Source organism: Magnolia sinica, chromosome 19 (genome assembly GCF_029962835.1).
Source record: "Magnolia sinica isolate HGM2019 chromosome 19, MsV1, whole genome shotgun sequence".
NCBI classification, from domain to species: domain Eukaryota; kingdom Viridiplantae; phylum Streptophyta; class Magnoliopsida; order Magnoliales; family Magnoliaceae; genus Magnolia; species Magnolia sinica.
This window is the reverse complement of record NC_080591.1, coordinates 62,496,202-62,640,380: the sequence shown is the minus strand read 5'-3', so window position 1 is coordinate 62,640,380 and position 144,179 is coordinate 62,496,202. Positions and strand designations below refer to the sequence as shown.

Genomic DNA, 144,179 nt, shown 5'->3' with positions numbered 1-144,179 from the left:
CATATAAAAACATAAAGGGGCATACACAAGGTTGTGTATAGAGAATCACTTGTGTATGAATTACTATTGATGAATTCTCTGAATAAATTTGCTGAGATTCTTTTTCTATCATAGTAGAAGAATTTGTGAGGGAGATTTGTGTGTTCTCTGGCTTAAAGGCGGGAGGCCAGTTGGAGAATCTGCAGCTACGTGTGGTTCTTCTTCTTCTTCTTCTTCCTCTTGTTCTGATCAGTAGCTCCTTGTACCCAATACTTCATGACATCAAAAAGTGTCTTGTAGCCCTTTGTACCCAAAATTTATCAATTGATCCCCCTAGACAGCCATGAATCTAACTTAATCCTGTCACCCTTAGACCTTGTACCGTCCTTTACAGTCTCTTTGACGGTTCCTTTTTCATCCCTTTTACAGTGACAACTCACAATACATCCCCTTTACATTCCTTCATGTTCCCAAAACTACAACCATGGCCCCAATTTAGCTTCATATTCAAGCCCAAATCCAACCATAAACCTGGACCCATTCATTGACCCTAACCCATATAAAATCCCATAACATCATCATCGTCGTTGTCATCATCATCATCGAAGCCTTATCCCAACTATTTGGGTTTGACTACACAAATCTTGTTATGCTATTCCACTCTATGCTTGTAGGCATCGGATTGTCAGGACTCATGAGAAAAAGATGTGGCCAGAGTTTGACACTGGCCGCCAACCTGACGCAACACTCCTTTCTCCAGCTTTGGACGGCAAGGAGAGGACAGAACTCCCACTGGCAGAGAAAAGAAGATGTAGCTGTTCCCAGTTATATGACCCCATATGCAAATTGTAAGCCAAAAGTCAGTTCATCACTCAATCATACACTTAGGGCTTCTTTGGATCATTGACTACCACAGTAATGTGGTGGAAACTCACATCATTACACTTTACCATCGATTGGATAGAGCATAGTAATCCTTCGAAATCACTGCAGGGACTTGGATTGGCAGAGGTGTGTTAACGTGGCATAGTTCTGTGGGCCCTGCCATGATGTGTGTGTTATATCCACACCGTCCGTCCATCTTGCGAGATCTATGGAATGAGACAAAAACTGAGGCAGTTCAAAAGCGAAAATCAACGACACCACAGAAAACAGTGGGGATTGAACGCCTGCCATTGAAAACTTCTTCTTGGGGTCCACAGAAGCGTTGGATCAAGCTGATAATTGTGTTGTCCCTTCATCCAGGTCTATGTGACCTTGTGAACAGGTTGGATGGCAAATAAATATCATGGTTGGCCCTAGGAAGGTTTCAATAGTGGGTGTCATTGTCCCCACTGTTTTTTGTGGGGTAGTCCACTTGAGCTTTGGATCTGGCTCATTTTTTGGGTCATGCCCTAAAATGATATTGCAAAATGGATGGACGGTGTGGATATAATACACTTTGAAAAATTTACATACATGTGTATGCAATCACGATCCCGTGGTTTACATGCATATCCATGGTGGGAAGCGTATACTGTGGGTAGAGTAACATACAGCGAATACCCCGATTTACTTCCAACTATGGTGGTCGGCACACTACGGCTGTATTGGCTAATCCAAACAGGCCCTTAGATCTTGATCCTTCCCAAAGCTACAGCTTCATAAACCCAATTCCTATAACAGTTGAAGCCTAATCCCTTCCCACAGCCTACATATAGTCCTTATCTTCAAACCACAACCTCCCCATTACAATATTATGCAGCCCTTTATTAACCTAAAAACACTCCCCACATCATCCTTGTATCCATATGATGAAGGGGGTGTACATGATGGACTGAGTAGATTTCATAAACAAATCCTAGTGGGCATATCTAATGCATGGATTGGATGGCATCTACACACCAATGTTGGCCCACCATGCAATCTGGAAGGTTCTAATGGGTAACTGTTCCCAGTGGTGTGGCCTACCGCAGGTTTGTATCTGGAGTCAAATATCACAAAGTGTCAAACACTGCTCTCTCTCTCTCTCTCTCTCTCTCTCTCTCTCTCTCTCTCTCTCCCAGTTTGTGGACATGGTGGATGTGTTGTGCACGTGCCATTCCTTGGCCTTCTTTTCTTGTTTCTTTGTAGTCATGCTCCGTTTGTATTTTGGCATTTGTTGGGTGATTTATTTCCTCATCATTGTTTTCTCTATATCTCTCTCTTTTGCACAAGATTGGGGAACTCAAGAAACTAGTTGGAGAAGGAAAGATAAAATACATAGGGCTATCTGAGGCCTCTGCTTCAACGATCCGGAGAGCACATGCTGTTCATCCAATAACTGCAGTACAGTTGGAGTGGTCTTTGTGGTCAAGAGATGCAGAGGAATATATAATTCCTACTTGTAGGTGAGGTTCATCTGCAGCAACTTACCCAAAGCTTGCAGATAAATTAGTGTTTGGAACTGACTTATGATTTCAACTTTCTTTTGCTATTCAGAGAGCTTGGCATAGGGATCGTTGCATATAGCCCTTTGGGGAGGGGCTTCCTCTCATTGGGGCCCAAAATGATTGATAATTTGTCAAACCAGGACTCCCGAAAGGTATGTGCCTTTCTGTTCATGGATGCATGTGATGCTTTTCATCGCTATACAATACACTTAAGTGCATGTAACACTAGGTGTGCTACGAACATAACACAGTGTAGCATTACTTTTAAAGCCATGTTTGGATAGAGATGTATTCCAAGGGTAATGAAAAGAAAAGGTTATGATTAGTCTATCATTATTTCCATGAGCATTATGGATATATTGATTCCATTTTTAGGATCTTGTTGGGATAGCAAGTGAAAATTTCATGTTTGTGAGACAATGGTCACCTAATTTCTTTTGCCAAAGAATCCATTGGAAAAGTGCAATGGTTGCTTTGTGGAAATCCTCCCCTTTGCTAGCAAAACATCTCAAACTTTCACATTAGTGGAAAACGTTTTCCATTTCCATCAATTTCCATAGAATTGGTGATATCCAAACATGCCTTAAAACTCGATTGAGTTGCCCGAAACTTGATTTAGTCAACTGGATTTGATTAGTTTTTTTTTTTCTTGGAAAGATAAAAGGGATTACATGGTGAAACTGCATTAAGTTGCAATTGGTTTATGGAAACTACTTCTTAGAGTGGGTGATTTGCTGGAGCAATTTGCCCTATTATACTGACACGCATCATCCACATTTAATTGTATGGAGGCAGTGGGTACAACATAAATACCTATGAGGCTCATTGTGATGTTTGTGTGAAATACACTCCATTCATCGTTTGCAGCAGATCATTGTAATACTTGACCCCAGCAATCAGGCCCATCCAAAATTCAAGTGGGCCACGAAACCCAGAACAGAAGGATAGGACGCACGCCATTGAAATCTTCCTGTCCTGAAGTCTTGAATAAAGCAGATATTTGGTTTTTCCCTTCATCCTCTGTGTACACACCTCATGAAGAGGTTGGGTGTCATATAAATATCACAGTGGGCGCTTGGAAGATTTCAACATCAGACATCTTTGGCCCACTTGAGTTTTGGATTGGCATGATTCTTTGGGCTGGCTCAGGTGATGGACGGATTGGATGTCACATATACATCATGGTGGGGCCCTTGGAGATTCGCCAGTGCTGGGAGGAGAGGATGTGTCACTTCAATAACACTAATTGCCTCTGAGCATTTCATGTAGCATTATTCTCTGTCTAATGTATATTTGCTTTCTCTGCATGCATGATCTGTTTCATGGCATGCTACTGAACTACTTTCACGGAACTGACAGTTTAGATCGAGATTTCAAGCTGATAATGTGGAGCACAATGCCCGCATATTCGAGTGTATAAATGAAATGGCGACGAAGAAGGGATGCACCCCTTCACAGCTGGCATTGGCTTGGGTCCACCACCAAGGAAATGACGTTTGCCCGATACCAGGCACCACCAAGATTGAAAACCTCAACCAGAACATCGGAGCTTTGTCTGTGAAGCTCACTCCAGAAGAGATGGCCAAGCTTGCAACCTTGGCGGATGCCGTCAAGGGCGATAGATATGGAAGTGGAGTATCTACTTGGAAGCAGTCGGAAACTCCGGCACTCTCGTCATGGAAAGGTGAGTAAATGATCATAGTCTCCAATGCCTTTCCTGTTGTGGGTGTTAGCTCGTTTTCTGTTTGGAAGCTTGTAATTCTAGTATTACCCCTCCATGGTATATACCTCTATGAAGGTTGTATGAGTGGATGAACTACTGGTATCACCCCTCAATAGTATGTATCTATTCATGTGTATCATGAGTGGACCAGCCTGTTCATGCACTTGCATCTGTCACGTGGACGGTCCAATATCAATAGATCTGAACTGTCTATCAAGTCCAAAGAACATTTTACAGATCACTATGCAAAAAATGCAACTGATCTGATGATCAAATCCATCCCTTGATTTGTCCATATTTCTGTAGCATTCTTTTTCCGAGCCATGAATGAGATGGTAAGGACTGCCTAGCAAAAGTAGTCTTTAGAATCATAAGCAATTTATGATGTGGCCCAGCAAACACATTGATCAAATCCATCTATCAGAACAGGGCTACCTAATACACTCCTGTTTTAAATAGCTGCTTTGGCTTGCTAAGACCACTCGCACATGCAATACAGCTCAAGTACACCTCACACGTGCCATCATGGCACTATAGATCCAAGATCCAATTCATCTATCAGAACAGGGCTACCATATTGATGTCCTAGCCCAAGAATCAGGTTCATCCACTGGTCAGATGGGCCACATTTACAAAACAAATGCACAACTCTAAAAAACTCTTGAAGTTTTCCAACCAATCCACCTGTTTTCAATATTGGTGTCCACATGCGGATTGAATTCCCAGTAGGGATTGAACTCCTATTAAAAACTTCTTGGTGGTCACAAAAAGGTTTTGGATTAAGCTGGTATCTGTGTTTTCTCTTCGTTGAGGTCCGTTGAGCTTATGAACAGGTTGGATGGTAACTAAAACATTACATTGGGACCTAGAAAGGCTTTAATGGCTGGTGTTCAATCACCACTGTTTTCATTTGGTGTGGTCCACCTGAGATTTGGATCTGCCTCATATTTGGGACCATACCTTAAAATGAGTTAGCAAAACAAATGCAGGCATGCATATACAACACATACACATCAAGTTGGGCCCACAGTCAGGGCCTCATCCACGTAGCTGTTGCCTATGCCCTTTAGTGGGCGAGTCCCTGTGTGCCCACCTTGATGTATGTGTTGTATATCCTCTCATCCATCAGTTTTTCCATCTCATTTTAGGTCAAGGTCAAACAATGAAGCAGATATAAATATCAAGTGGGTCACACCACAGGAAACACGGGTCATTGATCATTAAAAGCTTCTTGTGGGCAACAAAAGTTTTGGATCAAGGTGATATTTGTGTTTTCCTTTCGTTGCGTTTATGTTCATACTTGTCTATGTGACCTTATCAATAGGTTGGGAGGCAAGTAAACATTCGGTGGGCCCTAGGAATTTTTTAATGGCCGGCATTCAATGATCACTGTTTCCTGTAGTGTGGTCAACCTGAGATCTGGATCTGCTTCATTTTTTAGATGATGCCCTAAAATGAGCTAGAAAGACTGGTGGACAGACTCATCTAATCTACGCCCTTCAGTCACAGACTCGGATTACCCGGTGTAGAAAAGAGCACCCATGTCCGTACAATGTTGATGTGGAAAATCTTTATATCTACACCGTCCATCCACTTTTCCATATTGTTTTAGGGCATGAGGCCAAACATGGGGTAGATCCAAAGCTCAATTGGACCACACTACATGAAACAGTGCGGATCAAATGCTTACCATTGAAAAATTCCTAACGGCACAAAAGTTTTGGATTTTTCCAGTCATTCCTATCTTTATTACCTTATGAACAGGTTGGATGGCAAATAGACATTATAGCTAGCCTTGGAAAGGTTTAAATGGTGGTGTCATTGTCCTCGCTGCTTTAATGTGATCTGGAGAGCTTTATATCTGTCTCATTTTTGGGCTCATGCTGTCAAATGATTTGGCGGAATAAATTGATGGCGTGGATGTAACACATGTCATGGTGGAGCCCACACATATATCACATCAAAACAGTACTAACAACAGTGCCATGTTCTGCACTACCCAATCCGAGTCCATCGGTCACCAGTCGGTTAGGTCTTGCCAATGCCAAGGCTCACCCAATTTGATGAGGCCGTGACCATGGGTCCCACCTTGATGCATTTCTTGTATAGCACGCTTTCCATTCATTTTGCCAATTCATTTTAGAGCATGAGAAAAAAATGATGTAAATCTAAATCTCAGGTGAACTACACTACATGAAAGAGTGGTAATTGAGGTTAAAAGAGTCTATATGTGAGTGTAGGGGAGATTTTTTTTTTTTTGAAGATTTTCCCTCTCAATGCATCTGAATCTCAGCCGCTCTAGCTTCATCTTATGGCTTCCATGAAGGCTCGCACATAAATTCCTTGTGGCACGGTTCACGAGAAACCATCTCTCTCTCTCTCTCTCTCTCTATATATATATATATATATATATCTTCATTTAAGTCTTTGTGACATAAACAACAAGCTGGATGGATCTTCATTTAGGGCGTGTTTGGACGGGCAGATTAGATGGGAGTGGATTGTATTAGGGTGGATTGGACGACTTTCAAGGTCATAAATGGGTGCGTCAGTGGATTACATGCAATCCCACTGGATTGCTATATCCAGCGACCCAGCTAGTGGCATGTGTGGACGGGCGGACGACTCTTGGGAATGCAAGCCTGATGGTGTTTGGCCGGGCATGGGATTGCTTCTCATCCATGGGATTGATATCCTTGGTGCTAACATTTTTTGGATAGGACGGTTATAACCGTTTCGTGCTAGGAAACGGATTGCATACTCCCCCTGCCATCAACTCCGTGGCTGGTGGTCTGTGCTCTCTGCGCCACACCATGATGTAAATGTTTCATCCATGCTGTCCATCCATTTTGACATATCATTTTACACCGTGGTCTCAAAAATTAGAGGGCTATATATCTCAGGTGGACCACACCACATTAAGATATAGCAACAAGCTCATTATTTTATCAGATAATTTCACATCAAATCTATTCATTAGGCCATACAGGCCCAAATGGAGATATAAAACATAGATATCAAAGATTAAAAAAACTGCATGTGGACCCCACTGGTGTTTTTAAAGGTAGACCCTCATTCAACACTGTTTCTTGTAATGTGGTCCACATGATTTTTGGATATACCTAATTTTTAAAATCACATCGTATAACGATGCGTAAAATAAGATAGACGTCATGAATGAAACACATACATTGTGGTGGGGCCCACAGAGCACCAACCACCATCCATTGCTTGGTCTCAGTGGGAGTAGCAAGTCCTGTCGCTTACCTTGACATGCCCATAGCTTGTTCAGGTTGTAACATTGTGTGGGGGCCACTGATGTATGTCTCATCAACGCCGTTAATATCTAGTTTATTCAATCAATGTCACTATCATCATGGAACATGTCCACGTATCTGCATGGACCACATCATGTGACAGTGGTGTGATACAGATAGATCCCAAAAAATATATGTCAGTCGAAAAAAGAGATATATGAAACCATGAGAAACAAAAGACAATCTCAAACATAAGTTGTGTGGGAAAAAGAGAGGAAAAAAATAAGTGACATGTAAAGAGTTACAGTCATCCGTGTTGGACTAGAATTTAAAAATAACAAGGACACCGGCGCCAACTAGAAGAGCATATAATCTCTCTCCATTTGATGGGGGAAGATCATCAGTTGACACGACCCTAGAAACCATGGCCTGCGTCGCCTGCGCCGTCTGCATCGTCTGTCGGATGGACGAAGATGAAGAATGGTAGATGTCTAGCTCATCAGAAAATGCGGCAACCTGAACTGCATGAGATTTCGTGCAAGGTCTTGACGGTGCACATGCTTTACTGAAGTGACCGTCCCAGCATGCAACTGCCTCTTTCCAGTTCCTGAATGCGCAATGTCTCGCTCCACTGAAGCCCTCCACCTCCAACTAAGTGTTGTCTCATGTCACGTATATTCCAGGCCTACGTCCCACCAAGACGACGTAATACTTCTCCTTTCCCATCTGCAATGACATGGATGTAATTGGCACGAGATTCGTGTTTTGGAATAGAAATTCGCAAATGAAGTTTACATGCAGTATTGTCCTACCGAAAAAATTGTAAAGTATAAATAAACTTGCTAAATGAAAACAAAATCCAATTGTAAGTACATACCCTTCCAAGCAAGCGGATTGTGTGGTCTTATCTGTCTTAAGAAAATAAACTTACTAATGCATGCATATGAAACCATATGAAAGATGTTAATTACATAAAAGTTGTCACCATCACATAAGTCATATTGGTATATACTACGTATATACCACCATAAAAGTCAGTCCAAAATAAATAAATAAATAAATAAAAATCTAGAAAATCAAGTATATCAAAGTAATTACATGTCAACAGCCAACAACCAAGAAAACATAACCAAAGATTTTAAATCCTTAGATGGATCTGACACCTCGATCACTAAAGTGGTCATGGAGTGTTTTCTTCAACCACTCAATGTGGCGCTCAGGTTGCGGACTCATAAAGAACGATGCCAGTCCCTTGTCCTTACTTAAGAGCTGACCAACCTCAACAAACTTCGAGTTGGTCAGGCCCTGGATCTCTTCTAGTACATCAAGTACTTTGGAAGTGCAATTCACTGACTTGTCGAGTCTAAATTTCAGCATTGAATCGGCGACAGTCTGCAAAGAGGACCCGAGTACTTTACAAGGACGAGGAGGGCGCGATCATTTCCTTCCTGCGCTCCCACTTTAAGTAGCATTGAAATCAGCTGTGTGAGTGGGAGTGCTACGTGAGCCATGTTGTCCCATCGAAGGACTGTCTGGCGAAAATGGGATAGTCCCTGTGGAGTCTGTGACAAAATCATCTGACAGGTCAATTGTATCGTCGATATCATCATCCAGCTCTCTCCATGCATCATTGAGTTCTCGTTGAAGACGAGATGATGATGCTGATGCGGCTATACTCCTACTGCCTTGGACATAACGTCCTGATGCCTGGTCCGAACCGACAATAGCTGTAAGATCATCTATTCTCTCAATCCGTTTCCCGCGAAGTCTTTCCGCATGCGAGTGAGACTGTAGCCGCACATTGAGCATTTGTAATATCAATAAGAAGTAAATACTGATGTGAATATCTCTACTTTATATTTCGAAAATCATACCTTAAGATATTCCTCCCAGACTTCATCAAGAGCCGTCACCACTATCCGCCCATTGTCTCATCCAAACCCACTAGTTGCCAGCATATCTTTCACTGCATTGTACTCCCTCCTGTAATACCTTAGTCGGTTCGACACATTCTGCCACTTGAGGACTATATTGGTATGCTTCGTCACGGCTTCGGCGGTAATTTGGTACGCCTCACGTTTAAAATCATTATCGCCCTTGCGTCCCAATGCATCTTGTTCCAGAAATATGTCGATCATAACCTGATCCATATCGGGAATCCATTTTATTTTTGGGGCTCGAGACATAGGCTCGGCCAGGGATTTCACCGTCTTCGAGCGTGGGGAACATCGTGTAGGCACCACTGGTGCCTTGACCGGTGACTGTGTTGATGTCGATGGATCATTAGATATCCTGTCTGCCATACCACCTGAATATCAAGTACATATGATAATTTGCAAATGTCAACCATAATAATAAGAATGACAATTATTTCAAAAGGACTAGCAAAATCATCATCGGGTATCTCCATATGATGAATCTATCTAGTCAAAAGTTGGAAAATCACAATTCCATTGTCAGGTACATAACGTTTTGTGAAAGTAAATAACAGCAAGTCATGAAAATTAAACATATAACGATCAATTATCTACTCCTACTATTCTGCTGCGCATCCACCCACATTGTAGTTGCAATATCTTCGTGCACGCGAATCCAAACATCCTTTTCACGCTGAGATGCTCGCAGTAACCATTGTTGCTCGTCGTTCGTTGATACTTCGTGAGGCGTTGGGTTACTCTCCCCATCAGCAACAGATATTCTAGCATATTCTATCTCTTCTTGAGATTCCTATCCGGTACGTATGAAATTGTGTAAGATACAGCAGGCTATCATAATTCGGACCCGTGTGTGGAATTCGTACTGCATGGCGGTTGTAACGCCCCGAAAATCGGAGGTCGAGTAGAAACTCAACTCCCGAGTTCCAACGCATCACTTATGCAACATAGAAAATGATGTTTAAATGTTGTCCACATTAGTGCATTAAACATGAGTGGGATTATACTAAAATAGCATATCATATTCCAGAGATAATTAAGTTAAGCAAGCGGAAGACTGATATAAGTATATAATGTATATGAGTGTTTCTCAATCCCCAGAGTATGAGTAGGTTACCAAGTTAAATATATACATGTGTTGATCCACAATATACAAAATACAAAAAAATGTACACGTCAAACTAATTCATATAATCCCCGTAATCTTGTCGAATCAGAACTAGGTCAACGAGGACCCGCCTGATAGCTGAACATAGGAGAATTCTTCCTCGTCCATGAAGTCCATTTCAGCTGCATAGACTCCGCCATTACCTACATCTACAACAGAGTCTGGGTAGTGTTTTAAAACACCATCCCAGGTGGGAATGAGTAGCTAATTCAGTGAAACTATAAAGCAAAGGTTAACATGTTATCAATTCAGTCAAGAAGTAATGATAAAGTAGTACAATAAACAATCCTAGCTACTCTTATTAATGAAGGGATGATATGTATTAATGATGCATGCCCTCGCCTGCACTCCCTCTGCGACATCATCTCACGGTTACGCATGCAACACTCCCGCTGTGCTCAATTCCAACGCCAAAGGCACATGTAATGCGGTACATGTGCGTGATTAGCAAAGTTCTTAATTAGACTTACTCATACAACAGGTTTGGGAAGCTAAGGTACCTCCCTTATATCATTACCCAAATAATGATCCATCTAGGGTCGTCAGTCCTAGTCAATCACATACGATAGGCAAGTTCAGGTCACTACGGGAGGCTCGTCAGCATCTGCGTAGGCCTGTTTATACTCAAGGTCTCTACGGAAAGGCTCGTCACCTTAGCGTAGTCCTAGTGTATACTCGAGGTTACTCCACCGACGGCCTACCAACTGACCGTCTATTTTCGAAGGCTCGTCACCAACACGACTGGGGACCACAGCCAGGCTGTGCCGGAGTAGGCCGACAGCTCGAATACAGTGTCTCATACCACCGTATTCGGCTCACGAGTTTGGGTTGCTCACTGGTCATTACGGGGAGTCTCGTCACCCCAACGTAGGCCGACAATTCAACCACGGTGTCTCATAGCACCATGCTCGGCTTATGAGTCTTAGCGGATCATGGTACCAAGGTTGGAGCGGGTTTTACATTGGTAAGTGGTACATTAGATTCAAGCAGTGACGTCCATACATGATAAACACACAATAGGCCAATCAGTTTATTAGACAAGTTCGATTAGTATGAGCGTACGCTGAATTAATCGATATGGTACCACTGTTGACAATTATCGTACGACTCAAATTCACCGAACGCATCAAGTGTGGCGAGACTAATTCGGCCACTCAAATAGGAATTATTACCGATTGCCTGGACTACTTTGTAGTCCCAATCGTACTCAAATGCAACATGTGGAGACATGATAATCATATAGGCATTTAACAAACAATTCAAATATAAATCTCATTTGAGCATTTTAACAAATACATTGAACATGTTATTATACATATGCATTTCATCCATAGATCACGTACTAGCAATTTAGATTACATGAAGGAAACTATAAATACTGATAAGGTAATTGAGAATCCTATCTCAACACCCTTACTAAAATACATTCCATCATGTAATTTCTCATTCAGTCATTTTATCAAACACTTGGACTACACATTACTTTATACATAGATTACATTAGTTACGGCATATATTATGGCAAATCCTTTCACAGGGAGATTGTCATACAGACAACAAACATGAATCCTAGATTAATAGTCATGACAAGCACAAATCAGGATTTCACACTCATTCAAACAATTTATCGAACACGTAGGCTACATAATACTACATACATGAACTAGTCTAGTTATAGCATATATTATGACAAATCCTTTCATAAAGGAATTGTCACATATACAACGAACATGTATTCTAGGTTAATAGGCATGGCTAACATAAACCATAATTTTACTTTCATTCAAACATTTCAACATAAATCATAATTTCACTTTTATTCAAACACTTTATATCTACATAGTACACATACATGTATAGTTATCAGATACATCGTAACTAAGATCACATGGCAGCAATCAAGTCAGACATAAATCATTGCTGACATTGAAAGCCTTGAAAACCATAACTTAAGCAGTTATAGTCCGCATCTTTCATCGGTAAACTCGTATTGAACTCAGTTCGAACACTACACCTTTGTCTACGGCACAACGGCTACCTGAATCACGAAAAATGTTAGCTATTTCGTCGATTATTCTATTTGGATACCTAAAACAAATTAGGGTTAGGATTTGTTACACAAATTGAAGTTGGATTCGACGGTGTGGCTAGATGTAGAGGCGATTTAACACGTGGAGTAGCAGGAAGGAACCACGACAGCAAACTCTAAGGACCTCCCTTCGATCTCCACCCATTTCTCCCGTTTTCTCTCTTCTCTCTCCTAGGGATTGGAGAAAATCGTATGGAATAGAAATGGGGTGGGTTTAGGCCCTTATATATGCCCAGAATTGATGGTAATGGCCCCAAGGCCATGGTATACTTAGGTTATAGCCAAAAGTTGACTGTTTCGGGCCAACGAGGCTTATCTGGAGGCCCATTTCCTGCATACGGTCTAGGGAAAGTTCCCTGACATTGGATCTAGGCTATGTTGAGATTTCGGTCCGATCGGATTTGTGGATCGACCGTGGAGGACCTGTTTCAATTCAATGGCTATCGTCACTCGATCAAGGCCACAAGTACACTGCCTTGTGTTGAAAATTTTTCCTGATCCGAGGATGTAGTTGGGTCAGAATCTGACGGCCTGAAACCTTAAATTTGGCCTGCAAGCGAACGGCCCAATTCACTTAAGTTTTAGTTCATTTTCTAAAGATATTCGTGTTTCTCACACACTTCGTTCCGGGCTTAAGTTGTGCGTTTCGGGATACTATTTGGACTTGATTTCCGAAACGGTTGTCAAGCCCAGCAAGGCGGTCATAACCGTATAGTTTCGCGGTAATCGGACTTTCGACACGCAGTTCAAGTCCGATAAGAAGTTTCAAGATGCTCCCGAGAGCAACTGGGTTTTTAGATTGATCCTAGATTTCTAGGTAATGTTGGGTTAGTGATTCTAATGGTTTTGGGTCTTGCAATTCGTATAGAAAGTGGTTCAAGCCAAGTCCATCAATTATTTAGTTTAGTACTCAACTAAATTCTACCCTAATTTCGACAGAATAAGGTCTTAGGGTAGGAGAAGCTGATCTATCCAAACAACATATTTATTTTGTGATATTCCCTAAGGTTAATGGTAAAAAGCCCATTTTATTTATATATTTACTATTTACAGTAAATTTTAGTTTAAGTATTGTTCTCCATTATTTAAACTTTAGGATTAGTGTCTAATATAAAAGTACTTAGAAAAATTTGAAGAATAAGGTGGTGAAATGTGGGATTTTTGAAGGAAATGGGTTCAAAGGGGATTTGAGACTTTGGGATTGAGTTCTGAGAAGTTAATAAGGTGTTAGGATCGACCCATTGTCCAAGGACGTCTAACTCTAAGTTCGCAAAAATCCGGGATGTTACAGTGGATTTTTAAGTTGCTATGTTTCTGCATTCATATGACCTAGATGAGACTGATAGTAATTGTAGTTCTTAAGAATTGCATATAGTTTTGTATCATCGATATCTGATATTTAACTCATTATGTCTCCATAAAACCGGGTGAATGTGCATATCCGGCATTGACAACATAATATTTTCCTACACATTTGAATCAAAGTCTCATTGAGTAAATAATCAAATAATTCAAGTAAATGAAATAGATTGGCAATCTCTTAACAGATAACCAGTACCATGTGGGACAAGCAAGGGATCATCTTATCGACTTAATGCGTTGTGTAAGACCCTCGCATCCGAAGCAGAACCCTCCCAACCGGCTAATATGTATATGAAATTCATATCAAATGAACACGCTACCAATTCGCCTAAAAAGCTGCATTCTCTATTTGATTATCGGCGTGAAGTGAGAAATTACCGTCCGCTTTGCAGGTCCTTAGATTCGGGTGATTTTTAGGGCCAGTTCTATTTATGGCGGAAGCCTTATTTCCAATTTCCCAACATCATTGTAGGTGAGCCCACATGGCCCTAATAGAGTCATTTGCATTAGGTGGTTGTGATCTTTTGTTGAATTGGACAAAGTGAGCAGTCTGATCGTTGATGTGGAAGGTCCATTGCGTCTGAACCACCCTTGGTCATGGGCCATCAAGCCAAATTTTGGTTACTTGAAGTTAACCATTAGATTAATAGCTTGCTTCAAGATGGTCTAATCATTAAATTGGATAGTCCATCTGCCGGACCTCACCTTCAAGATGGTCTAATCATCTTAGGTGGGCCCACATCGCCTAACAGAGGAATTTACATTGGATGGTTGCTATCTTTTCCGATGTAACGTGTTCTGGTTGGATGGACAAAGTGGATAGTCTGATCATTGATCTGGACCGTCCATGACGTATCGGAATTTTGGTTACACAAGGCTAACCGTTAGATTAATAACTTGCTTCAAGATTGTCTAATCCAACTGTGTGGTCATCCGCTAGACCTCACCTTGGGTTGTTTGTGTCTCAGAGTAATATTTTGATCCATTGACCCTTAGGGGTAGTTTGGCACCATGAATTTGGGGGGATCTATCGGGATTTCAAATCCCATGGTTGTTTGGCACCATAAAGTAATGGGGTTTTAAATCTAGGGGGTTTCAAATCCTCACGAAGAGGAGATTTGGAATCCACCGTGAGAGCTTGGATTACTTCTAAAATCCTTCCAAGAGTTACATGTGTAATATATGTGTCACTAAACTATTAAACTATTGGGCACATGGCCCCACTAATGATATCCCAAAACAACTAGATTATCAATTGCATCATTAATATGATGATCAATGCCATCTAGATATTGTCCATTTAAATCAACGGTTAAAAATCGTAGGTTAGTTACTCAAACATTATCTTGTGCTTATGGCCCATCCGAGACTTGGAAATTTATCATTTTCGGGCAAAGCATATATTTCAGCGGGCTTATTACAATCATTGTGTCAAATATTTTATATGTTCACTAATTAGAGATATTAAAGTTTATTTAATTATTAAATTCAAAATCTTATAAATATGCCATGCATACTACTTTTGGATTAACGTTAATTCTCAATCCAGGGTGCCAAACACAGTAGGAAGATTTTAAATCAAGGTGGTTTCAAATCCAGGGGGTTCCGAGTCCAGGCTCCCAAACGGGCCCTAAAAATTTAATCAACCTCAATAAATGGATGGATGTACTAGAAAGCGCCACCTTGATGTATCTATTATATATCACACCATTCATCATTTTTTGGTATCATTTTAGTGGATGATCCAAAAAATGAAGCGGAACCAATTATAAAGTTTGTACCATATCATAGCAACAGTGGTGATTGGTCATTAATGGGCATAAAAGTTTTGGTTCAAGCTTATATTTGTTTTTTTACCCATGGCACATGTTTATGTGACACTACAATTGGAAGAAAATATGAATGTGCAACCTAAGAAGCAGATTCGAGCCAGCAAAGGGTGACTTTCGCAATTAGCTCGGGTGCTCCACGGTCCTAAAAACAGGGTGACACTATAAGCTGATTAGAGGAAACGGAAAGGTGGGCCCTAAAAAGCTTTTAATGGTAGGGTGTTCAATCATTGTTGTTTCCTAAAGCATGGTCCACCTAAGATTTTGATTTTCTTCATTTTGACAATCTCCTGAAATGATCTTAAAAAAGATATATAGATGACATGGATATAAATTAGTTACATCACTGTGGGCCCGATGGTAAGGGGTGCACTAGCTTGGGTGAGGGAGACCGAAGACTATTCTGCCCTTACCAAGGTGTGCCAAAACGGTTACGTAACGGCCGATATCTCGAATACCAGGCCAAGGTTGGTCGAAATTAGTAGTAGTAGGAGTGAGAAACAGTTTGGAAGCAAGAGGTTTTAAAAAATCAGCAAAAACAGAGCTTAAAATGAAAAAAAAAAAGTTACCATTATTCGGCCGATACGGGCCCGTAACGGCTGTTACGCCCCGTAACGGGCCCGTATCGGACGATACGGGTACAAAATCCGGTTACGTAACGGCCGATATGTAACGGTAACGGTGGGAACCGTTATGCGTTTCAGGGTCGTATTGACCGTTACCTGATTTTGTACCCATATCGGCCAATACGGGCCCGTTACGGGGTGTAACGGCTGTAACGGGTCGTTACGGGCCCGTAACGAGCTCGTAACGGTAACTTTTTTTTTTCATTTTAAGCTCTGTTTTTGCTGTTTTTTTGAAACCTCTTGCTTCCAAACTGTTTCTCACTCCTTTTGCTACTAATTTCGACCAACCTTGGCTAGGTATTTGAGATAAAAACACATTATATTACAGATTTTTTTGAATCAAAGCTCGGTGGGCCATTTTTCAGAAATTCATCAAAAATAGGTATTTATACTTTTTTTAATATGTTTTGCTGTTTTAATCATGTCATATGATGTGTTAATCATAATAAAACATGTTAATGTGCATTTTACAGATTTGGGTTGCCATGTAATAATTTTTTAATATTTTTTTCTATTTACGCATGAATTTTGGCCCTCTTTTTTTAAAATTCGAAAAATCAATTTTTAATGGTTGTTTTGCTGTTTTAATCATGCCATTTGATGTGTTAATCATAGTAGAACATGTTAATGTGCATTTTATAGATTGGGGGTGCCATTTTATATTTTTTTAATATTTTTTTCTATTTATGCATTTATTTTGGCCCTTTTTTTGAAAATTCAAAAAATCATTTTTTAATGATTCTTTTGCTATTTTAATGATGCTATATGATGTGTTAATCAAAGTAGAACATCATAATGTGCATTTTACAGATTTGGGGTGCCATTTTATATTTTTTTAATATTTTTTTCTATTTACGCATTTATTTTGGCCCTTTTTTTGAAAATTCAAAAAATCATTTTTTAATGATTCTTTTGCTATTTTAATGATGCTATATGATGTGTTAATCATAGTAGAACATGTTAATGTGCATTTTACAGATTTAGGGTGCCATTTTATATTTTTTTTCTATTTACGCATTTATTTCGGCCCTTTTTTTGAAAATTCGAAAAATCATTTTTTAATGATTCTTTTGCTGTTTTAATGATGCCATATGATGTGTTAATCATAGTAGAACATGTTAATGTGCATTTTACATATTTGTGGTGCCATTTTATATATATTTTTATATTTTTTCTATTTACGCATTTATTTCGGCCCCTTTTTTTGAAAATTCGAAAAATCATTTTTAATGATTCTTTTGCTGTTTTAATGATGCCATATGATGTGTTAATCATATTAGAACATGTTAATGTGCATTTTACATTTTTTGGGTGCCATTTTATATATTTTATATATTTTTTTCTATTTAGCATGAATTTTGGCCCTCAAAAATAATTGCAAACACCTAAATGTAAGATATTTTCATATTACATTCATTCTAATATATCTGTCATTGATAGTAGATAGTTAGAAAATTAAATATATGAATTTTGTAGTCAAATTCAGGTTATCTGGTTCATAAATTCATCAGACAGTCCGATACAACTTCTCACCAAAGAGTGGACCGTTACACCACCATAAACATGTTTCGATTTATAAATGAATGCATATTTGGAATGCTTAGAATATTCCGGATTTAATCCATATTTTTTCATATTTTTTTTGGCAAAAAAAAAATTTTGCGCCGTTACGGGCCGTTACGCCCCCGTATCACCGTTACGCCCCCGTATCCGTATCGGTTTTGGAGGTCACCGTTATGCCAACCGATACCGATACGGGACATCTTGGCCTTTACCATGGGGCCCAACTTAATGCATGTATTTTGTATCTATATGGTATGAAACTGTAGTGATTGACCATTAATGAGCTATAAAAGTTTAGGATGAAGTTGAAATTTATTTTTCTCCCTTCATTCATGCCTACATGGCATAATCAACGGATTGTCCAGTTCTTGGGCTGGGATGGTAGGTGGAGCCCACTGTGATGTTTGTGAGAAATCCATCCTGTCCATCTGTTTTTAGAGTTCATTTGAGGGGATGTGACAAAAAATGAGGTACATGCAAAACTGAAGTGGGCCACGCAAAAGGAAACAGTAGGGATTTAGTAATCACCGTTGAAACTTTTATAAGACCATAAAAGTTTTGCATTAGCCTAAGCTTTAGGTATTTTCACTTCATCCCAATGCAAATGACCTTACAAGGGCCTGTTTGGGCAAACGGCTTTCGGTGTATTAAAGGGGATTAGGTGGGATAGGATTGTCAAATCCCTCTTACCCTACCCCTCTGCCTGTTTGGGCGACGTCGTCTGCAGGAAGTCGTCCATCCTTCGCTGTATTGGCTGGAGATACGGAGGGATTGTGAAATCCTTCCTTGGATGGTCAAAGTAAAAAAGTGAGGCGTAGCTCTTCTTCTGTCGTCTCTCCGTACATGTGAGACACGTGTGGTTCGAGTGTGTCTTACATCACTCGAGCGTCCTCTACCTCCAATCTCAAGCCCCAGTTGGACGGAAGAAAATCAGCCATTTCCACACCCGAGAGAGAGAGAGAGAGAGAGAGAGAGAGAGAGAGAGAGAGAGAGAGAGAGAGCCCCAAATTCCAAAAGAGAGGGTTGGACAGCCCATCCCACCCTTTCAATGGCCGAATCTCAAAACCCCACCATTTCAATGGCCAAATCTTAGAACCCCACCATTTCAATGTCCCAATCTCAAAACCCCACCACCATCCTTGAATCTCTAGGTGAAGAAATCATCCGAATCATAGCTCCTGTCTCCACATGCATGCTCCTTGTCGTCTTCCTTGTCACCATTCTCAATACCACTTCTTCTTCTTCTTCTTCTTCCTCTTCTCTCACCACCGTTGCTACCATTGCCTACAATGGAAACTCCTCAGACTCTGATTGGAGCAAGTTCGTCGGCGTTGTCCTCAACTCCCTTGTCTTCGTTGCCATCATCACCGTCATCACTTTCCTTCTCGTCCTCCTCTTCTACTTCAGGTGTTTTGGGTGGGCCAGCTGTTGAGTTATCAGCACCATTGATCGGGATGATTGCTGGAAGCAATTCCTGGGTTTGCCAAACAACATTAGTTGGTTGGATGGTTGCAATACCACAACACCCAAATAGAATCGATGTTGGGTATGAGATTGGCGTCTACACCCAAACTACCCGACCATCTACTGACAGCATTAAATGCACCTGACATGGTAATTCTATACACCTCAATACACCATAAGCCGTTTGCCCAAACAGGCCCTAAAGGATTTGGATGGCATAAAAACATCAAGATGGAGCCTAAGAAGGTTTCAACATCAGGGGTTTCTTTTCTCACAATTTACCCTTGTACAACACACTTAAGTCTAGGATCCATCTCTGTTTTTTTTTTTTTTTGGCGTATCTAAAATGAGCTAAAAAACGGATGAATGGAATGTATTTCTCACCATCATGGTAGGGTGTGCCCACTTAGAGTAGGGACTCCAGTTACGAGAGACTTGGCTACTGAATCGACGTCACCAGGTTCCACTATGATGTATGTTTTGTATCCACCCCGTCCATCCATTTGGGAAGATTATTTTAGGACACGAAACAAAAATGACTCAAATCCAAAGCTCTAGTGGACCCCACCATATAAAAAAGTGGAGAGAGAGTGACTGACGCCCACCATTAAAACCTTCCTAATGTATCCTATGATGTTTATTTGAGAACCAACCTGTTCATAAGTTAAAAAGGGAAAACACAAATACAAGTTTGATTGAAAACTTCTGCGGACCCTGGAAGGTTTCAACGGTGAGCGTCACTCTCTTCACTCTTTCGTGCGGTGGGTTACACTCGGAATTTGGATGTGAGTCATTTTTTGTCTCGTGCCCTTAAATTATCTCTCCGAGTGTATGGTTGGTGTAAATATAGCACAGAACTTGTGCAAGTCTCGCTAGTCAACCTGTTTGTCGCAAATCCGCGTAGGAAGTACGTTCGTGATTTTGAAAAATTCATGATAAATAGGTTAGGCGATATAATGGCAAGAGTTTTAAAATATTAGATAAATTTTAAACCATTGCCTTGCTACGGAGATGATAAACCCAAACCATCATTGAAAACTCTCAAAAAAAGTTTATTATTTAATAATTTAAAATAAATATTGTAAGTATTTTTATTGTTAGCGAGATTTTCCCAAGTGTACCCCGAGAAAAACTTCAAAATTTAAAAATCTCCCGATAAATAGCCTAGAATGAGATTCGTCTGTACGAGAGAGGCGGGAGAAGAGAGAGAGAGAGAGAGAGAGAGAGAGAGAGAGAGAGAGAGAGAGAGAGAGAGAGAGAGAAGAAAGTTGGAGTGGCTGGAGAAGAGTAAACAAAAGATGGAGAGTGGGAAAGGAGTTGGGCGGATGAAGCTGCAGGGTCTTGAGGTGTCTGTTCAAGGGCTGGGATGCATGGGCATGTCTGCCTTTTATGGCCCACCCAAACCCGAGCCTGATATGAGCTCTCTCATCCATCACGCCGCCCGTAGTGGCGTTACCTTCCTCGACACCTCCGACATATACAGCCCTTTCACCAATGAACTCCTCCTCGGAAAGGTATCGTACATCTCTCTCTCTCTCTCTCTCTCTCTCTCTCTCTCTCTCAAGAGTCTATTTACTCCGTTGGGGCCCACCAACGATCACTGCTGACCGTTGCAAATTCGCCCAAATAGCTGCATTCTCCATCTGATTACCGGCGTGAAGTGACAAATGGTCGTCTGCTTTTCAAGTCCTTTGATTCGGGTGATTTTTAGGGTCAGTTTCTATTTATGGCGGAAGCCTTATATTCAATTTCGCACCATCATTGTAGGTGAGCTCACATGGCCCTAACAGGGCAATTTGCATTGTGTTGTTGTGATCTTTTGTTGAATTGGACAAAGTGGGCAGTCTGATCGTTGATCTGGACGGTCCATGGCATCTAACCCACCCTTGGTTGTGGGCCATCGAGCCAAATTTTGGTTACTCAAAGTTAATCATTAGATTAATAACTTGCGTCAAGATGGTCTAATCATCAAATTGGACTGTCCATCTGCTGGACCTCACCTTCAAGATGGTCTAATCATCGTAGGTGGGCCCATATGGCCTAACAGAGGAATTTACATTGGATGGTTGCTATCTTTTCTGATGTTATGCGTTCTGGTTGGATGGACAAAGTGGATAGTCTAATCGTTGATCTGGACTGTCCATGGTGTTCAACCCATTCATCATGGGCCATCGATCGAAATTTTGGATTAATAGCTTGCTTCAAGATTGTCTAATCATCAACTGTGTGGTCCTCTGCTGGACCCTCACCTTGGGTTGCTTGTGTCTTGCAGTAAGGCTTTGATCCATTGACCCTACAATTTAATCAACCTTAGTAAATGGATGGATGTAATGGAAAGCACTACTAGTTGGATGGTTGGGATCATCCAATTCAATGTGATTTTTGCACACTGGCTCTTGAAAAGTGGGTTGAATTGGATAAACAGAGCAGAAGACTGTTTTGGGCTGTCTCTGTCTCAAATACAACTCATTTGCACAATGCCAAGTGGTTGCATAGGATCATTCCCTTATTGTAAGTGGAGAAAGTATCAGCTGCATGAGAATATCTTATGTTTCAAGAACTCAACCATTCATTTCTTCAGTCCTGCTGTGGACAGCGCATACCCCACATAGAAATCACACTGGTGGGGTGATCCCTCTGCCATTGATTGAAACACTTGTGAGGATTGCAAATTGGGAAAGGCTACCTTGGATTGTGGGTCGCTTTGGTATGTGGTACACAACTTCCTACAATACGTCATACGCTAGGGGTAGTAGGATCATGTCCGTCAGTCCAAGACATACAGTGTGTATGGAATATAGTTTTATATAAGAACTCATATTGCAATTCATGTATGAAGCGATAAATGTTATTATTATAGACCACACATGCTTAGTGTTATATTACACTAAATAAATAAAAGTATAGATCGCTACATTGTAAATATAAACTTGCATTAACTTAATCAATGGAGAGAATTTAAAGCCATGATGCTGGGTCGCTAAAAATAGTTATCCCGATCGCAAATGACCCATAATCCGGATCGCTCAATCCAGAACGGAAAACAGGTAACATTGCAATTGGATGGGCAGGAGAAAGTCCAACCAAACCAATGGTCAGCTTCAGCAGGAACAGGTCCTGAAATCAGTGGCTCTGATCTTCTGACCATGTGATTTTTGGCCTATGGACCATCTATAGTGAGGTCCAACAAGACAATGGTTTGGATCTCATATGCTTCTCAAATGTATGCCAAGAGTGAATGCTTGAAAACTAAGATATTAGCATCTAGCAACTCCAAGCTTTTACTTATTACCAACCACCATTCTCATCCTCATCTTGATTCTGCAGGCTCTTAAAGGGATAAGGAAGGACGTTGAGCTGGCTACCAAGTTTGGGATCAGTTTCGCTGACGGGAATAGGGAGATACGTGGGGATCCTGCTTATGTCTGGGCCTCCTGTGAAGCTAGCTTGAAAAGACTTGATGTTGATTGCATTGACCTTTATTACCAGCACCCCGTCGATACTAGAATTCCCATCGAGATTACGGTAGCTATTTGTTTTGTTTTATTCTCAATGAGCATCATCGTCATCATCTTACTACTGCTGCTAATATATTACTGCTACTAATACTACTGTACTATTGCTCTTGTTGTTGTTGTTGCTGCCATTGCTGCTTTTGTTATTGTTATTGAAAGATACCAAATTTGACTGAAAAGGAGATCCAACATTGACACAAATGGTACCCATCTCGCACCTGTAAAAAAAAATGTGGGTCCCATCAAGTCATGCATGTGGAAAATTAGAAGCATCTGTATGCATTTGATATCATGGAAGTTCTCATGTGGGTGTGTATATTAACAAAACTGTACACAAGTGTTTTCTATCTGCAAGTATCCCCACCTGTATGCATGTGTAGACAACCATATGTTTGTTTATGCATTACGGAGAAAATGGAGCTGTGTGTGCTTATTTTAGAAGCTAGATGGTGGTAGAAGTCTCTCTTAGTTGTCCTTACCCTTTTTTTTAGCGAGTCCTGATTCTACAATGATTTAGTAAAGAGTCTGAATCAGAGAAGGAATGTTCATATAAAAACATAAAAGGGGCATACACAAGGTTGTGTATAGAGAATCACTTGTGTATGAATTACTATTGATGAATTCTCTGAATAAATTTGCTGAGATTCTATTTCTATCGTTGTAGAAGAATTTGTGAGGGAGATTTGTGTGTTCTCTGGCTTAAAGGCGGGAGGCCAGTTGGAGAATCTGCAGCTGCGTGTGGTTCTTCTTCTTCTTCTTCTTCTTCCTCATGTTCTGATCAGTAGCTCCTTGTACCCAATACTTCATGACATCGAAAAGTGTCTTGCAGCCCTTTGTACCCAAAATTTATCAATTGATCCCCCTAGACAGCCATGAATCTAACTTAATCCTGTCACCCTTAGACCTTGTACCGTCCTTTATAGACTCCTTCACAGTTCCTTTTTCATCCCTTTTACAGTGACAACTCACAATACATCCCTTTCACATTCCTTCGTGTTCCCAAAACTACAACCATGGCTCCAATTTAGCTTCATATTCAAGCCCAAATCCAACCATAAACCTGGACCCATTCATTGACCCTAACCCATATATAATCCCATAACATTATATAATCCCATAACATCATCATTGTCATTGTCATCATCATCATCATCATCATGGTCGAAGCCTTATCCCAACGATTTGGGTTTGACTACACAAATCTTGTTATGCTATTCCACTCTATGCTTGTAGGCATCGGATTGTCAGGATTCATGAGAAAAAGATGTGGCCAGAGTTTGACACTGGCTGCCAACCTGATGCAACACTCCTTCATCCAGCTTTGGATGGCAATGAGAGGACAAAACTCCCTCTGGCAGAGCGAAGAAGATGTAGCTGTTCCCACTTATATGACCCCATATGCAAATTGTAAGCCAAAAGTCAGTTCATCACTCAATCATACACTTAGGGCTTCTTTGGATCATTGACTACCACAGTAATGTGGTGGAAACTCACATCATTACACTTTACCATCGATTGGATAGAGCATAGTAATCCTTCGAAATCACTGCAGGGACTTGGATTGGCAGAGGTGTGTTAACGTGGCATAATTCTGTGGGCCCTGCCATGATGTGTGTGTTATATCCACACCGTCCGTCCATCTTGCGAGATCTATGGAATGAGACAAAAACTGAGGCAGTTCAAAAGCGAAAATCAACGACACCACAGAAAACAGTGGGGATTGAAAGCCTGCCATTGAAAACTTCTTCTTGGGGTCCACAGAAGCGTTGGATCAAGGTGATATTTGTGTTGTCCCTTCATCCAGGTCTATGTGACCTTATGAACAGGTTGGATGGCAAATAAACATCATGGTGGGCACTAGGAAGGTTTCAATAGTGGGCGTCATTGTCCCCACCGTTTTTTGTGGGGTAGTCCACTTGAATTTTGGATTTGGCTCATTTTTTGGGTCATGCCCCAAAATGATATTGCAAAATGGATGGACTGTGTGGATATAATACACTTTGAAAATTTTACATACATGTGTATGCAACCACAATCCCGTGCTTTGCATGCATATCCATGGTGGGAAGTGTATACTGCGAGTAGAGTAACATACAGCGAATACCCTGATTTACTTCCAACTACGGTGGTCAGCACACTACGGCTGTATTGGCTAATCCAAACAGGCCCTTAGATCTTGATCCTTCCCAAAGCTACAGCCGCATAAACCCAATTCCTCTAACAGTTGAAGCCTAATCCCATCCCACAGCCTACATATAGTCCTTATCTTCAAACCACAACCTCCCCATTACAATATTATGCAGCCCTTTATTAACCTAAAAACACCCCCCACACCAATCTCGTATCCATACGATGAAGGGGGTGTACATGATGGACTGAGTAGATTTCATAAACAAATCCTAGTGGGCATGTCTAATGCATGGATTGGATGGCATCTACACACCAATGTTGGCCCACTGCGCAATCTGGAAGGTTCTAATGGGTAACTGTTCCCAGCGGTGTGGCCCACCGCAGGTTTGTATGTGGAGCCAAACTCTCTCTTTTGTTTATATTCCCAGTTTGTAGACATGGTGGATGTGTTGCGCACATGCTATTCCTTGTTTCTTCATAGTCATGCTCCGTTTGTATTTTGGCATTTGTTGGGTGATTTATTTCCTCATCATTGTTTTCTCTGTCTCTCTCTTTTGCACAAGATTGGGGAACTCAAGAATCTAGTTGAAGAAGGAAAGATAAAATACATAGGGCTATCTGAGGCCTCTGCTTCGACTATCTGGAGAGCACATGCTGTTCACCCAATAATTGCAGTACAGTTGGAGTGGTCCTTGTGGACGAGACGTAGAGGAAGAAATAATTCCTACTTGTAGGTGAGATTTGATCTGCTACACCAACTTCCCCAAAGCTTGCAGATAAATTAGGATGTGGAACTAACTTCTGATTTCAACTTTCTTATGCTATACAGAGAGCTTGGCATAGGGATCGTTGCATACAGCCCTCTTGGGAGGGGCTTCCTTTCATCAGGGCCTAAAATGATTGATAACTTGTCAGACGGGGACTTCCGAAAGGTATATACTTCTGCTTCATGGATGCATGCAATGCAACTCGTCACTCTACCATACACTTTAGTGCATGTAACATTAGGTGTCACCATGTCATAAGAACATAACATTGTGTAGCATGACTTTTTTGAAGTCTATGGCTGAATATATGTATTCTGATGGTAAAGGAAAGAAAAGGTAACAATTAGGCAATTGTTATTTCCGTGAGCACTATGGAAACATGAATTCTATGTTCAAGAGTTTTGTTTGGATAGAAAGTGAAAATCTCATGTTTGTGAGACAATGAAAGTAATTTCTTGTGTCAGAAAATTTAAATTATGGAAAAGTGTAATGATTACTTTGTAGAAGTCCTGCATTTACTTTATGAGTCAAACATCTCAAACTGTCACATCAATGGAAAACATTTTCCATTTTCATTGATTTCCATAGAATTGGTGATATCCAAACATGCCCTAAAATATGATTGAGTTGCTCGAAACTTGATTGAGTCGATTTGACTTAATCAGATTTCGTCAACTCAATATGAAAGTCGATTTTAATAAGTTTCCAGTATATAAAAAAACACTTTTAAATGGAAAACTTGATGTAGTCAAGGTCACAAGACAGTTGAGTTCCGTAATTTTCTATATTTAGAAAAGGGGAAAAAAGGTGTATATTTGTAATTTTCATTAGACATTGAAAGGGTATATGGTGTAGCAGTGTTTTCAGGAAAAAAAAAAAACACTATGAAATAGGTTCTGTAATGATTTCCCATAATTTTCTTCCATTTTTTAGTATATGCTTAAACAATTCTTAAATTCTGAGTTGGTCATTCCATGACTCGCCAAAACCTCTAGTGTGTCTTCCTGTTGGCTCAACCCTGTGGACTTTTGAGTTCACTTAGGTTTCTCATTTCAAACCACCACCATCATCATCTTCCTTGTAGTCCTCTCCCAGCTATTTGGGGTTTCCCATTTCAAACTATGATGCAGAGAAAAAATGGAGTTCTTTTGAGGCTAATTGTGTTACTGCACGAAGTTTTGATGGTGTTACAGAAAACACTTCTTAGAGTAATGCTATGGCAAATTGCCTGCCAGAGCAATTCCTCAATTATACCAACACATGTCCTCTGCATTCAATTGTATGGAGGTGGCGGGTGCAACATAAATACCTATGGGCCCCATTGTGATGTTTATGTTAAATCCATTCCATTCATCATTTTGCGACAGATCATTGTAAGACAGACCCCAGAAATCAAGCCCATCCACAACTCAAGTGAGCCACAAAACACAGAACAGCAGGATAGGACACCATTAAAATCTTCCTGTCCAAAAGTCTTGAATAAAGCAGATATTTGGTTTTTCCCTTCATCCTCCATGTACTCACCTTATGAACAGGTTGGATGTCATATAAACATCGCATTGGGCAGTTGGAAGATTTCAACAGTGAATGGTTCTATCCCACAATTGCCTATGCTGTGGCCCACCAGGAGTTTTGGGTGGGCTTGATTTTCATGCTTACTGATGAGCTGGCCAGGTGATGGATGGATTGGATGTCACATATACATCATGGTGGGCCCCGCGTAGATTTATTTTTCCCGTGTTGGGAGGAGAGGATGTGTCACTGTAATACTGTGAATCATCATAGCACTACTCTACTTCTAATGTATACTTGCTTCGATGATCAGTTTCATGGCATACTACTTAACTACTTTCACGGAATTGACAGTTTCTACCGAGATTTCAAGCTGAGAATGTGGAGCACAATGCCTGTATATTCGAGTTTGTAAATGAAATGGCGGCGAAGAAGGGATGCACACCTTCACAGCTGGCATTGGCTTGGGTCCACCACCAAGGAAGCGATGTATGCCCAATACCAGGCACCACCAAGATTGAAAACTTCAACCAAAACATTGGAGCCTTGTCTGTGAAGCTCACTCCAGAAGAGATGTCTGAGCTTGAATCCTTTGCTTCAGCAGATGCAGTAAAGGGCGATAGATACGGAGGTACAGTATCTACTTGGAAGGAGTCGGAGACTCCTGCTCTCTCTTCATGGAAAGGTGAGTAAATGATCGCTATCTCCAGCACCTTTTCTGCTGTCTGTATTTGCCTTTTCGCTGTTTGAACCCCGTCATGGCATATGTCTCTATGAAGGTTGTATGAGTGGATGAACAACTGGATGTTTGCTCTTCATATTATCATGTATTAGTGGAGGAAATGCCAATTGCACTCGTCTAGTAAGGAGATTGTGGTTTTTGTGGTAAATGCACTGACCGTTTTGGCACCTGTTCATGAACTGGGAGGATTCCTTGGGCTAAAATTCAGGTCTTTCGACCAATCGGATAGGATGAATTTGGACCGTTTGTCATTCTTTTTTTAACCGTCCATTTTCATCTTAAAATTTGGGGCCCACCTGATGAATGAACGGTCTCTTATTTGGTCTAGGTTATGATCACAGGGAGCCTTTACTTGATCTCTTACACGATCATAGTTCAAAAACCCAAAAGCTTGGCTCAATGTCTAGTTGGGTCGGATCAACTCAAAGACTCAACCGAGTCTTTAGTTGACTCAGTGTTTACTAATTAATGAGAAATGAGCTTGCATCTGTCACGTGGACAGTCCAATCGATAGATCTGAACCGTCTATTAAGTCCCAAGGACATTTTACTGACCATTTTTCAAAAAATAAAAAATAAAAAAAATCCAATTGATCCGATGATCAAATCCATTCCTGATTTGTCCGTATTTCTGTAGCCCTCCTTTTTTCGAGCCATGGATGAGATGGTTAGTACTGCCTAGCAAAAGTAATCTTTAAATCATAGGCAATTTTTGATGCGGCCCACCAAACACACATTGATCAAGTCCATCTAGGGCCACCTATTCCGCGCCTTTTTAAAAAATCCTCCTGATCAAAGCCCTTGTGCAATACAGCTCATGTACATGCCACACGTGCCATCATGGCATTATAGGTCCGAGATCCAATTCATCTATCAGAACAGGGCCACTATATTAATGTCCTAGCCCGAGAATCAGGTTCGCCCACTGGTCTGATTGGTCACATTTGCCAAACAAATGTACGTGTTTAAAAATTTCTGCTGAAAGTTTTCCAACCCATTTACCTGTTTTCAATATTGGGGTCCACGTGCTGATTGAATTCCCTAAGTGGGGATTGAATTCCCACCATTAAAAACTTCTGGGGACTTCAAAAGTTTTCGATCAAGCTGCTATTTGTTGTTATTCCTTCATCAAGGTCCGTGTGACTTAATCAACGGATTAGATGGCAGGTACGTAAACATTACAGTGGGCTTTCAATAACCATTGTTTTCGTGTGGTGTGATTCACCTGAGATTTGGATCTGCCTCATATTTGGAACCATGTCCTAAAATAAGTTAGCAAAACGGATGAACGTTGTGGATATACAACACATTCATCAAGATGCGCCTAATCTATGCTTGATGGAAAGTGGTACAGAAACCGACGCAGATTAGGTGAGCTGGAGTAACAGCTTGCTGGATGAGTCCCTGAACGTGGGGCCCACCTTGATGTATGGGTTGTATAACCCTCTGTTCATAAGCTTTATCAGCTCATCTATGGCATGGTTTCAAAAATAAGCAGAACCAAATCTCAAGTGGACGAAACCATAGAAAACACAGGTCATTGATCATTAAAAAATTCTTGTGGGCTAAAGTTTCAGATAAAGATGATATATGTGTTTTCCATTCATCTAGATCTATATGACACAGTTAGCCCTAAAAATTGTTTATTGGTGGGCGTTCAATAACTAGTGTTTCTTGTGGTGTGGTCCGCTTGAGATTTGGATCTGCTTTATTTTTTGGGACCATGCCCCATAACACGATGCAACCCTGACCATACGGCTTATCTTGATGCATCCATTGTATATTCACATTATCCATCTGTTTGGCCTGCTTATTTTAGGGCATGAGTCCAAAATGAACTAGATTCTAATCAAATGTGGATTTCATCACAAGAAACAGTAATGATTAACTATTAAAATCTTCCTATGAGCCACAAAAGTTTTGAATCAAGCTCAGATTTGCCTTTTGTTTTCCCCCTCCATCCATGTCTATGCGACCTCATTAATAGGTTGGATAACAAATAAACATTATGGTGGGCTCTAAGAAGTTTTTAATGGTGCACATTCAATCATCACTATTTCCCATGTATGATCCAATTGAGATTTAATCAACTTCATTTTTGAGCTCATGCCCTAAAATGAGTTGGAAAAACAAGTGGACAACATGGGTATACAATACATACATTAAGATGGGTTGTCGCATTCAAAATTTGGCAATCGAAAATGTTGCTTTTTTACTCTGGAATGTGGGGTCAATAAGGGTAAAAATGTGTGTGTGTGTGTGATGTTGTCACGCCCCGAGTTTGGTGAGCAGGCTCACCAAATTTTTGAACTCTGAATGCAGTTTGCAAGAGTAAAGTGTTTCCAATTTTCAAGTATCATGCCTCAAGCTTGGCAAATGAGCTCACCAACTTCTTGAGCTCCAAGTTTGGTTTGTAATAAAGAAAATTCTTTTTTTCTTCTTCTTCTAGGATATTTTAACTTGAGATATTAATCTACTTTAACATGAATAAATTCCAACAACCAACACGATTTAAAAGCACATCCAAAATCCAAAAGGTACTGTCAATCATTCAAATATTACGGTCCTCAATTTTCAAAAGAGATGAACAAAAGTCAACCATTCAAATATTACAATCCAAGATTTTCAAAAGAGATGTGAAAAGAAAAAGAAGAAGAAGAAAAGCCGGTTAAGCATAGGTGCTCTTAGTGGGCTTAATAATACATTCCTCAAAAATGATAAAAAGTATGTAAATAACTAAGGGTCTATTTGGGAGCGTGGATTTGGAACCCCTCGATTTGAAATTCTCTTATTGTGTTTGGCACCCTCGTTTCAGAATCAACTTTAATCCAAAAGTAGCTACGCATAGTATATTTACAGGGGTTTAAATTTAATTACAAAATCAACTTTAAGATCTTTAATTAGTGAATGCATGTAGTGTTTGACACAATGGTTGTAATAAGCCCACTGAAATATATACTTTGCCCAAAAATGATAAAGTTCTAAGTCTCGGATGGGCCACAAGCACAAGATGATGTTCGAGTGGCTAACCAACGATTTTTAACTGTTGATTTACATGAACAATGTTTGGATGGTGTTGATCATCGTATTAAAGTAATTATAGTGATGAAATTGATAATCTAATTATTTTGGGATATCATTCGTGGGCTATGTGTCCAATAAATTAATAGTCTAATGACACACATGTTACACATGCAACTCTTGAAAAGATTTTAGATGTAATCCAGGCTTTCACCTTTGACTTTAAACGCCAATTACTTTATGGTGCCAAACAACCAAGGGATTTGAAACCCCTCTCAAATCCCCCCAAATCCACGGTGCCAAACAACCCCTAAGAATGTTATCATCGATGAGCATGTTACAACAAGCAGGGGAATATAACCAACACATGATGTGGTCAGGTTAGTAGTGTGTTATTTCGTGAACTGTTGGGTCAAACACAAAACTTCAATCCAATCTAGTCTCATACCTAATTTGGATAGCGAATTTCAAGTTGGTAAACTCCAAATCTTTGGTTGTATTGATGCAGTTTTCTGGCGGACTCTGGGACCTGCACAAGAGAAAGTAAGAGACAAATGAGACCCTGACTTTTATAGGGAACCCTCCGATGCCTAAGTCAGGACTTTGGGTCTTTTGTAGGAGATGCTCCCTTGGAAAAGAGTCACCAGTTATATTTTGTAAAAGATTATGCGTACCTTACATTAGCTAAAGGTATCTTTATTTCTAAGGGAAGGAAGACCATGCCGTAGGAAGTCTTTCCTCATATGTAGGAGATCTTCCCATAGAGGTTTCCAGATCCGTCCATGATCTTCCCTAGATTGTGGTTGTTTGAGATTCTCGGGATCTGATTCTATCTCTCGAAGATCTTGGAGAGATCTTCGGGCCATTGGAGGGATTCCCAGACTATTAGTTGAGGAAAAGGTCAGGTGATAGAGGCGCCAGATACAGTAGACGCAAGTAATATTGAGCCTTCCGTTAAATTGGTATTTATCTTGTTCAGAGGTTATGTCGACATATGGCCGAACTATGTCAGGGTTGCTTTGTAGTCGACATATGCCCAAGCTATATCCGACCTATGGTTTAGGTCGACTTAAAGCCGACCTATGGTTTAGAACAACAACCCGCCATTTGAGTGGACTTACAGTTGCATCTTATTTGAGTGGCCTTACAGTTGCATCGACCTACTTGAAGGTCAATCTTTCCTTGCCAATAGATGCCTCTTAAGTGTTTTAACCCTATTGGGTTCGTGCTGGTTTGGTCTATTCCATAAGTTGATCTAGTCGATCTATTTTTCCCCTAACAGTAAGCCCCTCTTACTTTTGAGCCGATCTATGGATGCTCGGAAAGTAAGTCAGATATAGCTTAGGTCAAGTTATGTTATCATAAATGCCAAGTATGGCGACCAACATGGTAGTCGAGGCGTGTTAGTAATTATGTACGGCGTAGCTGAGGTGACATTTCGTGGTTGAGGTCACGTGGTCTGTCAAGTCATCATTTCGTTGTCAATCTAATGAGAGAATGACATGTGGCCAATTCTCGATAAGGGTCAACTAATGCATAGGGTTGCGCCATGTGTCAGATGGGGCAGTCAAGGGGACGTCGCATGAACCCAGCGTTGATGGGCGCGCTCAAGTGTTGCCACGTGGCCTCCCTATATAAGGGAAGCCCTAATCCTTAGTCATTTTTATCTGCATTTTCTCATTTTCCCTTCTAGTCATCTTCCTTAGCTCACATAGGCGATTTTCGGTGACTGTCTTCACCAGCGGCTAGACATTTGTTTCTTCCCCGGTGAGCTTCATACTTCACTCTCCCCCTCCTTTCGTTTTCCTTTTAACAGCGACTATCAACATCTATAAAAGTTGCCACGTCGGACTCTTTAAGTTCATTAGAGGGGGTTTCCAGTGGCAACAGTGGGGCGAGTAGCCTCCAGGTAATGTTGAACCCACCGTCGCCGTTAGTGATGATGGTCGACGTCAATTTCCAGGCGTTGTGGGCGATGGAGAGGTTCCCAGTAGAGAGGCTGGTTAGGGTAAAGCATGGCCAGTTCGGTGAAGAAGATCCGGAAGAGTCCTCTGGCGAGGAGGGTCCGAGAGGTCTTGTGCCCTCGACCCTTACTGAGGTAGAATTAGCTCGGATTTAACTGGGGTATCACGTCCCTGAGTCTGTAATCCTCCGAGTTCCCTTGCCAGATGAGCTTCCTAATCATCCTTCAAAGGGAGCAGTCGCCATTTTTCAGGTCGCCCTTCAATGAGGCCTTAGGCTCCCTCTGCAAGGTCCGGTAAGGTGAGTACTTGCTCGCTTGAACTTGGCTCCGGGGCAAATGATCCCCAATGGATGGAGGGCTTTGATCGGCTACACGGTCTTATGGTCTGAGCTATAGCAGCTTGAGCTTTCCGTCGAGGAGTTCCTCTATCTATACCAGTTGAAGCCGAACAAGTTTCACCCTGGCTGGTATTATCTCTTTGCTTGGCGGGGGATTGGAGGGAGCTTCATTACTGACCATCCATCATCCAATAAGAATTGGAGGGACAAGTGGCTCTAGGCCTCTGGATGTTGGGAAGTGGCCGACCTACTCTTGAATCAACACTTGGTCCCCACAGCATTTTCCGACCCAAGTCAGTATTCCTCGAGTATAGTTATTCTTTAGCTTGTTCTTGGTTGGTCGGTTTTCGAGTTTTCTTGACTTGTTCGCACATGTCTTCTATCGCAGTTATTCCCAAGCATGCTCCCTTGCTAGATAGTGGATCTCTCGCTTGGATTAGAGGAGTGAGAGCACTAGGGGAGTAGGAAAGATCTTGGATAGTACCTCTCCAACTTATGTTGCTTCTTAAGTCGGGATTAGACTACGCTCTCACTGGTAAGAATTTCGGTAAGAACCTTGGTCGAGCTTTAGGACTTAGAAAATTTTCATGGACTCTCATAATTGAATTTTCTCATGTTTTAATGCAGAAATGCCTGAAGCTCGTCCTTTGTTAAGGACCGCCTCCAAGCTCCGGGCGCCTTTCTTGGAAGAAATAGTAGGTCCAAAAGCAAGGGGAAGGTCGGCCCTTCCTTCCCTGTCGTGATGGAGGTCGAGGAAGAGGAGGTAGTGGTAGAGCCTGTCCTTAATGCTACTGCTGCTATGGTTGAGATGACTGTTCAGGAAGAGGCTCCTCCTGCTGAGGTACAGGGAGCTGTCGAGCCTTCTGTGGAGGTTCGTTCTGCAGAGACTGAAGAGATTGACTGCTCTTCAGCTAATCCTTTAGGAGTTTTGGAGGAGGAAGGTCGAAGCTTCCGTCGAGCTATTGAGGAGATCCTTCCCTAGGCGGCTTAGTATGTACCCAAGGTGGAATTCCTTGGCTTGTTGGATTCTCCTATGAACTCAGTTCTTGCGTTTGTGGCGACGAGCCTTCTTGGGGTAAAAGCGTTTCCATAAATACTTCGTCTTTCTTTATGATTGTTCATCGTTGCTCATTTTTTCTTTGTCTTGGCATCTTGCTCCTTACATGCTAAAGGTGCATCGCAAGATCGATCAACTGTAGGGGCATGTAAGCGAGGCCGGTCGGAAGCTCGCACAAAAGGAGATTAAGGTCGCTCAATCCCAAGCTCGTGCTTCTTCTGTAGAGGCTGAGCTGGAAGCCACAAAGAAACTTCTTGCAGGGGCTTCTGAAAAGTCTTCTCGGCGGTAGGTTGAACTAGGGGTGAAGCTCGAGGAGGCTAAGGCGAAGCTTAGGGAAGATGGGATGAAGTTTGGGGAGATCGAGGTGAAGCTCGAGAAGCTTAAGCTAGGAACTCGAGTAGCTATTGCCCAGGCTCAGGAAGATGTTGTCAAAGAATATCAGTCTTTCGAGACGTACATTGACAACAGAAATTCTTTGTACTAGTTAGGCTACTCGAAGTGCATCGAGACGATGAAGGAAGTCTTTCCAAAGTTAGATCTTTTTGGCTTCGATGATTCTGGGTCCGGCTTCGACGCATCTAGCGACGAAGCAACTCTCGAGCAGCCCCTAAAGCTTAAAGATCGACCTCTCTTTGCAATACCTTTCCATTTTTCTTTTTATTTTTGGAATATAGATCGATGTAAACTTGCCCCTTGGGGCTTTATCAATAAAAATCACCCCTTTTTTGAGACAATGTGTTCATTTATAGATTTTTCTAAGTTAAGTAGATCGCATCTAATAGACGAGTCGGATCAGGTGGATAGATTGGATTTGGGCCAAATCATGTAGATGGGTCGTCCATAGGTAGTTCAGAAGCAATTGAATTCAGACTGCAAAAATCTTTATTAGTTCCACTTCGAATCTAACCAAAATATAGTGCACTTCATGTTGGTCTGTTAAGGACAATAAATTTTGAGATGTTCAACATTCTAGGGATGAGGTAGGAGTTGATCGTCCAAATCTTCCAGTCGGTATGACCCAAGTCGGCTCGTACTTGTAACTGCATAAGGTCCTTCCCAGTTCGGGCCTAGAGTTCCCAATCCTGGTTCCTTGGTGTTCTAGAAAGTTCTTTGAAGGACTAAGTCACCAGCTCGGAATCTCCTGACTTTAACCCTGACATTGTAGAAACGTGTCACTTGCTGCTGACGGATAACGGTTTAGATCTGACCTTGTTCTTTCCTTTCATCGAGAAAGTCGAGACTCAACACCATTAGCTCGGTATTCATTTGTTTGTCGATTATCTCTGTCCGAGCTGTTGGTAGCTCAATTTCTACTGGTGTGACCACTTATGCTTTATAAGCTAAAGAAAAGGGAGTTTCCACTGTGGTCGTTCGAGCAGTTGTTTGGCATGCCCAAAGGGCTTTAGGGAGTTCCTCAGCTCATGCTCTCTTGGCTTTCTCAAGCTTGGTTCAGAGGTGATGCTTAATAATCTTATTGACTGCTTCGACCTATCCATTTGCCTTCGGGTGTCACGGCGAAGAGTAGACATTGTGAATTCTGAGGTTCTCGCACATTCCCTGGAATTGCTTGTTATCGAACTGCTTTCCATTGTCGAAGACAATCGTTCGAGGAGTCTCAAATCTGTATATGATGTACTTCCAGACAAAATCTGTGATCGTTTGTTCAGTTATAGTTGCCAAAGGTTCGGCTTCAGCCCATTTCGTGAAGTAGTCGACTACTACCACAGTAAACTTGGTCTGACCTTTGCTAGTGGGGAGAGAGCCGATGATGTCAATTCTCCACTAGGAAAATGGCCATGGCCCGGTCATGGGAGTGAGATCACTAGGAGGCTGCCGAGGTATATTTGTGAAGCGCTGACACTTGTTACACTTCTGAGCGAATTGCAAAGCATCAGGCTAGATGGTTGGCCAATAATACCCATGTCGGATAACTTTGTGAACTAAGGCCCAGCCTCAAGAGTGGTTTCCACAGATGCCCTTGTGGATCTCCCTTTAGACGTACTCTGCTTCATCTGGCCGAAGACACCTGAGATAGGGGAGATAAAAAAAACCTTTTTATATAGGATACCGTTGAGCATGATGTAGCTAGCTGCCTTATTTCGCAATCTGCGTACTTCCATTCGATCTTCTGGTAGCTTGTATTTTTCGAGGTAATCGGCAATTGGATCCATCTAAGTAGGTTCTTATAAGTGCCATAGTTTATAGCCCTTTGTGTTGTCAAATTTGTGGTGCCAAAGACACTGTTATAAAGCTTGCATCTGTGAAGAACAATGCTCTACTCAAGATCAACTTAAGTTGATAAGTACTGTTCACAAGTCAAGAATCTCAAGAAGCTTTCAAGTTCAATCTCAAGATCTCTCAAGTTTAAATGACATCAAGACTTCAAGCTCCATTACTTTCAAAGGTCACTCGTCTCTAAAGTTTCAATGTCCTTGCTTCACTATTGAGGTATGACTGACCTTAGGTTGACCTTTAGAGTAGGCCATTTTGGATACATAATTTATATGTTTTATATAAGTGAGTTTGGTCTGTTCTAAGACTAGTCATAGACTTTGTTCGACTAGTCCTAGCACTGCTTTGACCTGTCTAAACATTTCCTGGATCAGTCGTAAGTTTGTTACAAAAATTAGAAATTTTCTGTTAGGCTTTGACTAGTCCTGGGGACTGTTCGACCAGTCGTAGACCTACAACTCAAAGAACAGCATTGAAATTGGCTACCTACGACCAGTCGAAGGAAACCTACGACCAGTCGTGAAATTGTCAAATCTTATCGCGCCCGAATTTTCAAATATCTGTTGGTTCTACAACCATTCGTAGAGGTCCTTAGACCAGTCGAAGACGTGATTTAGTCACCTATAAATAGAGCACGAATCTCAAAATAAGAAAGGCAATTCAAGTTAATTTAATTCGGTCTTCTGAGAGATAAGTCGATGCTCCATCTAAGCTAAGTATGCATATTTAATATTCTCTTTCTTTAGCTTTGTTAATTGATTTTGTTTCCTACGTTCCAATCTAATTTAAAAAGAGGAATTGTTGTTTTCCTTTTTCTAGAATCAAAATCAATTAGAGCTAGCCCTTTTGTTTTAATTTAAAATCTATTAGAACCTAGAACCATTATAAAGTGAGTATTGGACATTGAACTTTGACATTCAAATCTCTACTTTGACTTGGTTCTTCTGGGCTGCTACAACGAAGGAGAAAATCAGGTATTTTATAATTTGTGTAATTTACATTGTTTGGTTTTATTTGAGGTTAAGTCAGAAAAATCTCAAAGTTGTTGGTTATTTGAGGAGAGCCAGAAAACTCATAAGTGAGGGTTTTTGAATTATGTAAGCCCTTTGAAAAAGACACAATTGTGAAGGTTTTGGGTGAACCTGTGAAAACCTATTTGATAGTAAACGCTAATACCCCTGTGTAAGGATATTAGGAGTGGAGTAGCATTCTGTGTGGCTGTTGTTTAACAGTTGGGGAACACACAGGCGAACTACTATAATTCTTTGTGTTGTGGATGTGTGATTTATATTTCTTATCTTTTATCATTCAGAATTGTGGATGTGAATGTTGTAAATTTTACATTTCAAGCACAGTGGAGAATGTTGTAATAATTTAGATTTACATTTCAGCATTATATTTTTTATTATCTATTTATTACGTTGAGCTTCTGTTTCTCTATTTGTTCTAGAAATAAGGTTGTCCTACCATAAACTTTGGTTTTTGGTGTAAGGTTGTCCTTAGAACAATTTTTGTTTCAATTTCTCTATTTTAGGTTGCTTTCCATTCCTATACTGTGATTGGTGTATAGTGCTATCTATCATTGTTTCATATTCCGCAGTATTTAAATTTAATTTGGCATGGTCCTATTCACCTCCTCTCTAGGACATATAGTTTGGCCATTTCAAGTGGTATCAGAGCCTAATAGCTCGTTCTTATTGCTTTTTATTTTGATTTAATTTCTGAGCTAACGATCTAAGCTATATATATAAGATGTCAAATTTTGATAGCCTATCAGTCACTAGGCCTCCACCCTTTGATGGCTCCAATTATGCCTATTGGAAAGCCAGGATGAGGATCTTCCTCAAATCAATGGATGAGAGTGTGTGGCAAGCCACAGTGACTGAATGGAACCCACCTACCACTGAAGTGACTAGTATTGATGGTTCAAAATTAATGAGAGTAACACCATATTTCTCATGGACCACCCTTCAAAACAATGAGAGTAGTGCCAATGCAAAAGCACTAAATGCAATCACTTGCGCACTATCACCAGATGAGTTCAAAAGAATCATATATTGTGATACTGCAAAGCAAGCCTGGGATATATTAGAAATGACACACGAGGGTACTACAATTGTCAAAAAATCTAAAGTCCAACTCCTCACAACCAAATTTGAAGAAATTCATATGGAGGAAAATGAAATGTTTATGGACTTTTACATAAGATTAAATGACATTGTAAACTCAATGTGGGGTCTTGGCGATAAAATTCCAGAAAGTAAAGTGTGTGCAAAGATACTATGCTTACTTCCTGAATGGTTCAATTCTAAGGTAACCGTGATCCAGGAACTTCGTGATATGGATAATATGAGGGTAGAAGAACTAGTTGGCTCTTTACAAACTTATGAGCTAAACTTTAAAGCTCCTAAAAGTAAATCCATTGCTCTCAAATCTCCTAAAGGTATTTCTCAAGAAAACTCAGATTTAGAAAATTCTGAAGATGATATGGCTCTTTTAGCGAAGAAATTTTACAAGATTATCAAAAGCAAGAAAAGGGTAGATTTTCAAAAATCAAATGATAAGAAAAGATCTAAACCTAAATCTAAAAGTTGGAAGTCTTTAAAAGATAGTCAATGTTACAACTGCCAAGAGTATGGGCACTTAACAAACAAATGTCATAAAAAGGACAAAATAAAAAGAAAGGGTATGTTAGCTACTTGGGATGAATCATCTGATTCTGAAGCTTCTTCTAAATCAGAAGATTCTGAAACAGAGTCGGGCAGTGAAGTTAAAGCCCTTATGACTCTAGCCGAATTCACTTTTTCAGATCATGATGATTCGACTAGCGAAGAAAATCTGAATAGTGATTATGAAAATAAAGATGATCTTCAAGATGCTTACAATGCCCCATACAAGGAAAGTTTTAAAATTGCTGTTAAACTTAAACTTCAAAAAGAAAAGTTTTTTACACTCAAAGAATGTTTTAAATCACTTGTTTTAGAAAAATTCCAAATTTCAGATTGTTTTGAAAAATCAAAATGCGATTTAGAATTTAAAACCTCGTTGATTGAAAATCTGAAATCTGAAAATGAGATACTTAAAAATGAAGTATCTTCTCTTCTGAGCTTAAAGGATATATGGAGGTATGCCCAAGGTGATCCAAAGTTAGAAAAACTATTATCCGGATCAAGAAAAAGTGACGATTGATCCGGATTGGGCTATGATAAGAATATACCTCCTAAACAAAAGTATACTCCTAAGTTTGTGAAAGGAGAGTCCTCAAACTCAAAAGGGAATAGTACTTATCAAGGTTTTTCTAAAAATATAAAAACTTTTCAAAAACCTAAAAGCTGCCATGTCAACTTTAAAAATCAGAACCGAAACTCTCTTGCTGAAAAGATAGTAGATTTACTCAAGGAGCTCTTAAAATCTAACTCAGTAGGTCATTCTTACAACATCAGTTAAAAGAAGACCAACTATACTCTTAAACCCAAAACAGTTCTGAAATGGGTTTCTAAAGTTGCCTGCTTGGTTGCTCACACCGCTTTCAACGCAACAAGCCATTCAAAGTGGTAGCTAGACAGTTGATGCTCAAGGCATATGACTGGTGATAAAGGTTTATTCACCGATCTCAAAGTCATGACTGATGGTTCAGTCACATTTGGAGATGGCAGCAACTGCAAGTTTATGGGCCAAGGTACGATTCAACTCTATAACCTTCCTTTGTTTAAAAATGTTTTGTATGTTGAAGGTCTGAAACATAATCTTTTAAGCATATCACAAATTTGTGATAATAACCATAGTGTTCGATTTTCTAATCAAAGCTCTGAGATTCTAAACAACAAGGGTTCAGTAATACTAACTGGACGTAGAACGCCTGAAAACTGCTATATTGTTAGCGAATCCAGCTCATCTAATCAATTGTGTTACATGGTCTATACAGACGAGACTGACTTATGGCACAAACGTCTTGGACATGTATACTATCGAAATCTATATAGATTGAGCAAGCGAGAACTTATAAGAGGTTTACCTATACTACAAAAATTAGATAAAATATGTGGTGAATGCCAGATTGGCAAACAAACAAGGAACTCACACAAAAAGGTGAATTCTAATACCACATCAAGACCACTCGAGCTTTTCCATATGGATCTAGTAGGACCTACCAGGACGGAAAGTCGAGGTGGCAAAAGATATATTTTGGTAATAGTAGATGACTTTACCAGATATACATGAGTTGTCTTTTTAAGGGACAAATCAGAAACCCTTGAAGAAGTAAAAAAGTTCTCAAAAGGATTCAAACTGAAAAAGGTTCTCAAGTCAGTAAGATTCGTAGTGATCATGGATCTGAATTTGAGAATAGCGGTTTTGAGAAGTTCTGTAGCGATTAGGGAATATTATATGAATTCTCAGCGCCTAAAACTCCACAACAAAATGGTATTATTGAAAGGAAAAATAGAGTGCTTCAAGAAATGGTTAATGTCATGTTGAACAGTATGAAGCTCTCTAAGAATCTTTGGGTTGAAGCAGTCAATACAGCTTGCTATATTATTAACCTGGTTTACACTAGTAAAGTTAATAATAAAATGGCTTACGAAATTTGGTTCAATAAAAAGCCTACTATCAAATACTTTCGAGTTTTTGGCAGCAAGTGCTATATTTTACGAGATCGTGAAAATCTGGAAAAGTTTGATACGAAGAGTGATGAAGGGATCTTTCTAGGATATTCGTTAAATAGTCGAGCTTATAGGGTTCTGAACAACAGGACCGGTGTGATTCAAGAGTCCATCAATGTGGTCATTGATGATCACTTAAGCACACCTGTCTCAAGTTCAGATAATGATGAAGTTCTTGTAATTGATAAACCTGATACTTCATCTAATCAGACTGATTCTGAACTGAGGACTGTTAAAGATCATCCAACCACACAGATTCTTGGAAACCCTCTCACTGGTGTTCGTACCCGTAGACAACTTGAGGATATATGCAATTACGTATGTTTTACATCCCAGATAGAACCATCTAATTAAAAGAAACTCTTGCTGATGAAAACTGGATTGTTGCAATGCAAGAAGAACTTAACCAATTTGTGAGAAATGATGTTTGGTATCTCGTACCTAGACCTAAAGATAAACACATCATTGGAACCAAATGGATTTTCAAAAATAAGTCTGACGAACTTGGCAATATAATTAGAAACAAGGCTAGACTAGTGGTAAAAGGTTACACTCAAATTGAAGGTATTGACTATGATGAAACCTTTGCACCAGTAGCACGTCTTGAATCAATCAGACTCTTTATATCCATTGCGTGTTTTAGAAAGTTTAAGATTTACCAAATGGATGTGAAAAATGCATTCTTAAATGGCGATCTGCATGGGGAAGTTTATGTTGAACAACCAATGGGTTTTGAAGACCCCAAAAATGTTGATCATGTGTATCGTCTTAAAAAGACACTTTACAGCTTAAAACAAGCTCCTAGGGCATGGTACGAGAAACTAACAAAATTTCTATTAAGCCATAATTTTCAAATGGGATGTGTTGATAAAACTCTGTTTATTAAAAAACATAAGGATCACATCTTATTAGTACAAATCTATGTTGATGATATCATTTATGGATCTACCTGTACTGACATGACTATTGAGTTTGTAGATTTGATGAAATCTCAGTTTGAAATGAGCTTGGTTGGAGAATTGAATTATTTTCTCGGGTTACAAGTAAAACAAAAACCTGATGGAATGTTCATTTCTCAATCTAAATATGCTATGAACTTGATTAAGAGATTTGGATTTAAGAATGGTAAGAACTTTGATACTCCTATGAGTACAATCTTGAAACTCTCAAAAGATTCTGCAGGTAAAAATGTGGATCCGAAACTATATCGGAGTATGATTGGTTGTCTATTGTATTTAACTACTAGTAGACCCGATATCGCTCTAAGTGTTGTTATTTGGGCTAGATATCAGTCTGAACCTAAAGAGTCGCACTTGACTGCTGTCAAACGGATTATAAGATATGTCGCAAGTACTGTTAATCTCGATCTCTAGTATCCACATGAGACTAGTGTTCAATTAGCTGGGCACTCGGATGCTGACTGGGCTGGTAATCTTGATGATCGAAAATCAACTAGTGGTGGTTGTTTTTATATCGGAAACTATTTAGTTTCTTGGTTTAGCAAGAAACAAAATTCTATATCACTTTCAATAGCTGAAGCTGAATATATCACAGCTGGTAATGCGTGTACACAGCTTGTTTGGATGAAACGTATGCTAAGTGATTATGGAATTAAACAGGATTCTATGTTATTATATTGTGATAATTTCAGTGCCATAAATATTTTTAAAAATCCAATTCAGCATTCTCGTACTAAGCACATTGATATTAGATTTCATTATATTCAGAAATTAGTTGAAGAAAAGGTTATATCTTTGGAAGCAGGTTTAACAAAATGAAATTTGATCTTGGTATGTGCATTTTAAAATGATTAATTATGCCTATTTGTATCATAGTATATATATTTGCTAGTTTAGTTTTTAAATCTTTAAAAATATGCTAAAATCAGAATTTTTTTTGCCTGTACTCGACCAGTCGTGAGTATCCACGACCAATCGTGCTACGACCGGTCGTGTATATCCACGACTAGTCGTGAATCGCGTGGATTCACTTAAAATTTGTAGGAAATCATCTTCTTCTTCATTTCATCTTCACTCTCCAACGAGCCGACACACGACTAGTCGAACCCATCTTCCAAAATCTTCAAGGTTAGTGCTCCATTTGTATTTTGCTTGTAGATTTGTGTCTAGATTGCTTTTATTTCTCTCTTGGAGTTGTCTATTTCAAAATTAGTTGAGATTTGGGATTTTTCTTTTGAAAAATTTGATTTGAGAAAACCCTTTTTTCAATCCTTTGCAACTCTCTATTTCCTTGAAATCTTTGTTACATATGGCTTCTAAAGGAAGAAAATCAACGTCCCGTGGTCCGTCTTCTTCTTTCAGATCAACCCCTATCACTAAGCGTCATCTTAAGGCTCCTAAGGACGATCCATCTTATGTTCGGGACATAAGATTGCGTAATGTTATTGTTGAGCATCCAGTTGATATTAATCATGTTGCTCCTTTGATATTTTTTTTATGCTTCAATCTGTAGGTTGGAATAACTTATTGCTTTGGGGTGGGCCAGCATACCGGTCCATTACCCAATCCATGTTTGCTTGCATATGTGCTTTTTCACTAGAAAATTTAACTTTTTCTATCTTTACAAGACAAGGGCCATTTGAAGTTGATCATCATTTGATTTCAGCCCTTATGAATATTCCAGTGAATGATGAGGGTATTCCCATCCATACTTTATCTGATAAACCCTCTGTCGCTGAAAAATGTATGCTGACTAAGGACTTATGCAATTTGGATGTACAATGGATGCATAAAGGGAATGCGCTTCCTTCAAAATATTTGTTACCCAAACACAGAGTTCTTCACAAAATCTTTGTGTCTAATTTGTATCCTAGGTCGGGTAATAAATCTGAATTGACGTCCTTCATAGTTCGTATTCTTCATTCTGTTGTCAATGGTATTAACATTTGTTTACCATCCTTAATTTGTCACTTCATCATTCAATTTTGACTCCATCCTGGTCACAGTGACATTCCGTTTGGATATTTGATGACTGTGTTGGCTACACATATGTTAGTCGACATGCCGGTTGGAGAGGCCCCTATCCATCATCTGATATTTAACAATTCCAATATCAATAAGATGAAGTTGGATTTCCTTCCTGGCCAAGGTGATGGTGTTGGCAGTGCTGAAGCTGAACATGAGGAAGAAGCTGGTGATCTTCCTCCTGATGATATTAACATGGATGATATTTTTGGAGAACCTGAGTCTGATTCTACAAATGATCCAGATTATGAGCCTTCTTCATTTGATGCACGTCTGAGTGCATTAGAAGATAAAGTTGAGAATCTAAATGTTAAGATGGAAAACATGTCTGTTGCCCATGATTTACAGTTCAAATATATGCGTAAATATCTTAGGCACTTGAACAAAGGCATGCATCAACTTGATCCTTCCATTCCTACTCCTTCATCTGGGTCAGATTAGTTTTTTTAAAATTACTGGTCTGTAATAATTTTATTACTCTTAACTAGTTTTTGAGTTTGTCACTCTCTTTAACTTAGCTCTGTCTATGAATTATGTGTGTTGCTTATACTATGTTCTTATATCTTGACTAGTTACCTCTCATATTTCTCATTGATTATTTCTCCCCAGCCTTCTATTTTGTGCTTCCTTTGTCATATTGTGACAAAAAGGGGGAGTATGGATATGTTATAGCTATGTATATGGATATGGATGTTGTCATGAGGAGGGAGTAGCATTATTTTGTATGGTGTTTTATGAGTATGTTACTCAGGGGGAGTATGTGCAGAGGTGAGCAGAATATTGATTTACAAGTCTGTAGATGCCGGTTGATAACAACTGGTGCATGATTCTTTAATCAGATATAACAACTGGTGCATGATTCTTTAATCTGGTGCATGATTCTTTAATCAGATATAACAACTGGTGCATGATTCTTTAATCAGTTATTCTGTGTTATGTAACATATCTTGAAAGTGTGTTTTGTCACTAATTTGACAAAGGGGGAGATTGTAAGTGCCATAGTTTATAGTCCTTTGTGTTGTCAAATTTGTGGTGCCAAAAACACTGTTATGAAGCTTGCATCTGTGAAGAACAATGCTCTACTCAAGATCAACTTAGGTTGACAAGCACTGTTCACAAGTCAAGAATCTCAAGAAGCTTTCAAGTTCAACCTCAAGATCTCAAGAAGCTTTCAAGTTCAATCTCAAGATCTCAAAAAGCTCTCAAGTTTAAACGACATCAAGACTTCAAGCTCCATTACTTTCAAAGGTCACTCGTCTCTAAAGTTTCAATGTCCTTACTTCACTATTGAGGTATGATTGACCTTAGGTTGACCTTTAGAGTAGGCCATTTTGGATACATAATTCATATGTTTTATATAAGTGAGTTTGGTCTGTTCTAAGACTAGTCCTAGACTTTGTTCGTTTAGTCCTAGCACCGCTTCGACCTGTCTAAACATTTCCTTGATCAGTCATAAGTTTATTACAAAAATTAGAAATTTTCTGTTAGGCTTCGACTAGTCCTGGGGACTATTCGACCAGTCGTAGGAACAGTGTCGACTGCATCTTTGACCAGTCGTAGACCTACGACTCAAAGAACAGAGTTGAAATTGGCCACCTACGACCAATCGAAGGGATCCTATGACCAGTCAAAGGAGACCTACGACCAGTCGAAGGAAACCTACGACCAGTCGTGAAACTGTCAAATCTTATCGCGCCCGAATTTTCAAATATCTGTTGGTTCTACGACCAGTCGTAGAGGTCCTTAGACCAGTCAAAGACGTGATTTGGTCACCTATAAATAGAGCACGAATCTCAGAATAAGAAAGACAATTTAAGTTAATTTAATTCGGTCTTTTGAGAGATAAGTCGGTGCTCCATCTAAGCTAAGTGTGCATATTTAATATTCTTTTTCTTTAGCTTTGTTAATTGATTTTATTTCTTGCATTCTAATCTAATCTGAAAAGAGGAATTGTTGTTTTCCTTTTTCTAGAATTAAAATCAATTAGAGCTAGCCCTTTTGTTTTAATTTAAAATCTATTAGAACCTAGAACCATTATAAAGTGAGTATTGGACATTGAACTTTGACATTCAAATCTCTACTCCGACTTAGTTCTTCTGGGCTGCTACAACGAAGGAGAAAATCAGGTATTTTATAATTTGTGTAATTTATATTGTTTGGTTTTATTTGAGGTTAAGTCAGAAAAATCTCAAAGTTGTTAGTTATCTGAGAAGAGCCAGAAAACTCAGAAGTGAGGGTTTTTGAATTGTGTAAGCCCTTTGAAAAAGACACAATTGTGAAGGTTTTGGGTAAACCTGTGAAAACCTATTTGATAGTGAACGCTAATATCCCCTGTGTGAGGATATTAGGAGTGGAGTAGCATTCTGTGTGGCTGTTGTTTAATAGTTGGTGAACACACAGGCGAACCACTATAATTCTTTGTGTTGTGGATGTGTGATTTATATTTCCTATCTTTTATCATTCAGAATTGTGGAATGAATGTGTGGATGAGAATGTTGTAAATTTTACATTTCAAGCTCAGTGAGGAATGTTGTAATAATTTAGATTTTCATTTCAGCATTATATTTTTGTTATCTCTCTTTATTACGTTGAGCTTCTGTTTCTCTATTTGTTCTAGAAATAAGGTTGTCCTACCATAAACTTTGATTTTTGGTGTAAGGTTGTCCTTAGAACAATTTTTGTTTGAATTTCTCTATTTTAGGTCGTTTTTCATTCCTATACTGTGATTGGTGTATAGTGCTATCTATCTTTGTTTCATATTCCGCAGTATTTAAATTTAATTTGGCATAGTCCTATTCATCCCCCCCCCCCCCCCTCCATCTAGGACATATAGTTTGGCCATTTCAGTTCCGAGCTCATTAAACGAACTGTCGCGAGGTAGGCCTCGTCAATGCTCGGTTTAGTAAGGAACTCGATTGGGATTGATCTTGGAATATTGTCTTCGTCTGCAGTGGCTAGCTTTACCAGCATGTCGGCTTTGGAATTTCTGCCTGAGGAATCAGAGCAAAACTACATTTTTTGGAATTTTTGATCAATTCTTTATCCTTTCGTAGATGGGCTTTCATGAGTTCCTTTTTAGCCTAGTATGCTTCTGCTATTTGATTGATGACTAACTGGGAATCGCTAAAGGTTTAGAGGTGCTGAGCTCCCATATTGGCTGCCAGTTTAAGTTCGACGAGCAAAACTTCATATTCTGTTATATTGTTGGAGGCTTGAAATTTGAATCTTAAGGCATATTGCATACATATATGGTCTGGGGTCTCTAGGACTATCCTGGCCCTACTTGCCTTAGAGTTGGATGAGCCATCAACATAGAGCGTCCACTTGGGTGGGTCGGGAGTAGAGTGGGAGTCGGATGCTTGGTCGGGCAGAACGTCTAGGACGAGCTCCAGACTAAGCAGGTCAGTATCTTGTCTAGATGTATGAATTAGTTCAACAATGAAATCAGCTACTGCCTGACCTTAAATAGCTGCTCGGGGTCAATACTTGATATCGAACTCACTCAACTCGATCGCCCACTTAGTCAGCCTTTCTGAAGCTTTGGGTTTTTGGAGTACTTGATGGAGTGGTTGATTGGTCAAGACAATGATGGTGTGAGCTTGGAAGTACGGTCGCAAACGTCAAGAAGAAATGACCAACACTAACGTTAATTTCTCCATATTTGGGTATGTAACGCCCCGGATTTCGAGGGTCGAGTAAAGCTCTACTCCTGAGATCTAGCACATCACTTATGCAACATGGATAATGATGTTTAGATGTTGTCCATATCAATGCATTACACACAAGTGAGATTATATTAAAACAACATATCATACTCCAGATATAATTAAATTTAGCAAGCGAAAGACTGAAATGCATATATATTTGAATGGTAAACGTTTTACAAACTCCAGAGTATGATGATGTAACAGGGATTAATATACAAGGTTTGTTTCAAAATATACAAAATGTCAAAATGTAAATGTCTAACTAATCCATGTAACCCTGTAATCCTGTCGAATCGGTACAAGGTATACGAAGACCCGCCTGATAACTGAACATGGGAGAATTCCTCCTCCTCATCTACGAAGTCGAACTTAGCCGCATAGACTTCGTCCTCACTTGCATCTATAACAGAGTCTGGTTGGTGTTTTAAAACACCGTCCCAGGGTGAGAGTGAGTGATTAACTCAGTGGTACTATAAGGCAAAGGTTAACATGTTATCAAGTCAATCAAGCAGTAATGTAAAGCAATACAACAATCACTTCCTAGCTACTCTTGTTAATGCAGGGATGGTGTACAGTATGATGCATGCCCTCTCACAAAGCTCCCTCAAAAGTGACTCCGACAACTAAGTTCGCGCATAACAAACTTCCTAAAAGTGCAACTTCCTCGCCAAAGCACATACAATGCGGTGCATGGTCGTGTTAGCCGAGTACTTAATTAGACTTATTCATACAGTAGACTTGGGAAGCTAAGGTACCTCCCTTTATATCATTAACCCAAACCGAAGATCCATCTAGGGTCGTCAATCCTAGTTATTCACATACGATAGGCAAGTTGTAGGGCATCACCCCTAATGAAAAGCGGTGGATAGGCAAATTCAAGAGTTTATACTCGTGGTCACTACGGGGAGGCTCGTCACTTCAGCACAGGCTGACAACTCGAATACATTGTCCCATACCACCGTATTTGGATCATGAGTTTGGGTTACTCACTGGTCATTTGGGGCGTGACATCGTCACCCCAGCGTAGGCTAATAGCTCGACCACGGTGTACCATACCACCATGCCCGGCTCATGAGTCTTAGCGGATCGTGGTACCATGGTTGAAGTGAACTTTTATATTGGTAAGTGGTACCTTAGATTCAAGCAGTGATGTCCATACATGGTAAACACATAATAGGCCAATCGGTTTGTTTGGCAAGTTCAATTGGTACAAGCATACGCAGACTTGATCGACATGGAGCGCATGAGCACCCCTTGTAGCCTAACCACTGTCGACAATCGTTGTGCGACTCAAATTCGTTGAGTTACCTAATGTGACGAGACTAATTCAGCTACCCAGACCAGAAGTGTTACCGATTGTCTGCACTACGTTGTAGTCCCAACCTTACTTAGATGCAATATATAGACATATGTGATAATCGTATCAAAATTTAACAAACATTTCAAATAGATCTCTCATATAGGCATTTCATCAAACACATTGAACATGTTACCAAGCACTTGCATTTTATCCATAAATTGCGTAACTACAAATATGATTACATGAAGGAAACTATACATATGATTTAGGAAATTGAGGATCCTATCTTAATACACTTAATAAATACAAATCATCAACAATTTTTCATTCAGATATTTTATCAAACACTTAGGCTACACATTCTAAATACATAGACTAGATTAGTTACGACATGATCCATAGCAATTCGTTACACAAAGAGGTCGTGATACATACGACAAGCATGAATCTTGGATTTGTAGTCATGACAAGTACAAATCATAATTTCATATTCATTCAAACATTTCTACAAACACATGGAATGTATCTTATATTCAACATAGTTTACACACGTATAATTTATCGACAACATTGTAACTAAGATCATATGGCAGCAATCATGTCAGACGTAAATCATTAGCTGACATTGAAAGCATTAAAAATCATAACCTAAACATTTATAGTCCACACCTTTCATCGAAATACTCGATTCGGACTTGGTTCGAATTCTACGTTCCTGAAAACAGAACGATGGGTACCTAAATCATGAAATAGATTAGCTAGTTTACCGATTACTCAATCTGGCTTTCTAAATTAAGATTAAGGTTAGGATTTCTTACCAAATCGTAGTTGGAACGGATCGGTTAATTAGATGTAAAGGCGATTCAGTGCGTGAAGTCGTGGGAAAGAATCACAGCAGCAAACTCCAAAGATTTCCCCTCACTCCCTACTCTTTTCTCTTCCTTTCTCTCTTCTCTCTCCTAGGGTTAGAGAAAATTCGTATGGGATATGAATGGGGTGGTTTAAGGGCTTTATATAGGCCCAGTACTGATGTAAATGGCCCCAGGGCCATGGTATACTTAAATTATAACCAAAGGGCGTCTGTTTCGGGCAAGCGGGGTTCATCTGGAGGTCTACTACTCACTTACGGTGTAAGGTAAGTTCCCTAACAATGGGTTTATGCTAGAATGTGGTTTCAACACGATTGGATAGGCCAATCGACCCTGAAGGACCTGTACTAGATCAACGGTCGTTGTCACTTGATCAGGGCCACAAGTATACAGATATGTGCAAGGAAATTTTCCTGATCCATGAGTGAAGTTCAGTCAGAAACTGATGGTCCAAAATCTTCAACTTCGCGCGTAAGCGAACGGCCTAATTTACTTAAGTTTCGTTACGTTTTCTAAAGATATTCACGTTTCTTACACACTTCGCTCAGGGCTCAAGTTATGCGTTTCGGGATACTATCTAGGCTCGATTCCCACGATGGTTGTCAAGCCCAATAAGACGGACATAACCCTATAGTTTCGCAGTCATCGAACTTTCGACGCACGGTCTAGGTCTAATACGAAGTTTCAATGTACTCCCGATAGCAATAGGTTTTTGGGATTTCTCCTAGGTTTTTAAGTAGTGTTGAGTTAGGAATATTGATGGTTTTGAGTCTTGCCATTTGTATAAATAGTGGTTCGAGCTAAATCTACCGATTAATTTAGTTCAGTACTTAATTAATTTTCACCTAAATTTCTACAAAATATGGTCCTTAGGGAATTCTGCCTGAGGTGGTACTTGGGCCTTTGTATGGATTTTTCTGAGACATTACAGGGTATTTGGTCTCGACTGAAACTAGGGCTTTGCTAACGTAGTATACTAGGAATTGCTTTCCTGCATGCTCCCTAATTAAATCCGAGATAACTGTTGCATCAGAAACAGCCAAGTATAATAGTAGGGATTCTCCTTGCTCGGGTTTGGAGAGTAATGGTGGTGACCCTAGATATTGCTTGAGCTTCTGGAAGGTTGTCTCACATTCCTCTGTCCAGTCTATCTCTTGTTTCCCTTTCAACTATTTGAAGGGGAGACATTTGTCTACAACTCGGGACACAAAGTGATTGAGAGTTGCGATCCTCCCTGTAAGTCGTTGAATGTCTTTGGTCGTCTTTGGAGAATCCATATTGAGCAAAGCTTTTATCTTCTTGGGGTTTGCTTCAATTCCTTGTTAGCTAACCAAGAAACCGAGGAACTTTCCCAAGCTAACCCCGAAGGCACATTTTTTCATATTCAACTTCATTCGGTATTTGCGAAGGACGAGGAACATTTCCTTGAGATCAATAACATGATCTGTGGCTTTGATACTCTTGACAAGCATATCGTCGACATAGACTTCCATTGTTCGCCCTATTTGGTGGGCGAATATTTTGTTAACCAGCCGCTGATAAGTGGCTCCTGCATTTTTCAATCCAAAAGGTATGACTCGGTAACAATAAAGACCTTTGTCAGTGACAAAGGTGGTTTTTGTCTTATCATGTGAATGCATTATAATTTGATTATAACTAGAATAAGCATCCATAAAACTAAGTAGCTCGTGCCTAGTGGTGCTGTCGACAAGTTGATTGATTCATGGAAGAGGAAAGTTGTCTATGGGACAAGCCTTTTCAAGTCTGTGTAGTCAACACAGACCTGTCATTTCCCATTAGCCTTCTTGACCAACATAATGTTGGCTATCCAGTATGGATAATAAACTTCCTCGATGAATCCAGCCTTGAGGAGTTTGTCGACTTCTTCCCTGATCACTGCATATCTTTCGAGACCGAGCGTGCAGCGCTTCTGTCTAATTGGTCAGTGAGCTAGGTCAATGTTCAGACGGTGCACAATGATTTTAGAGTCAATGCCTGGCATGTCTCATGAAACCACGTTAAGACATCCGCATAACGTCGGAGGAGAGCTATCATCTTGTCCCTAGTGGTGCTATCAGGGACGACCCAATTTGGACCGTCCTAGACGGGTCAGATTCGTCAAGCAGGACGGGAACAAGGTCTTCCATGGGATGACCTCTTTCTTCGGAATCCTCACGAGGATCCAGAGAAGTGACGGTCATGGCTTGGTGTGAAGTTCTTAGTGCTATCGCGTAGCACAACCGAGCATCGTGTTGATTGCCATTCACTGATCCGACACCTTGCTCGGTCGGGAACTTCATGGTTAAGTGGTAGGTCGAGATCACAACTCGCAGGGCATTCAAAGATGGTCAACCAAGGATCGTATTGTGGACAGATGGACAATCCACTACTAAGAAGTCGACCATTGTTGTGACTTGGTTTTGTCCGTATCCGGTTGTAAGTGAAAGTTGTATTGCTCCCTCAAGTATGACCTATTCGCCCGAGAAACCGAGCAATAGGGTTTTAATAGGTCGAAGTCGAGATCGACCAACTCCCATTTTGTCTAAAGCTTGAGCGAATATGATATCAGCTGATGATCCAATGTCCACAAGGATTCAGAATACCTTACAATTGACTATGGTCAAGGTGACCACAAGTGCGTCGTTGTGTAGATGGTGGATTCCTCGGGCATCTTCTTCAGTGAAGGTCAGGCTATGAGTCTCCACCTTTTGCTCTTTTAGAAGTCTTCCTACAAGTAGAACTTAATATTCGGGTGACTAATGTTCCTCGTGTGTATCTTTTGAGCATTATTTGAGTCTCCTCCACCTCCGTGGCCCCCGAAGATCGTGCAGATCTCCCCAATCAGCTCGTTGTTGACTGGCTTTTGCTGTGACCTGATCTCCTTTGTGATTGACGTACTCCCCAAGATTGCCGCTGCGAATGAGTGCCTCGATCTCTTGTTTGAGGTCAAAACAGTCGCTTGTGTTATGTTCGTGATCCCGATGAAAGTGACAATATTTATTTTTACTTCTATTTTTGAGATCAGACTTCAACTTGTTCGGTTAGTGGAGGATACGCTTGTTATGGATCTCGTTTAGAACTTGCTCTGGTGTTTTGTTAAGAGGAGTGTAAGTTTTAAACTTACTGTCGGGCCTCTTGTTTAGGTGATGATTGTCCCGCGATTTATCATCCTTCCTCTTTTTGTTCGTATTGGTCGAACTTGGTTCTTCCCTCGTTTGTTGTTCTTTGGTCGGAAGGGCTTTGTTCTGGATGACCTCTCGTAGGATACGAGCTTCTATAGTGTTAGCATACTTCTGCGACTTGTTCAGTAGTTTGGCCGTCGTTGTGGGAGGGCTTTTGTCCAATGAAAAGAAGAACTGGCGATCTCTCAGCCCTCCCATGATGGCGTTTAGGGCGAGCTATTTCAAGTGCTTCCGAACCCGCAAAGCTTCCAGATTGAAGCGTTTGATGTAGTCTTTCAAAAGTTTGTCGTCATTCTGAATGGCGTGAAGGAGGTGGGTAGGTGTTTTGAGCCTCTTCTTCCCTTCGATAAAGTTCGTGACGAAGGTTTGGCTGAGTTGGGAGAACAAACTAACGGAGTTCGGTTTCAGCTGCTTGAACCGTAGTCGGGCAACTCCAGCCAAGGTTAAGGAAAAGGCTTTTCACATGACCAAGTCAGAAGCATTTTAGAGTTCCATGTAGACTCTAAAGGACTCCACTTGCTCCAACGGGTCAGTATTTACTGAGAACGGAGTGATCTGAGGTAACTGAAATCTATTTAGCAATCATGCCTGCATGATGTCGGCAGTAAATGGGGGATCAAATTCCTCCATTATGGCTTGCATTGGAGTCGACGCGTTAGTTCAGTAGGCCTGTTGCATGTCTCTGATCTGATCTCGTAAGTTTTTTAGCTCGGCCTCCCAAGGTTCACTGCTCTCTGGCGTAGCTTCGGCTAGAGCTTTGTCACACTTCTTCCGATCTAGTTCATGGTGTAGGTCGGAAGCTGACAGAGCTATAGTTCCGAAAACGTGGGTTGGGGCCAGATTAGTCAAACCATGTTGTCAACTCCTTTGAGACGTGACGGGAGCACTGGATGGCCGAGGAGGGATGTGGCCTATTTATTTATCCTCGTTAATAGTCCCCTGGACATGCTGGGGTTGCAGTCGTTCCAACATTTGTTTCATTGTGTTCATGTTCTCTCTTAACATTCCGACCTGCTGTTCAAGGGAGTTCAACTGTCCTCCCTTGGCGCGGGACCGTTGACCCTGCTTTCCTGAGCCGAAATCGGCCTGATGCTGGGACACAGAGCCCCGATGACTATCAGGCTTCTCTAGGGATGGCATGCGGTCAACAGTAACCAGGGGAGTTCGGATTTTCTTCTTCCCTCTGGCATTGTAGCTTTTCTAGTAAAGCAGGAAACAACTATAGTCTCGATTCCCATAGAAGGCGCCAAACTAATGATACATTTTTTCGGCGGACCCTCCTTGGTTGACCCTCTAGGACTTGCATAGGAGAAAATAAGAGACAAAGGAGACCCTGGCTTGTATAGGAGACCCTCCGATGCCTAAGTTAGGACTTTGGATCTTTTGTAGGAGATGATCCCTTTTAAAAGAGTCACCAGTCGTATTTTGTGATAGAGTATGTCTATCTTACATTGGCTAGATGTATCTTTATTTATACGGGAAGGAAGACCATGCCGTAAGAAGTCTTTCTTGATATGTAGGAGATCTTTCCACATAGGTTTCTAGATTCGTCTGGGATCTTCCTGAGATTGTAGTTGTCCGAGATCCTCGGGATTTGATTCTATCTCTCAAAGATTTTCGGGCCGTTGGAGGGATTCCTGGACTGTTAGTTCAAGAAAAGGTCAAGTGATAAAGGCGTCAGATACAGTAAACGCAAGTAATACTGAGCACTCCACCAAATCAGTATTTATCTTATTCAGAGGTTATGCCGAGCTATGACCGAGCTATGGTCGAGTTATATCCAACCTATGGTTTAGGTTGACCTAAGGCCGATGTAACGTCCTGGATTTTCACTATTTTAAATTTTCAAAAAATCTTTAATATGACTAACCTACGTTGTTGCTTATTAGCCCTTGACGCTCGAAGTGAGCCTATACACGGGTAGTACCAGTAAAGGACCGCACAAATCTAATCAATCAACCGTAAGAAGCCAATGAATCCGCCCGATCACTTAAACATCGAGCTTAGCCTCGGGATTTGTTCACGTAGGGTCCAAATCTAGCCGACCTATCACTGACTAATCGAGACAACCGTAACTAAATAAAGATCTACCCAAAGCTGAGACAAGTAGGGGTTAGATCTTAATTAACAATCCAAATCAATCCAGTTACTCATTTAGCCTAAAAACCTACCGTTTAGGGTTGTTACGACTGAATTGTCGTTTTTGCTAATTATAAATAGGCCATACTATGAACGTAGTTAATATAAACCCTAATAATTGCCTACAAGAAATCTTTATACCTAACTCATTCTAAAAATGCCTTGATTTTGTGAACAAGCTTTAGACCGTTCATTAGTAGGCCACTAGTTCCAAAAGTATACAATAATGTCCATCTCGCTGGGCTTAACGTTCATCGCAGGTGGAGAATTAAGATAGTATCCAGAATTGCGCAACTTGAGCCAGAGGCCGAGTGCTTGAAATGTGTAAATACCCTATGCTGAAGTCTAAAACTTAAGTGAAATAGACTTTCTACTCTTTCACGAAGTTGTGGATTTCCGACCGTTAGATCGCAATCAAACTCGATGTATGAGTTAAGGATATTTTTCTACTCATATCCGTATAGTCGCGACCCCGATCGATCACCGACGACTGTACATTGTAAGTGGGGCCCCCACAGTTGATCGAAGAGTCCCATTGCCGTCCGATTCTAACAAACTATAGATCCTGTAGTGTGACACTTTTCTCCTGATGTGAATGAGCCAGTGGGCCCCCAAAAAGACCCTATAAGTGGGAAACAACCTCCCTTAGGGTTAATATAATGGATAAAGGGCCAATAGGGCCATTCGCACCACTTCTAGCACTATTAAGGGCCTCATTTGGATACCCCCTTCTCCCATACGAATTTCATACCCTAACTTGGGTGAGGGAGAAGAGAAAGAGGAGAAAGAAAGAGAGAGAGAAAGAGAAGAAGCTTGAAAGAGTGAGGGTTTATGCACATTCACTCTCTTATCCCTCTCTATAGCCACATTGCCACTCTCATATCCTTTATGGAGTTCTCTCGGCGGCGATTGGAGGTAAGAAATAGAATCTACTCTCTAATATAGTCTTTTAAATTAGGTTTTCTAGTCCTTACAATGGTTTGTGTGATTATTTAGGCTTTGGTAGATTTTCTCTATAACCCTAATCCTATGAGCGCTTTGAGTCGGATAAATCATTGCAAAGGTGTAGACCATTATCTCTAGGTTATCATTTATTGACCCTTGAGGGTCTCAATTAATGATTAAATGCTTGTAGATGAATTTGTGCAAGCTAATATGTTGACATTTTAATTTTTTCTATAATATATGTTATTGATTGCATATAGATGCTTATGTGTTTGATAAAAGATCTAGGTGATTGAATGTGTTGTTTTATGGATGCTCATATGCTTGATTGAATGCTCAACTGAATGTGTTATTTTTTTAATGCCCACATGTTTGATAAAATGCCTAAGTAGATGTGTTGTTCCATTGATGTTACATGTTCGATAAAATGCCTAAGTAGGTGTGTTGCTTCTATTGATGCTCACATGGTCAATGAAATTTTTGAGTGACTGTGTAGTAGAACCCATGCTATAATTATGTGATATAATGTTTAGTTCGTAGCGATACTTAGGATTTCTATAATGTTGGGTCAGTTGGCTAACCGCCCGAACTAAAAGAGTGGCCCAAGTTAAGGCAGCCACCCTAGGTTTGTTCAATCGACCCGGGTTGAACACGGACGATCGACAGTAGTTGGACTACACGGGCTGCTTGCACCCAATGCTAGTTGTGTCGTAGTTTTTCCAGGTCAATCAAATTAGTCCACTAGCCGATTGATCATGTATATTTACAATGTATGACACGACTAAATGGAATCTAGATTACCCCATTCTTAATAGATGTGTACATTCATAACCATTAGTATGATACGATCCCACTAAGACTCATGAGCCGCGCATGGTGGTATGAGACACCGTGTCTGAGCTATCGGCCTATGCTGAGGTGACGAGCCTCCCCGTAGTGACCAGTGAGCAACTAAGATTCATAAGCTGGGCATGGTGGTATGGGACACTATGTCCGAGCTGTCAGCGTATGCTGGGGTGACGAGTCTCTCCATAGTGACCAGTGAGCACTGATGGAGGTGATAGACCATTGTTCAAATGTCCTCCGTCAAATTACCCGGCCGATGGTTCCATGCCAGAGTACGATTCGAACGACCGGTCATGAATGGAATTGGTTGATGAACCATTTCCTTTGTATTGATTTGGTTTAATGTGATAAGCCCATACCTTTGTAACACCCCAACCACTGTTCATCCGGGCTGTGGTCCAAGCGTGGGTTGTCATTTGAGTCCATGTGTGGGATCAGTCGGGCTTCGAAAATAGTGCTCTAGTCGATTGAAGCAGCGTGTTGTGGGTTGTTACAACCTCGAAACTAAGTGATCATACTCGGTTTGGGTGACGACCCATACCGGGTTAATCCTCATACATTTAGGTATCATACCGTACCTTTGGAATTGTTGATTTGTGAGATAAATGGGTGACACCTAAATTTGGATCAAGGGACACGGGTAAGGAGTTGCTGCGTGCAACAATGAGCCACATGATCCAGATTAGGACCTGTTATATAATGTCAGTATCCTAGCTTCGCCAATGTGCTTGATGAATGGAACTTAATAATTACTCAATTAATATGATCATTCATCACATCACATTAGTTTAGAATGTGGTAAAACAAGCATTGAAATCGCATGTTGAGAAAGTGTTGTCATTTGTGAACCGTGTGGTCGGAGTCCGTGTGAGGGAGTGTTGTTTGGAAAGGGCATGCATCATGTCATACCTTCATATGCACATTTAACAAGAGTATTTGAAAAATGTTTGATTTATTATTTTATCATTACTTGCGCTGATTGGGTTAATAACATGTGTAACTTAGAACTAATGGAACCACTGAGCTAGCTACTCACTCCCACCTAGGACAGTGTTTTAAAATACCAACCAAGCGTATCATTGATGTAGGTACTAGTGAGGCCTTAAACAAGTAGGCTCATATCGGGTTGTGCCAACACCATCATATTTTGGAGAAATGGGTGTAAATCGAAGATTTTACACTTTAACCATCTTGGGTGTGTATATTGTAAATTGTGGCTTGTATAATCCTCATTTTAGGCGATCACTACTATTAAAATTGTATTTGTGACTGTTTGCCCTATAATTTGAATCTTTCGTTATCATTACCTCGTTTTGGATCCGCTAAGTGAATTACGTTACTTTGATTATCCATGTGTGGAATGAATATGAATCTGAATGAGGTCACATGTGCATTCTCATTGGGTTAACGCTGGAGAACTTGGGATCGGGGTTTTTGTACTCGGGTGTCGATTTTCCAGGCGTTACAGCCGACCAATGGTTTAGATTGACAACCGGTCATTTAAGTAAACTTACAGTTACATCTTATTTGAGTGACCTTACAGTTACATTGACCTACTTGAATGTCAATTTTTTCTTTCCAATAGATGTCTCTTAAGTGGTTTTAACCTTATTGGATCTGTGCTAGTTTGTAGAGTTGGTCCATTCGATAAGTCAATCTCGAAAGCCTAGTTGTGCTTCTACCAACCCAAATGATTAATCTACGAATGGATGTGAGGTTCAAATCTAATATTATCTTTCTTTATATGCCCAAATCTCTAAATAGCTTATCATTTTCTTATATGGATCTCAATCATTCCACATAAGTTCAAACTCAACATCTTCAGCATATGTGTGGGCGCTTTTCAAAATGTCAAGTCTGGGAACGTCAACCCCTACCCCATTCCATCATTGGATTAATAATAGGAGACCAAAATTGTTTTACCCTACTCAATGTCACAGTCGAGTAAAACATTTCGATACGAAGAAGTGGGTGGACAATGCGGATGAAATCACATATGATGGTGGCCCCTTGGTGTCCCCATTTGCACCAAACTCGGGACAAGGTAGGGTATGGGTCACTATGGTGAATATGTTTTATGCACACTGTTCATTTAATTTTTCATATCATTTTAATTGTATAAGATAAAAAATAAGTCAGATCCAAGGCTCAAGTAAACCATAATACAGAAAGCAGCGGTGACGATGCGACCTATCATTGAAAACTTCCTTAAGGCCCAACGTCACGTATATTTGCCATGACCTGTTTATAAATTCACGTAGACTTGGATAAAAGCAAAACAAAAATATCAGCTTACTCAAAAAACTTGTAAGACTCCCAATAAGTGTTGAATGGTGGGCGTTTAATCCCTAATGCGGTCCGCTTAAGCTTTAAATCTGCCTTATTTTTGAGTTTTTAACGACAGGGAGAAATGGGAGAAATGTATGTACAACGTGGATAAACGGAAATCGGACTGCATACTGAGTTAGTAGGTTTTGTCCTATGTTGAACCAACCTTGAATGTATGTGGTTTATCCACTCCGTCCATCCGTTTTTCCAAGTAATTTTAGCCGTTGAGCCGAAAATTGAAGTATATAGCTTAAGTACACCACAACATAGGAAGCAGTAAGAATAATAATTTCCACCGTTGAAACCTTGCTAGGGCCCAAAGTGATGTTTACTTGTCATCCAACCTATTCATAGGATCACAGAGAAATGGATGAATGGAAAAAACAAATATCAGCTTGATCCAAAACTTCCGTAATCCCCGAAAAGTTTTCAACAACATACGTACAATTACACTGTTTCCTATGATATGCTCACCTTGAGTTATGTATATGCTTCATTTTTGGTCTCAAGCACTAATATTATCTATTAAAATGAATAGACAGAGAGAATAAAATACATAAATCAGCGTGGACCCCACAGAGTTTAATTACTCAATACGCCACTCAGTAAGCAATCCGCTTCCGGATAAACCATGCACTATGGTTGGCGGACGCGGATTTCCTGCCAAAGACTTTCGCACTAAGTTCCAGCCTTGAAAACTTAGGTGGAGCCCACCGTGATCTTCGTGAGAATTTTTTGACATCATTTTAGAGCATGGGGCCAAAAATGAGCCACATCCTAGAGTCAAGTGAGCTTAAGACGTGAGAATTGAACTTCCACGCAGAAGTTTTGAAACACTAATATTTGTATTTTCAGCTCATATCAGTAGAAATAACGTTATGAACGGTATATATGGCACGTAAACATCACTGTCAAATTCAGGGAATGGTAGGAATTGCCCTGCCCTCCTTTTCCTTTAGTGTGGCCTACCTGATTGTTGGATCTGCTCAATTTTTGTTTCATAAGTAAAAATGAGCTCACAAAACGTATGGACGGGATAGATTTCTGAAAAATATCACAGTGGGCCTCACCTAAGTTTCCTGCGCAGGAACTTGCTGCTAAAGGCTTTTCCAAGGAAATCCGCGTCCATGGTGGGCGGAAACGGATTGGCTACTCCCCCTGCCACCAGCCATTGGCTGATGGTCGGTGCTATGTGGGCCCCAACATGATGTATGTGTTTCATCCATGCCGTCCATGTATTTTTATCGATCATTTTATGGTATGAAAGAAAATTTGAAACATATCTCAATCTCAAGTGGACCACAGTACAGGAAACAGTGTTGAATGAACGATGACCATTAAAAATGTTTTGGGGGTCATAAAAATTTTGGATCACACTGATATTTATTTCTTCCCTTCATCTGGGTCTTTATGAACTAAACAACATATTGAATGTCAAATAAACAGTACAGTGGGCCTTAGGGGGATTTTAATAGTGGATATCCAATCATTATTATTTTCATGTGGTGTGGTACACCTAAGATTTATATCCCTGTCACTTTTTTGTATTAAGCCTTAAAATGATATGTAAAAATGGATGAACGGAATGAATGAAACACACACATCAAGGTAGGCCCACAGTGCACCGACCAGCCAATCCGTCTCCATGGTGGGTCCGCAGAGCCCCAACCTGTTCGGAAGCGGACAGCGTAGTGAGTAAATTCTACAATGTCCATCATGATCTATGTATTTTATCTGATCCATCCATCCATTTTACGGATATATTTATGGATTGAAAAAAAAAAAAAGAGGCATATCCAATGGTCAAATGGACCACACCACAGGAAACAGTTGAATTAAACATCTACCGTTGAAAAATACTTGGGGGCCACTGAAGTTTTGGATCAAGATTATATTTGTTTATTCCCTTAATCCATGTTTGTATGATCTTATGAACAGGTTGGATGACAAATAAACATCACTGTGGGGCATAGAAAGGTTTCAACGGTGGAAATCATTATCCCCACTGTTTCCAATTGGTATGATCCACTTGATCTTTGGATATTCTTCAATTTTGGGGTCAACCCTTTAAATTAGATGGAAAAACGTATGGACGGCGTGGATAGACCACATACATTCAAGGTGGCCCCAACTGAGTTTACTCAGTACGATAAGAGCGTACTGAGTAACTCAGTACCCAATCCGATTTCCACCTGTTCCGCGTCCTTTTTTGTGAGTGTCGGTGAGAGCAGTATCAGAGAGAGGTGAGAGTTGCCGGAGAAAAGAGGGGGGAAAAGATGGTGAGTGGGAAAGAAATTGGGCGAATGAAGCTGGGATCGCAGGGTCTTGAGGTGTCTATTCAAGGGCTGGGATGCATGGGCATGTCTGCCTTTTATGGCCCACCCAAACCAGAGCCTGATATGATCTCTCTCATCCATCACGCCGTCCGTAGTGGCGTCACCTTCCTTGATACCTCCGACATGTACGGCCCTTTCACCAACGAACTCCTTCTCGGAAAGGTACTATCCATCTTTCTCTCTGAATATTTACTCCGTTGGGGCCCACCTACGATCACTGCTTACCGTTGGATGGGAGGAATACGCTGTGATTTTAGTATCAGTTTCTATTTACCGCGGAACCCTTATATCCAATTGTCCACCATCATCGTAGGTGGGCCCACATGGCCCTAACAGAGTAAGTTGCATTGGATCGTTGCGATCTTACTGGTTGAATTGGACAAAGTAGATAGTCTGATCGTTGATCTGGGCCATCCATGGCGTCCGACACACACTTCATGGGCCATCAATCCAAATTTTGGGTAGTCGAAGTTAACCGTTAGATTCATAGCTTGCTTCAAGATGCTCTAATCATCAAACTGGATGGTCCATCTACTGGATAGATTGTTTGGGCCTCGCATAAGACTTTGATCCAATGATCCGAACGATTTAATCAGCCGTAGAAAACGGATGGTTGTAATGGAAAAGGTCACTGATTGGATGGTTGGGATCATCCAATTCAATGTGATTTTTGCACACTGGCCCGTGAAAAGTGGGTTGAATTGGATAAACAGAGCAGAAGACTGTTTTGGGCTGTCTGTCTTCAATACAAATCATGTGCACCATACTACAATGCAAATGCATAGGATCATTCCCCTATTGTAAGTGGAGAAAGTATCAGATGCTTTAGAATATCTTATGTTTCAAGAACTCAACCCCCACACGTGTGGCACATGTGTACAATGTGTGGACCGTTCATTTCTTCAGTCCTGCCATGGACAACACGTTCCCCACATAGAAATCACACTTGTGGGTGGATCCTTGCCTCTGATTGAAACACCCGGGCAGATTGTAAATTCGGCGAGGTTACTTGGATTGTGGGTCACTTCAGTACATGTCGCACATGGTATGCTACTTCCTCCAATATGTTATATGCTAGGGTAGGATCATATGTGCCACTCCAATGCATACAATTGTATGCAATATAGTTTTTTTAATATGAACTCGTATTGCAATTTATATATGAAATGATGAATGTTATTATAGACTGACGTAGGGAAGGGCGTGAAATATTAAGAGAAATCACTGTTTTCCTCAAGTGATTAAAACATTGAATCCACAAGGAGAGTTATTGAGTCCACAATAAAATAATAGAGAAAATTTGGGTACTTCATTGAATAAAGTGTGTATGATTACTCAATTACACCACAAATAATGACAACTTAAACTCTAATTCCAAATTATCTAAAATAGCAAAACTCTTAGTTACACGAAATAACAAAACTCTTCTGAAGTGATGGGGACATCACGCGCACACGCGCACGCACGCTGCCCCCTACGCACGTGCGCAGGAGAAGGAGGGCCTCACCATCGATCTGGCTCGATGACGACGTCCAGGGAGGGCCTCCTAGTTAGAAGACGGAGTTTTGGTGCAAAAGAGTGGGCCCGATAGTCAAGTAAAGCCCATCATGGGATCTCATGATCGTGGCTCACTAGTCGAATTAATTTTTTATTTTAAATTTTGATTATTTATGTTATTTAGAATATCATGGATGCTTTAGATTTCTTTAATTAGTTTTTATTTTGGTTTACTTCATCGCCAAGTAATAGGCTGCGCACATGGCATGAGTTTTAGGGTATAGGGTTTTTTTATAAATAGACACCCCTTGTAGATCATTGAAGTTTAATAAAAAAATTCTTGCATTTTTTTTTTACTCTCTGAGTTCCTGAGTTGTGGAAAAATTCAAGTGGGTGCGAAACTCTCCCTTCATCGAATGACTAACTACTGTGGTGCGAAGCCACATCTATTCCAATCCGCCCGTATCGCCTATCATCCATATTTTCCACCTTCTACAATCATCCTCGCTTCGAATATGTCAGTTTTTACGGCAGTCCTTCTCCCTACAGCCAGTTTTTAGAATATGGCCCTGCAGGAGGGTTGAAAATTTTGCGGAGCACCACACACAAGTCGTGCATCTGATCGACTGGCAACTTTTGGGTTTTGCAGTCCTCCCCTGGCCAACCAAAGCCAAGAAGGTCCTTTTCGTGTTTGACGCCCCCTCACACGTGCAATGAGGCCCCTGCGCACGTGCGACAGGCCTGACTCGCTGCCCGCGCGCGGGAACTACTTCCAGATCCAGGTTTCTTGCTATTTTAATCCTCTCATACCTTTTTTCCCTAACCCTAACCCTAACCCTGGATTGCAATACTTTCAGTTTATTTGCCCATTTTCTAATCATAGGGTTTTTTGAATTGCAATTGGTGAATCCCTTGGATTTGGGACTGGTTGCTGTGCATGTGTGGATGTTTTCCATTTCCCTTTGGGCATTGTTTGGTCCATAATTTTACTGATCCAGTCCTAGCCTGTGTAGGCCTAGACCCGCACAGATTCCTCTTACTTGAATGTTTGAGCTTTTGTGTGTGGGATGTGGAATTATTATGTGATTGTTTCTAAATTAGTATGATATAAGCCTGAGATCTTGCATATCATATTTAAATTTCATATCCTGCATCATGAAGCCTAATTTGCCAAAAATAGAAAATCCAAATAAACCTTACCGGGGAATTGCTAGCATGATTACAAGCAATTTCTAAAAAGACAGAAATACTAAAACTCTAAAAATAAGGAGATACGACAAAAATAGAAATGACTAAGTATAGATAATTTTTCCTTAAATCGCAATTTTGAATTGGAAGTGTGAGTTTTCTTGCGAAACAGACAGACGCTAGATGACTCGCTGCATAAAGATCGATAGGTCGTGCGTCTCGTGACAATGCCCAGATCAAAAGTTATGGTTGATTTGTGGTCCAAACTTTGAATGACAATTTCTCTCTATCTGGAATGAATTTTTTCGATCCGAATACGCCTGGGGCCTAATTATGTCATGACATACGCGGTACCAGGCCTGGATTGGATGTTCTACTTCTGCTTCAGTTCGGTCTTCTTTTGGTCCAGTTGTGCCAAGAATACATTTGCATCATGCTCTACATCACAGGCGCCACAGGCTCAGCGTTATATTATAACTAAATAAATAGAAGTGAACATTGCTACGTTGTAAATATAAATTTGCGTTAACCTAATTAAAAGTAAGAATATAGAGCCATAATGTTGAATGGCTAACCCGCCTACGATTTTGGCGAATGGCTACCGTTGTGGGTTTGCTCCCCACAGACACGAGTTCTACTCCCCTCCAGTGATTTACCCGATGCACATGGTTTGCAAGTGATTGTGTGCATTCGCGGGGATTAGTCTCGCCTTAAAAATGGGTGAGGACACCCTACTGTCATTTAAAAAAAATGTTAGATGACTAAAAATAGTGTTCCGGATTGCAAATGACCCATAATCCAGATTGCTCAATCCAAATTAGATAGGGGTTTTGTGTTTTAGGTAACATTGCAATTGTGTGGGTAAGAGAAAATCAAACCAATGGCCAGCTTTAGCAGGAGCAGGTCCTTAAATCAGTGGCCCTGATCTTCTAACCATGTGACTTTTGGCCTTTGACCCATCTATAGCGAGGTCCAATAGGACGATGGCTAAGATCTCATGTGTATGTCAGGTGTGTGTGCCAAGAGTGAGTTCTTGAAACTAAGATATCAGCATTTAACAACTTGAAGCTTTTACTTATTAGTACCATCATCCTCATCCTGATTCTGCAGGCCCTTAAAGGAATAAGGAAGGACATCGAGCTGGCTACCAAGTTCGCAATCAGTTTCGCTGATGGGAAGTGGGAGATACGCGGGGATCCAGCTTACGTCCGGTCCTGCTGCGAAGCAAGCTTGAAAAGACTTGATGTTGATTGCATTGACCTCTACTACCAGCACCATGTCGATACTAGAATTCCCATCGAGATTACGGTAGCTATATGTTTTGTTTTATTATCAGTGAACACCATCACACCATCATCATCTTACTACTGCTGCTATTGTTACTACTAATACTACTGCTACTATTGTCTTTGTTGTTGTTGTTCCAACAGTGATACAAATGGTACCCATCTCACACCCGTGAAAGTAAGTGGGTCTCATCTAGTCACGCATGTGGAAAATTAGAAGCATCTATATGCCTTTGATACATGGATACATACAGGAAAATACATGGAAGTTCTCATATAGGTGTATAAACAAAACTGACACAACTGTTTTCTATCTGCAAGTATCCCCACCCATAAGCATTTGCAGACAACCATATGTTTGTGAATGCGCTACAGAGAAAATGGAGACATGTGCTAATTTTAGAAGCTAGATGGTGGTAGAAGTACTTCTTAGTTTTCCCTCACTGTTTTTTTAGCGAGTCCAGGTTCTACAAGGATTTATGAAAGAGTCTGAATCAGAGACGGAAAGTTCTTATAGAAACCTAAAGGGAATATGCAGGGCTGTATATAGGGAATCACTTTTAATGTATGATTACTATTGATGAAGTTTTTGAATAAAATTTTCTGTGATTCTTTTTCTCTTTGGGCTGTTTGATAAAACTTATTTTCAGCACTTATCACTGATTGTTTGGCCAATCCAACTTATTAAGTGCTTTAATTAATTTTCACTGAAAATATGGGTCTTTTTTTCAGCTTCCTTCAAGGCTGAATACTCTAAGCCGAACTGCATCCCTGTCTATTCTCCTTGGTCAGTTGCCCCTCGTTCCCAAAACTTATCAATTGATCCCCTAATAACCATGAATCTAACTTAATCCTGCCGCCTTCAGACCTTTTACCATCCTTTACAGTCCCTTTCACAGTTCCTTTTTCATCCCTTTTACAGTCACAATACATTCTTTTTACAGTTCCTTTCATGGTCCCAAAACTACAACCCTGGGCCCAAGTTGGCTTCATATTCAAGCCCAAATCCAACCATTGACCTGACCCTAACCCATATACAATCCCATAACATCACCACCAGCACTTCCATCACCATCATCATGGTCGTCGTCATCATCATCATATAAGCCTTATCCCCGCTAATTGGGCTTGACTACACAAATCCTGTTCTGCCATTCCACCCTATGCTTGTAGTGTCAGATTTTCAGGATTCATGAAAAAACAATGTGGCCAGAGTTTGACACAGGCTGCCAACCTGACACAACCGTCTCCTTTATCCGTGCTTGGGACGGCAATGACAGCAGAAAACTCCCACTGAAAGAGCGTAGAAGATGTGGTTGTCCACCTTATACGATCCCAAATGCAAAATGTAGCCAAAATTCAGTCCAGTCCATCGTCACTTAACCACACACTTTGATCTTGATCCTTCCGAAAGCCACTGCCTCATAAATCCCAATTCCTATAACAGTTGAAGCTAATCCCATCCTGCAGCCAACAGTCCTCATCTTCAAACCACAACCCCCAAAAAATAAAATTATGCAGTCATTTATTTACCTAAAAACACCTCCCACATCAACCTTATACCCATACGATGAGGGGGTGTGCATGATGGACAGAGTGGATTTCATAAACAAATCCTAGTGGGGCATGTGTGATCTATCTGATCCATCTCTCTTTCTCTCTCGTGTGTTTGTGATTTGATTACAGTGTCAATGGTATAGATCCTGAATGCTCATTTTCTCCAGGCAAGATGGTTTATTTATAGAAACTCTTCTCGTGATCTCGATGAGTGCTTTCCTCTATTTTGCTCGATGAGTGCTCTCCTCTATTTTGCTTATATTTGCAGTTTGCGGACATGATGGATGTGTTTCACACATGCTCTTCCTTATTCCCATCTTTTCATAAAGCTATCTATTGTTTTAATGCTTGTTTCTTGGCAATCATGCTCCATTTGTATTTTGGCGTTGGTTGTGTGATTTATTTCCTCATCTTTGTTTTTCTCTTTCTTTTGCACAAGATTGGGGAACTCAAGAAACTAGTTGAAGAAGGAAAGATAAAATACATAGGGCTATCTGAGGCCTCTGCTTCAACGATCCGGAGAGCACATGCTGTTCATCCAATAACTGCAGTACAGTTGGAGTGGTCTTTGTGGTCAAGAGATGCAGAGGAAGATATAATTCCTACTTGTAGGTGAGGTTCATCTGCAGCAACTTACCCAAAGCTTGCAGATAAATTAGTGTTTAGAACTGACTTATGATTTCAACTTTCTTATGGTATTCAGAGAGCTCGGCATAGGGATCGTTGCATATAGCCCTTTGGGGAGGGGCTTCCTCTCATTGGGGCCCAAAATGATTGATAATTTGTCAAACCAGGACTCCCGAAAGGTATGTGCCTTTCTGTTCATGGATGCATGTGATGCTTTTCATCACTATACAATACACTTTAGTACATGTAACACTAGGTGTGCTACGAACGTAACAGTGTAGCATTACTTTTAAAGCCATGTTTGGATAGAGATGTATTCCAAGGGTAATGAAAATAGAAGGTTATGATTAGTGTATCATTATTTCCATGAGCATTATGGATATATTGATTCCATTTTTATGATCTTGTTGGGATAGCAAGTGAAAATTTCATGTTTGTGAGACAATGGTCACCTAATTTCTTGTGCCAAAGAATCCATTGGAAAAGTGCAATGGTTGCTTCATGGAAATCCTCCCCTTTGCTAGCAAAACATCTCATACTTTCACATTAGTGGAAAACGTTTTCCATTTCCATCAATTTCCATAGAATTGGTGATATCCAAACATGCCTTAAAACTCGATTGAGTTGCCTGAAACTTGATTGAATCAACTGGATTTGATTAGTTTTTTTTTCTTGGAAAGATAAAAGGGATTACATGGTGAAACTGCATGAAGTTGCAATTGGTTTATGGAAACTACTTCTTAGAGTGGGTGATTTGCTGGAGCAATTTGCCCTATTATACCGACACGCATCATCCACATTTAATTGTATGGAGGCAGTGGGTACAACATAAATATCTATGAGGCTCATTGTGATGTTTGTGTGAAATACACTCCATTCATCATTTGCAGCAGATCATTGTAATACTTGACCCCAGAAATCAGGCCCATCCAAAATTCAAGTGGGCCACGAAACCCAGAACAGAAGGGTAGGACCCACGCCATTGAAATCTTCCTGTCCTGAAGTCTTGAATAAAGCAGATATTTGGTTTTTCCCTTCATCCTCCGTGTACACACCTCATGAACAGGTTGGGTGTCACATAAACATCACAGTGGGCCCTGGAAGATTTCAACATCAGACATCTTTGTTCCCACATTTTCCAATGGGGTGGCCCACTTGACTTTTGGATTGGCATGATTCTTTGGGCTGGCTCAGGTGATGGACGGATTGGATGTCACATATACATCATGGTGGGGCCCTTCTTGCCAGTGCTGGGAGGAGAGGATGTGTCACTTCAATAACACTAATTGCCTCTGAGCATATCATGTAGCGTTATTCTTTGTCTAATGTATATTTGCTTTCTGTGCATGCATGTTCTGTTTCATGGCATGCTACTGAACTACTTTCACGGAACTGACAGTTTACACCGAGATTTCAAGCTGATAATGTGGAGCACAATGCTTGCATATTCAAGTGTATAAATGAAATGGCGACGAAGAAGGGATGCACCCCTTCACAGCTGGCATTGGCTTGGGTCCACCACCAAGGAAATGACGTATGCCCGATACCAGGCACCACCAAGATTGAAAACCTCAACCAGAACATTGGAGCTTTGTCTGTGAAGCTCACTCCAGAAGAGATGGCCGAGCTTGCAACCTTGGCGGATGCCGTCAAGGGCGATAGATATGGAAGTGGAGTATCTACTTGGAAGCAGTCGGAAACTCCGGCACTCTCGTCATGGAAAGGTGAGTAAATGATCATAGTCTCCAATGCCTTTCCTGTTGTGGGTGTTAGCTCGTTTTCTGTTTGGAAGCTTGTAATTCTAGTATCACCCCTCCATGGTATATACCTCTATGAAGGTTGTATGAGTGGATGAACTACTGGTATCACCCCTCAATAGTATATATCTATTCATGTGTATCATGTATTAGTGGAAGAAATGCCCAGTGCACTCACTTGCATAAGAGGGAGATTGTTTTTTTTTTTTTTTGTTTGTTTGTTTGTTTTTGTGTGTATGTGAAACACCACTCTGGGCCATTCATTAGGTAGGGCGCACTGTGAGGATGCCTTGGGCTAAAATTCTGATGTGTCCACTCACTGGATAGGTTGGATTTGCGCCATTTATCATTCTTTTTCTAACCGTCCGTTTTCATCTTAAAAACTGTGGACCGCCTGATGAGTGGACCAGTCTGTTCATGCACTTGCATCTGTCACGTGGACGGTCCAATATCAATAGATCTGAACTGTCTATCAAGTCCAAAGAACATTTTACAGATCACTATGCAAAAAATCCAACTGATCTTATGATCAAATCCATCCCTTGATTTGTCCATACTTCTGTAGCATTCTTTTTTCCGAGCCATGAATGAGATGGGTAGGACTGCCTAGCAAAAGTACTCTTTAGAATCATAAGCAATTTATGATGTGGCCCAGCAAACACATTGATCAAATCCATCAATCAGAACAGGGCTACCTAATACGCTCCTGTTTTAAAGAGCTGCTTCGGCATGTTAATATCACTCGCACATGCAATACAACTCAAGTGCACCTCACACGTGCCATCATGGCACTATAGATCCAAGATCCAATTCATCTATCAGAACAGGGCTACTATATTGATGTCCTAGCCCAAGAATCAGGTTCATCCACTGGTCAGATGGGCCACATTTACAAAACAAATGTACAACTCTAAAAAACTCTGAAGTTTTCCTACCAATCCACCTGTTTTCAATATTGGTGTCCACATGCGGATTGAATTCCCAGTAGGGATTGAACTCCCTACTATTAAAAACTTACTTGGTGGTCACAAAAGGTTTTGGATCAAGCTGCTATCTGTGTTTTCTCATCATTGAGGTCCGTTGAGCTTACGAACAGATTGGATGGTAACTAAAACATTACATTGGGACCTAGAAAGGCTTTAATGGTTGGTGTTCAATCACCACTGTTTTCATGTGATGTGGTCCACCTGAGATTTGGATCTGCCTCATATTTGGGACCATGCCTTAAAATGAGTTAGCAAAACAAATGCAGGCATGCATATACAACACATACACATCAAGTAGGCCCACAGTCAGGGCCTCATCCACTTAGCTGTTGCCTATGCCATTTAGTGGGCGAGTCCCTGTGGGCCCACCTTGATGTATGTGTTGTATATCCTCTCCGTCCATCAGTTTTTCCATCTCATTTTAGGTCATGGTCCAAAAATGAAGCAGATATAAATATCAACTGGGTCACACCGCAGCAAACACGGGTCATTGACCATTAAAAGCTTCTTGTGGGCCACAAAAGTTTTGGATCAAGGTGATATTTGTGTTTTCCTTTTGTTGCGTTTATGTTCATTCTCGTCTATGTGACTTTATCAATAGGTTGGGTGGCAAGTAAACATTCGGTGGACCCTAGGAATTTTTTAATGGCAGGCATTCAATGATCACTGTTTCCTGTAGTGTGGTCAACCTGAGATTTGGATCTGCTTCATTTTTTAGATGATGCCTAAAATGAGGACAGAGGCCACGGTCAGGGACTAGCCTACTTAAGCTATTATCCTAGACTCATCTGATCCACGCCCTTCGGTCACAGACTCGGATTACCCGGTGTAGAAAAGAGCACCCATGTCTGTACAGTGTTGATGTGGAAAATCTTTATATCTACACCGTCCATCCACTTTTCCATATTGTTTTAGGGCATGAGGCCAAGCATGGGGCAAATCCAAAGCTCAATTGGACCCCACTACACGAAACAGTGCGGATCAAATGCTTACCATTGAAAAATTCTTAACGATCAATTATCTACTCCTACTATCAGGTATGTAACGTTTTATGAAAGTATATAACAGCAATTCATGGAAATTAAACATATAACGATCAATTATCTACTCCTACTATTCTGCTGCGCATCCGCTCACATTCTGGTTGCAATATCATTGCGCACGCAAATCCAATCATCCTTTTCACGCTGAGATACTCACAGTAACCATTGTCGCTCGTTGTTCGTTGATACCTCGTGAGGCGTTGAGTTACTCTCCCCATCAGCAATAGATATTCCAGCATATTCCATTTCTTCTTGAGATTCCTATCCGGTACGTATGAAATTATGTAAAATACAGCAAGCTATCACAATTTGGACTTATGTGTGGAATTCGTACTGCATGGCGGTCTTCAAGATGGGGAATTTGTCTTTCATAACACCAAAACAACGCTTAATTGCATTGCGCAACTGTACGTATCGGTAATTAAACAGCTCCTTCATGTTGGCAGACGCTCTCCCGGTTCGATACTCCTATAAGTGGTATCGAACGCCCTAGTATGGAGCCATAAAACTAGGTGAATGTGCATATCCGGCATTGACAACATAATATTTTCCTACACATTTGAATTAAAGTCTTATTAAGTGAACAATCAAATAATTTAAATAAATGAAATACTTTGGCAATCTCTTAACAGATAATCAGTACCATTTGGGACAAGCAAGGGATCATCTGATCAACTTAATGCGTTGTGTAAGACCCTCGCATCTGAAGCAGAACCCTTCCAACCGGCTAATATGTTTATGAAATTCATATCAAATAAACACGCCACCAATTCGCCCAAAAAGCTGCACTCTCTATCTGATTATCGGCGTGAAGTGAGAAATTACCTTCCGCTTTGCAAGTCCTTAGATTCGGGTGATTTTTAGGGCCAGTTCTATTTATGGCGGAAGCCTTATATCCAATTTGTAGGTGAGCCCACATGGCCCTAACAGAGGCATTTGCATTAGGTGGTTGTGATCTTTTGTTGAATTAGACAAAGTGAGCAGTTTGATCGTTGATCTGGACGGTCCATTGCGTCTAAACCACCCTTGGTCATGGGCCATCGAGCTAAATTTTGGTTACTTGAAGTTAACCATTAGATTAATAGCTTGCTTCAAGATGGTCTAATCATTAATTTGGATAGTCCATCTGCCGGACCTCACGTTCAAGATGGTCTAATCATCGTAGATGGGCCCACATCACCTAATAAAGGAATTTACATTGGATGGTTGCTATCTTTTCCGATGTAACGTGTTCTGGTTGGATGGACAAAGTGGATAGTCTGATCGTTGATCTGGATCGTCCATGACGTATCGTAATTTTGATTACACAAAGCTAACCATTAGATTAATAACTTGCTTCAAGATTGTCTAATCCAACTGTGTGGTCATCTGCTAGACCTCACCTTGGGTTGTTTGTCTCTCAGAGTAATATTTTGATCTATTGACCCTTAGGGGTAGTTTGGCACCATGAATTTGGGGGGATCTATCGGGATTTCAAATCCCATGGTTGTTTGGCATCAGAAAGTAATGGGATTTTAAATCTAGGGGGTTTCAAATCCCCACAAAGAGGAGATTTGGAATCCACTGTGAGAGCTTGGATTACACCTAAAATCCTTCCAAGAGTTACATGTGTAATATATATGTCACTAAACTATTAAACTATTGGGCACATGGCCCACTAATGATATCCCAAAACAACTAGATTATCAATTGCATCATTAATATGATGATCAATGCTGTCTAGATATTGTCCATTTAAATCAACGGTTAAAAATCGTAGGTTAGTCACTCAGACATTATCTTGTGCTTATGGCCCATCCGAGATTTGGAAATTTATCATTTTTGGGCAAAACATATATTTCAGCGGGCTTATTACATTCATTATGTCAAATATTTTATACGTTCACTAATTAGAGATATTAAAGTTGATTTAGTAATTAAATTCAAACTCTTATAAATATGCTATGCATACTACTTTTGGATTAAAGTTAATTCTGTTGTCAGAAAGTCTTCACCGCCTACGACCGGTCGTAGGGGTCATCTCGACCGGTCGTAGCCCACTTGACTCAAAGTCCAGGGAGCTCTCTTCTTTGGTGTTCGGGATTCACGACCGGTCGTAGGGGTCCTATGACCAGTCGTAGCTTCGGCTCGACTAGTCGTAGTTACGCAGATTTGTTTCCAAATATGATGCAGACTGCGGAAATTTGAGTCGGTCTTTCGCAATATGCGAAAGGAAGTTGCCTAAACTATAAATAGGGGTCTCTAGGGTTTTTTTTAAAGGGGATGGGAAATAATTCTAAAGCTTTCTATAGGGGTTCTAGGGAATTCAAAGGGTGTAGCAAGGGTGAGATTCGAGGTTGTTCGAATCGGGTAAGTCCTTTCTCTTGTAATTTCTATTTCATAGTGGATTTCTGTCGCTTTGTGCCGTGATTTTTTTCCCGCAAGGGTTTTCCACGTTAAGACTTTGTGTTCTTCTGTGATTGTTTGTTACTATTGAATTGCTATCCTAGATCTAGATCTGTGTGATTCCGCAGAGCATATCCCCAACAAGAGGTATCAAAGTAATCGTTGGGGCACAGATCTGAATCTGCAGGATTAGTAATAATGGGAAACGGCAAGTTTGATATTAAGAAGTACTCGGGTAAAAATAAATTTGAGTTATGGAAGGTTAAGATGATTTGCCTATTGACCAAACAAGGCGAGATTAGGGCTCTTGAGGAGCGAAAATCTACCATGAAAGATGATGAATGGGAAAACCTTGATAGTAATGCTTTAGCCTCTATCCGTTTATGTCTCACGGATGAGGTTCTCTATAATGTTTTGAGGGAGAAAACTGCGGTTAGTTTGTGGGCAAAGTTAGAGAACATCTATGCAAAGAAGTCCTCTGAAAATTGCCTACACTTGAAGCTACAGTGTTATTCCTTCAAGATGACAGAGGGTGGAGATCTAGAAGCCCATATTAGCAACTTTAATAAATTGATGTGCAAATTGTTAGATATGGAGGAAGTGGTCAAAGACGAGGAACGAGCATGTATATTGTTGAATTCTCTTCCTGCATCATATGAGTCTTTCAGGGACACGATGTACACAGCAAATAAAACCCTAAGTGTTGACACCGTTATCTCAGCCCTTCAAGGGAAGGCTATGAGAAAGTTAAACGGTGACATGGGAGCATCTTCCGATGCACTGATTACGAGGGGCAGAGATTCTGAGCGAGGTACAGGGTCTTCAAGACCTAGATCCAAATCCAAGGGCAAGGGCAAAGGAAAATTAAAGTGTTGGATTTATAGGTTGTCTGGACACATGAAGAAGGATTGTAGAAATCCTAAAACAAAGAAAGAAAATTCAGCGGCTTCTTCCAAGGAGGCCAATGTGGTCAAATTTGATGAAGAATCAAGTGGTGGTGATGTTCTGTCTGTTTCCATGATTGGTCACTTACACGACAATCGTAAAGACGAGTGGATACTTGACACAGGAGCATCTTATCACATGACTCCTCATCGGAGTTGGTTCGCCAGTTACAAGGAATGCGATGGTGGACAGGTTTTTATGGGCAATAACAATGCCTGTAATGTTGTGGCTATTGACACAGTGAGTATCAAGATGTTTGATGGGATGGAGCGTACCTTGATTGACGTCAGGCACGTTCCTGATATGAAGAAAAGTCTGATTTCTCTCGGTGCACTCGAGGCTATAGGGTGCAAGTTCATTGGTATTGATGGTGTCCTTAAAGTTTCAAAAGGGGCACTCGTGGTTATGAGAGCGCAGAGGCATGGAAACCTTTACAGGTTGATTGGGAGCACTTCGGTAGGTGGAGCGGCAGCAGCTATTGCAGATTTCACGTCTCTACGTATGTGGCATGCTCGTCTAGGCCACATGAGCGAGCGAGGCATGAAGGTACTTTCTGATCGATGTTTGATTCCAGTTTTTAAAAATTCTGATTTAGATATATGCGAGCATTGTATATATGGTAAACAATCTAGACTATCTTTTAAATCTGGAAAACATATTTGTAAGGGAGTGCTTGATTATGTGCACTCTGACGTATGGGGGCCATCACCAGAAGTATCCATTAAAGGGTCGTCATAGTTTGTTTCATTCATTAACGATTACTCTAGAAAAGTTTGGGTTTACTTCATGAAACGTAAATCCGAAGTTTTCACCATATTCAAGCAATGGAAGGCAATGGTGGAAAAATAGTCAAGGCGAAAAATAAAGGTTTTAAGGACTGACAATGGTAGAGAATTTACTTCCACTGAGTTTAATGATTATTGCAAGGATGAAGGGATCATCAGGCACAACACAGTGCGCCACACGCCCGAGCGAAACGGTGTGGCTGAGCGAATGAATCGAACTCTCCTGGAGAGGGCTAGATGCATGTTAAGTAAGACTGCATTGGGCAAGGACTATGGACTAAGGCCGTTAACACGGCTTGCTATTTGGTGAACCGGTCTCCTTCAATGGCAATTGAATGTAAAATTCCAGAGGAAGTACGGAGTGGTCAAAAAATCGACTACTCAGGTCTATGCATATTTGGTTGTGAGGCTTACTCTCATGTACCGTCAGTTGAGAGAGATAAGCTAGACCATAGAGCCAAAAAATATATCTGTGTTGGCTATGGCATTGGTGTGAAAGGTTACAGGTTATTCGACAAGGTCACACGGAAGGTCATCATTAACCGTGACGTCAGATTCGAAGAAAGCTCCCTATTTCGCAAGAATGATCAAAAGGAGCAAAAAGAACCGGAAATGGTGATCGTAGACGTCCAGATTGATACAGATGATACACAAGCAGAGAAAGATGCGAAGACAGAGGTACAGGGTCAGGTCGAGCAGCCACTTGTGAGAAGGAACCCACCGCGTGATCGCAGGTTACTGGCAAGATACAGAGACGACTCTAATATTGCATATGCCCTCATTACAGATGAGGGGGACCCGTCTACTATTCAGGAGGCTCTTGATGAGCCTGATGCAGAAAAGTGAAAGGCGGTGATGGATAATGAGATGGACTCGTAGCACAAAAATCACATATGGGAGCTGATGGAGCTTCCTTTGGGCCGAAAAGCGATCGGATGCAAGTGGTTATTCAAAGGGAAACAGAATAGATACAAAACAAGGTTGGTAGCGAAGGGTTATGCTCAAAGAGAACGAATCGACTTCAAAGAGATATTCGCGCCGGTAGTTAAGCAGGTATCTATCAGATTCGTGTTGGCGCTGGTTGCCCAATACGATTTCGAGATAGAACAGATGGATGTGAAGACTGCATTTCTGCATGGAGAATTGGAAGAGTAGATCTACATGAAGCAACCAGAGGGTTACGAAGTTAAAGGGGAAGAGAAAAATGTTTGCACGTTAATGAGGTCGTTGTATGACTTGAAACAATCGCCTAGGCAGTGGTATAAAAAATTTGATTCTTTCATGGTGAGTCAGAAATTTACTTGGAGTGAATACGATCACTGTGTCTATTACAAGACACTGAGTGATGGAAAATTCATCATCCTAGTACTGTATGTTGATGATATGTTAATCGCCTGTCATGATATGTCTGAAATTAACGTACTGAAGACTCAGTTATCAGGGACATTCGAGATGAAAGATCTAAGGGCTGCAAAGAGGGTTCTCGGCATCGATATTCATAGAGACAGGAAGAGGAGCAGGCTTTAGTTATCACAGGCAGAATACCTTGAAAAGGTATTGATCAAGTATAGGATGGATCAGGCAAAGTCAGTAAGCGTTCCCCACGCGGCTCACTTCAAGTTTTCCTTAAAACAATGTCCTAAATCAAATAAGGAAAAACAGGTTATGTCTCATATGCCTTATTCGAATGCGGTTGGCAGTTTAATGTATGTCATGGTCTGTACGAGACCGGATATTTCACAAGTAATCAGTGTTGTGAGCAGATACATGTCAAACCCCGGCAAGCAACATTGGGAAGCGGTGAAATGGCTACTTCGATATATTCAAGGTACGAAAGACTACATCTTAACTTTTGAGAAAACAAGGACTAAGTTGGTAGGGTATGTGAATTCTGACTACGCATAGATTCCAAGAAGTCTACTTCAAGATACTCGTTTGTATTATCGGGTGGAGCAATTAGTTAGATATCGAAACTTCAGTCCGTAGTAGCTCTTTCCACGACCGAAGCAGAATATATGACAGTGACGGAAGCTTTTAAAGAATGTGTTTGGCTCAGAAGCATGATAAATCAGTTGAGACTTCAGCAGGAGGCCGTGCCGATTAACTGTGATAGCGAGAACGCTATCAATTTGGCTAAAAATTCTGTTTATCACTCACGTACTAAACACATTGATGTTCGTCACTACTTTATCCGACAGCTGCTTAAGGAAGGAGGTGTCACATTGGAAAAGATACACACCAGCGTGAATCCAGCAGACATGCTCACCAAGGTCGTTTCTACAGAGAAGTTCAAGTTCTGTGCAACTTCTCTGGGCTTGACGATGGCGTAAAAGAAGGACGTAGTGTGCACGAGAAGCGTTGATTGAAGCTATGATGCGATAAAGAGATAAGAGGAGAGGTCAAGGTGCTACACGGTTGAAGGTTGAAGACTTGGTGGAGATTGTTGTCAGAAAGTCTTCACCGCCTACGACCGGTCGTAGGGATTGCTCGACCGGTCGTAGGGGTTGCCTCGACCGGTCGTAGCCCGCTCGACTCAAAGTCCAGGGAGCTCTCTTCTTTGGTGTCCGAGATTCACGACCGGTAGTAGGGATTTCTCGACCGGTCATAGGGGTCCTACGACCAGTCGTAGCCTTGGCTCGACTAGTCGTAGTTACACAGATTCGTTTTCCAAATCTGATGCGGACTGCGGGAATTTGAGTCGGTCTTTCGCAATGTGCGAAAGGAAGTTGCCTAAACTATAAATAGGGGTCTCTAGGGTTTTTTCTAGAGGGGATGGGAAATAATTCTAAAGCTTTCTAAAGGGGTTCTAGGGAATTTAAAGGGTGTAGCAAGGGTGAGATTCGAGGTTATTCGAATCGGGTAAGTCCTCTCTCTTCTAATTTCTATTTCATAGTGGATTTCTGTCGCTTTGTGCCGTGGTTTTTTCCCGCAAGGGTTTTCCTCGTTAAAACTTTGTGTTCTTCTGTGATTACTTGTTACTATTGAATTGCTATCCTAGATCTAGATCTGTGTGATTTCGCAGAGCATATCCCCAACAAATTCTCAATCCAAGGTGCCAAACACAGTAAGAGGATTTTAAATTAAGGTGGTTTCAAATCGAAGGGGTTCCGAGTCCAGGCTCCCAAATAGGCCCTAAAAATTTAATCAACCTCAATAAATGGATGGATGTAACGGAAAGCGCCACCTTGATGTATCTATTATATATCACACCATTCATCATTTTTTGGTATCATTTTAGTGGATGATCCAAAAAATGAAGCGGAACGTACCATATCATAGCAACAGTTGTGATTGATCATTAATAGGCATAAAAGTTTTGGTTCAAGCTTATATTTGTTTTTTTACCTATGGCACATGTTTATGTGACACTGCAATTGGAAGAAAACATGAATGTGCAACCTAAGAAGCAGATACGAGCCAGCAAAGGGAGACTTTCGCAATTAGCTCGGGTGCTCCACGGTCCTAAAAAAAGGGTGACATTATAAGCAGATTGGAGGAAACGTAAAGGTGGGCCCTAAAAAGCTTTTAATGGTAGGGTGTTCCATCACTGTTGTTTCCTAAAGCATAGTCCACCTAAGATTTTGATTTTCTTCATTTTGACAATCTCTTGAAATGATTTTTAAAAAGATATATAGATGACATGGATATAAATTAGTTACATCAAGGTGGGCCCTATGGTAAGGGGCGCACTAGATTGGGTGAGGGAGATCGAAGACTATTCTGCCCTTACCATGAGGCCCAACTTGATGCGTGTATTTTGTATCTATATGGTATGAAACTGTAGTGCTTGGCCATTAATGAGCTATAAAAGTTTAGGATGAAGTTGGAATTTATTTTTCTCCTTTCATTCATGCTTACATGACATTATCAACCGATTGTCTAGTTCTTGGGCTGGGATGGTAGGTGGAGCCCACTGTGATGTTGTGAGAAATCCATCCTGTCCATCTGTTTTTTAGAGTTCATTTGAGGGGATCTGACAAAAAATGAGGCACATCCAAAACTGAAGCGGGCCACACAAAAGGAAACAGTAGGGATTTAGTAATCACCGTTGAAACATTTGTATGACCATAAAAGTTTTGCATCAGCCCAAGCTTTAGGTATTTTCACTTCATCCCAATGCAAATGACCTTATAAAGGATTTGGATGGCATGAAAACATCAAGGTGGAGCCTAAGAAGGTTTTAACATCAGAGATTTCTTTTCCCATAATTTACCCTCGTACAGCACACTTAAGTCTAGGATCCATCTCTGTTTTTTTTTTTTTTTTGTCCTGAAATGAGCTAAACAATGGATGAATGGAATGTATTTCTCACCATCATGGTTGGGTGTGCCCACTTAGGGTAGGGGACTCCAATCATGGGAGACTTGGCTACTGAATTGATGTCACCAGGCTCCACTATGATGTATGTTTTGTATCCACAACCGTCCATCCATCTGGGAAGATTATTTTAGGACATGAGACAAAGAATGGGTTAAATTCAAAGCTCTAGTGAATCCCACCGTAAAAAAAAGTGGAGAGAGTGACTGACGCCCACCGTTAAAACCTTCCTATTGTATCCCAGGATGTTTATTTGAGAAACAAACTGTTCATAAGTTAAAAAGGGAAAACACAAATACAAGTTTGATTGAAAACTTCTGCGGCGCCTGGAAGGTTTCAACGGTGAGCGTCACTCTCTTCACTCTTTCGTGTGGTGGGTTACACTCGGAATGTCATTTTATTTCTGGTGCCCTTAAAGTATCTCTCCGCGTGTATGGTCGGTGTAGATACAGCACAGAACTTGTGCGAGTCTCGCTAGTCAGCCTGTCTGCGCAAATCCGCGTAGGAAGTACGTTCGAGATTTTGAAAAAATCAAGATAAATAGGTTAGGCGATATTTTAGCAGACTTTTAAAATATCCGATAAATTTTAAACCGTTGCCTTTCTACGGAGATGATAAACCCAAACCATAGTCGAAAACCCCCAAAAAAAGTTTATTATTTAATAATGAGAGAGGGTGGGTGAAGAGAGATGTAAAGAGGGAGGGGGGAGGGAGAGAGAGAGAGAGTGGAAAAGATGGAGAGTGGGAACGGAGTTGGGCGGATGAAGCTGGGATCGCAGGGTCTTGAGGTGTCTGTTCAAGGGCTGGGATGCATGGGCATGTCTGCCTTTTATGGCCCACCCAAACCCGAGCCTGATATGATATCTCTCATCCATCACGCCGTCCGTAGTGGCGTTACCTTCCTCGACACCTCCGACATATACGGCCCTTTCACCAACGAACTCCTCCTCGGAAAGGTATCATAGATTGGATGGTTGCTATCTTTTCCGATGTAATGCGTTCTGGTTGGATGGACAAAGTGGATAGTCTGATCGTTGATCTGGACCGTCCATGGCGTTTGACCTATTCATCATGGGCCATCGATCGAAATTTTGGATTAATAGCTTGCTTCAAGATTGTCTAATCATCAACTGTGTGGTCCATCTGCTGGACCTCACCTTGGGTTGCTTGTGTTTCGCAGTAAGACTTTGATCCATTGACCCTAAAAATTTTATCAACCTTAGTAAATAGATGGATTTAACAGAAAGCGCCACTAGTTGGATGGTTGGGATTATCCAATTCAATGTGATTTTTGCACAGTCTCTTGAAAAGTGGGTTGAATTGGATAAACAGAGCAGAAGACTGTTTTGGGCTGTCTCTGTCTCAAATACAACTCATTTGCACAATGCAAAGTGGTTGCATAGGATCATTCCCCTATTGTAAGTGGATAAAGTATCAGATGCTTGCCAACCGTTCATTTCTTCAGTCCTGCTGTGGAAAGCGCATACCCCACATAGAAATCACACTGGTGGGGTGATCCCTCTGCCATTGATTGAAACACTTGTGAGGATTGCAAATTGGGAAAGGCGACCTTGGATTGTGGGTCGCTTTGGTATGTGGTACACAACTTCCTACAATACGTCATATCCTAGGGGTAGTAGGATCATGTGCGTCAGTCCAATACATACAGTGTGTATGGAATATAGTTTTATATAAGAACTCATATTGCAATTTATGTATGAAGTGATAAATGTTATTATTATAGACCACACATGCTTACTGTTATATTACACTAAATATATAAAAGTATAGATCGCTACATTGTAAATATAAACTTGCATTAACTTAATCAATGGAGCGAATTTAAAGCCATGATGTTGGGTTGCTAAAAATAGTTATCCCGATCGCAAATGACCCATAATCCGGATCGCTCAATCCAGAACAGAAAACAGGTAACATTGCAATTGGATGGGCAGGAGAAAGTCCAACCAAACCAATGGTCAGCTTCAGCAGGAACAGGTCCTGAAATCAGTGGCTCTGATCTTCTGACCATGTGATTTTTGGCCTATGGACCATCTATAGTGAGGTCCAACAAGACGATGGTTTGGATCTCATATGCTTCTCAAATGTATGCCAAGAGTGAATGCTTGAAAACTAAGATATTGGCATCTAGCAACTCGAAGCTTTTACTTATTACCAACCACCATTCTCATCCTCATCTTGATTCTGCAGGCTCTTAAAGGGATAAGGAAGGACGTTGAGCTGGCTACCAAGTTTGGGATCAGTTTCGCTGACGGGAATAGGGAGATACGTGGGGATCCTGCTTATGTCCGGGCCTCCTGCGAAGCTAGCTTGAAAAGACTTGATGTTGATTGCATTGACCTTTATTACCAGCACCGCGTCGATACTAGAATTCCGATCGAGATTACGGTAGCTATACGTTTTGTTTTATTCTCAATGAACATCATCGTCATCATCTTACTACTGCTGCTAATATACTACTACTACTAATACTACTGTACTATTGCTTTTGTTGTTGTTGCTGCCATTGCTGCTTTTGTTATTGTTATTGAAAGATACCAAATTTGACTGAAAAGGAGATCCAACATTGATACAAATGGTACCCATCTCACACCTGTAATAAAAAATGTGGGTCCCATACAGTCATGCATGTGGAAAATTAGAAGCATCTGTATGCATTTGATATCATGGAAGTTCTCATGTGGGTGTGTATATTAACAAAACTGTACACAAGTGTTTTCTATCTGCAAGTATCCCCACCTGTATGCATGTGTAGACAACCATATGTTTGTTTATGCATTACGGAGAAAGTGGAGATGTGTGTGGTTATTTTAGAAGCTAGATGGTGGTAGAAGTCTTTCTTAGTTGTCCTTACCCTTTTTTTTTTTAGCAAGTCCTGATTCTACAATGATTTAGTAAAGAGTCTGAATCAGAGAAGGAATGTTCATATAAAAACATAAAGAGGCATACATAAGGTTGTGTATAGAGAATCACTTGTGTATGAATTACTATTGATGAATTCTCTGAATAAATTTGCTGAGATTATTTTTCTATCATAGTAGAAGAATTTGTGAGGGAGATTTGTGTGTTCTCTGGCTTAAAGGCGGGAGGCCAGTTGGAGAATCTGCAGCTGCGTGTGGTTCTTCTTCTTCTTCTTCTTCTTCCTCTTGTTCTGATCAGTAGCTCCTTGTACCCAATACTTCATGACATCGAAAAGTGTCTTGCAGCCCTTTTTACCCAAAATTTATCAATTGATCCCCCTAGACAGCCATGAATCTAACTTAATCCTGTCACCCTTAGACCTTGTACCGTCCTTTACAGTCTCTTTCACGGTTCCTTTTTCATCCCTTTTACAGTGACAACTCACAATACATCCCCTTTACATTCCTTCGTGTTCCCAAAACTACAACCATGGCCCCAATTTATTTTCATATTCGAGCCCAAATCCAACCATAAACCTGGACCCATTCATTGACCCTAACCCATATAAAATCCCATAACATCATCATCGTCGTTGTCGTCATCATCATCATCATTGTCGAAGCCTTATCCCAACTATTTGGGTTTGACTACACAAATCTTGTTATGCTATTCCACTCTATGGTTGTAGGCATCGGATTGTCAGGACTCATGAGAAAAGGATGTGGCCAGAGTTTGACACTGGCTGCCAACCTGATGCAACACTCCTTTATCCAGCTTTGGACGGCAAGGAGAGCACAGAACTCCCAGTGGCAGAGCGAAGAAGATGTAGCTGTTCCCACTTATATGACCCCATATGCAAATTGTAAGCCAAAAGTCAGTTCATCACTCAATCATACACTTAGGGCTTGTTTGGATCATTGACTACCACAGTAATGTGGTGGAAACTCTCATCATTACACTTTACAATTGATTGGATAGAGCATAGTAATCCTTCGAAATCACTGCAGGGACTTGGATTGGCAGAGGTGTGTTAACGTGGCATAGTTCTATGGGCCCTGCCATGATGTATGTGTTATATCCACACCGTCCGTCCATCTTGCGAGATCTATGTAATGAGACAGAAAATGAGGAAGTTCAAAAGCGAAAATCAACCACACCACAGAAAACAGTGGGGATTCAACGCCTGCCATTGAAAACTTCTTCTCGGGGTCCACAGAAGCGTTGGATCAAGGTGATATTTGTGTTGTCCCTTCATCCAGGTCTATGTGACCTTGTGAACGGGTTGGATGGCAAATAAACATCATGGTTGGCCCTAGGAAGGTTTCAATAGTGGGTGTCATTGTCCCCACTGTTTTTTGTGGGGTAGTCCACTTGAGCTTTGGATCTAGCTCATTTTTTGGGTCATGCCCTAAAATGATATTGCAAAATGGATGGATGTTGTGGATATAATACACTTTGAAAAATTTACATACATGTGTATGCAATCACGATCCCGTGGTTTACATGCATATCCATGGTGGGAAGCGTATACTGCGAGTAGGGTAACATACAGCAAATACGCCGATTTACTTCCAATTATGGTGGTCGGCACACTACGGCTGTATTGGCTAATCCAAACAGGCCCTTAGATCTTGATCCTTCCCAAAGCTGCAGCTTCATAAACCCAATTCCTATAACAGTTGAAGCCTAATCCCTTCCCACAGCCTACATATAGTCCTTATCTTCAAACCACAACCTCCCCATTACAATATTATGCAGCCCTTTATTCACGTAAAAACACTCCCCACATCATCCTTGTATCCATACGATGAAGGGGGGTGTACATGATGGACTGAGTAGATTTCATAAACAAATCCTAGTGGGCATGTCTAATGCATGGATTGGATGGCATCTGCACACCAATGTTGGCCCACCACGCAATCTGGAAGGTTCTAATGGGTAACTGTTCCCAGTGGAGTCAAATATCACGAAGTGTCAACACTGCTCTCTCTCTCTCTCTCTCTCTCTCTCTCTCTCTCTCCATTTGTATTTTGGCATTTGTTGGGTGATTTATTTCCTCATCATTGTTTTCTCTATATCTCTCTCTTTTGCACAAGATTGGAGAACTCAAGAAACTAGTTGAAGAAGGAAAGATAAAATACATAGGGCTATCTGAGGCCTCTGCTTCAACGATCCGGAGAGCACATGCTGTTCATCCAATAACTGCAGTACAGTTGGAGTGGTCTTTGTGGTCAAGAGATGCAGAGGAAGATATAATTCCTACTTGTAGGTGAGGTTCATCTGCAGCAACTTACCCAAAGCTTGCAGATAAATTAGTGTTTGGAACTGACTTATGATTTCAACTTTCTCATGCTATTCAGAGAGCTTGGCATAGGGATCGTTGCATATAGCCCTTTGGGGAGGGGCTTCCTCTCATTGGGGCCCAAAATGATTGATAATTTGTCAAACCAGGACTCCCGAAAGGTATGTGCCTTTCTGTTCATGGATGCATGTGATGCTTTTCATCGCTATAAAATACACTTAAGTGCTTGTAACACTAGGTGTGCTACGAACGTAACAGTGTAGCATTACTTTTAAAGCCATGTTTGGATAGAGATGTATTCCAAGGGTAATGAAAAGAAAAGGTTATGATTAGTCTATCATTATTTCCATGAACATTATGGATATATTGATTCCATATTTATGATCTTGTTGGGATAGCAAGTGAAAATTTCATGTTTGTGAGACAATGGTCACCTAATTTCTTGTACCAAAGAATCCATTGGAAAAGTGCAATGGTTGCTTCGTGGAAATCCTCCCCTTTGCTAGCAAAACATCTCAAACTTTCACATTAGTGGAAAACGTTTTCCATTTCCATCAATTTCCATAGAATTGGTGATATCCAAACATGCCTTAAAACTCGATTGAGTTGCCCGAAACTTGATTGAGTCAACTGGATTTGATTAGTTTTTTTTTCTTTTCTTCTTGGAAAGATAAAAGGGATTACATGGTGAAACTGCATGAAGTTGCAATTGGTTAATGGAAACTACTTCTTAGAGTGGGTGATTTGCTGGATCAATTTGCCCTATTATACCGACACGCATCATCCACATTTAATTGTATGGAGGCAGTGGGTACAACATAAATACCTATGAGGCTCATTGTGATGTTTGTGTGAAATACACTCCATTCATCGTTTGCAGCAGATCATTGTAATACTTGACCCCAGAAATCAGGCCCATCCAAAATTCAAGTGGGCCACGAAACCCAGAACAGAAGGATAGGACGCACACCATTGAAATCTTCCTGTCCTGAAGTCTTGGATAAAGCAGATATTTGGTTTTTCCCTTCATCCTCCGTGTACACACCTCATGAACAGGTTGGGTGTCATATAAACATCACAGTGGGCGCTTGGAAGATTTCAACATCAGACATCTTTGGCCCACTTGAGTTTTGGATTGGCATGATTCTTTGGGCTGACTCAGGTGATGGATGGATTGGATGTCACATGTACATCATGGTGGGGCCCTTGGAGATTCGCCAGTGCTGGGAGGAGAGGATGTGTCACTTCAATAACACTAATTGCCTCTGAGCATATCATGTAGCTTTATTCTCTGTCTAATGTATATTTGCTTTCTGTGCATGCATGTTCTGTTTCACGGCATGCTACTGAACTACTTTCACGGAACTGACAGTTTAGACCGAGATTTCAAGCTGATAATGTGGAGCACAATGCCCGCATATTCGAGTGTATAAATGAAATGGCGACGAAGAAGGGATGCACCCCTTCACAGCTGGCATTGGCTTGGGTCCACCACCAAGGAAATGACGTATGCCCGATACCAGGCACCACCAAGATTGAAAACCTCAACCAGAACATCGGAGCTTTGTCTGTGAAGCTCACTCCAGAAGAGATGGCCGAGCTTGCAACCTTGGCGGATGCCGTCAAGGGCGATAGATATGGAAGTGGAGTAGCTACTTGGAAGCAGTCGGAAACTCCGGCACTCTCATCATGGAAAGGCGAGTAAATGATCACAGTCTACAATGTCTTTCCTGTTGTGGGTGTTAGCTCGTCTTCTGTTTGGAAGCCTGGTATTACCCCTCCATGGTATATACCTCTATGAAGGTTGTATGAGTGGATGAACTACTGGTATCACCCCTCAATAGTATATATCTATTCATGTGTATCATGTAATAGTGGAAGAAATGCCGAGTGCACTCACTTGCATGAGAGGGAGATTGTTTTTTTTTTTCTTTTTTCTTGTTGTTTGTTTTTGTGTGTGTCAAGCACCACTCATTCGGTTGGGCGCACTGTGAGGATGCCTTGTGCTAAAATTCAGATGTGTCCACTCACTGGATAGGTTGGATTTGGGCCATTTATCATTCTTTTTCTAACCGTCCGTTTTCATCTTAAAAACTGTGGACCGCCTGATGAGTGGACCAGTCTGTTCATGCACTTGCATCTGTCACATGGACGGTCCAATATCAATAGATCTGAACTGTCTATCAAGTCCAAAGAACATTCTACAGATCACTATGCAAAAAATCCAACTGATCTGATGATCAAATCCATCCCTTGATTCGTCCATATTTCTGTAGCATTCTTTTTTCCGAGCCATGAATGAGATGGTTAGGACTGCCTAGCAAAAGTGCTCTTTAGAATCATAAGCAATTTATGATGTGGCCCAGCAAACACATTGATCAAATCCATCAATCAGAACAGGGCTACCTAATACGCTCCTGTTTTAAAGAGCTGCTTCGGCTTGCTAATATCACTAGCACATGCAATACAACTCAAGTGCACCTCACACGTGCCATCATGGCACTATAGATCCAAGATCCAATTCATCTATCAGAACAGGGCTACTATATTGATGTCCTAGCCCAAGAATCAGGTTCATCCACTGGTCAGATGGGCCACATTTACAAAACAAATGTACAACTCTAAAAAACTCTGAAGTTTTCCTACCAATCCACCTGTTTTCAATATTGGTGTCCACATGCGGATTGAATTCCCAGTAGGGATTGAACTCCTACTATTAAAAACTTCCTTCTTGGTGGTCACAGAAAGGTTTTGGATCAAGCTGCTATCCGTGTTTTCTCTTCGTTGAGGTCCGTTGAGCTTACGAACAGATTGGATCGTAACTAAAACATTACATTGGGACCTAGAAAGGCTTTAATGGTTGGTGTTCAATCATCACTGTTTTCAGGTGGTGTGGTCCACCTGAGATTTGGATCTGCCTCGGATTTGGGACCATGCCTTAAAATGAGTTAGCAAAACAAATACAGGCATGCATATACAACGCATACACATCAAGTTGGGCCCACAGGCAGGGCCTCGTCCATTTAGCTGTTGCCTATGCCGTTTAGTGGGCAAGTCCCTGTGGGCCCACCTTGATGTATGTGTTGTATATCCTCTCCGTCCATCAGTTTTTCATCTCATTTTAGGTCATGGTCCAAAAATGAAACAGATATAAATATCAAGTGGGTCACACCACAGGAAACACGGGTCATTGACCATTAAAAGCTTCTTTTGGGCCACAAAAGTTTTGGATCAAGGTGATATTTGTGTTTTCCTTTCGATTGCGTTTATGTTCATACTTGTCGATGTGACCTTATCAATAGGTTGGGTGGCAAGTAAACATTCGGTGGGCCCTAGGAATTTTTTAATGGCAGGCATTCAATGATCACTGTTTCCTGTAGTGTGGTCAACCTGAGATTTGGATCTGCTTCATTTTTTAGATGATGCCCTAAAATGAGCTAGGAAGACTAAGGACAGATTCATCTAATCTACGCCCTTCGGTCACAGACTCGGATTACCCGGTGTAGAAAAGAGCACCCATGTCCGTACAGTGTTGATGTGGAGCATCTTTATATCTACACCGTCCATCCACTTTTCCATATTGTTTTAGGGCATGAGGCCAAGCATGGGGCAGATCCAAAGCTCAATTGGACCACACTACATGAAACAGTGCGGATCAAATGCTTACCATTGAAAAATTCTTAACGGCACAAAAGTTTTGGATTTTTCTATTCATTCCTATCTTTGTTACCTTATGAACGGGTTGGATGGCAAATAAACATTATAACTAGCCTTGGAAAGGTTTAAATGGTGGTGTCATTGTCATAGCTGCTTTTATGTGATGTGGAGGGCTTTATATCTGTCTCATTTTTGGGCTCATGCTGTCAAATGATTTGGCAGAATAAATTGATGGCGTGGATGTAATACATATGTCATGGTGGAGCCCACACATATATCACATCAAAACAGTACTAACAACAGTGCCATGTTCTGCACTACCCAATCCGAGTCCATTGGTCACCAGTCCGTTAGGTCTTGCCAATGCCAAGGCTCACCCAATTCGATGAGGCCGTGACCATGGGTCCCACCTTGATGCATTTCTTGTATAGCAAGCTTTCCATTCATTTTGCCAATTCATTTTAGAGCATGAGAAAAAAATGATGTAAATCTAAATCTCAGGTGAACTACACTACATGAAAGAGTGGTAGTTGAGGTTATAAGAGTCTATCCATGAGTGTAGGGGAGATTTTATTATCATTATTTTTTTTAAAGATTTTCCCTCTCAATGCATCTGAATCTCAACCGCTCTAGCTTCATCTTATGGCTTACATGAAGGCTCTCGTATAAATTCCTTGTGGCATGGTTCACGAGAAACCATCTCTCTCTCTCTCTCTCTCTCTCTCTCTCTCTCTCTCTCTCTCTCTCTATATATATATATATATATATATATATATATATCTTCATTTAAGTCTTTGTGACATAAACAACAAGCTGGATGGATCTTCATTTAGGGCGTGTTTGGATGGGCAGATTAGATGGGAGTGGATTGTATTAGGGTGGATTGCATGACTTTCAAGGTCATAAATGGGTGCGTCAGTGGATTACATGCAATCCCACTGGATTGCTATATCCAGCAACCCAGCTAGTGGCATGTTTGGACGGGCGGACGGCTCTTGGGAATGCAAGCCTGATGGTGTTTGGCCGGGCATGGGATTGCACGCCATCCATGGGATTGATATACTTGGTGCTAACGTTTTTTGGATAGGATGGTTATAACCGTTTCGCGCCAGGAAACGGATTGCATACTCCCTTGCCATCAACTCCGTGGTTGGTGGTTTGTGCTCTCTGCGCCACACCATGATGTAAATGTTTCATCCATGCCGTCCATCCATTTTGACATATCATTTTACACCGTGGTCCCAAAAATTAGAGGGCTATATATCTCAGGTGGACCACACCACATTAAGATATAGCAACAAGCCCATTATTTTATCAGATAATTTCACATCAAATCTGTTCATTAGGCCATACAGGCCCAGATGGAGATATAAAACACAGATATCAAAGATCAAAAACTGCATGTGGACCCCACTGGTGTTTTTAAAGGTCGACCCTCATTCAACACTGTTTCTTGTAATGTGGTCCACATGATTTTTGGATATACCTAATTTTTAAAATCACACCATATAACGATGTGCAAAATAAGACAGAGATCATGGATGAAACACATACATTGTGGTGGGGCCCACAGAGCACCGACCACCAGCCATTGCCTGGTGTCAGTGGGAGTAGCAAGTCCTGTCGCTTACCTTGACATGCCCATAGCTTGTTCGGGTTATAAAATTGTGTGGGGCCCACTGATGTATGTCTCATCAACGCCGTTAATATCTAGTTTATTCAATCAATGTCACTATCACCATGGAACATGTCCACGTATCCGCATGGACCACATCATCTGACAGTGGTATGATACAAATAGATCCCAAAAAATATATGTCAATCGAAAAAAGAGATATATGAAACCATGATAAACAAAAGACAATCTCAAACATAAGTTGTGCGGGAAAAAGAGAGAAAAAAAATAAGTGACAAATAAAGAGTTACAGTCATCGGTGTTGGGCTAGAATTTAAAAATAACAAGGACGCCGACGCCAACTAGAAGAGCACATAATCTCTCTCCATCTGATGGGGGAAGATCATCAGTCGACATGGTCCTAGAAACCATGGCCTACGTCGCCTGCGCCGTCTGCATCGTCTGTCAGATGGGCGAAGACGAAGAATGACAGATGTCTAGCTCATCCGAAAATGTGCCAACCTGAACCGCATGAAATTCCGTGCAAGGTCTCGACGGTGCACATGCCTTACTGAAGTGACCGTCCCAGCATGCAATTGCCTCTTTACAGTTCCTGAATGTGCAATGTCTCGCTCTACTGAAGCCCTCCACCTCCAACCGAGCGTCGTCCCATGTCACGTATATTCCAGGCCTACGTCCCACCAAGACGACGTAATACTTCTCCTTTCCCATCTGCAATGATATGGTTGTAATTGGCACGAGATTTGTGTTTTGGAATAGAAATTTGCAAATAAAGTTTACATGCAGTATTGTCCTATCGAAAAACTCGTAAAGTACAAATAAACTTACTAAATGAAAACAAAATCCAGTTGTAAGTACATATCCTTCCAAGCAAGCGGATTGTGTGGTCTTATCTGTCTTAAGAAAATAAACTTACTAACGCATGCATATGAAACCATATGAAAGATGTTAATTACATAAAAGTTGTCACCATCACATAAGTCATATTGGTATATACTACGTATATACCACCATAAAAGTCAGTCCAAAAAAATAAATAAAAATAAATAAAAATCTAGAAAATCAAGTATATCAAAGTAATTACATGTCAACAACCAACAACCAAGAAAATATAACCAAAGATTTTAAATCCTTAGATGGATCCGACACCTCGGTCACTAAAGTGGTCATGAAGTGTTTTCTTCAACCACTCAATACGGTGCTCAGGTCGCGGACTCATAAAGAACGATGTTAGCCCCTTGTCCTTACTCAAGAGCTGACCAACCTCAATAAACTCTGAGTTGGTCAGGCCCTGAACCTCTTCTAGTGCATCAAGTACTTTGGAAGTGCAATTCACTGACTTGTCGAGTCTAAATTTCAGCATTGAGTTGGCAACTGTCTGTAGAGAGGCCCCGATTACTTCACAGGGACAAGGAGGGCACGATCGTTTCCTTATTGTGCTCCCACTTCAAGTAGCATCGGAATTAGCTGTGTGAGTGGGAGTGCTACATGAGCCGTGTTGTCCCATCGAAGGACTGTCTGGCGGAAATGGGATGGTCCCTGTGGAGTCTATGACAAAATCATCTGAGAGGTCAATTGTATCGTTAATATCATCATCCAACTCTCTCCATGCATCATCGAGTTCTCGTTGAAGACGAGATGATGATGCTGATGCGGCCGTACTCCTACTGCCTTGCACATAACGTCCCATCGCCTGGTCCGAACCAACAATAACTGCAGGATCATCCATTCTCTCAATCTATTTCCCGCGGAGTCTTTCAGCATGTGGGTGAGACTGCAGCCGTACATTGAGCATTTGTAAGTACAGTAAGAAGTAAATACTGATGTGAATATCTCCACTTTATATTTTGAAAATCATACCTTAAGATATCCTCCCAAACTTCATGAAGAGCCGTCACCACCATCCGCTCACTGTCCCATCCAAACCCGCTAGCCGCCAGCATGTCTTTCACTGTAGTGTACTCCCTCTTGTAATACCTTAATCGGTTCGACACATTCTGCAACTTGAGGACTATATTGGTATGCTTCATCATGGCTTCGGCGGCAATTTGGTACGCCTCACGTTTAAAACCATTATCGCCCTTGCGTCCCAATGCAACTTGTTCCAGAACTATGTCGATCATAATCTAATCCATATCGGGAGTCCATTTTATTTTTGGGGCTCGAGATGTAGGCTTGGCCAGGGATTTCATCGTCTTCACGCGTGGGGAACATCATGTGGGCACCCCTAGTGCCTTGACCAGTGACTTTGTTGATGTCGATGGATCATTAGACATCTTGTCTGCCATACCACCTAAATATCAAGTACATATGATAATTTGCAAATGTCAATCATAATAATAAGAAAGACAATTATTTCAAAAGGACTAGCAAAATCATCATCGAGTATCTCCATATGATGAATTTATTTAGTCAGAAGTTGGAAAATCATAATTCCATTGTCAGGTACGTAACGTTTTGTGAAAGTAAATAACAACAAGTCATGAAAATTAAACATATAGCGATCAATTATCTACTCTTACTATTCTTTTGCGCATCCACCCACATTCTAGTTGCAATATTTTCGCGCACGTGAATCCAAGCATCCTTTTCATGCTGAGATGCTCGCAGTAATCATTGTCGCTCATCGTTCGTTGATACCTGATAAGGCATTGGGTTACTCTCCCCATCCGCAATAGTTATTCCAGCATATTCCATCTCTTCTTGAGATTACTATCCGGTATGCATGAATTTGTGTAAGACACAGCAGGCTATCACAATTTGGACCTGTGTGTGAAATTCATACTGCATGGCGGTCGTAACGCCCCGAAAATCGGGGGTCGAGAAAAAGCTCAACTCCCGAGTTCCAACGCATCACTTATGCAACATAGAAAATGATGTTTAAATGGTGTTCACATTAGTGCATTAAATATGAGTGAGATTATACTAAAACAACATATCATACTCCAGAGATAATTAAGTTAAGTAAGCTAAAGACTGAGATAAGTATATAATGTATATGAGTGTTTCTCAATCCCCAAAGTATGAGTAGGTTACCAGGCTAAATATATACATGTGTTGATCCACAATATACAAAATACAAAAAATGTACATGTCAAACTAATTCATATAATCCCCGTAATCCCGTCAAATAGGAACAAGGTCAACGAGGACCCGCCTGATAGCTGAACATAAGAGAATTTTTCTTCCTCGTCCATGAAGTCCATTTCAGCTGTATAGACTCCGCCATTACCTACATCTACAACAGAGTCTGCGTAGTGTTTTAAAACACCGTCCTAGGTAGGAATGAGTAGCTAATTCAGTGGGACTATAAAGCAAAGGTTAACATGTTATCAATTCAGTCAAGCAGTAATGATAAAGCAGTACATCAAACAATCATAGTTACTCTTATTAATGCAGGGATGATATGTATTAATAATGCATGCCCTCGCCTGCACTCCCTCTGCGACATCATCTCACGGTCACGCATGCAATACTCCCGTTGTGCTCAACTCCAATGCTAAAGGCACATGTAACGCGGTGCATGTGCATGATTAGCCAAGTTCTTAATTAGACTTATTCATACAGCAGGTTGGGGAAGCTAAGGTACCTCCCTTAAATCATTACCCAAACAATGATTCATCTAGGGTCGTCAATCACATACGATAAGCAAGTTCATGTCACTACGGGAGGCTCATCACCATCCGCGTAGGCTTGTTTATACTCGAGGTCACTACGGAAAGGCTCGTCATCTTAGCGTTTGTAACGCCCTGAAATTCGGGGGTCGAGCATAACTCAGCTCCCGAGTTCCAAAACATCACTTATGCAACATAATTAATGAACGATGTATGTTGACTGTATTAGCACATAAACATGGGATAGATTAAGCCAAAACGCAGATATGATTCAGGGATAAGTGAATAAAGCAAGCGGAAGACTTATAGTAAAATATGTGTACAAGTGTAAGTCCCTGAATTACATATACAACCAGATCGTGTAAAAGTGTTATTTATCAAAATTATAAGTACAAGTTACATCATTAACGCCCTGAAATTCGGGGGTCGAGCATAACTCAGCTCCCGAGTTCCAAAACATCACTTATGCAACATAATTAATGAATGATGTATGTTGACTGTTTTAGCACATAAACATGGGATAGATTAAGCCAAAACGCAGATATGATTCAGGGATAAGTGAATAAAGCAAGCGGAAGACTTATAGTAAAATATGTATACAAGTGTAAGTCCCTGAATTACATATACAACCAGATCGTGTAAAAGTGTTATTTGTCAAAATTATAAGTACAAGTTACATCATTTCAGTTCCCAAAATAGTAATCCCATAGATCCGCGCAATGCATCGAGGCTCGCTAAACCCGCTCAAAACCGCATATAGGAGTAGGCGGCCTCGTCGTCATCCGGCTCGCTCGCCTCGACGTCGCATCCACATCTGCAACATCGGGGCCTAAGACAGAGTCCGGTGGGTGTGTAACATCCCGAAACGTGGGAGTGAGTGATCAACTCAGTGGAACAATAAGGCACTGGTTAACATGCTATCAGTTCAATCAAAGAGTAATGATAAAGCATAACACTTAAATAAAGCCTAATTACTCTTATTCATGCCGGTATGAATGCAATATGATGCGTGCCCTCACACGTACACCCTCAGCGTCTTCATCTTACGTTACGCATGACATCGCCTCAAAGTGCGCCACATCTACAAAGCACATGCAAATGCGGTGCATGGTTATGATTACCAAGTTGTTATGCGTCCATTTCACACAACAGGATTGGGAAGCTAAGATACCTTCCTCATATCACCATCCAAACAGTGATCCATACTAGGGTCGTCAATCCTAGATATCGCATACGATCATATAGTTGCGGTCATAGCAAAGGGCTCGTCACCAATCAATGCACGCCTTTCATGCCTTTACTACCACAGATCGGCTCGTCACCTCCTTGCGGTATCCAGGTATGCTCGAGGTCACTACAAAGGGCTCGTCACCAATCAATGTAGGCCGACAGCACGAATATAGTGTCCCATACCACCATAATCGGCTCACGAGTTAAGTTGCTCCTTGGTCACTACGGGGAGGCTCGTCACCCCAGCGTAGGCCGACAGCTCGACCACGGTGTCCCATACCACCATGTCCGGCTCATGAGTCTTAGCGGATCAGGTACCATGGTTATTAGGATTTCACTGGTACGTTCGGTACCCTAGATTCAAGCAGTAGCGTCCATACATGGTTAAATACACTGGCCAATCGGGTTATTTGACGAACTCGACTAGCACGAGCGCACGTTGAATTGAACAACGTGGAGTGCGCAAACACTCCGCGTGGTCGAACCACTGCCGCCAACTCTAATACGACTCGGGTTCGTCTAATGCGTCTCACGTGACGAAAGCAATCTCAACCACGACCATAGGGTCAATTACCGATTTCCTGGACTAAGGCATAGTCCCAAACATCCTACACTACGACAGATATTCATATGGAATGTAAAACAGTAATGGATCAACAACTCAAATCAAGGTTAGGGTTAGGTTAACTTACCCCAAAAGAACTCAGAATCGCCAAAGGAACGATTCAAAGTGAAGATTCAAAGGTGAAGAAAAATAAGGAAGAATCAAGATGATTCACCAACCAATCTCTCTCACTAACTCTCTCTTTTCCACTCTCTTTCCAAGCTAGGGTTAGAGAAAATTCGTATGGAAATGAGAGCTAGGGTTTAAGGACTATATATAGACCTTAAAATGATGGAAATAACCCCAGGGTCAAGGTATACTTAGGTTATAACCAAAGTACGCCTTTCTCGATCCAACGAAGCACTTCTGGTGGGCCTATAACCACGAAAGGTCGGACTTAAGCTCACTGACCATGGATCTAGGTCAGGCTGAGTTTTCGCGATCGGATCAGTGGATCGGCCGTGGCGGACCACACTCAATTCAACGGTCACGAAACTCGATCGGTCCACAAGCACTAGGATATGCCGGGGCCAACCATCCTGATTAGAGGGTGAAATTGGGTCAGAATCCAACGGTCAGATAGCTTAAAATTGTCGCGCAAGCGACACGACTCAGATTTCATAAAAAGCTTATTAAATTCCAACCGTTCTCACACTCTTCACTCCGAGCTCAACCAAATCGACCCAGAACATCAGATCGACTTGATTTTTGAGGTGAAGACCAAGCCCAACTCAGTGACCGCAACAGCCTAAGATCATTGCCATCGGACTTTCGACGCGCGGTCTAGGTCCGATCCAGATCTTCCACAAATTCCCCAGAACAACTGGATTTAGCTATTCATCAATAAATACAATGACGAATCGAAACAGGAAAGGCCGAAATACCCTGTTCATCAGATCCATGAACACGGCCGGTGCGTTCGTCAGACCGAACGACATCACAAGGAACTCATAATGACCGAAGCTGGTCCTGAAAGCGGTCTTCTACACGTCTCCATCCTTGACGCGCAACTGATGATACCCTGACTGCAGATCAACCTTCGAGAAGTACCGTGCCCCCTTCAACTGATCAAACAGATCATCAATCCTGGGCAAGGGGTACTTATTCTTCACAGTTACCAGATTCAACCTGCGATAATCAATACACAATCGCAAGGAACCATCCTTCTTCTTCACAAACAGAAAGGTGCTCCCCAAGGAGACACACTGGGCCGAATAAAACCCAATTCCAGCAAACCATCTATCTGCTTCCGCAACTCCTCCATTTCACTCGGAGGCATCCGATAGGTGGGTAAAGAAATGGGTGCCGCACCAGGCATAAGATCGATAGCAAAATCAATCTCACGCTGAGGAGGTAATCCAGGAATCGACTCAAACACATCTTCAAACTCCTGAACCACCACGTATTAACCAACGCCGACTCGGCCGAACTCTCTAACAAAGAAGAATAAAAATCAATACGAATAGGGTAATTGACCTGAACTGGAAAAGTAACAGCTCCCTCAGGTCCATGGATCGTCACCGATCTCGCTTCACAATCAATCTCACTCGCATCCTCGTGAGCCAATCCATACCCATAATAACATCGTAGTGATAAAGTGGTGCGACTAGCAAATCAACACGGATCGATCCACTTCCCAGATCGACCAAACAATCCATACAACGCTTGCCCAAGGCAGAGGACATCCCCGTAGCGGTAGTAAGCGTCACTCCATGCATAGGAACAGATCTCAAACCCAAACGCCTAACTGCCGCATAAGAAATAAGAGAAGTAGTGGACCCTGTATCCACTAGCACAGAAACGGGAATACCTTCAATATGCGCTGTCACCTCAAAGGACCTCGGCACCAAGTCAGACATGCGCTTCTACTGAAAGCGCATGAACACGAGCTTGCTGCCGACGATTCGGCGGAGGAACCATGGGCGGCTGAGGTGGCCTAGCTAGGAACTGTCAGTCTGAAGGATGGATGAGCTGGCGCCGATCGAAGAGGAGGAGGAGAAATAATCGAGGCATCGGACGGCTAACCCTCTGCGGTGGAGTAAAACCACCGGCTCGCATAGGAGAAGCATAAACGGTCCAAGTGCCCCACCTTCCCACAATAAGAACATCTCAGATCAGCTCTCATCTGCTGAGCGGGCGGCGCCGAACGCCTCGGAGGAGAATCAACACGCGGCCTCTTGCAAGGAAAGGTGCACCCTGGAAATCGGTCGCGGCCCAGGAGGCATCGGTGCTCGCATGCGGGACGCTCTATCTCGTCCTGCTTCGCTCGCAAGGACATGCTCACTAGCTCGCATTCACACATAGTTTACAAAGCAAATCTTCGATCGGATCTCGGGTCTCCCCTCATAAAAACGCCGCATCCTCATCGGGTGATCACCCAGATCAAAGGAACATACCGCCCCAACTCGCAAACCGGTTCTCATACTCCGTAATCGACAACCCTCCTCGACGGAGGCGAAGGAACTCACTCTCCTTCTCATGTCGTTACGTCACCAGGAAATACTTCTCGTGGAAGCACGCCTCAAACGCCCGCCACGACCACACGAAGTCCTCCTCGACAGGCGAAGCACACTGTCCCACCACAACCGGCCTCCTTCTCAAACATGAAGGTGGCAAGCTCAACTGCTCGACCTCAGAGGTGCAACGGCCTCGGCATCTTAGAGATGCGGTCAATCCAATACTCGGCCTCCTCGCCTATGAGAACCCGCAAAGTAGGAGGTCGCAAGCGCTGGAATCGCTCGAATGTGCCGCTGGCCCCCTCGCACTGGCACTCCCGGATGGAGGCATAGGTGAAACAGTTGGAGTCGCCCTACCGACTGAGCAAAGATGCCGGCCATGGAGGAGAGGAACTCCTGCGGCTGTTGCTGCTAGACAAGAACTGTTGTTGTTGCTGGATCAACAACATCATCTGCTCAAACCTATCAACAGTGAAGCGTAAGAAGGTGCATGGCTCGCTCAGAACCGAGGGTGTGATCGAGGAGCCATAGGTGTCGACTCCAACACCAAAGACGAGATGGACTCCGCTGCGGATCTCGATCGGCTATCGCTCAAGGGAGGAACCCCAACAAGCGACTCAATCAGAGAAAGACGGGCCGAAGTCTTCGAACCCTTAGGAGGCATCCCTACATTAAATCAAAGGATGCAACCTGTCAGATTCTAAGTCACATAATCCATCCACACAACAACAACACAGCACAACTCCAAAAACAAACAACATGCATTCCATTAACCAAAATCGTCGCAATACAAGTAGTGCAGCAATACATGAATCACGACTAGGAAAGCATGAAAACAACAACATCTAACACTTCAAACAACCACAACAACTACAACCACTAACAGCTACAACACTACAACAACTCCAACTACAAGCCAACAACGGCTACACACAGAAAGAAAAACACAACAAAGCAAAGACGGCCACGACGACAGCTACTCGTCGGAATCAGGAGATAGAGGCGGAGCACCCTTATCTTGCAAGCAACACAGGATAGACTTCAAAGTCCGGGACATCTTCTTAAACTTGTGCTTAACCAAGCCTCGAAGATCAACCATCTCCTGGCGTAAAGCAGCTTGCCCTTCTTCAAGCCGTGTAAGACGGCATCTTTGGCAATCTGCTCTGCACCCCAGAGGAGAGCTATCACTCGAATCCCGTGCCTCAATCTCTTCCTCGTCTTGCTCTGCTTCTTCCTCGGACTCCGCACCACCTTTAGCATAACTCTCATCATCACCACTCTCGCACCCGGCCTCACCCTCGAGGCAAGCCGACTGTAACCAACCTCCATCAGCTTAAGGGTCCTCAAGTTGATATGGCGAACAGGGACCGGCTTCTCAGCTCCAAGCCTATAGCCAAACTCATGTGCGATCTTGCAAATGAGGCGGCCAAAGGGAAGAGACTCGGTCCGTCTACTCGAACGAGCGATGAGAATAATCTGACGCAGGACGTACGTCGGCACACACAACTTCGCATCCTGCCCCACCTGATATAGAAAATCTACCATCAGGCGCGTACACTCGCTGCGATTGCTCCACCTGGGATACACATTGAACGTAAAGATGTGGTGAAGCAAACGGAAGTCGTCCGTCATGAAAGAAGCCAGAAGACTCCTATTCGGCTGCCATTCAACCAGACGACCACACAAGGATCGGGTGCGACGATCCCTCTCGCGCACACTGTCCACATTCTTCTCGCTGGCATGCACTTCCCCAAGTGGCACCTTCAAGAGTCGGGATATCAAAGCAACATTGACAATTCTAACTCGACCGCTACCACAGGGAATCTTGAACTGCAGAGGATCCAGCGAAGGCTCCAGAATGTTGGCATAGAAGGCCCGAACAGTGCTAGCATTCGCGCGATACTCGCCTTCGAACAAGGGACCCCAACCGGCCCCTTCTAGGCGCTCCAACAAAAAGAACTCTCCAAAGAGCCGCGGATCAACATGAGCTTCAAAAAGGACTCTACGCCCCTCATAGACTCCATGCGACAATTCCGCCAACAAGGTCCTACTGACAGGAGCTCGAGGATCGAGGTCCCGCTTCGTCTGGAACTCGCGCGTGGCGGACGTGCTAGCGGCGGCACCTCTCGGCCTCCGTGCACGGGTTGGGCGGCTCGGCCCGGCTTCATCCACGGGCGCTCTCTTCTTCCCCATCAAGGAAAGAAGGGAAGAAATGGAAAAGATGGCCGTCACAATCTCAAAGAGGGCCATGCGAAATGAGAGAAAGAGAGAAATAGGAAGATGGTGAAGCTTACACACAACTATTAGCCAAATAGGGAATGAAAGGGCTCAAATGAGAGGGAAAGATGGAGAAATCAGCAATTCAGGACTTGTGCCATGTTGTTATGCTTTATCAGCAAGTCAGGGACTCAGATTTCATAAAAAGCTTATTAAATTCCAACCGTTCTCACACTCTTCACTCCGAGCTCAACCAAATCGACCCAGAACATCAGATCGACTTGATTTTTGAGTTGAAGACCAAGCCCAACTCAGTGACCGCAACAGCCTAAGATCATCGCCATCGGACTTTCGACGCGCGGTCTAGGTCCGATCTAGATCTTCCACAAATTTCCCAGAACAACTGGATTTAGCGATGGATCCCAGATTTCAGAGTAACGTAGCGCTCACTAATCTACACGTTTAGAGCCATGCAGATACAATTTAAAGTGATTGATGCGAATTTCACAAGCAATCAAGTAAAGCGCTAATTACCCCAAAAACAACTACTTAAGGAAAGATTAGCACAAAAATTCCAAGGTCGTTACAGCGTTGTCCTAGGGTATACTCGAGGTTACTCCACCGACGCCTTACCAACTGGTAGTCTATTTTCAAAGGCTCGTCACCAACCCGACTGGGGACCACAGCCAGGCTGCGCCAGGGTAGGTCGATAGCTCGAATATAGTGTCTCATACCACTGTATTCGGCTCACGAGTTTGGGTTGCTCACTGGTCACTACGGAGAGTCTCGTTACCCTAGCGTAGGCTAATAGCTCGACCACGGTGTCTCATACCACCATGCCCATCTCATGAGTCTTAGCAGATCGTGGTACCAAGGTTGGAGCGGATTTTACATTGGTAATTGGTACCTTAGATTCAAGCAGTGGCGTCCATATATGGTAAACACACAATGGGCCAATCGGTTTATTAGACAAGTTCGACTAGTACAAGCGTACGTTGAATTAATCGACATGGTACCACTGTCAACAATCATCATCCGACTCGGATTCACCGAACGCATCAAGTGTGGCGAGACTAATTCGGCCACTCAAATAGGAATTATTACCGATTGCCAGGACTACGTTATAGTCTCAATCGTACTCAAATGCAACATGTGGAGACGTGATAATCATATAGGCATTTAACAAACAATTCAAATATAAATCTCATTTGAGCATTTTAACAAACACATTGAACATGTTATTATACATATGCATTTCATCCATAGATCACGTAGTAGCAATTTAGATTACATGAAGGAAACTATAAATACTGATAAGGTAATTGAGAATCCTATCTCAACACCCTTACTAAAATACATTCCATCAAGCAATTTCTCATTCAATTATTTTATCAAACACTTTGACTACACATTACTTTATACATAGACTACATTAGTTACGACATATATTATGACAAATCCTTTCACAAGGGGATTGTCATACAGACAACAAACATGAATCTTAGATTAATAGTCATGACAAGCACAAATTAGGATTTCACACTCATTCAAACAATTTATCAAACACGTAGGATACATAATACCACATACATGAACTAGTCTAGTTATAACATATATTATGACAAATTCTTTCATAAAGGAATTGTCACACATACAACGAACATGTATTCTAGGTTAATAGGCATGGCCAACATAAATCATAATTTCACTTTCATTCAAACATTTCAACAAACACATAAAATGCACTTTATATCTACATAGTACACATACATGTATAGTTATTAGATACATCGTAACTAAGATCACATGGCAGCAATCAAGTCAGACATAAATCATTGCTGATAGTGAAAGCCTTGAAAACCATAACCTAAGCATTTATAGTCCACACATTTTGTCGGTAAATTCGTATCGAACTCAGTTCGAACACTACACATTTGTTTACGGCACAACGGCTACCTGAATCACGAAATATGTTAGCTATTACATCGATTATTCTATTTGGATACCTAAAACAAATTAGGGTTAGGATTTCTTACACAAATCGAAGTTGGATTCGACGGTGTAGCTAGATGTAGAGGCAATTTAACACGTGGAGTAGCGGGAAGGAACTACAGCAGTAAACTCTAAAGACCTCCCTTTCGATCTCCACTCCTTTCTCCCCTTTTCTCTCTTCTCTCTCCTAAGGTTTGGAGAAAATCATATGGAATAGAAATGGGGTGGGTTTAGGCCCTTATATAGGCCCAGAACTGATGGTAATGGCCCTAGGGCCATGGTATACTTAGGTTATAGCCAAAAGTCGACAGTTTCGGGCCAACAGGGCTTATCTAGAGGCCCATTTCCTGCATACGATCTGAGAAAAGTTCCCTGCCATTGGATCTAGGCCAGGTTGAGATTTCGGTCCAATCGGATTTATGGATCAACCTTGGAGGACCTGTTTCAGTTCAACGACTATCGTCACTCAATCAGGGCCACAAGTACACTGACCTATGTTGAAATTTTTTCCTGATCAGAGGGTGTAGTTGGGTCAGAATCTGACGATTTGAAACCTTAAATTTGGCTTACAAGAGAACGGCCCAAATCACTTAAGTTTTAGTTCATTTTCTAAAGATATTCGTGTTTCTCACACACTTCGCTTCGGGCTCAAGTTGTGCGTTTCAGGATACTATTTGGACTTGATCTTCGAAATGGTTATCAAGCCCAGTAAGGCGGTCATAACCGTATAGTTTCGCGATAATCGGACTTTCGACTCGTGGTCCAGGTCCGATATGGAGTTTCAAGATGCTCCCGTGAGCAACTGGGCTTTGAGATTGATCTTAGATTTCTAGGTAATATTAGGTTAGCGATTCTAATGGTTTTGGTTCTTGCAGTTCGTATAGAAAGTGATTCAAGTCAAGTCAATCAATTATTTAGTTTAGTATTTAACTAAATTCCGCCCTAATTACGACAGAATAAGGTCCTAGGGTAGGAGAAGTTGATCTATCCAAACAACCTATTTATTTTGTGATATTCCCTATGGTTAATGGTAAAAAACCCATTTTATTTATATATTTACTAGTTATAGTAAATTTTAGTTTAAGTATTGTTCTCCATCATTTAAACTTTAAGATTAGTGTCTAATATAAAAGTACTTAGAAAAATTTGAAAAATAAGGTGGTGAAAGGTGAGATTTTTGAAGGAAATGGGTTGAAAGGGGATTTGAGACTTTGGGATTGAGTTCTGAGAAGTTAATAGGGTGTTAAGATCGACCCATTGCCTAAGGACGTCTAACTCCAAGTTGGCAAAAATCTGAGATGTTACAACTTTATTATAGGTATGTTGATATATATAGTCTAAGTGTTTGATAAAATGCCTGAATGGTAATTAAACAACTCTTTCATATTTGTAGACGCTCTCCCGGTTCGATACTCCTGTAAGTGGTATCGAATGCCCCGATATAGAGCCATAAAACCGAGTGAATGTACATATCCGGCATTGACAACATAATATTTTCCTACACATTTGAATCAAAGTTCCATTGAGTAAACAATCAAATAATTCAAGTAAATGAAATAGATTGACAATCTCTTAATAGATAACCAGTACCATGTGGGACAAGCAAGGGATCATCTTATCGACTTAATGCATTGTGTAAGACCCTCGCATCTGAAGCAGAACCCTCCCAACCGACTAATATGTATAGAAAATTCATATCAAATGAACACACTACCAATTTGCCCAAAAAGCTACATTCTCTATCTGGTTATCGGCGTGAAGTGAGAAATTACCGTTCGGTTTGCAGGTCCTTAGATTCGGGTGATTTTTAGGGCTAGTTCTATTTATGGCGGAAGCCTTATATCCAATTTCCCAACATCATTGTAGGTGAGCCCACGTGGCCCTAACAGAGTCATTTGCATTAGGTGGTTGTGATCTTTTGTTGAATTGAACAAAGTGAGTAGTCTGATCATTGATGTGGACGGTCCATTGCGTCTGAACCACCCTTGGTCATGGGCCATCGAGCCAAATTTTGGTTACTTGAAGTTAACCATTAGATTAATAGTTTGCTTCAAGATGGTCTAATCATTAAATTGGATAGTCCATTTGCCGGACCTCACCTTCAAGATGGTCTAATCATCCTAGGTGGGCCCACATCGCCTAACAGAGGAATTTACATTAGATGGTTGCTATCTTTTCTGATGTAACGCGTTCTGGTTGGATGGACAAAGTGGATAGTCTGATCGTTGATCTGGACCGTCCATGACGTATCGGAATTTTGGTTACACAAAGCTAACCGTTAGATTAATAACTTGCTTTAAGATTGTCTAATCCAACTGTGTGGTCATCCGCTAGACCTCACCTTGGGTTGTTTGTGTCTCAGAGTAATATTTTAATCCATTGACCCTTAGGGGTAGTTTGGCACCATGACTTTGGGGGGATCTACCGGGATTTCAAATCCCATGGTTGTTTGGCACCATAAAGTAATGGGGTTTTAAATCTAAGGGGTTTCAAATCCCCACAAAGAGGAGATTTGGAATCCACCGTGAGAGCTTGGATTACTTCTAAAATCCTTCTAAGAGTTACATGTGTAATATATGTGTCACTAAACTATTAAACTATTGGGCACATGGCCCACTAATGATATCCCAAAACAAATAGATTATCAATTGCATCATTAATATGATGATCAATGCCATCTAGATATTGTCCATTTAAATCAACGGTTAAAAATCGTAGGTTAGTCACTCAAACATTATCTTGTGCTTATGGCCCATCCGAGACTTGGAAATTTATCGTTTTCAGGCAAAGCATATATTTCAGCGGGCTTATTACAATCATTGTGTCAAATATTTTATATGTTCACTAATTAGAGATATTAAAGTTGATTTAGTTATTAAATTCAAACTCTTATAAATATGCCATGCATACTACTTTTGGATTAACGTTAATTCTCAATCCAGGGCGCCAAACACAGGAGGATTTTAAATCAAGGTGGTTCCAAATCCAGGGGGTTCTGAGTCCAGGCTCCCAAACGGGCCTTAAAAATTTAATCAACCTCAATAAATGGATGGATGTACCGGAAAGCGCCGAATTGATGTATCTATTATATATCACACCATTCATCATTTTTTGGTATCATTTTAGTGGATGATCCAAAAAATGAAGCGGAACCAATTATAAAGTTTGTACCATATCATAGCAACAGTGGTGATCGATCATTAATGGGCATAAAAGTTTTGATTCAACCGTTCAAGCTTATTTTTGTTTTTTTACCCATCGCACATGTTTATGTGACACTACAATTGGAAGAAAATATGAATGTGCAACCTAAGAAGCAGATACTAGCCAGCAAAGGGTGACTTTCGCAATTAGCTCGGGTTGGTGACTTTCGCAATTAGCTCGGGTGCTCCACGATCCTAAAAAAAGGGTGACACTATAAGCTGATTGGAGGAAACGAAAAGGTGGGCCCTAATTAGCTTTTAATGGTAGGGTGTTCAATCACTGTTGTTTCCTAAAGCTTGGTCCACCTAAGATTTTGATTTTCTTCATTTTGATAATCTCCTGAAATGATCTTAAAAAAGATATATAGATGACATGGATATAAATTAGTTACATCAAGGTGGGCCCTATGGTAAGGGGCGCACTAGCTTGGGTGAGGGAGACCGAAGACTATTCTGCCCTAACCATGGGGCCCAACTTAATGCATGTATTTTGTATCAATATGGTATGAAATTGTAGTGATTGACCATTAATGACCAATAAAGGTTTAGGATGAAGTTGAAATTTAATTTTCTCCCTTCATTCATGCTTACATGGCATTATCAACGGATTGTCCAGTTCTTGGGCTGGGATGGTAGGTGGAGCCCACTGTGATGTCTGTGAGAAATCCATCCTGTCCATCTGTTTTTATAGTTCATTTGAGGGGAAGTGACAAAAATGAGGCACATCCAAAACTGAAGCGGGCCACGGAAAAGGAAACAGTAGGGATTTAGTAATCACCGTTGAAACATTTGTATGACTATAAAAGTTTTGCATTAGCCTAAGCTTTAGGTATTTTCACTTCATCCCAATGCAAATGACCTTATAAAGGATTTGGATGGCATAAAAACATCAAGGTGGAGCCTAAGAAGGTTTCAACATCAGAGATTTCTTTTCCCACAATTTACCCTCATACAGCACACTTAAGTCTAGGGTCCATCTCTGGTTTTTTTTTTTTTTGGTCGTATCCTAAAATGAGCTAAAAAACGGATGAATAGAATGTATTTCTCACCATCATGGTAGGGTGTGCCCCTACTCTACTCCATTTATGAGAGACTTGGCTACTGAATTGACGTCACCAGGCTCTACTATGATGTATGTTTGGTATCCACACCGTCCATCCATCCATCCATTTGGGAAGATTATTTTAAGACATGAGACAAAGAATGAGTCAAATCCAAAGCTCTAGTGGACCCTACCATATAAAAAAGTGGAGAGAGTGACTGACGCCCACCGTTAAAACCTTCCTAACGTATCCTATGATGTTTATTTGGTTCTACCAACCTGTTCATAAGTTAAAAAAGGGAAAACACAAATACAAGTTTGATTGAAAACTTCTGTGCCCCTAGAAGGTTTCAACGGTGAGCGTCACTCTCTTCACTCTTTCGTGTGGTGGGTTACACTCTGAATTTGGATGTGAGTCTCACATTTTTTGTCTCGTGCCCTTAAATTATCTCTCCGAGTGTATGGCCGGTGTAGATACAACACAGAACTTGTGCGTAGGGGTGCACATTGAACCGGTAGAACCATGGAACCGGACCGGAACCGACCAAATAGTCCAGTTTGGTCCAGTTCTAGAATGCACTGGTTCCGGTTCCAAAAATCAAAGAACCGGTTACATCAGTTCGGTTCTCAGTTTGGGGGCATGTAGAACCAAACCGAACCGAACCGTGAATCGATTTGTTATCCGATCTGTAGAACTGAACCATGGAACCGAACCTGGAACCGAACTTGGAACCGAACAAAGAACCCTTTGATTGTTTCTATATTTGACTCATGATTTATGGTTTATAATGCACCATTTAATTATTTTCATAAATATATTTTTGCACACCTTATACAATATCTAAACCATTCATCAAATGAACCACAACATAGATGGACATGGGCTAAATAATAAAATTAAACATGCAATTGGTCTGGAATATAAAAAGCTCCGAAATTTTGGATTAATAGCTTGCTTCAAGATTGTCTAATCATCAACTGTGTGGTCCTCTGCTGGACCCTCACCTTGGGTTGCTTGTGTCTTGTAGTAAGGCTTTGATCCATTGACCCTAACAATTTAATCAACCTTAGTAAATGCATGGATGTAATGGAAAGCAATACTAGTTGGATGGTTGGGATCATCCAATTCAATGTGACTTTTGCACACTGGCTCTTGAAAAGTGGGTTGAATTGGAAATACAGAGCGGAAGGCTGTTTTGGGCTATCTCTGTCTCAAATACAACTCATTTGCACAATGCAAAGTGGTTGCATAGGATCATTCCCTTATTGTAAGTGGAGAAAGTATCAGATGCTTCAGAATATCTTATGTTTCAAGAACTCAACCCCTGTGCATGCGGCACGTGTGTACAGCGTGCCAACCGTTCATTTCTTCAGTCCTGCTGTGGACAGCGCATACCCCACATAGAAATCACACTGGTGGGGTGATGCCTCTGCCATTGATTGAAAAACTTGTGAGGATTGCAAATTGGGAAAGGCTACCTCGGATTGGGGGTCGCTTTGGTACGTGGTACACGACTTCCTACAATACGTCATACGCTAGGGGTAGTAGGATCATGTGCGTCAGTTCACTACATACAGTGTGTATGGAATATAGTTTTATATATGAACTCATATTGCAATTTATGTATGAAGTGATAAATGTTATTATTATAGACCACACATGCTTACTGTTATATTATACTAAATAAATAAAAGTATAGATCGCTACATTTTAAATATAAACCTGCATTAACCTAATCAATGGTGAGAATTTAAAGCCATGATGCTGGGTCGCTAAAATTAGTTATCCTGATCGCAAATGACCCATAATCCGGATTGCTCAATCCAGAACGGAAAACAGGTAACATTGCAATTGGATGGGCAGGAGAAAGTCCAACCAAACCAATGGTCAGCTTCAGCAGGAACAGGTCCTGAAATCAGTGGCTCTGATCTTCTGACCATGTGATTTTTGGCCTATGACCCATCTATAGTGAGGTCCAACAAGACGATGGTTTGGATCTCATACGCTTCTCAAATGTATGCCAAGAGTGAATGCTTGAAAACTAAGATATTAGCATCTAGCAACTCGAAGCTTTTACTTATTACCATCCACCATTCTCATCCTCATCTTGATTCTGCAGGCCCTTAAAGGGATAAGGAAGGACGTTGAGCTGGCTACCAAGTTTGGGATCAGTTTCACTGACGGGAATAGGGAGATACATGGGGATCCTGCTTATGTGCGGGCCTCCGGCGAAGCTAGCTTGAAAAGACTTGATTTTGATTGCATCGACCTTTATTACCAGCACCGCGTCGATACTAGAATTCCCATCGAGATTACGGTAGCTATATGTTTTGTTTTATTCTCAATGAACATCATCATCATCATCTTACTACTGCTGCTAATATGACTACTACTAATACTACTGTACTATTGCTTTTGTTGTTGTTGCCGCCATTGCTGCTTTTGTTATTGTTATTGAAAGATACCAAATTTGACTGAAAAGGAGATCCAACATTGATACAAATGATACCCATCTCACACCTGTTAAAAAAAAAATGTGGGTCCCATCGAGTCACGCATGTGGAAAATTAGAAGCATCTGTATGCATTTGATATCATGAAAGTTCTCATGTGGGTGTGTTTATTAATAAAACCGTACACAAGTGTTTTCTATCTGCAATTATCCCCACCTATATGCATGTGTAGACAACCATATGTTTGTTTATGGATTACGGAGAAAACGGAGATGTGTGTGCTTATTTTAGAAGGTAGATGGTGGTAGTAGTCTTTCTTAGTTGTCCTTCACCCTTTTTTTGGCGAGTCCTGATTCTACAATGATTTAGTAAAGAGTCTGAATCAGAGAAGGAATGTTCATATAAAAACATAAAGGGGTATACACAAGGTTGTGTATAGAGAATCACTTATGTGTATGAATTACTATTGATGAAATTTCTGAATAAATATGCTGAGATTCTCTCTCTCATAGATGAAGAATTGGTGAGGGAGATTTGTGTGTTCTCTAGCTTAAAGGCAAGAGGCCAGTAGAAGAATCTGCAGCTGTGTGTGGTTCTTCTTCTTCCTCATGTTCTGATCAGTCGCTCCCTGTACCCAATACTTCATAACATTGAAAAGTGTCTTACAGCCCTTTGTACCCAAAACTTATCAATTGATCCCCCTAGACAGCCATAAATCTAACTTAATCCTGTCACCCTTTTACCTTGTACCGGCCTTTACAGTCTCTTTCACAGTTCCTTTTTCATCTGTTTTACAGTCACAACTCGCAATACATCCCTTTTACATTCCTCCGTGTTCCCAAAACTACAACCATGACCCCAATTTAGCTTCATGTCCAAGCCCAAATCCAACCATAAACCTGGACCCATTCATTGACCCTAACCCATATAAAATCCCATAACATCGTCGTCGTCGTCATCATCATCATCTAAGCCTTATCCCAACTAATTGGGTGTGACTACACAAATCTTGTTATGCTATTCCACTCTATGCTTGTAGCGTCGGATTGTCAGGACTCATGAGAAAAAGATGTGGCCGGAGTTTGACACTGGCTGCCAACCTGATGCAACACTCCTTTATCCAGCTTTGGACAGCAATGAGAGGACAGAACTCCGACTGGCAGAGCGAAGAAGATGAAATTGTTCCCACTTTTATGACCCCGTATGCAAATTGTAAGCCAAAAGTCAGTTCATCACTGAACCATACACTTAGGGCTTGTTTGGATCGTTGACTACCACAGTAATGTGGTGGAAAACTCACATCATTACACTTTACCATTGATTGGATGGAGTATAGTAATCCTTTGAAATCACTGCAGGGACTTGGATTGGCAGGTGTGTTAACATGGCATAGTTTCGTGGGCCCCACCATGATGTATGTGTTATATCCACACTGTCCATCCATCTTGCGAGATCTATGGAATGAGACAAAAAATGAGGCAGATCAAAAGCGAAAACCGACCACACCACAGAAAACAGTGGGGATTGAACACCTGCCATTGAAAACTTCTTGGGGTCCAATATATGTGTTTTCCCTTCATCAGGTCTATGTGACCTTGTGGGTTGAATGGCAAATAAACATCATGTTGGACCCTAGGAGGGTTTCAATAGTGGTCATCATTGTCCCCATGTTTTCTGTGGGGTGATCCACTTGACCTTTGGATCTGGCTCATTTTTTGGGTCATGCTCTAAAATGATATTGCAAAATGGATGGACGGTGTGGATATAATACATTTTGAAGAATTTATATCCACATGTATACAACCACGATCCCGTGGTTTACATGCATATCCATGGTTGGAAGTGTATCCTGCGAGTTAACGTACAGCGAATACCCTGATTTGCTTCCAACTGCTGTGGTCAGCACACTACAGCTGTATTGGCTAATCCAAACAGGCCCTCTCTCTCTCTCTCTCTCTCTCTCTCTCTCTCTCGCACAAGATTGGGGAACTCAAGAAGCTAGTTGAAGAAGGAAAGATAAAATACATAGGGCTATCTGAGGCCTCTGCTTGGACGATCCGGAGAGCACATGCCATTCACCCAATAACTGCAGTACAGTTGGAGTGGTCCTTGTGGACAAGAGATGTAGAGGAAGAAATAGTTCCTACTTGTAGGTGATATTGATCTGCTACACCAACTTCCCCAAAGATTGCAGATAAATTAGTATATGGAACTGACCTCTGATTTCAACTTTCTTATGCTATTCAGAGAGCTTGGCATAGGTATCGTTGCATACAGCCCTCTGGGGAGTGGCTTCTTTTCATCAGGGCCTAAAATGATTGATAACTTGTCAGACGGGGACTTCCGAAAGGTATATACTTCTGCTTCATAGATGCATGCAATGCAAGTCATCACTCTACCATACACTTTAGTGCATGTAACATTAGGTGTGGTAAGAACGTAACATTGTGTAGCATGACTTTTTTGAAGTCCGTCAGAATACATGTATTCAGATGGTAAAGGAAAGAAAAGGTAACGATTAGGCAATTGTTATTTCTGTGAGCACTATGGAAACTTGGATTCCATTTTTAAGGTTTTCGTTTGGATAGAGAGTGAAAATTTTATGTTTGTGAGATAATGATCAAGTAATTTCTTGTATCAGAAAATTTTAATTATGAAAAAGTGTAATGGTTACTTTGTAGAAGTCCTGCATTTTCTTTATGAGCCAAACATCTCAAACTGTCACATCAAGGGAAGACATTTTCCATTTTCATTGATTTCTATAGAATTGGTGATATCCAAACATGCCCTAAAATATGATCAAGTTGCTCGAAACTTGATTGAGTCAATTCGACTTGATCAGATTTGAAGTCAACTCAATATAAAATTCGATTTTAATCAAGTTTCCAGTAATGATTTAGAAAACTTGACATAGTCAAGGTCACAAGACAGTTGAGTTCTTTAGTTTTCTATATTTAGAAAGGGGGAAAACAGGTGTCTCTTTGTAATTTTCATTAGACGTTGAAAGAGTATATGGTGTAGTAGTGTTTTCAGAAAAAAAAAAAACTATGAAATGGGTTCTGTAATGATTTCCCATAATTTCCTATTAAATTTATTTTTTTTTATTTTTTTTTCCATTTTTTAGTATATGCTTAAACAATTCTTAAATTCTGAGTTGGTCATTCCATGACTCGCCAAAACCTCTAGTGTATCTTCCTGTTGACTCTTCCTTGTGGACTTTTGAGTTGGCTCAGGTTTCTCATTTCAAACCATCATTATCATCATCATCACCATCATCATCATCTTCCTTGTAGTCCTATCCCAGCTATCTGGGGTTTCCCATTTTGAACTATGATGCAGTGAAAAAATGATGGGGTTCTGTTGAGGCATTACATGGTGTTACTGCTTGAAGTTTTAATGGGGTTACGGAAAACAGTTCTTAGGGTAATGCTATGGCGAATTGCCAGCCGGAGCAATTCCCCAATTATACAACACCTCCTCTGCATTCAAATGTATGGAGGTGCCTGGTGCAACATAAATACCTATGGGGCCCAGTGTGATGTTTGTGTTAAATGCACTCCATTCATCATTTTGCGACGGATCATTGTAAGATGACCCCAGAAATCAAGCCCATATATCCATGACTCAAGTGGGCCACAAAAAAATGGAACAGCAGGATAGGACACCATTGAAATCTTCCTGTCCGAAAGTCTTGAATAAAGCAGATATTTGGTTTTTCCCTTCATCCTCCATGTACTCACCTTACGAACAGGTTGGACGGATTGGCTCTATTCCCACAATTTCCTATAGTGTGGCCCACCAGGATTTTTGGGTGGGCATGATTTTCATGCTTACTAATGAGCTGGCCAGGTGATGGATGGATTGGCTGTCACATATACATCATGGTGGGCCCCACATAGATTTATTTTGCCTGTGCTGGGAGGAGAGGATGTGTCACTGTAATACTGCGAATCATCATAGCACTAATCTACTTCTAATGTATACTTGCTTCGATGATCAGTTTCATGACATACTACTGAACTACTTTCATGGAATTGACAGTTTCTACCAAGATTTCAAGCTGAGAATGTGGAGCACAACGCCCGTATATTCAAGTGCGTAAATGAAATGGCGACGAAGAAGGGGTGCACACCTTCCCAGCTGGCATTGGCTTGGGTCCACCACCAAGGAAGCGATGTATGCCCAATACCGGGCACCACCAAGATTGAAAACTTCAACCAGAACATCGGAGCTTTGTCTGTGAAGCTCACTCCAGAAGAGATGTCTGAGCTTGAATCCTTCGCTTCAGCAGATGCAGTAAAGGGCGATAGATACGGAGGTACAGTATCTACTTGGACGGAGTCAGAGACTCCCGCTCTCTATTCGTGGAAAGGTGAGTAAATGATCGCCGTCTCTGGCGCCTTTTCTGCTGTGGGTGTTTGACTTTTTGCTGTTTGAACCCTTAATAGCATATGTCTCTATGAAGGTTGTATGAGTGGATGAGCTACTGGATGTTTGCTCTTCATATTATCATGTATTAGTGGAGGAAATGCCAAGTGCACTTGCATAATAAGGAGATTGTGGTTTTTGTGGCAAATGCACTTATGGATTTGGCACCTGTTCAAGAACTGGGCCATTCATCAGGTAGGGTGCCTCGTGAGGATGCCTTGGGCTAAAACTCAGGTCTTTCGACCCCTCGGATAGGTTGAATTTGGACTGTTTGTCTTTCTTTTTCTAAGTGTCCATTTTCATCTTTAAAATTGTGGCCCACCTGATGATTGAACGGTCTCTTATTTGGTCCAGGTCATGATCAGAGGGAGCCTTACCTGAACTCTCACACTTTCATAGTTCAAAAACTCAAAAGCTTGACTCAATTTCTAGTTGGGTCGGCTCAACTCAAATACTCAGCTGAGTCGACTCTGTGTTTACTAATTAATGAGAAATGATCTTACATCTGTCACGTAGAGGGTCCAATCGATAGATCTGAACTGTCTATCAAGTCCGAAGGACATTTTACTAGCCATTTTGCAAAAAAAATCCAATTGATCCGATGATCAAATCCATCCCTGTTTGTCCATATTTCTGTAGTCCTTTTTTCGATCCATGGATGAGATGGTTTGTACTGCCTAGTGACGTAGGGATGAACATGATGAGGCCGATCACCGTCTTCCTCAAGGATAACTACTCCGAATCCACGGTGTTTCTCTGGCCTCCCCACGGAGACTTCTAGAATCCACAACAAAAGAAAGCAAGAAAATAAAAATAAATTCTAATAAATTCGAAATTTGATTGATGAATGAAATACCAGGCAATGAGAGAGAAATCAGAAGCAAACTATAACTAAAACTCTTAGATTTTAAAATAATACATTAACACCCGTTTGAATTGGAATTGATATCCGCCATACACGTGCTGCTTGTGTACGTTGCCGAACCAGAAAATGAAGGCCACGCGTCTCTGTGCAGTTGTCTCTTCACATCGTGCAGTGCAACGCCTTCGTTGCTTTGCACCGTCTTTGAAAGAAAAAAAAAAAGCTTTTTCTCTCTGGTGGATCGAGAGACTATAGCGCACACAGAACCTCCAACAGTACAACCCCAAAAGTGTAGACATCGGATTTCTCCGTCAACTGCAACCCATTTCTCATCCAATAGGATGTTTGTGGTCTTGATGTCACGGTGGATGATGGTGTGTTTGGCCCCAGTATGGAGGTAATGCAGCCCACGGGCTGCACCAATGCAGATCTCGAGCCACTGCTTCCATGGCAGCTGCGGCTTCTGGGTCTTGTAGAGGTGCTCGCGGAGGGTCCCGTGGGCCATGTAATCATAGACCAGGATCATCTTACAATTCTCCTCACAATAGCCAATCAGAGAGACGAGGTGGCAATGGCGGAGCTTAGAGAGCATCTTGATCTCGGTTTGGAACTCATGGACACCCTGCTCAGAGAGCAGGTGATGGCAACCTTCATGGTGCCACCATCAATGTCACCCTTGTAGACCTTACCGAATCCACCTACCCCGAGGAGAAGAGCCTCATCGAAGTTGTTCGTCGCTTCTTTAATCTCAGCGAAGGAAAAGTGGCGGCAAAGGTTTGATGGTGTCGATTGATTGAACACTGTTTCCTGTAACCTGGTCCACCTTAGATGCCGAATATACCTCATCTTGGGTATCATACTGTATATTGATGTGTATAAGTAGATGGACGGTTTAGATGAAACACATACATCATGGTGGGCCCCCAGAGCATCGAACACCATCCATTGGGTGGTGTCAGGTTTTAGTAGCCAATCCGTGGTCCATAGCAAGTATTGTACGTGGTATGTGTTATAGACACTTTCTCACTACGGAGTCCGTTCCTTGAACAAACATTGAATTCGGTATATTAGATTTCCAAGGTCACTCCGTACCAAACAGTCTATTGATAAATGATAATACTCATGAATACAGTGTACATTGTCCAGAGTATACGCGTTGTAAAGTATTGCATCGCAATACAATACTATACGCGAATCCAAACAGGCCTTAGTGTACCAACATACAGGCACAAATGGTGGGATTTGATTAGACAGGAGGCTAGTATAAAAAATCAACTTACTATAACTTACCATTTATAGACGGTCGTGATGTCTAATAGTGCGCAAGGTTTTCGGCCAGAAATAGAAAGTGTCCTATTTGGCTTCACCAAGTTGTTCTCCTAATTTTTCTAAGCTCTTTTCACGTTGGGCATAACTCCTAAAGCCCAATGGATGAATAGTTATAATCAAACTAAAACTTGCTATTTATAGTAAAAACGGAATTAAAATAGGGAAACGGCTGTCTATCCGGGAGTATTTCGTAAATCCGGCTTACGCAACCTGGCATAGCGGGGTTGGGCGGATAAAGTAGCCCGTTCTACCCCAAAATCATATATTTTATGTCCGATAACTCATTCCGGATTGCGAGATATGCCCGATCTAAGGTCTGACGATCTGGATCACTTCTGTCGTCAATTGGGCCTTTTCTGATCCATTTTGGCCATGAAACTGTCTGCGACCTGCTCTACATCAGTCCCCTCCATTTCAAAAGAACTCGTCTTGCTTTAGTTCATGATACTCGGTCAGGTCCGCGACATTGAAAGTCTGTGAGATCGCCATGTCATTCAGAAGATCAACAACGTAAGCGTTGTCATTGATCTTTCGGATAATTGGTACCAATCCAATCTTCTTATTCTTCAATTTATTGTACGTACCAGTCGGGTACGTACCAGTCGGAAATCTCTCTTTGCGCAGATGGATCATAACGTGGTCGCCTACCCCGAACACTTTTTGTCGCCGATGTTTGTCCGCTTGTTCCTTATACTTCTCGTTCGAGGCATATAACTTCGTCTGTACTTCCGCGTGGATGCCTATGATCATGTCTACCATATGTTCAGTTGCAATGCTCATGCCTAGGAGATTGGGTAGAGGAACCAAGTCAAGTGTGTAGCGAGACACTCGTTCGTAAATGATCTGGAACAGTGATTTCCCTGTGGAGCGATTTACCATGTTGTTGAATGCAAATTCTGCTTGAGACAAGGCCAATCCCTCTGCTTCAGTTTTTCTCCTGAAATACAGCGAGGGAGGGTTCCCAACGTGCGATTCACAACCTCGGTCAGCCCATCAATCTGTGCGTGGTAGGCGCTACTGAATTGAAGTCGTGTATCGAATCGAGTCCACAAAGTCCGCCAAAACTGGCTAATGAACTTCGTGTCACGATCAGAAGTAATGGTCTCGGGAATCCCATGTAACCGTACGACCTCCTTGAAGAATAGATTTGCCACGTGTGTTACATCGAGGGTCTTCTTGCATAGAATAAAGTGTGTCATCTTGGATAAATGATCTACCACCACGAACACTGAATCCATGCCGTGTTGTGTACGTGGGAGACCAAGAACAGAGTTCATAGATAAATTCTCACAAGGACCGTCAGGCACAGGTAACGGGGTGTAGAGACCCGTATTTTGAGATTACCGCTTGGAGGTCTGATAAACATGACAACGTTGTATGACTTTTTTCAAATCGTGTACCAATTGCGACCAGTAATACCACTCTTCCATAAGATCTCGCGTCTTGTCTCGCCCAAGGTATCCACCGAGGCCACCTCCATGTAGCTCCCGAATAATCTGCTCACTCAGACAACTTTTGGGGATGTCCAATCGATTCCCTTTGAAGAGGAAATTGTCATGTATATGAAGGTCATTAAGATGACCTTCTTAGCACTTCATCCAAGAATCTTTAAAGTTTTTGTCCTGGCATACAACTCCTTGAGACAGTCGAAGCTGACCATATCATTGCTCATTGTAACAAGTAGTGATGCACGACGACTAAGCGCATCTACCACCTTGTTCTGTTGTCCTGACTTGTGCTTTAAAACAAACATGAATTCCTGTAAAAATGAAACCCATCTAGCATACACATGATTCACGTTAGTCTGACTATTAATAAACTTTAATTCTTGATGGTCTATGTACAGAACAAACTCTCTTTGAATCAAATAATGCCGCCAATGCCACAGCGCCTGAACAACTGTGTACAACTCAAGCTCATATGTCAAACACTTCTTTCTGGATTCGCTGAGCTTCTCGCTATAGAAGACTACTCCGACATATGAAACGTCACACTCAATCTCAAACAGCTTGTCGAAATTAGGAAGCATTAAGACCGGTGTTGTAGACAAACAATGATTGATCTCATGAAAACTCTTGTCAGGTTCATCGGTCCACTGAAATAGTCATTTTTTCATGTAATCTATAATAGGTGCGACTATTATGCTAAGATTTCGTACAAATTGACGATAGAAGGTCGTCAACTCGTGAAAACTCTTCACCTCCTGAATGTTTGTCGGGATCGACCATTCCCTAATGGCTCGCACCTTTTCATCTTCACATAAATGCACGTGGACGTTACAACAAATCTTAAGAACAATAGGTTATTCGTTAAAAAGCTACACTTCTTTAAGTTGAGGTACAACTTGTTAATTTGTAGGACCTGTAATACCTGCAGCACCTGCCTGAAATGTTTCCTGTGATCCGTCTCATCCTGGCTATATATCAGTATGTCATCAAAATATACTACCATAAATCAGCCAATGAACGGCTTTAGAACTTAGTTCATCAAACGCATAAAAGTACTTAGTGAGTTTGACAGACCAAAGGGCATGACCATGCACTCATACAACCCTTCATTGGTCTTGAATGTCATTTTTCACTCATCACTAGGTCGAATACGAATCTGATGGTACCCGCTCCTTAGGTCTAGTTTAGAGAACACCTTGATCCCTTTTAGCATATCGAGCATATTGTCCAACCGCGGTATCGGGAACTGATATTTTATAGTAATTTTGTTGATTGCCCCGACTGTTGACACACATGCGCCAGCTCCCTTTTTTTTGTTAATAATGCTGGTACAACACATAGGCTCATGCTCTCTCTTAAGAGACCCATATGGATCAATTCCTCCACTTGCCCCTGAAATATCTCACACTTTTTCGGACTCATCCGATAATAAGGACGGTTGGGCAGGCTAACCCCAAGGACGAGATCTATGTGATGTTGGATGTCCCTTACGGGGGCAATCCATCGGATAAATCTTTAGGCTAGACTTATTTGAATTCGTTTAGTAATAGCCTTAAACTTGGAGGAATGTTTGAGGGCTCTGATTCCTCTCCCTTCACCACTACGGCGTATACCTCGCTGGTTTTCTTGGATTCTTCTATGAAATCTCGAATGATCAGGAGGGAACTCCCCTCTACTTTAGAACCTTTAGGGTGGTTCTCTGGTGTCATAAGGGCAATGATTATCTTTCAACTATCCTTAACGAAAACGTAAACATTGTCTCATCCTCGGCGGGTCGCATCACGATCTGATTGCCATGGTCGACCGAGTAACATATAGCATGCTTCCATGTCGACCACGTCACAAAGTATTTGATCCTTATAAGTTTTTCCAATTGAAAATGAGACTGCATTGTTCAGTTACTTTCATCTTGTTTACCTTTTTTATCCAACCAATTGAGTACGGGGATGGATGTTATTTCATTGGTGGCTGCAACTTGTTTACCATCACTCTTGAGACGATGTTCTTACTACTGCCATTGTTTATGATTATATCATAGACTTTGTTGTTGACGGTGCACCACGTACGAAATATATTATGTCGCTGTGGATATAATTCCTTCCATGAGGTGTATAATAATCGCTTCATAACTAGAGATTCTCCACGATCTTCTCCTTTCCATTTAAAGCCACATGCTCCTTCCTCGGTGGCTTGTTCATGTTCATCAAAGCCAGGGTCTTCTTCTGCAGTCTTACTTTCAGTGCCCCCTTCGTTTGTGGCCAAGTATGCTGCGGGACGTTGAGAACAGGTGTTTGATAAGTGGTCCGGTTGGCCACAGCGGTAACAATTGTTCGACATTGGCCAAACGTAAGGATTTAGAATCATACTCAGGCCCGCTATTGTGGGTGCTACACATTGAAGCCTAGATGAGCCACCTCCCGTATCACAGTTTGCGGTCGCGGGAGGTTATGACGTTCTCCTACTAGTTCTTTTCCTCGTGTCAGCACTGGATTCCACTTGGGACCCGTTATGAGGAGTTGAGTTGAAGGATAAGGCCGATTAGAGACTCTTGCAAGCTGCGTTTCTGCCCTACCTGCCAATTGAACCGCTTCATCTATGGTCCTGACTAGGTGCATCTAAATTCGATCCTGAATTGTCAATCGTAACCCTCTTATAAATCGTGCCACCTTCTGTGACTCAGATTCTGACAGATCGTTTCTTGTATCTAACCGCTGGAATTCTTCAGTGTAATTTTTTACGGTCCGATTTCTTTGTCGGCAATTCTAGTATTGCTAAAATAATATTTGCTCGTAATCACCGGAGAGGAATCGTGATCGAAGAAGGCGTCTTATCCATGACCATGATGAGATGGGCGCCTTTTTCTGGCAGGTACGTGAGAGTTGTAATTGCTCCCACCATGTAGAAGCACCAGATTTTAATTTAAATGCTACCAATTTTATCTTTTTATGATATGACACATCTATGTAATCAAAATATCTCTATACTTTGGCTAGTTAATCAATAAAATCTTCTATGCGTAATAAACCATTAAAACTAGGAAGTTCAGCCTTATCTCGATAGTCTCTTTCAGCATGATCTAGATGATCGCCTTCATGGATTGGTTGTCGGACAGAGTCTTCGTTAAGGTCCTCGTTGCTAGAATTTGAATCATCTAGTGTAGCCCTATAGTTTGCCACTAGTAGTGCTTTATGAAAATCGGGGTTGTGCCGTACGACAACCACGGACAGTAGAGCAACCATAGGCGGTGAAGCATCGCCTAACGCTCGGTGCAGAAGTAACGCATCTGCAAGACGGTCGAGGGTTGCCTTCAGCCCTTGCATGGTCAACCGACTCTCCCGGTGGAAAGTTTTCATTCTTCCCAGAAGATAATGAATCCCTATATCACCGTCCACAAGATTTTACTTTATACCTTCGTTGTTTGCCATCGGCTGGAGGGGAATCTCACTTTGATACCAATTGACGCAGGGATGAACGTGATGAGGTAGATCACTGTCTTCCTCAAGACGAACTACTCCGAATTCACGGAGCTTCTCTAGACTTCTCACAGAGACTTCTTGAATCCACGAGGAAAGAAAGTAAGAAAATAGAAATAAATTCAAAATTTGATTGATTGATGAGATAAACGAGTTCACAATCCTTTAAATAGGGATATCGAGCAATGGGAGAGAAATCATAAGCAAACTATAACTAGAACTCCTAGAATTCGCAACTTACTATAGATAGTGAACTTACTATTTATAGATGGTAATGATGTCTACTAGTGCGCAAGGTTTTTGGCCAAAAATAGTAAGTGTCCTATTTGGCTTCACCAAGCCGTTCTCCTAATTATTCTAAGTTCTTTTCACGGTGGGCGCAACTCCTAAAGCCCAATGACGAAGAGTTATAATCAAACTAAAAATTACTATTTATAGTAAAAACAAAAAATGGCTATTTCACAAATCCGGCTTGTGCAACCATAGGAGGGTTGCGTGGCTAAAGTAGCCCGTTTTACCCCAAAATCATATATTTTACGTCCGATAATTCATTCCGGATTGCGAGATACACCTGATCTAAGGTATGATGGTCTTGGATTACTTACATCGTCAACCGGGCCTTTTTTGATCCATCTTGGCCATGAAACTGTCCGCGACCCGCTCTGCATCACCTGGCAAAAAAGTAGTCTTTAAACATAGGCAATTTTTGATGCGGCCCACCAAACACATTGATCAAGTCCATCTATCGGAACTGGGCCACCTAATCCGCACCCTGTTTTAAATCCACCTAATCAGAGCACTTGTGCAATACAGCTCATGTACATGCCACACGTGCCATCATGGGATTATAGGTCCGAGATCCAATTCATCTATCAGAAGAGGACCACTATATTAATGTCCTAGTCCGAGAATCAGGTTCATCCACTGGTCAGATTGGCCACATTTACAAATCAAATGTACGGAGTTTTCTAACCCATTTACCTGTTTTCAATATTGGCGTCCACGTGCTGATTGAATTCCCTGAGTGAGGATTGAATTCCCACCATTAAAAACTTATGGGGACTTCAAAAGTTTTCGATCAAGCTACTATTTGTTGTTATTCCTTCATCAAGGTCCGTGTGACCTAATCAACGGGTTAGATGGCAGGTAAAATTTAAAGTGGGCTCCCAATCACTATTGTTGTCGTGTGGTGTGATTCACCTGAGGTTTGGATCTGCCTCATATTTGGAGCCATGCCCTAATATAAGTTAGCAAAAGGTATGAACGTCGTGGATATGCAACACATTCATCAAGATGTGCCTAATCTGCGCTTGGTTGAAAGTGGTACAGACACCGACGCTGATTAGGTGAGCTGGAGTAACAGCTTGCTGGACGAGTCCCTGACCGTGAGGCCCACCTTGATGTATTTATTGCATACCCCTCTGTTCACAAGCTTTATCAGCTCATCTATGGCATGGTCTCGAAAATCAGCTGAACCAAATCTAAAGTGGACTAAACCATAGAAAACACGGGTCATTGACCATTAAAAAAAATTCTTGTGGGCTAAAGTTTCGGATTAAGATGATATTTGTGTTTTCCATTCATCCAGATCTATATGACACAGTTGGCCCTAAAAATTATTTATTGGTGGGCGTTCGATGGCTAGTGTTTCCTGTGGTGTGGTCCGCTTGAGATTTGGATCGCCTAATTTTTGGGACCATGCCTTAAATGAGCTGGAATAACTGATGGATTGAGGGTCACCTAACATGATGCTACCCTGACCATGCGGCTCACCCAACATTATGGGACCCTGACCATGGGGCTCACCTTGATGCATGCATTGTATATTCACATTGTCCATCTGTTTGGCCTATTTGTTTTAGGTCATGAGCCCAAAATGAATCAGGTTCAAATCTAAGGTGGATTACATTACAAGAAACAACAGTGATTAACCATTAAAAACTTCATATGAGCCACAAAAGTTTTGGATCAAACTAAGATTTGCTTCTTCTTCTTCTTCTTCTTCTTTTTTTCCTCCGTCCAAGTCTATGTGACCTTATTAATAGGTTGGATAATGACGCGTGATGAGGTCGATCACCATCTTTCTCAAGGGGATAACTACTATGAATCCACGAAGCTTCTCTAGACTCATCATAGAGATACCTCAAATCCACGAGAGAAAATGAGAAAATATAAATAAATTCTAAAAAATTCAAAATTTCATTGGTTGATAATAAAAGCGAATTTACAATCCTTTAAATAGTGATACCAAACCTAATCAAACTCCAACTCAAACTCTCTAAAATTCGTTACTTACTATAAATAGTAAATTTACTAGTTATAGTAATTTTCTTAGCTTAACGACGTTATTCTCCTAATTTTTCTAAGCACTTTTTATGTTGGACATACCTCCTAAAGCTCAAAGAATGAAGAGATATAATCAAACTAAAACTTACTAAAATTAGTAAAAATGGAAATAAAAATGGATTTTTAACCGTCGATCTAATGGAATCTTGGAAATTTGGCGTGGGCAACCCGACAACCCGGCTGGGTAAAGTAGCTTCTCCTACCCCAAAATCATGTATGGTTTTCGAGTAACTCATTCCAGTTTGCGAGATACGCCTTTTGTAAGGTTTCGACGATCAGGATCACCTACGCCTCTGATCGGGCCTTCTCTAGTCCGTCTTGGACATGAAAGTGTCCGCGACTCGCTATACATTAGTCCCCTCCACTTTAAAAGAACGTGTCCTCAAGTTCTCGTTCTGCTTAGGTTCATGATACTCGGTCAGGTGCGTCCCGTAATGATACCCGGATCAAAGTTATAGCTAATTTACGGTCCACCTTCTTTTGGTCTAACCATGCTAGGAATGTATCGGTGTCACGTCCTACATTAGACTCCTCCACTTGGAAAAAACTCGTACTCGAGTTACTCAAGGGACTTGACTTATGATACTCAAATAATTTCTAACATGGATGTTTATTAGCTACTTTCTTGTACTTGGCGTTAGGCTCTTCAGCTAGCACAACACATGTACTCATGCTCTCCTTGACTTGACTAGTATAAATCAGTTCATTCCGGTGTTTGAAGTATCGGTATCGCTACATGTTTCGCTGGCCAGGGATATAGAAACAATATCGATATCGCCGATAATATTGCGGATAACCGGAAATGCGGGGAAACCTGGGAAAACAGTAGAATTTTCAGTAAAACTTAAGGAGATGATAAAATGTACATATTTGTATATTTAGAAATTAAAAAAAAATTCAAGTTTCCATTTAATGGGGCCTTAAAAGCATGGGTTGTGAAAAGAAATCAGTCCAACCATCCCATCCGACCTATTTAACCATCCAAATATCCATCAATATTACAAAATAACAAAAACACATGATATTTCACCAAAAAAATCATCAACAATTAGAAAGGAAACGAAAGATTGTGGTCTTAATATATCACATGTTACGATATCGATAATATCGAGATATTATCAATATTATCAATGACAAATTGAACACTACATATAACCATGTGCCATTGAAAAAAAAAATTGAAATAATTTTTTTTCTAATAAACAAAAATTTGATGATATCAATAAATTGATGATATTGTTAAAATATCATTAGTACACTTATGATACAAGCATTACCTAGAATTTACATAGTCTAAAATATTGGCAATACATTGGCGATATTGATGCATTGGCAATACAAGTGACACCTAGAATTTACATAGTTAAAAATATTGACGATTACATTAGTGATATTGATACGTTGGCGATACTTGGCAATACATTTCTAATACCTAGAATTTTTTATACTACCAGCGTTATCGGTATCGCTACCAATGTTATTAATATCGTTGAGCTGGGGATAAAGATAATATCAGAGATATTTCGATAATATCAGAGATAATTCGAACACTGGTTCCTTCACTTGTGCCTAGAAGATCTTACATTCTTTCTGATAATGTGGGCAATTAGGTAGACTTGCCCCTGATGCAAGATTAATGTGTTTTTGTATATCTTGTATGGGAGACAATTTATTAGGAAGTTCATCGATCACAATCGCCTTGAACTCCTGTAACACTAGTTTCCAGTCCTCTGGGATATTCATAGGCTTCATATATTTTTCTTTTTCAATTAAGGCATCTACATCTCCTGTTTCCTTAGATTGTTTAACAAAATCATGTTTGGTTATGAGAGACTCTTCCTCCACTTTCGAAGTCGTAAGTTGTTTCTTTGTTCTCATAGGGACAAGGATAGTCTTTCTACCATCTTTAATAAATATAAATACGTTACCGCGGCTTTTATGCGTAATATTAACATTATATTGTCATGGTCGACCATATAACATGTGACAAGCTTCCATATTGACCACGTCACAAATTACTTAATCCTTATAATTTTTACCAATTGAAAACGAGATAGTGCATTGTTCGGTTACCTCTGTTTTGTTGACCTCCTTGATCTATGCAATCGTGTATGGAGATAGGTGCCTTTCTATTTTTAGTTGTTACTTTCTCACCATTGTTTTCGACACGAGATTCTCATTGCTCCTAATGCCGATGATCACATTATAGACCTTTTGGTATACAGTGCACCTCGTTCGAAAGATGTTGTGCCGCTGTAAATTTATCTCTACCTTTGGCATGTACAATAGCTTCCTCATGATCAAAGTAGTGGTCTATGATTCACCATCATCGGTTGATGCTTTATGAAAATTGGGGTCGTGTCGTACAACAACCACGGGCAGTTAAACATCGCCTTGGGATCGGGGCGAAATTAGTGCATCCACAATACAGTTGACCCCCAAATTTCAGGGCATTACACCTTCTCTCCTCGTATTCCTGACCAGCCAAGGGTGGGGTGGTCACTCATAACATGCCAACTATCAATGAATCATCTAACATACACAACATCATGTTCTCATACTTCTCAACATACAATTCAGATTCTCCTAGCAAACAAAGCTAGCAATATCATGAACAAGGTGTGTGTGTGTGTTGTGTGGGTTGGTGAGGAAGTTAAGCACTTCCTACATCCCTTAGAACCAAAATGCACAAGAATCAAAGAATCTTACATGCTATAAGACACATCATATGAGAGATCAAGCAAGACAAAAATATGTAATCATCCATGGTAGCCGAATCATGTGAGAAGCACGAACAATATCACATGAGAACTAAACAAGCAAACAATCCCATACAATCCTCAAGCAAACATCCAAATCCTAGGGTTCCTCTAGATTCTCCAAATATAGCATCCAAGCAATCAAAATCATTAGACTCATAATAGAATTGGTGTTAGGCCACCTAAAGATAATAGTCCGCACCTTCGGATCGTTGAAGACTTGGAAAATGACCTAGGAGCGTGGATTTTTGGGGTTGAACGGCCGGAATCCCTAGAGCACACATTTGTATGTTAGAAATCCATGCCAATCCCTTCTCAACACAAGGGTTTTAAGAAAAACAGATGAGGGATCTTACCTAGACCTTCAACAGAACGATTCTTGTGGTTGTGGTGTAGGATTTTTCTTTGGAGAAGGGATAGGGAGTTGCAAGATTGAGTTCCCTTAGGCCCACCTCGATTTATGGTCCACCCTTGCTCTCCTTCACTCTCCCTTCCTATCTTCTTCCTTTCTTCTTTCTCCCTTTTCTCTCTTCTCTCTTTCCTTTCCTAGGGCAAATTCGTATGGAGAGAGGGGGTGCCCAAATGAGGCCCTTTTATAGTGCCAAATTTGGTGTAAATGTCCCCAATGGCTAGGCTTTTACTATACTAGCCCTATGGGAGGATCTTTCTAACCTCTAGGGCCTACTATGGGGCGTACATATTGATATACACTGTAGGATAGTTAGCCCTAATGATGATCTACGTATGGACATGATCAGCCTGCCATTTGGATGCATCGATCAACAGATATGATTAGAAGTCTGTTCAATGGTCACTGATGGTCGATCAGGGCCGCGGTTAGATATGAGTAGGAAAATATCCTTACTCTACGTGTGAAGTTTAGTCACAAACCGACGGTCCAAAACTGTCAACTTCGCATAAGAGTGGACAACCCAATTCACTTAAGTTTCAGATTCTTCCTTTAGGGTATTTGCACTTCTCATGCACTCGTCCTTTAGCTCAAGTTGAGCGGTTCTGAACAACACTTAGGGCCTACTCCAGCGATAGGCGTCAAGTCCAGTAAGACGGACATTATTCTATAGTTTTGGGACTAGTGGCCCACCAATGAGCGGTTTAAAGCTTGTTCGAAAAATCGGGGCATTTCTGGAATGAATTAGGTATTGAAATTTCTCGTGGGCAATGATTAGGGTTTGGATTAACTATGTTCATAGTGAGGCCTATTTATAGCTAGTGAAAGTGAAGATTTGGTCATGTTTACTCTAAACCGTCGGTTTTAGGCTACAAGAGTAACGGGGTTGATTTGGTCTATTATTCAAGATCTGGGCCTTAACTGACTCTGCCCCAGTTAGATCTTTAATTTAGTCATGCTTGTTTTGATTAGTTAGTGAAGGGTCGGTAGATTTGGGTCCTATGTGAGTAAATCATGAGGCTACACCTGATGTTCAAGTGATCGGGCGGATTCATTGGCTTCATACGGCTGATTAATCAAACTTGTGCGGTTCTTTACTGGTACCACTTCTGTATAAATTAACATTGAGTGCTAATAGTCATTAAGTGATATTATAAGTTAATTAATTTTAAAAAATTCAAGGATTTTTAGAAATCCAAAATAGTGAAAATCCAGGATGTTACACTTTTACTAGAAGAGTTCTATTATTAAAAGTTATTTCTAAAAAAAAAAAATCTAAAACTCTAAAATAAGAGACTATTACAAAAATCAGAATTACTAAAAATAGATTTTTTTTTTTTTTCATTTTTGAGTTGAAAACATACGTTTTCTGACAAAACGGACAGATGTTACCCACGTTGTGGGTCGGTTCACCTCGGATGGCCCGTTATAGTAAAGATTGATAGGTTGTGTGTCCCGTAACAATACCTAGATTAAAAGTTGTGATCAATTTACGATCTACATTCTTTTAGTCCAACCATGCTAGGAATGTATCGGTGCCACGTCCTACATCAGACCCCTCTACTAAGAAAAACTCATCATCGATTTATCCAAATGACTTCGCATATGATACTTGAACAATTTATGGCACCGATGTTTATCAGCCTTTTCCTTGTACTTTGCATTAGGCTTTTAAACTGACACAATACATGTACTCATGCTCTCCTTGACTTGACTAGTATGTATCAGTTCTTTCACCTGTGCCCGCAAGATCTTATATTCTTTCTGATAATGTGGGCAATTAGGTAGACTTATCCCTGAGACGAGATTAATGTGGTTTTGTATATCTCATATGGGAGGCAATTTATTAGGTAGTTCATCAATCACAATCGCCTTAAACTCCTGCAACATTGGTTTCAAATCCTCTAGGATGTTCAAATGCTTCATATATTTTTCATTTTCAACTAATGCATCAACATTTTTTCTTTCATCAAATTGTTTAACAAAATGTTGTTTGGTTATGAGAGCTTGTCCCTCCACTTTAGAAGTCTTGGGTTGGTTCTCTGTTCTCATAAGGGTCACATGTTCGCCACTAATGAATCTTATGGCCTATTGCGACTCCATTTCGACAAAGTCATCTCTCGCTGACAAATAATGAGATTTCTCTATATAACCATTTATTGATCGGCTATCCTGCCAATAATTTTAGTTTTGTTAGAATAATACTTGATCGTAATCTTGAGGGAGGAATTGCACGTACAACAACTGCTTCATCCATGACCGCATGTGGATTGGCGCCTTCATCCGTCTCGTTCACTCGAGTTGAAGTTGTTCCCACCAAGCTGAAGCTCCTCATTTTAATTCGTAGGCCACAAGCTTAATCCTCTTCGCTTTAGGGACTTCCATATAGTCGAAGAATCGCTCAATTTCATAAAGCCAATCGAGAAGATTCTCAATATAAAGTTGGCCATTGAATTAAAGATATCGACCTTCATCTTGAACTCTCGATCTGCTCAATTTGCTCGATTACCAACTTATTTGGGATATTGGAGGATCATGTTGTCAACCTCCTCATCGTTGGATGCCCCTTCTTCAAGAATGATCCTTTGGTGCACTGCCGGCACCATCATGAGATCAGGGCGATTACGAGTCCCAGCACCTGTTGGTAGCGGATCACCAACATGAACATGGAGTGGCCCTAGGGCTTCCGTCAACAGATCGATGGCAACCTGTAGCCCTTGCATGACTTGTCGATTCTCTCGATGTGCTTCTTCGAAAGCCGCCGCATTTAAATGTAAATTCCCTGAAGCACCGTACATGGGATTGTCGCTCGACCCGTCATTAGAAGTCATATATCTAAGGAGAAAGTCTCGCTCTAATACCAAACTAACTTAGGGAAGGACGTGTCGAGGTCGAGTACTGTATTCCTCAGGGGGATAACTATTTTGAATCCACGGAACTTCTCTTGACTCCTTACAGAAATGCCTCGAATCCACGAAGAAAAATAGAAATTAATTCTAGAAAAATCGAAATAACTTTGTTGATTGATAATTGTTTAATGTGTATGTCCCTATTACACTATTAAAAAAGAAAAAAAAAAACTAAAATTCGTAATTACCAAAAATAGCAAAATTCTAACTCTAAATAAAATCCTAATTAAAGTAAAAATTTTCTAAAGCTTAAATTCTAAAAATAAAAATTCCAAATAAACTTTTGTTAGAAGAGTCTTATGATTAAAAGTTATTTCTAAAAAAGAAGAAAATCTAAAATAAGAAAATATTACAAAAATCGGAATTACTAAAAATAGTAAAAAAAAATTATTTTTTTTTTTTTTTGTTTTTTTGTTAAAAGCACACGTTTTCTGGCGAAATGGATAGATACGACCCACTATGTGAGTCGATTCACCTTAGATGGCCCGTTACAGTAAAGATTGATAGGTTATGCATCCCGTAACAATACCCAAATCAAAAGTTATGATCAATTTACGATCCACATTCTTTTGGTCCAACCATGCTAGGAATGTATTGATGCCACGTCCTATATCGCGTCCGCGGGATTTTGCTCCATACCTTCGTTATTTACCATCTGTCTGAGGGGAGTCATTGCTCTGATACCAATTGACGCAGGAATGAACATGATGAGGTTGATCATTGTCTTCCTCAAGGGGATAACTACTTCGAATATCCACGGAGCTTCTTTGGATTCCTTACAAAGATACCTTGAATCCATTAAGGAAAATAAGAAAATAGAAGTAAATTATAGAAAATTCAAATTTTCATTGGTTGATAATAAAAACGAATTTACAATCCTTTAAATAGTGATACCAAACCTTGGAAGAAGTTTTAGAATTAAACTCCAACTCAAACTCCCTAAAATTTATAACTTACTATAAATAGTAAATTTACTATTTATAGTAATTTTCCTATCTAGCTTAACCATTTTATTCTCCTAATTTTTCTAAGAACTTTTTATGTTGGACACAACTCCTAGCTCAAAGGATGAAGAGATATAATCAAACTAAAACTTACTATAAATAGTAAAAACGGAAATAAAAATGGATTTTCGACCGTCGATCTGATGGAATCTCGCAAATCCAGCGTGGTAAACCCGGCTACCCGGTTGGCTAAAGTAGCTTCTCCTACCCCAAAATCATATACGGTACGTCGAATAACTTATTCCAGTTTGCGAGATATGCCTATTGTGAGGTTCTAACGGTCCTGATCACCTCCACCTCAAATCGGGCCTTCTCTGGTCCATCTTGGACATGAAGTGTGTCCGCGACCCACTCTACATCATATAACAAATAAACATTACCGTGGGCCCTAGGAGATTTGATATGCTTCATTTTTGGGCTTATGCCCTAAAATGAGATGGAAAAACAAATGGACAACATGGATATACAATAAATGCATGTGTAAGGTATTGTCCCTGGATTGGGTTTATCCCATGTTTTCTAACATTATGCTAGGTGTATTAGGTAGGATTAAGGTGGATGGAATTGCAAAAGTTACAATAAATGCATGTGTAAGGTATTGTCCCTGGATTGCCATGTTTTCTAATATTATGTTTGGAATGTATGCATTAAAAAATAAATCCTAGGATTTAAATTGCATTTGAATTGAACATGGATGCAACAAAAATCTATCATCCGTGGAATTAGTCATCCCATCTCACACTTTCCAACACAAGGCTCATTTTCTAAAGCTTACAAAGTTAATTTTAATCCCATCTCACACTCCTTCCAAACATGTCATTCCAAATTTCAAAGTGGGATTAGTAATGCAATCCCATTTAATACAACTTAGTACCACTGTCCAAATAGGCCCTAAGATGGGTTGTTGCACTCAAAATTCGGCAATCAGAAATGTCGCTTTCTGACTCTTAAATTTGGGGCCGAAAATGGTATTTTTTTAAAAAAAAATTATGTGTAATGTTGTCATGCTATAAGTTTGGCGAGTGGGCTCACCAAATTTTCGAACTTTGAATGCAGTTTGCAATAGTAAAGTGTTTTCAATTTTCAATTATCATTCTTCAAACTTGATGAATGAGCTCACCGACTTCTCGAACTCCAAGTCTAGTATGTAATAAGGAAAATTCATTTTTTTACTTTTTCTTTTTGTTTCTTCTTAGATATTTTAACTTTAGATATTAATATACGAAGATACTTTAGATATTAATATATGAAGATATCGCCAATTCATTAAGGATTTCTCCAAGATAGCCCTGACCGTTGTCGCAGCTCACTCGGAAAGATCTTAAGTTTGCTTGGAACGAGAAAGTAGAAGCAGCCTTTTTGAAATTGAAGGACAAGCTGACGTCCGCACCCATGCTAGTATTGCCAGAGCAAGGGGTCAGATATTCTATATACACCGGCGCGTCTCGTGTTGGTTTGAGTTGTGTACTTATATAAAAGGATAGAGTGATTGCCTATGCATCGCGATAGTTGAGGAAACACGAAGAAAACTACCCCACGCACGACCTAGAATTGGCGGTAGTCATCTTCACATTAAAGCTCTGGAGATATTATCTCTATGGAGAGGAGTTCGAGCTCTTTTGCGACCACAAGGGCCTCAAGTACATCTTTACGTAGAGAGACTTGAATATGAGGCAACGACGTTGGATGGAGACCTTGAAAGACTTCAAGTTTGAGGTCTCCTACCATCCTGCAAAGGCCAACCCTCTGACCGACGCGTTGAGCCGCAAGAAGACAATAGAATTTGTAGCTCCACTGATGATAGAAGAGTGGAATATGGTAGAGTTTGTATGAGACTTCGAACAAAAGCTGACAGTGGAGGAGCCATTCGAGAGCATCGCACACTTCCACTTACAGCCACTTATTGATGACCGAATCATTGCGGCTCAGAAAGAAGATAAACTGTTGGTGAAAATGAGAGAACGAGCGAGCAATAGTGAAGAATCCGAATGGAGAATTGGTTTAGATGGGGGTTTATGATATTGTGGCTGCCTATGCGTCATAAATCTCCATGACTTGAGAAAAGAAGTCCTAAAAGACGCTCACAATTTAAAAATGGTGATGTATCCTGGTAGTACGAAGATGTATCGAGACATGAAGCGTTCGTACTGGTGGGACAACATCAAGGCTCAGATAGCGGACTTCGTGTCTCGTTGTCTCACGTGCCAGCAAGTCAAGGCCGAACATCGCCGACCTCCTGGTTTACTTTAACCCATACCCATAACTGAATGAAAATGGGATTTCATATCTATGGATTTCATTTCTGGGTTACCAAAGACAAGAAATGGACATGACTCCATTTGGGTGATTATGGACCGATTGAGGAAATCGGCTCATTTCCTCCCGATTAGAGTTTCAAACTTAGCAGATGAATTAGCCAAGTTATACATCAAGGAGATTGTACAGCTGCATGGAGTTCCTATGGAGATTGTGTCGGATCAGGACACGTGATTCACGTCTATTTTCTGAACTCGAATCCAAGAAGCAATGGGAGTGCAACTGAAGTTCAGTACCGCGTTCCACCCACAGACGGAACGGGTAAATCAGATATTAGAAGATATGTTGCGAGCATGTGTGCTTGATTTCAAGGACAGTTGGGATGACTGTCTCCCCTATGCCGAGTTTGCTTATAACAACAGCTTCCAAGCGAGCATTGGCATGGCTCCCTACGAAGCATTGTATGGGCGCCCATGTCGAGCTCCACATTGTTGGGTAGAAGTTGGCGAGAAGAGTTTGGTTGGCCCAGATTTAGTACATGCAACCTCAGAGAAGATCGACATTATCAGGCGTCGACTTCTTGCAGCCCAGAGTAGATAGAAGAGTTACACCGATACAAGACGACGATAGTTGAAATTTGAGGTTGGGGACCATGTATTCCTTAAAGTGTCCCCAATGAAGGGAGTCCTTCAATTTGGTAAGAAAGAGAAACTCACGCCACGATTTATTAGTACGTTTCAGATTCTAGACTGAGTGGGTGTGGTATCATACCGCCTTGCTTTGCTCAAACCACTCGCAGGCGTGCACAATGTGTTTCACGTATCAATGTTGAAGAAATATGTTCCTGACCCTTCCCATATTATCAAATAGGAGCAAGTACAGCTGAGTGAAGATGCTACATATGTACTGCGACCAACACGTGTTCTCGATAGGAAGGAACAAGTGCTACGCAACAAAGTAATCCCACTCGTGAAGGTATTGTGGACTCACCACACTGAGGAAGAGGCTACTTGGGAAACAGAAGCCAAGGTCCATAAGAACTACCCTCAGATCCTCGAGGAGTACGAAAAGGTACTAATTTTGGGGATGAAATTTTTCTTTAAGGGGAGTAGATTATAACGTCTCGAAAAAATCCGTATAGAGACCCGAGTACCACCTCAGGCAGAAATCCCTAAGGACCGTATTCTGTAGGAATTAGACGAAGATTAATTAAGTACTAAACCAAATTAATCGGTGGATTTAGCTTGAACCACCATTTATATAAATGGCAAGACCCAAAACCATTAATATCACTGACTCAACACTATATAAAAACCTAGGAGAAACCCCAAGAGCCTGTCACTCTCGGGAGCATATTGAAACTCTATATTAGATCTGGACTGCATGTCGAAGGTCCGATGACCGTGAAATTATAGGGTTATGACCGCCTTATTGGGCTCGGCAACCATCGTAGTAATCGAGCCCAAATAATATCCAGAAACGCACAACTTGAGCCCTGAGTAAAGTATGTGAGAAACGCGAATATCCTTAGAAAAATTACTTAAACTTAAGTGAATTAGGTCATTCGCTCACAGGCGAAATTGAGGATTTCGGACTGTCAGTTTCTAACTGAACTTCACCTGTGGATCAGGAAAATTTTTCTGCACATATCTGTATACTTGTGGCCCCGATCGAATGCCTACGACCATTGATCTGACACAAGTCCTTCATGGTCGTTCCGCTTATCCGATTGCACCGAAAACACATCCTGGCATAGATCCGTTGTCAGGGAACTTCCCCTACACCGTAAGTGAGTAGTGGACCTCCAGATGAGCCCCGTCTGCCCGAAACAGACGCCCTTTCGATAGAAACTAAGTATACCATGGCCCAGGGGCCATTTGCATCAGTTTTAGGCCTATATAAAGCCCTTAAACTACCTCATTCCCATTCCATACGAATATCTCTAACCCTAGGAGAGAGAAGAGAGAAAAGAAGAGAAAAGAGTGAGGAGAGAAGTAAGAGTTCGGGAGATCGTTGCTGGGATTCCTTCCCACAACTCCACGCACTGCATCGCCTTCCTGTTACGCCACACGATGCATGTCAGCTACGATTTGGGTAAGAAATCCTAACCCTAATCTTGATTTCGGGATCCAAATAGAGTAATCGACAAAATAGCAAACTTATTTCATTGCTTAGGTGCTCGACGTTTTATTTTCGGGAACATAGGATTCGAACCGAGTCCGGATCAAGTATTCTGGTGAAAAGTACGAACTATAAACGTTTAAATTATGGTTTTCAATGCTTTCAATGTCAACAATGATTTATGTCTGACTTGACTGCTACCATACGATCTTAGTTACACCATTTTCGATAAAATATACATGTGTGAACTATGTTGAACAAAATATGCATCTCATGTGTTTGTTGAAATGTCTGAATGAACTTGAAAATATGATTTGTATTTGCCATGTCTACTGATCTAGGATTCATTGTTATTATAAACATGCTTACCTCTTTGTATAAGGATTTGCTAAACACATGGTGTAACTAACCTAGTTTATATATTTGGTGAAGTGTAACCTAAGTGTTTGATAAAATGTCTGAATGAGAAAATGTTGATGATTTGTATTTATTAAGTGTATTAAAATAGGATTCTCAATTACCTTAATCATATGTATAGTTTCTTTCATGAAATCATGCTTACCGCTACGCAATTTATGGATAAAATGCAAGTGCTTGGTGACATGTTCAATGTGGTTGATGAAATGTTTAAATGAGAGTTTTATTTGGATTATTTGTTAAATGCTGATATGATTATCACATGTGTCTATCTACTGCATCTGAGTAAGATTGGGGCTACAACGTGGCCCAGGCGATCGGTAACAATCCTTATACAGGTAGCTGAATTATTCTTACCACATTGGGTAACTCGACGAATCCGTGTTGCACAGTGATTGTCGACAGTGGTTAGGCCACAAGGGGTGCTTATGCGCTCCATATCAATTTAGTCAACGTGTACTCGTACCAATCGAACTTACCAAGCAAACCGATTGGCCTATTGTGTGTTTACTATGTATGGACACTACTGCTTGAATCTAAGGTACCACTTACCAATGTAAAGACCCGTTTTAACCATAGTACCACGATCCGCTAAGACTCATAAGCCGGACATGGTGGTATAGGACACCGTGGTGAAAAGATTCCAAAAATACTGATTATGTATATCGGCTTAAAAAGGCACTTTATGGATTAAAACAAGCACCTAGTGCATGGTATGAGAAACTAACGAAATTTTTTTTAAGTCATAATTTTCAAATGGGATCTGTTGATAAAACTCTGTTTGTTAAAAAACATAATGATCATATCTTAATGGTACAGATTTATGTTGATGATATCATTTATGGATCAACTTGTACTGACTTGACTACTGAGTTTGCAGATTTGATGAAATCATAGTTCGAAATGAGCATGGTTGGGGAATTGACTTATTTCCTTAGATTGCAAGTAAAGCAACAACCTGAAGGAATATTCATTTCTCAATCTAAGTATGCTTTGAATCTAATCAAGAGATTTGGATTTGAGAATGACAAGAATTTCGATACTCCTATGAGTACTACCCTAAAACTCTCAAAAGACTCTAATGGTAAAAATGTTGACTCAAAACTTTATCGGAGTATGATTGGTAGTTTGTTATATTTAACTGCTAGTAGACCTGATATTTCTCTAAGTGTTGGTATTTGCACAAGATATCAATCGATCCAAAAGAATCTCACTTGATTCGTTGTCAAGCAAATTATTAGATATGTCGCAATTTGGAAATCTCGGTCTCTGGTATCCTCATGAGACTAGTGTCCAATTAGCGGGTACTCGGATGCGGTCTGGTAATCTAGATGATAGAAAATCAACCGGTGGTGGTTGTTTTTACATTGAAAATTGTCTAGTTTTATGGTTTAGTAAGAAACAAAATTCTATATCACTTTCAACAGCTGAAGCTGAGTATATCGCAGCTGGTAATGCATGTACACAGCTTGTCTGGATGCAACGAATGCTAAGTGATTATGGAATTAAACAGATTCTATGTTATTACATTGTGATAATTCCAGTGCGATAAATATTTCAAAAATCCTATTCAGCACAATCTCGTACTAAGCACATTGACATTAGATTTCATTATATAAGAGAATTAGTAGAAGGAAAAGTTATATCTCTAGAATATATTCCTACCGAAGATCAATGAGCTGACATTTTCATAAAACCTCTCGATAAAAGCAGGTTCAAAAAGATAAAATTTAATCTTAGCATGTGCATTTTAAATTGATTATTTATGCCTACTTGTATTATAGTGTATATATTTGCTAGATTGAATTTCAATTTTTGTAGAATTTGCAAGAAATTTGAATTTTTGGGGTTTCTTCGACCAGTCGTGAGTATACACGACCAGTCGTCCTACGACCGGTCGTAGATACCCACGAGCAGTCGTAGAACACGGGTTTCACTTAAAATTGGGAATTTTTACTTTCTTCCTCATTTCATCTTTCTTCTCCTTGGAGCCGAGCTTCGACTTGTCGAACCCATCTTTCTTGTTCTTCAAGGTTAGTGTTCCAAATCACTTTTTCTTGCAGATTTGTGTCTAGTTTGCTTCCTTTTCAAGCATTAAGCTTTCTATTTTGAATTTCATTGAGATTTGAGGTTTAGATTTTGAAAAATCTGTTTTGTGTAAACCCACTTCTCAATCCTTTGCAACTTTTTTATTCCTTGAAATCCTTGTTGCAAATGGCTTCTAGAGGTAGAAAAACTACTTCCCGTGGTCCTTCTTCTTCCTCCAGATCAACCACTATCTCTAAACGTCATCTTCTTGTTCCCAATGATGATCCATCATATGTTAGGGACATTAGATCACATAATGTTATTGTTGAACATCCTGTTGATGTTAATCATATTGCACCTTTTGACATCCTTCCTATGCTTGAAGCTGTAGGTTGGGTTAACTTATTACATTGGGGTGGGCCTGCATACCGGTCCATTGCCCAATCCATGTTTACATGTATTAGTGCTTTCTCACAGGATGATTTAACTTTTAAAATTTCTACTAGAGAAGGGCCTTTTGACGTTGATCGTCATTTAATTTCAGCCCTTATGGACATTCCTGTGAATGATGAGGGTATTCCTATCCATAACTTAACTGATAAATCCTCAATGGCCGAAAAACGTATGCTCACTAGAGACTTGTGCAACATGGATGTTCAATGGACTCAAAAAGGGAATGCGCTTCCCGCAAGGTATTTGTTACCCAAGTACAGAATTCTCCACAGAATCTTTGTGTCTAATCTGTATCCTCGTTCGGGTAATAAATCTGACTTGACTTCGTTTATGGTTCGTGTTATCCATGCTATTTCCAATGGTACTTAGATTTGTTTGCCATCCTTAATCTGTCATTTCATTCTTGATTTCGACTCCATCCTGGTCATAGTGACATTCCTTTTGCCTATTTAATTACTATATTGGCTACACATATGTTAGTTGATATGCCGGTTGATGAGGCACCTATCCATCATCGATTTTCAACAATACTAATATCAATAAGATGAAGTTGGATCTACTTCCTGAACTGGGGGTGGTGGTGATGGTGGTGGTCATGAAGAAGCTGGTGATGACATTAATATGGATGACATTTTTGAGGAACGGGATTCTGACTCGGCAAATGATCCAGATTTTGTACCATCTGATGTTGATGCACGTCTGAGTGCATTAGAAGGTAAAGTTGAGAATATAAATGTAAAGTTGGAAAACATGTCTGTTGCTCATGATTTGAAATTCAAGTACATGCGCAAATATCTTAGGCGCTTGAACAAAGGCATGCACCAACTTGATCCTCTGTTCCTGCTCCATCTTCAAGTTCTAGTTCTGACTAGTTTCTATGAGACTTTTTGGTATGTAATAACTTTATTACTTCGCACTTGTTTGCTTGAGAGTTTGATACTATCTATGTTTTATGCTGGATATTTATTCTATGTGATGCTGAGTATCTCTATCACTATTATGCTATACTCTCATAACTCCTCATGTTTACTCTCATGTATTCCTTTATTTAGTTCTCCTTTGTCATATTGTGACAAAAAGGGGGAGAATGGTTTGTTCTTAATGTGATTGTGATTGTGAGAGGAGTAGCATTGATTATGTTACTCAGGGGGAGTCAGAGGGAGTATGTTTGAGCTTGTTGAATGAAACTGGTTGAATGTTGAATATTGAATATTGAATATTGATTTACTTTTGCTTATCTTGGTTATGTGTTTTGTCACTAATTTGACAAAGGGGGAGATTGTAAGTGCTATAGTTTATATCCCTGTCTGTTATCAAATTTGTGGTGCCAAAATCACTGTTATGTTATATATAACTTGCATAAGTGAAGTTCTCTCAAGGATCAACATTCATGAACAAGCTAAGCTCACAACAAGCACTGCTCACAAGACAAGACTCAAGCTGCAAGACTTCAAGAAGAGTACAAGGCAATTTGTAAAGAACTCAAGACTCTTTCAAGGTTGAGCTTCATCAAGAGTTTAACTACATCAAGACTTTAAGGCTCATACTTCAAGGTCACTTGTTCCTAATGTTTCAATGTCTATAATTCATAGTTGAGGTTTGACTGACCATAGGTTGACCTTAGAAGTAGGTCATTTCGGATACATAAACCGAATGTTTATTTTACATGAGTTTGGTCTGTTCTTCGACTAGTCCTAGGCCTTCTTCGACTAGTCCTAGACTTGCTTCGACCAGTCTAAGAAATTCCTCAATCAGTCGTGAGTTTGTTACAAATTCCAGATAAAATCTGTTAGGTTTCGACTAGTCCAGGAATTTGTTCGACCAGTCGTAGGAACAGTGTCGACTGCATCTTCGACCAGTCGAACATCTTCGACTCGAATTCCAGCAATGGTTTATAGTTTCTTCGACCAGTCGAAGGAAACCTACAACCAGTCGAAGGTGACCTACGACCGATCGAAGGTGACCTTCAACGATCGTAGAACGATCGAGCTTATCCCGGATCTTTCAAATATCTATATTGCTTCGACTAGTCGAAGAGCTCCCTGGACAATCGAAGACACGATCTGCTCACCTATAAATAGTGCACGAATCTCAAAAGAAATCATCGAATTAATTAATCTATTCAAGCTAATCTTCGTCGAACTTCTGAGAGATAATTCTGTGCTCCATCTAAGCTAAGTGTGCTTATTTAATATTCTCTTTCCTTAGCTTTATTTTAATTGATTTTGTTTCTGCTATTCTAATCTGATTTGATAAGAGGAATTATTATTCCCTTTCTTTGGAATCAAAATCAATTAAGGCAAGCCCTATTCGGTTTAATTTAAAATCTATTAGAATTAGAACCATTATAATTGAGTACTGGACATTCAATCATATACTCTGATTTGGTTCTACCGGGCTGCTACAATGAAGGAGATAATCAAGTATTTTACATTTAATTGTAAATTCCTTTTTGCTTTGGTTTCTTTCAAGATTTGCCAGAAAAATCTTGTTGTATTGGTTATCTGAGGAGAGTCAGGAAAACTCAGAAGTGGGGTTTTTTTTAATTGTGTAAGCCCACATACAAAGACACAATTGTAAAGGTTTTGGGTGAACCTGGGAAAACCTATTTTTAGTGAACGCTAATATCCCCTGTGTGAGGATATTAGGAGTGGAGTAGCATTTTGTGTGGCTGTTGTTTAACAGTTGGTGAACACACAGGCGAACCACTATAAACCCTTGTGTTGTGATTGATTGATTTATTCTTCTAATTTTTAATTATTCTTTTGTGGGATGTATGTATGGTGGTGAATGTTGTAATCATTTAATTCAAGCTTTGTGAGAATTTTGTAATAGTTTAGAATTTATTTTCAGCTATTCCTTTATCAGCTTGATTTTCAATTTCATTTGAAAGTTGTTCTAACAAAGTTGCCCTGCCATTTTTATGGTGTATGGCTGTCCCTAGACCAATACATTTTTTATTACAATTTATTTTAATTCAGTTTGTAATTATTTTTGTATTCCTCTTCGATTTGAGACTTGATACAAAGATCTTTCTAGAAATAAGGTTGTCCTACCATAAACTCTGGTTTTTGGTGTAAGGTTGTCCTTAGAACAACGTTTGTATCAACCTCTCAAGATCTGAATTTTGAGGTTATTTTACTTTCCTGCATTGTGATTTACTTTGGCTATCATATTCTTTTTAATTCCGCTGTTATAAATTTTATTTGGCATTGTCCTATTCAAAGTACCTTAGCTTCCCAAACCTATCGTATGAATAAACTTAATTAAGTACTCTGCTAACACGACCATGCACCGCATTGCATATGCTTTGGCGAGGAAGTTGCACTTTAGGGAGGTTGTCATGCGCGAACTTGATTGTCGGAGTAGCTTGTGAGGGAGCTTCGTGCGAGGGCATGCATCATTATTGCATACCATCCCTGCATTAACAAGAGTATTTAGGATATGACTGTTGTATTGCCTTATCATTACTACCTGATTGACTTGATAATATGTTAACATTTGCCTTATAGTACCACTGAGTTGATCACTCACACCAATCAGATTCTTTTGTAGATGCAGGTGATGACGAAGTCTATGCGCCTGAGTTCGACTTCGTAGATGAGGAGGAGAAATTCTCCTATGTTCAGCTATCAGGCGGGTCTATGTAGACCTCATGCTGATTCGGTGGGATTACAAAAACATTGGATTAGTCAGACACTTACATTTTGACATTTTGCCTATTTTGAAACAATACATGCAATACATGTACTTATTCAGCCCGGCTACATAATCATACTCTGGAGGTTGTAAAATATTTATTTGTTCAGATATATACATATTTCAGTCTTCCGCTTGTTAAATTTAATTATATCTGGAGTATGATATACTGTTTTAGTATAATCTCACTCATGTATAATACATTGATATAGACAACATCTAAACATCATTATCCATGTTGCATAAGTAATGCGTTGGATCTCGCGAGTAGAACTTTGCTCGACCCTTAAAATCTGGGGCGTTACAGCCCCACTTAGCATCCTAGCGTAAGAATTTTACATGGAAGTCAGGAGCTCCGTGTCCAAAGAGAAGGGAGACGATTAGGTGAGGCTGCGGACTCACCGAAGACTTTGCGCGGCCTTATCATGGTGACCACCTTCGATGTATGTATTTTATATCCGACAATTCATTTATTTTTCCATATCATTTTAAAACCAAGTTGATCCAATTAGCATTAGACCATACTTATAGTAAATAGTGGGGATTGAATGCCCAACTATTAAAAACTACGTAAGGCGCACCTTAATGCTCTCATTCCAATCGGTTGACAATGTCACGTAAACATGAACGGTGGGAGAAAAATTAATTTCAACTTGATCCAAAACTTTTATAGCTCATTAATGGTCAATCACCACAGTTTCCTGTACAAAATACATACATGAAGGTGGCCCCATGGACCACGGCTGCAAAATCTACAAGATTGGCTAGTAATGTCCATTCAATTTTCAAGAGAAATACAGCACCCATCCATATTCCACTGAAAAAAATGCTCATGATCAGCGACACGGATATTTCAAACGGGGAGATTTTCAGCAGATGGTCCATCCGGAGCTGGATGCAACTTATCAATGGTCAAGTCGCGGAATGGTGGACCCCACTTGAATGACATACAGAAAGCCCGAGCGTACTGTGGTCTTGGCATTTTTTCGGCCGAGGATCATTTAATTCCACTTTATGATGTTTAGATGAGGTTTGTTCAAAGTTGAGACTTTGGCCTTACAATCTGGGCCATCTTGTGATGATCCAAACTGTTTATACGATGATTCTCATCTTTTTAATGTGGAAAGAAATGAAAAGAAAAAGGTTTCAATTGTATGATTCAACCCTTTGATTTTATTTACATTTTTTCTTTGAACATGAACGGTCATCATATAATTTATAAAATAAAGGATTATCATTTTCAATCTAAAATTGTTTTTATCCCTATCCTATTGAAGAGAATACCTATCAAATAAACGGTTTGGATCATTGAGAAAAGCCAAATACAAAGACTAAAATTCAGACCTATCTTATTATTGCAATACATCGGAATGCATTGGAGCAAAACTTACGATAGGTTGGTTGACTTCAACAGACAAACATGGAGCGGACGTAAGCGCCTACGCCATCTGTCTTGACATGCAGGCCATTTGCACTGCGATGCGCAGGAGCCATCTCCAAGCGCCACACATGTGCCTTCATGGCACGCATGTAAAAGATCACACCGTTCATTAGGGACTCCTGTTGCCATGTAGTCCTTAGCCACATAGTCAAGTCACTTCACTCATTGGATAGTTACTCCACATTAAGACGTTTGGCACACTAAGATGTGTGGAGTACTTGTGTTTGGCATGTGTTTGTTACTGGCCTCGCACGTCCACTTAAACCCATGAAAAGTTACCACGTGACAGCACTATGGCTTGTATGAACAAAATCTTCTAAATTTACCCTCTTTGGTGACATATCACCTGAGCCCAGCTGTAGGCACGTCTGCTATAAAAAAAAATAAATAAATAAAAATTGCCAGTTGCTACAAAAAAATACGTAGCCATAATATGGGTATCAACCATAGTTGAGCATAATGCTTGATAAGTTTATAAATACCCATCGAGATTGAAAATATATGGCAATCTGAATACGCTTAGCAGGTTTATATCACACAATTATATAAGAGATGATCGATACTTTTCCAATGACTATGAATGCTCGAGAAATAAATTCTTCCTAAATTAGAAGGAAATCAATAGATATGATGAAGAATCCAAGTCCAACGAGAATATAGTCTGATCCCATAACCTTCAAGGATCTTTGCATTGGTAAGGAAACCTAAACCGATGAGAAAAACTTAATACGTATGACCGCCCACCCAGTTTATATAAGAAGCACCCGACAAAAAGATCATAACACCAACCGAGTCATCACACACAACCTCTCATATCGCAACACTATTTTATCTTAGTTTTAGCTTTAGTTTATTCATTTTTCTTCTAACACCATCGCTGCAATATTCCTATGAGTAATGTAAATATCCATGACTTACTGTCGTTTGATTGTAATTAACCAATTCAATAATTGAAAAATCACGCTAATCACATCCTATTGACCATCCTCCTCAATTGTTTGTCCACGCTAGCAATTATAGGTATTTCTCTTTATTTATTTTTCTGTAATTATTTTATGTTTATATTGATTGTATTGATCTTCATTCAAAATCAATAAAGTTATCGGTTAAGCCTTTAT

The 144,179-nt window shown here is 40.8% G+C and overlaps 2 protein-coding genes and 2 pseudogenes across 6 annotated transcripts in view; 3 read left to right on the top strand and 1 right to left on the bottom strand.

The window, feature by feature from the left end:
* The window catches only part of LOC131234682 (probable aldo-keto reductase 2), a 7,019-nt gene extending 2,770 nt beyond the window's left edge, over nucleotides 1-4,249 (top strand). The window contains exons 3-5 of the mRNA XM_058231608.1: nucleotides 2,176-2,348; nucleotides 2,440-2,542; nucleotides 3,750-4,249. Of these exons, the coding sequence (XP_058087591.1) occupies nucleotides 2,176-2,348; nucleotides 2,440-2,542; nucleotides 3,750-4,082 (609 nt within the window). The 3' untranslated portion in view covers nucleotides 4,083-4,249. The remainder of the gene's footprint in view (nucleotides 1-2,175; nucleotides 2,349-2,439; nucleotides 2,543-3,749) is intronic.
* A 16,381-nt stretch (nucleotides 4,250-20,630) lies between these two features.
* On the top strand, nucleotides 20,631-28,219 carry LOC131234683 (probable aldo-keto reductase 2; annotated as a pseudogene).
* A 33,647-nt stretch (nucleotides 28,220-61,866) lies between these two features.
* On the top strand, nucleotides 61,867-114,255 carry LOC131234681 (probable aldo-keto reductase 2). 5 transcript variants are annotated; one of them, XM_058231607.1, is made up of 8 exons: nucleotides 81,041-81,307; nucleotides 82,563-82,760; nucleotides 85,370-85,542; nucleotides 85,634-85,736; nucleotides 86,948-87,272; nucleotides 111,688-111,832; nucleotides 111,927-112,029; nucleotides 113,721-114,255. In XM_058231607.1, the coding sequence occupies exons 1-8, from the start codon at nucleotides 81,086-81,088 to the stop codon at nucleotides 114,057-114,059; spliced, it is 1,608 nt and encodes a 535-aa protein (XP_058087590.1). In that variant the 5' UTR covers nucleotides 81,041-81,085; the 3' UTR covers nucleotides 114,060-114,255. The 5 variants fall into 5 exon arrangements, with proteins under 5 accessions (XP_058087587.1, XP_058087588.1, XP_058087590.1 ...); XM_058231604.1 differs by lacking the exons at nucleotides 81,041-81,307; nucleotides 82,563-82,760; nucleotides 85,370-85,542; nucleotides 85,634-85,736; nucleotides 86,948-87,272 and adding exons at nucleotides 61,867-62,140; nucleotides 109,347-109,544 and having other exon boundaries at nucleotides 111,660-111,832; XM_058231605.1 differs by lacking the exons at nucleotides 81,041-81,307; nucleotides 82,563-82,760; nucleotides 85,370-85,542; ... (3 more) ...; nucleotides 111,927-112,029; nucleotides 113,721-114,255 and adding exons at nucleotides 61,870-62,140; nucleotides 65,774-65,971; nucleotides 67,946-68,118; nucleotides 68,210-68,312; nucleotides 69,533-70,076.
* An 876-nt stretch (nucleotides 114,256-115,131) lies between these two features.
* LOC131234652 (receptor-like protein kinase FERONIA) lies at nucleotides 115,132-115,957 on the bottom strand (annotated as a pseudogene).
* Nucleotides 115,958-144,179: the final 28,222 nt, after the last annotated feature.

What these genes read in the sequence shown, in the direction of transcription:
- LOC131234681 (XM_058231607.1), top strand. Translation starts at nt 81,086, where the DNA reads ATGGAGAGTGGGAACGGAGTTGGGCGGATGAAGCTGGGATCGCAGGGT. An exon ending in ACGAACTCCTCCTCGGAAAG is followed by an intron (nt 81,308 to 82,562) that starts GTATCATAGATT and finishes TTGATTCTGCAG; the next exon opens with GCTCTTAAAGGGATAAGGAA. An exon ending in GATATAATTCCTACTTGTAG is followed by an intron (nt 85,543 to 85,633) that starts GTGAGGTTCATC and finishes CATGCTATTCAG; the next exon opens with AGAGCTTGGCATAGGGATCG.